This window comes from Battus philenor, unplaced genomic scaffold (genome assembly GCF_028537555.1).
Source record: "Battus philenor isolate CCGP_79_NKW_IND1 unplaced genomic scaffold, ilBatPhil1.0.hap1 SCAF_18, whole genome shotgun sequence".
NCBI classification, from domain to species: Eukaryota; Metazoa; Arthropoda; class Insecta; order Lepidoptera; family Papilionidae; genus Battus; species Battus philenor.
The window spans coordinates 13,220,442-13,353,884 of record NW_027181680.1 but is presented as its reverse complement, the minus strand read 5'-3'; the positions used below and the strand labels follow the sequence as shown (position 1 = coordinate 13,353,884).

At 33.7% G+C, this 133,443-nt stretch overlaps 5 protein-coding genes, 1 long non-coding RNA gene and 2 other non-coding genes across 8 annotated transcripts; 4 read left to right on the top strand and 4 right to left on the bottom strand.

Annotated features, from left to right (window-relative positions):
* Positions 1 to 29,818: 29,818 nt before the first annotated feature.
* Positions 29,819 to 43,129, top strand: HHEX (Hematopoietically expressed homeobox). The gene is made up of 3 exons (XM_068763730.1): positions 29,819 to 30,227; positions 41,620 to 41,795; positions 42,926 to 43,129. The coding sequence occupies exons 1-3, from the start codon at positions 29,819 to 29,821 to the stop codon at positions 43,052 to 43,054; spliced, it is 714 nt and encodes a 237-aa protein (XP_068619831.1). The 3' UTR covers positions 43,055 to 43,129.
* A 4,238-nt stretch (positions 43,130 to 47,367) lies between these two features.
* Positions 47,368 to 55,069, bottom strand: jagn (jagunal). Its single transcript, XM_068763525.1, has 4 exons — positions 54,806 to 55,069; positions 52,377 to 52,518; positions 51,143 to 51,373; positions 47,368 to 48,374 (listed from the first exon to the last, which is right to left on the bottom strand). The coding sequence occupies exons 1-4, from the start codon at positions 54,892 to 54,894 to the stop codon at positions 48,243 to 48,245; spliced, it is 594 nt and encodes a 197-aa protein (XP_068619626.1). The 5' UTR covers positions 54,895 to 55,069; the 3' UTR covers positions 47,368 to 48,242.
* Positions 55,070 to 57,338: 2,269 nt separating this feature from the next.
* On the top strand, positions 57,339 to 59,986 carry LOC137920352 (uncharacterized). The gene is made up of 4 exons (XR_011106761.1): positions 57,339 to 57,353; positions 57,649 to 57,933; positions 58,434 to 58,532; positions 59,801 to 59,986. It is a non-coding gene; the product is annotated as an uncharacterized lncRNA (long non-coding RNA).
* A 1,434-nt stretch (positions 59,987 to 61,420) lies between these two features.
* LOC137920389 (uncharacterized) lies at positions 61,421 to 74,061 on the bottom strand. Its single transcript, XM_068763717.1, has 9 exons — positions 73,976 to 74,061; positions 73,121 to 73,266; positions 72,187 to 72,321; positions 69,338 to 69,457; positions 68,010 to 68,173; positions 66,256 to 66,374; positions 65,238 to 65,352; positions 63,401 to 63,543; positions 61,421 to 61,532 (listed from the first exon to the last, which is right to left on the bottom strand). Exons 2-9 carry the CDS (start codon positions 73,219 to 73,221, stop codon positions 61,455 to 61,457), a joined length of 975 nt encoding a protein of 324 aa, XP_068619818.1. The 5' UTR covers positions 73,222 to 73,266; positions 73,976 to 74,061; the 3' UTR covers positions 61,421 to 61,454.
* Positions 74,062 to 75,258: 1,197 nt separating this feature from the next.
* LOC137920185 (jupiter microtubule associated homolog 1-like) lies at positions 75,259 to 98,214 on the bottom strand. The gene is made up of 3 exons (XM_068763450.1): positions 98,120 to 98,214; positions 77,964 to 78,122; positions 75,259 to 77,576 (listed from the first exon to the last, which is right to left on the bottom strand). The coding sequence occupies exons 2-3, from the start codon at positions 78,112 to 78,114 to the stop codon at positions 77,320 to 77,322; spliced, it is 408 nt and encodes a 135-aa protein (XP_068619551.1). The 5' UTR covers positions 78,115 to 78,122; positions 98,120 to 98,214; the 3' UTR covers positions 75,259 to 77,319.
* Positions 98,215 to 99,401: 1,187 nt separating this feature from the next.
* Positions 99,402 to 115,549, top strand: LOC137920190 (gamma-taxilin). The gene is made up of 7 exons (XM_068763457.1): positions 99,402 to 99,536; positions 102,011 to 102,346; positions 105,297 to 105,494; positions 109,873 to 110,157; positions 112,074 to 112,247; positions 113,545 to 113,703; positions 114,805 to 115,549. Exons 1-7 carry the CDS (start codon positions 99,462 to 99,464, stop codon positions 115,333 to 115,335), a joined length of 1,758 nt encoding a protein of 585 aa, XP_068619558.1. The 5' UTR covers positions 99,402 to 99,461; the 3' UTR covers positions 115,336 to 115,549.
* Positions 115,550 to 121,147: 5,598 nt separating this feature from the next.
* On the bottom strand, positions 121,148 to 121,229 carry TRNAS-AGA (transfer RNA serine (anticodon AGA)). The gene has a single exon. It is a non-coding gene; the product is annotated as a tRNA-Ser (tRNA).
* Positions 121,230 to 127,331: 6,102 nt separating this feature from the next.
* On the top strand, positions 127,332 to 127,413 carry TRNAS-AGA (transfer RNA serine (anticodon AGA)). Its single transcript has one exon. It is a non-coding gene; the product is annotated as a tRNA-Ser (tRNA).
* Positions 127,414 to 133,443: the final 6,030 nt, after the last annotated feature.

Genomic DNA, 133,443 nt, shown 5'->3' with positions numbered 1-133,443 from the left:
CTTTTCCCAGCGCTAAGGCTTTTCGAAGTAGTAGTAATGTTAGCCAGCCAGTAGCAACCGATCGAGTCAAGGTTTAGCCGTCTCGGGTAACCTCGTTGGAGGCCTTTAGTTTAGTCACACCCAATCTGATGAAACTAAAGTATGTAATGGCCCAAGCCAAGGTTTCCCAGGAAGTCATCGAGCTTCGCTAATTTAAGAGGTTTTAGACTAAGCGCCTACCCTGGACGGCAATGCAAGTCAAGTCAAAATAATACAAACAGAATTCAAGCAAAATAAAATCATTTTCTTCCACGTCAAAGGCACACCATGAGTTATTATAACAAAGATATTTTCATTTAAACTGGAATAGTTTATCACAACGATATTAGTTAAAAATTTAAATTTAGCTACAAAAATGTTAAAATATGCTATAATTTATTAGCACTTTTAAATATATAATTTGACCGGAAGTATAATAATATTATAGTCCTATAAACGATTATTCGGAAGTGACGAAATACAAGAGAAAGTGATTTAAAAGTGGACGTGGTACAAAGTCACGTCGCACGAATCGTTTAGCGCCGGCACAGTAGCAATAACTCAGCGCAGGAAATCACGTCATCGCTCTATTACTGCACGCACACGCGCGCGCCCGCACGCACACACGCGCACCGCGCCTGTTGCACGCGGCTACACTGCGCACGGCGCATATCGGTGCATCATGTTTTAAAATTATATTTACTCTCTTTTATGGAGCCTTCAATCGATTTAACTAAACTACTGAAACTTTGTTGTTTAAAACTGTATCAATTTCATCACACTAACCACAGATTATTTTTCAAGTTATATGCTCACTCATAGTAAATACATACATCTGTATTTCATTACTGATTTCTTCATTTATTTAAAAATTTATTAAAAACCCATTTTATATATAACGGCGTACTTAACGCCTTAATATCTTTTATTATTCCTCTTAATAATTGTCATTAAATAATCCCTTTTAAAATCCCAAAAACAGTCGTGTTGTTTTGTACATCTCACTTCCAAATATGGCGACACAGAACAACCCTGAATGTTTATATATATGTCTAAATTATTCTTTAATAAATTTAAGAAGTTCATTAATACGAAAAACTTTTTATGAATTCTTAAAATAAGGTAGAGCAGGCATAGTCCAACTATAGAGAAATTTGGACAACGATTTCCTCTCATATAATTCACACTTTATGCATAAATTATATAGGATATCATTCCTTTCCATACATTGTTTTCATTCCACACATCGCTTATCTTCCTTCACACCTTCCAGAATACTACATTTCACTTTTCAAGCAATGGTAGAGCGCTAGGACTTGCGATCGCAAGTTGTGGATTCGTATCCCAAGTTACATTTTTATACAATTCACGCTCGGTGGTAGCCCAGCTGTATAGTACAGTGATTTGCGATCACAGGTCACAGTTTCGATTCCCAAGTTACAATCTTATATAACTTACAGTTTGTACATTAATTATATAGGATTGCCACAGCTTAAAAACAAGCTTCCAGAGGATGATCAGAAGCGTCCTCTGTGCACCATATTACCACACTGCGGTCGCCTACCCGTCTAATATAAATATACTAGCTGATCCCGCAAACGTTATTTTGCAAAAAAAATTGAAATTTTAATTTACAAATAAAAAATAAGGGTTGATCGTAGAGGGGTGAAAATTTATGGTTGTATGTATTCTTGTATGCTGTATCATAAAAAAATAAAAACAAATAATTTTGTTAAAAAAAATAAAAAAACTTTTTAAGTGTGAACAAGCTTTATCATTTAGGGGTATAGAAAATAGATAGTAGCCGATTCTCAGACCTACTGAATACGCATATTAAATTTGGTAAAAATCAGTCAAGCCGTTTCAGAGGAGTTCAAGTTCGAACACAGTGACACGAGAATTTTATATATTAGATAGGAGGATAGTCTTTTGTCGAATTGGCTCTTCTAGAATAGATAAGGCTAATGGCTTGGTCACTTGGAGCGAATGGGATGGGATCGGAGCGTGAAGGTAGCTTAACTGGAAAAACCGAGGGGTCGAAGACCAGTGGGTAGACCCAGGTATCGCTGGATCGATCGCGTTGAGGCAGACTTGCGCGAATTGAATGTCAGCCAATGGTAGACGATGGCGCAAGATAGAGGAAAGTGGAAGTCTCTCGCTTCGGAGGCCAAGACCCACTTTGGGTCACTGAGCCAGCGGAGTAAGTAAGTAAGAATAGATAAGAATATTCTCATGGCGTCCACAAAAGGTCACCGTAAATGATTACGTGCATATAATAACATGAATAATCCCTTATTCGCACGAAAAGTTGAAGGAAAATATACGTTTTTATTAAATGACGTATGCCCCGAGTGTTTCATGTTAAACATGCACATCAACTTTCCTTGTTAATGTTTACCTTTGTTAACTTACTTAACTTACTTGACGTATTATAATCACGAGTTGCCTCGTTACAGGGCTGTTAGATTGTATAATCACGCTTCGTAGTTTTAATATAAACATAGTCATAAAGATAATCTGTTGACAACCATTTTAAGTCAACAGATACTAAGTAGCCAAGATATAGATTCTTGACGTATATCTAATATATAAAATTCTCGTGTCACGGTGTTCGAACTTGAACTCCTCTGAAACGGCTTGACTGATTTTTACCAAATTTAATATGCGTATTCAGTAGGTCTGAGAATCGGCTACTATCTATTTTCTATACCCCTAAGTGATAAAGGTTGTTCACACTTCAAAATTTTTTATTTTTTTTTACGAATTTTTTTGTTTTTATTTTTTTATGATACAGCATACAAGAATACATACAACCATAAATTTTCACCCCTCTACGATCAACCCTTATTTTTTATTTGTAAATTAAAATATCAATTTTTTTTTGCAAAACAACGTTTGCGGGATCAGCTAGTAACAATATAACACTGTGATCAAAAAGTAAGGTGAATTTATTCATAATATATTAATTCTCTATTTACTTATCCAAATCATTTTATTACTCATTAAAGTAATCACTGTCCGAATAAAGCCACTATTGCCTATGCTTATTCTAGTCATTGAAACAGTAGAAAAAATTTTTTTCTGTATAACCTAAAAGATCTTCGAATCGGTTTTTATATCCTTTTGTGTCAAATTCATTGGTCTTTTGAGATTTCTGAATAGCCTAAAGTCGCATGGGGCCAAATTAGGTGAATATAGATGCGGAACGATACAAATCAAGTTTTTGGCCAAAAAAGTCGCGAAGAACCAATCGAACTTGACGCCTTTGAGACTCAAAATATCCTTCAAAATGGTATGGATCAGGCCAATTGATATTTAAATGTTAATCGACGATTTTCAAGCACTAAATCTTTGATTATTTGGACGTCGCCCGTATCGGTTTTAGATGACAATTTCACACTACTTTTTGAATTCTTATTTCCTATGATTACGCTGTAAATTTAGAACGAATTTATTTATTATAAAAATTGAGCAGTCTTGAAAATTTTATGAAAATATAGAAGATGGCAGAAACGCAGTAAAAGAATATTTTTTATTAATATAAAAAGTTCTGTTCTTTAAGCTCTAGAGCTTTCTGAGGAAACTCAGTATATTTATAACCTTTATATATTTTTAACCTTTTTCGTGCCATTTTAGAAATGCTATGCTAGAGACAATAGGCTTTCTAAAATTCTTACACCCCTCCAATGTGATATATATATATTTATATTAAAGCTAGAAGGTTAAATTCATGTCGAATCTACTTTCGAATTACACCTCTTATAATCAAATTGCCCACCAGTGGGGTGTAAGCTCCTAGTTGAAAAGCATTGGTATACTAGCATTGTTACTATGTTCTTCTTGCAATACAATCCTTTCTAAGTCTTTGCATCTTCCAATATCTTCTATCTCTCTTAATCCTTCTCCTCTCTTTGCCGAGATGTCTTCCATCCTACACTCCTGAGATCTTCCCCACAATTTAGCGATCTCTTCTCTGACTCTTCCTTGAGGTCTCTTATTTGTGTGTCCACTTGGAGATTATTTTAACGGTCCTTGTGACTGTACTTTAGCTGTAGCATCCGGTTATCAGCCTTAGTGTCATAGCCTTTAATTTATTTATTCACCACTAGACGGACTGAACATATAATCATGACTATGGAGGTCTCTAAATACGAACTGCATATCGTAAAGGAGTTTGGTATATATTATCTACAGCAATTATACATAAACACAATTTTAATGCGTGATTACTTTTATAATAAACATATATACTTGTATATAATGTGATAATCTTGTTACTGAAAGATAAATGTAGATACGCTATTATTACCATATGAACAAAGTATAACACTTTAGTATAAACAGTCGTTGAATTAAATCATACTGTTATGTATGGTGGGTTCTGATTCGAAATGAAACACCACTGGTTCACAAGGAGTCTTTAATTCACAGCTCAGATGGTCACCCTACTTTAAAACATAGTATACTTTCGCTTAGTCCAAACTTCGCTTCCAAGTCGCTCAAGAAATCACTCTCCAAATAACTTGCCAAATAGTTGCTTTGTATCACTGATCGTAGATCTTAATTTTATAACTCGAAAAACAACACTGAACTATCGACATGGGGAGTACATCTATTTATACTACGTATAAGGTTCTAATAAGTTCGAGATAGTACTCGATTAGAATTTTCGGGATCCGTACACAAAAATTTAAATATAACTTCAAGGTCACACGTGTTCACAGCACTTCTTGATCCTAGGGTTCCGTGTTTATTGTTTAGAGGGTTCTGTAACACGTGCTTTGTAACATTACGATAAACATATTAATACCTACGATCTAAAGTGTTTGTAATTGTTGTTTTAAATTAAGTTAATTTGTAACCATAATTGAATGAATAATATAGTGACAATTAATGTTTTGAATCGGTGTTCAATTAAAGATAATTGAACATACATGTTGTATCATTGTTACGTATATTAAAATACAAGATATCGTACTGTATTAATCTACACTTATCTTAACTGAAATTTAATCTTTAATTATTTAAGGGACTTTAACTATACAATACTTTTGTTGACTTCGATCGCTAATATGCGTTGTTTTTCTGTTCAATGCGATATCACGATTATAAACCGGCAGGATGAACAAACCTATCGGTGCTCTAATTCTTTTTTTTTTCGCTAAACTTATGGAAAAATTTTTAATTTAAATTTCGAACACACCTTATAAAAAAAACGAGATTTGGTCAAATAACATATTTGTACTGTACGTTATATAGTCATTTATATGCTGTTACTTATCATGACATGATCCTGTTATTTTAATATTGCAAACAGATAATCTAATTTTTAATGTTTGTATATTTATATAGGTAACATAATGAAAACTTGTGATCGAACCAATGAACTAGTTTCGAATTAATAATGTTTTAATTGCTTTAAGAATTTTAAATTAAAAATAAAAAATAAAATAACAGTCAGAATATAGAATAAACAGAAAATAGGTTTTGTAAAGAAGACTTAAGTTCTTCGTTTCAGCCCACAGAATCCTACTGCAAAGCTAAGCCTAATAATATCTATATGAGGATATAACACAATCGCCACACTTGGCAGACAGGTTGACGATCGCAGTATGGTATTATGGTATACATGGGACACTGCTGTCCATTCTCTGGGAACTTGTTTTTAGTAGCAATCCTATTTAATTAATGCATAAAGTGTGAATAATATTAGATTGTACCTTGGAATATATTAACCAACCACCTAAGATCACAAATACCAGTGTTCTACCACTGGGCAAAAGTTATGATTTAAAAATGTTTGTTTTACAATGTTTTTTACATTCGGTGTGGTTCTCTGTCACCACAGATTGTAACATGTACACAATAGTACAATTGTTATATAATAAGGGACTTTTCAAAGAAAATAAAAATGAAATATAATAAAAGAGGCTATAATGAAATACACTTGTATGTACCTGAATGAATTATATAAGGTTGTACGTTGGGAATCGAACCCAAGATCTAAGATCCCTAGTTCCAGTGCTCTACTACTGCTTGAAATGTAATGTATTCAATTGATATATAAACTAAGTCAAAAATAATAAAACTGCAACAAATGTAGTATTCTGTAAATTATATATAAGTAAGAAAAGCGATGTATGGAAAACTAAGTATAGAAAAGAATGATGAAACATAAAAAGAGGTTAAATGTAAAAAAAATATTTTTGAATAAATTATTTTAAAAAAGTCCTTATCTAGAAAAGAACGAGAGGCCTCAAAAATGGCTCCTTAAAAAAACTCCTTTATCTATAATTAGAATACGCTTTGGATTAATGTGAAGCCAGCGTGAAACGAATTGATTTGCATTCCACATATGTATATATGTAAACGTGATATAATACTAAAAAATAATGTTGTTCTTTAAAAGGTTTATAAATTCTTCATGGGTTTAAGTGTATATACATATATATACTTACACTATGACTTACTTTCAAATCTAAAATCAAAAGTATATTACTAAAGAAACCTCATTTTATAGAAATGTGTTGAACTTGGTTTGTTGATTCAGTTACATTGCTGATATTAAAATTACAATTCAAGAAATTTCACATTAATATTTAAATATCATTCAAAATAGCAACTGTTGACAACAACTTCTGGACGACTTCTCTCAGCAGATCATCATTCCGAGCAGGTGGCAACTTACGAATGAACTAACAAAACTGAGCTTTTGGTAATTTAAAAAATAATTGATGTTGCAAAAGTGCGTATAAATGCGAATTTGAATAAAGATAATTTGAATTTTTAATTTCATATTCTATATATTAAATCAAATGCTATACAACAATCATGACATTATCTTAATAGCACTTGAAAACAATTACAACCCTTCGTAGCGAGATGCTACGCGCCATGTGCTACGAGCTACGTCGTTATAAATTACGAACCAAATGTCAAGCTACGCACGCGATCCGATGTAATTGTACATGTAATAAATACCGCTGACGGATATTAAGAAAAGAGATTACATATCTGGGTTCTAATATACGTGTACCAGAAATATTAATTGATCATTTGAAATTATACAGGATGTTATATATTGCTAAATATAAAATGATAGACGGTTTAGAATATTCTCAAAAACAAAAATAAAATTGGATGAGATTGCACGCACTGAAAAATGGACGCAAAGGATAACTACAGGTAGTTATCCTTTTGCAAGGATAAAAAAATAAAAGATTAAGAGGTAGAGCAAACGAAAAATAGATTTATGAAATAAAATGAAAAGCTGGTGAAAACTGGATCACCAAAACAAAATACAGATTTGGAGCATAATGGAGGAGGCCTTTACCCATAGAGTGGCCCATAATGATTTATGTGATGAATTTTGATTTTAATTCCTTTTAATTTATTTATCATTGAAATTATTTATTATGATTGGAATTCAAATTTAAATATTAATAATATTATTTTATTTAGTAATGCATACACATGTAATAATTAATCATATAATATACTTGTTGAATATATTATACATAATGGAAACAAAGAGACTATAATAATAATAATATTGCTAATTAGTAAGCAAAAACTTATAAAGTTTTTAACCTATAGAGCCTGTATAAAATTATCACTTAGAAACTCTACTGAATTTCGACAAGTCAATAACTTCGGACAGTACAAAACCAGCATAGACGGATTGTAAACAATTATTAATTTTAAAATTTAGCAATCCAAATTATGGAAAAGCGTTTATTACGATAATATCATCAATTTTTTTTATTATTAAACGGTTTTATTTAGTTCGACCCGTACGGAATTTGTTTATTTGGGTCAAAATTAGAAATTGAAATTTAACCACCTTCCCGTTGTCAGATTGATCTGAAATTTGGTACACACATTTAATTTAGATGACAATACTATATAATAAAATCAATAACATTATAAATCTAAGATGGCCGCCGATACAAAATGGCGGATTACATATTTTTCCTTAACCCCCTCAATATGGGTATCAAATGAAAGGGCTACACTAGTAAAACACGATGATTATGTCAAAATTTTAAATTCAAGATGGACGCCGTTCCAATATGGCGGACTAGGTACATATTATTCCACAACCACCACAATATGGGTATCAAAAAACCGTTTAACTTAAAGATTTTTTAAATGTATTTATTCTTTCTGAAATCATAATTAAAGTGTGTACCATAGATCCATTGACAGCGGTAAGCTATACATTCACCCCTTACGTTTTAATACCAAAATCAATTTGTTACAGAATATCACTAACACTGTTTAATGATTCTACTTATATTCATTTTCTTCTTTTTTTTCAGCCGGTGGACGTTCACTGTAAAACATAAGCATATAATAAAATAAAATTAGGGGAACCTAAGATCGCAGTCTAATGGCAGCTGGGGTTTCAAGATTCTGGAATGGAGATAGACCGCAATAAGAAACTAACGTCGTTTAGTCACAAGATGTACAGCCTTATTGTCGTCGGAAGCCAGTGGATATAGATAGCTTCCTGTTGGAAATTTATGTGATAGACCCTGGACAACCTAAAGCTGAAATGAAGATGATTTTTGTTCGCTTTCTCTTTTTAGCCGATAGATGCCCACTGCTGAGCATAGGCTTCACTCAAAGATCGCTACGAAGACCGGTCTTAATGCTAACTTAATTATGTTGTCGGTCCCCCTATCTTTGTATTGTTCGCTGAGTATCATTTGGAATGATCTGTTGCGTAAGTTATAAGAATGATGCCAGGAATCATTACCATCAGATTGAACTCACCTACAATAGCATCGTTCAAGGTGATGTGAGAAGATATGAGGAGAGCTCAAAATGAATCCGATATTTTTAATGTAATTTTTACAACATCTTTAACACAGTAGATCAATACATTCCCAAGCTTATATATGTATCACACTTTCATAAGATTTATAAGTGTTAGTTTAGTGTGCTATAACAAAATAATTTAGTGACATCATCTAGGAATTTATAGTCATACTGTATTAAATTGCATTTCGGAATGTGTTTGTCGGAATTACACCAAATAATTTCGTACAACAAGACACACGTATTCATCCGTACACGGTTGAAATTCCTTTCACCTGCACTAAGCATTTTGCTAATACTTTTATAGTGCAAGGAGTGGAACAGCCGGCGTAATTTCCAGACAATTATAACTTAAGAGTCTTCAAGACAACAGAATAGGTATTTTCCAGGCAAGCATGTAACATCGTAGACCTCATCTTCGCTCAACAGGGGAGACAGGTCAAATGCTTCACCTATAAGGAACAAGAAAAAATTGCCCAAAAAAAAATAGTAATTCTATTAAGCTTTATCTCTATTGCTATTAGCAAAAAAATTATTATATTAAAATAGAGAGGTATCTATTTTTTAATTTATTTGTATGCTTATATAGATAGACCGGAATATATTTTTTGAACTAGACTTTCACTGCTTTCCAAATGTTGTTTGCAGATTCTACGAATTAAGAGTGGCAGTGCACAGATGGCGCCTAGCTTACGACCTCTTTTAAGGTAGCTAAGGCTCCCGGAGAAGCCTCAATTCAGGTCGCTACATATAGATAAAATTCTTATATTTTACATTTTAACTTTTAACAAAACTCTTACTGTATGTTTCAATTTATTATTTTTTAAATCTATTATATTTTTGACTTCGCTTTGCTTTGCAACGCGTTATAGTTGTGGAGAAGAAGCAGGAAGTAACTCTAAAACCACACTTTTTACTATGTCACCGAGCTCTTAGATAGCTTCAGCTGACGGACCATAAAGTGGCTATACTCAAGAGTCCCTAGGACGGGACCTCTGCTTAGGCTGTCACTCGTTAAAAACACCCGCTTACCATTCATACATATATCGACATATATCGCTATGACATTATCTTCACTAAATATAGTAGCGGTACATAGTCGTTATATGTTTAGTAGATATATAGGTAATATTTTAATGACTGTGTATATCAAAAAGTAAGGTGAATTTGGTCATAAAATATAAATTATTTATTTATGCTTCCAAATCAATTTCATCCCCTTCAAAGTAATTCCAGTCGGATGAAACGCGCTTTTGACAACGCTTTTTTCAGTCCTCGAAACATTTAGGATTAGTCTTTTAGTACAGCCTTCAATACCATCTTCAATTACGTTTTATTTCTACAATCGTGTCAAAACGGCATCTCTGCATTGGCCTTTTGCTGAATAGCCAGAAGTCGGTCGGAGTCAAATAAAACGAATATGATGTTTGCTGAATGATGCAAGTCGAAATTTTAAAGCTTTTTTACAAAAAATGAGCACAAAAACACGCTTGCAAATGTTATAGACAGTCGTACTAACCTAGGAAAAAATTATCTCCCGTCCTAATGGCAGGGAGTTTAAATGACAATTCCACCTTACTTTTAGATCACAGTAGTACTTCTCTTTATACAATTATCATTAACCTACTTCTGTATTAAACATATGTAGATGTAACTCGATATGAATACATGCACGTATTAATATAATAACCTTAATAATAAAGATATTACGAGTAACAACAAACAAAAGACACTTATCCTTAATTGGGTGCGGAACACAAAACAATCTGTGAGCCGTCATCTCGACCCTGTCAAATAAACCCACAAAAAACATGGCGTACGACTACGACGAACTAATTTAAATTATTTAAGCGCGCCGCTCCATGTGTGCTATGTCTACACACAAATCAACTGAGTGTGTGATTATGTCAACTGACACCGACACACATATTTAGGCAGCGTACCTATATGTTCACTCACACATAAAAACGCACGCACATATGACTTACACTGTCATGAATTCGACAAAAACCCAAATAACCTTCTTAACTATTAAGAGGGAATAATTAAAAAAGGCCATTCAGTTAATAGCTACGGGTAGCACTAAAAAAATGTTAAAAAAAACTTCGTGTATACATCTCCATCGCGTATGCCGTCGCCTTTTTTTTCGGCTGACGGGTATTCTGAAGGCTTTTAAGATATCTATTAAGACGATCGGATTTATTGCTCCAATGCTTAAATACTTACCAGATATTTTAAAACGACGCATTCACTTTTTATTTGACACAAAAAGAGTGGTACAATTGTAAGGCTTGAAATTATTGACAATTTTTTATCTGTGAAATGGTACAACACTAGCACTTATTTATTCAAATATATCAGTAGTACATATAAGTTAGAAGTACATTAAAAGTTACCATATTAATAATAGTTCTGTTATGTATTCCTTTATAACATTAAAAATTTACTTTATACAACATTGTAGAAAGATATGATCACATCAAAATAAAAAAAATTAAAACAACAAAAGAGCGCTTATTTTGAATATGTTTCCTCCGGTGCGCAACCTACTTCAAGGCTGTGTTAAGGATGAATTAAAATAAAAAATCTTTAATAGATTATTTTTTATTAATTCTTATTTGTTTGTAGTATTCTTTTTACTAAGCGCAGACAGTTGGGAGAGGGTTGTTACTATTTGATACGGATCTTCTTTCTCCCAGCTGCGAGTCACTACATAACCTGTGCGATTTGCTACGCCACCAACTAAAATAAATGTAAAGGAAATTTACACAATTATTCATTTAATTTTGAGTCATTCATATATATAATATTCATTAGAATGACATTGGCGCCATCTGTCAAAAATTAGTCATACTAATTTAGAAACCTTCGTGAGCTCATGCTCAACAACTTTGCTAAAAATTATCACACGATCAAATGCATATATTACGATTTTATAAAGTAGTGTATTTAAAATGAATTGTAGAACAAAACTTAAAACTTAATTACAGCAAATATTTGAAATAAACAAAAAAATTGTTTAGCAATAGTATCAACGAATCCGCCCAACAATTTATTAACATTAAAGAGAAAGAAGAGAATTGTTTCAGGTTAATTCCATGTCAGTAGAATTAAGTATGGTTAAGAGTAAGTTATAAAGTAATTTACCTTAATAAAATAAGTATTATAGTTAATTATAATACATTTGTTTAAGTGATGGTTAATATTTGACCATTAATGTTTTAATAATACAGCCTGTTTGTAAATCTGGGACGGGATGTCGCGTAAGTGGTGAGCGCAGGTAGCCGGGCAATAAAAATTAGTTCGACTCTGTACGAACCGGCAGGGTTCAGTAAGCGCGATAAAAAATCCCTCTTCGTTAAACATGTTTTTTTGCGGCCCCCGCTATTGAGGACTTCTTGTAGCACCCCCTATTTCGTCGGGAATCAGGTGTTTTTGGGGCAATAAATTTTTCAGTAATCTTTTTATTTTTGTACAGTTTCATTCTCTTCTCGTTAAACATGTTTGTTTACCAGTCTCTCCAGCAAAAAGAGTGCAGAGGGTACCTAGCATAAGACATCTTGTAAAGTAAAGGAGCCTCGGTTTGGGCTAGTACATACTTCTACATTACCGGATTAAAATAAAAACAAACAAAAAAAAGATTTATTTATGAAAACATAATTTTGGCAAATAGTATATATAAACCTGTTTTATCGTGATCTGGACTCTAAAATACTGGTAGCTATATCGTAGGCTTCAGAATTATAGATTATAAATTTATAGTTGTAAAATAATAATCGGAAATGTATGGTATGGTTTCGGTTGAAGTCGATGCTGTTAGTACGGGGGATTTTACCGCTTCATAGGAACTGAGTTGACGAGGCCGAAGAGTCCGTGAACTTAAAAATAAAACAGAAGCTGGACAGGCGCATTCCAGTTGTACGATGACGTTCTACCCGAGTAGAGCTGTGTAGTGATGAAGTAGTGGCTTGGGACGGCAGCGAAGACCACAAGTGGGACAGCAGCGTGGACTACAGATAACCGAAAGTTTTTCGGAGAGTAATATGGAAAAAAAACTAGAAATTTTTTGAAATAATTTAACTATAGGGGTTGAGGTATCTGTGTATTTCTTAACAGGAGTCTCTTGCTTGTAATAGTTATGGACTCTGATTTCTATCAATCTATTTTGTGTTTATCGCTATTATTATTTAGTTAAGACCTTATAATTACAGAGGCATCTCTGCTTCTAACTGAAAATGGTATAATAGTTGGTAATTTTTACTTTTCAATGCCTATATTGTCACTATCATTATCATATATGTCCGTTACAAGGCAAAGTTCTCCCTCAAACATCGCCACAATTACCAACCTCTATACCATCAATCCATCTAGTGGAGACCTATCCACGCCGCTAGAGAGATATTGTTTTTTATGGCTTTGTATTATTGATATAAATAATTTTCATGGTTTAACCACTTCTTAACTTTAATATAGTGATGTTTTAAGAGAAATACAATCGATTTTATGTTTGGATATCACTGGATACTTTACTGAAAATCAGCGCTACCCACGCTGCGTTTACATATGGTCGCCACCATGGCTTGCAAGAGCAATATGACCACCACTACCACTACCAGTTTAGTCAAGCAATTGTCAGACCTACGTCGGTGATTTTACTTCTTCTCCAGATCTCCTAATTCTTGATTTCATCTCGCAGTGAGACTCCTATAGCCCTCTCTATTGCTCAAGGTAACCTTGAGCCATATAAAACCAATCGTAAACTACATCTCAAATGCTTAAGTCATCACCAGCAACACACGTTGATTAAACACCTTTGTTTTTATTACTGTCTTATATTTCAGAGTAAAATTAAATACTACGGAACCGCGTCGATTTTTCATTGCTTCCCACATTTAATCGCCTTTTATGTCGCCAAATAAAAGTATCAGAAAGGCATTAGTGGTGAAGGTGCCGCGGGTAGGCATTGGTCGGACGAGTTTACGGCTTGATTGATGGCCCCGCTTGTCCCTCCGTACCTCCGTCCCTCCGGCGTTCACTCCGCGCCATTTAGAATGCTGATTGACTAATTACCATAAACAAGATTTCCTCTGAATATGCATGAATACTAGATGTATGTCGATCGGACTTTATTGTTTGACTAGCCATCACACGCGGCGCCGGTTACCTCTTAACTGACTTTTGTGACTGGGCCCCCTCCCCAGTGTTAATGGCTTCTGAAGAGATAGTGATGTTAGTAAACCAATAGTAACCGACCAAGTCGATGTTCCATACTCTCTGGTGTCTTTGTGTAGAAATGCTATACACCAATACCTCACTTTGCGTCGCGGTTACGTTCCAAAAAAACACGACCCAAATCGAAACGCCGCAAAGTGAATTAACATTTTCTATAGCAAACCATGTACAGATCGAAGATAGATTCCAGGGTCACGAAAATACTACTTTTTAAAAAGAAAATTGAACAAAGTAAACATTTAAAAAACAAAAATAATATAACTCTACCAATAAATAAATTGTAAAAATATATATCTTTTTTTTGTAACCAGAAACAACACGTTAATATTTATATACATTTATTATTCTCTTTTAAAAAAATCATCATTGGTTTCATATAACAAACCACAAAATTAAATATGTTTGCCTATTACAGGCATAGACAGCCCTGGCCTTAATCATACTTATATCTAAAAGTTAATAACTTAATAAAACAGATATCAATATTAAAACTTCTCTGTAAATTATAATAAAACAAGTATAATCTATTGTATGTTCAATTAAGTCAAGACTAAATACTTTTTGCTATATATACTTTAGTTACAGTGATATTATACGAAAAACTTAAAAAATAATATCCAAGCAGCAATATTATTCTAATGTTAGTATTGATTTGAGTATTAATATGTTAACTATGTAATTAAAAATTAAAAAAAAATTGATTGAAGTCGCCTTCGTGTTGTCATTTACGTGTCATAATAAATGAACTTTTTGTGCCTGCAGATTTTGTACTAACAAAAGTTATTGACCTATCGCATTCCAATAGGTTGGAAATAAATGTAAAGCCTTAAAAGTTTTTGTTGATAAAGGCTTTACTTTTACAGACTTAAAGCTTTTACATCTATAACCAATCACTCTGTATAATGTATTTTGTTGTTTTTTATGTTATTTTTATCACCTATATTGATGACACCATTTGATAGCCACTAGGGTCAAATAGCTCAGCAGTGGTAGCTAAGCGGTAGAGGTCATCGACTTGCGAACACGGATTTGGTTCCCGGGATACAATCTTAGATAATTCACCCATTGTGCTATAGACAGGTTTGCCACTACTCACAAACAAGTTTCCAGAGTATTTAATGGAATCAGGCGTTACCTTTCGGAAGTCCATCCTAAGTATGAAAAGGACCAATATTTAGACACTTCCGCACATGCAGTGGTAGACGTGCACCGCCCGCCAGCCCGCTGATAAATGCGTATGCGGCAAACAATGCGAATTACGCAACTGCCACCGTTAATTCACTCAACACGTGCTTCACCCCTCCACGGGGCATCTTGAGGAGTTATGTTACACCGATTAGTGCCAAACACAGAATCCTGTCTCTGGTATACCTCCATAGATATCTTTGAGTGAGGCATATGCCTTGCAATGAACGAGTTATAAGCTGAAAGGACGATGATAAGAGTCAATAAGACTAGAAAAATAAAAGCATACTTCAACTTAAGGCTAGTTATCTAATAAAAGCCTATAACAAACTCACTTAGGTAAGTTATTCAGCTCTATTTACAGTCGATCCATCAAGGTCACGCATTTTCAAATCTATCTATTTAATCAAGTGGCAACCTTGCGTGTACTTGTTACTTCGATAGCGAGAAAAATGACAACCAGGTTTGATTGACCTGGTGTTTTTTACATACAGCAACTACTTACAATTGTTTAACATTTACAATTTTAACATAAATACAATGCATTTACTAGCTTACTGATTGCGTCCAAATTAAAATCAAAAATTGAAGAATCTTAACTCGTTAAAAATATTTTGTACGTAACAGCCAGTAACACTGTGAGTTCTCACGTGAATGCTACGTCGATATCAAATCTATAAAGATAAAACAGTTCGCTAATTAAACAACTTTTAAAAGTTTTTTTTAATTTTATCTGTAACATCTTTAATGATCTACGTATGTAAAACACATTAATAAATAAAAGAAGAGCGTCTTCGTTTTACTTGGTCTGTGTCTGGAGGTCCGTCTAAATTAGTCCAATGCCAAGTCTTGACATATATATAAAATGGAGATTGTTTGTCTGTGTATAAACGTAAATAATCAGTTCGAAATTCTTTTTCAGCTGATTGATGATCGCCAAGAAGACTGGTTCTTAACTATGTCATTGGTCCATCTAGAACCTTGCCGCCCAACCGCCATCAGTTGCACGAGCGATGTGTCCCGTCACCTGCCACTTTAGACGAACAACTCTTCAAGCTACATCGATGATCTTGGTTCTTCTCTGTATCTTCTCATTTCTGAATGAAACTCTGAGTAACGCCCTCTCCACTCCTCTCTGAGTGAACTTGAGCCTCATAATGAAGCCTCTTGTAAATTACCACGTCTCGGATCCGTATTGTCATACCGGCAACACCTTCGAAAACCTTCGTCTTCAGACATTGCGGTATTTTGTACGAGAAGACGTTTCGGAACTTTCTGAAAGTTAAATTCAATTTAAAAATTCTAAATATCTTTATTCAAGTAGGCATTTACATGCACTTTAATCGTAGATTATAAGCAGTAAGCTAGTATCGGCACAGAACGCTGATCTGTTGAGAAGAGTCGACCAGTAACTAAACAGTTACTTTTTAAATGAAATTTAACAATTACTGTACTTTTTATATCTAGAATATAAATGAGTCATCAAACCAAGATCCACATATCAATCAACTAAAACTTTAACTTATTTTATATCATCATCATATCAGCTGATAGATGCCCACAAAGCGTTATCCTCTCCCAAGGATTCATCACGATGACCGGTCTGGCGCTGCCCGCTTCCTGCGACTTCCTTGGACTTAAATCTGCCGTCGCTCCACTTAATGGGGATTTCCCCATGCGGTGTCTATCGTCCATTTTAATTTCAAGAGCTCAGAAGTCTCGAAACTGGAAATATGTGCAACAGTGATATTTGTAAAAATAAACATCATACGAAACCGATAAATTTTCATAGCTATGCATATTATATTCTCCTAATTAGTTAAATTCTCGTTGATTGATTGACATTAATTCTCCACGGTCAATTTGCATGTTGATACATCAGTGCGTCGACCGGTTTGGCATCTGTTAGACGAAGCTAAAAAATTTGCATCTTATAAAGCCGACGTGCAGCTATTATCTTCATGGGCGACGATAATTGTATCCATGTCTTCCTAGAGGTCTGTAAAAAGGTACAGTGCGTAAACAAAAATAAGACTCAGGGTTCAAACTAAAGGGTCGGATTGGATCCAAGGTAAATTATGCCCACAAGCAGAAATAAATACATAAATAAGGTTAGTAACATTAGAAATAAAAAGAGTTTTATTGTAAAGAAAATTATTATAAGAAATAAAAAGTTATTTATAAGTCAAATAAACTGTGATAATGTAATAATCTATGATCTAGGAATTAGATCGAGGAAAGCCAATGTGTGGAAGAAAATATAAAATAGAAAGGAAAAAAGATATTGTGAAGCACAGAAGGAATGTATAAGAAATTGAGAAGTATGAAAGAAAAGTAATGAATAAAATGTTTGTCTGATAGTAGTGGTAACATATAAAAAATCAGCTTTTATTATAGCGTTTCTATATTACTTGTGGGATCTTTTTCAGGATCACCAGGAAATTATATTTAATAACAATAACCAGAAAGCTCATGGTCACTCAGAGATATATGCTTTGATCTTCGTTGCGAGATTGAGTCAGAATGCGGAAACCTGCAGTAGAAACGAAATCATTGATGTATCTCCAGGAATTGCTCATCTGGAATAGTAGTTAGCGGTTCTCCTGCAATCGCATTTGATCAGCACTCACACACAGAAAAAATTAAGGTCACGTAGTCATGGAGGGATGCAATTGATGGCTGTTGGGAACGAAAGGTTCTATGAGTGCCGACCACGAGTAGGTTGACGCGACGTGGGTAAGTCTCCCATTAAGTGGACCAAAGACATAATGTCGCAAGAGGTCGCTGGTGCGGACAGCCGAAGACCAGTGGTCGTGGCGGCCTTTGGTGGAAACCCGTGCCTTGTAATAGACGTTCAACGGATGAAAAGAAGTCCGATCTATCTCTTTCTAATTATGTGCAGATATCACCGCACCGAAGGTATTACAACATATATTACCTTGATTTTTTATCACGAACATTTTTTTGTGTTTATGTTCTTCCATTAGCATTTATTGCTTAAAGTAGGCTTTCTAATGAGGCTTATTACTAAGTTACAAAGCTCCGACGCTCACTCGGAAGTCCACTAAGCTCAGGATTGGTTTTAAACTCAGAATAGGTTTACACGGAACTTCCATGCGTGTAGGTGCAGTCTCCCAAGAAAATACCTCTGAGTAGAGCTGTACCTTTAGCAGTGGGAACACGTTAAACTCCCCTATTCATATTCAAGCGACATTTCAACGCAATTTTACCAACATATAGACTGATTTGTTGAGCTTTAAATGGGTGAATGTATAGCTCTTTTTTTGAAAATTAATATATGGTACGTCCTGTTCAATAATCAATGAGATTTGACGTAATACAGTAAGAAAAATCTTTTTCGACTTTTGAATCACTACATATTAAATTAGTTATTGTTTACTATAAATCCCTATAGATCTTGCCGGAAGGTATGGGCCTATCGTGTTCCAAAAGTAAAAAAAAGAATTAATGGTTTTAAGGTTTTATCTGACAAATAAGTCATGTATCGATCCCTTTAAATCTTTTACCCAAATCAATCTGTTTATGTACATGATATACAAATATTGAGATTAACTTAGGTTACAGATAAAGGCAGTTATAGACAAATATACCCATTAATAGTTTAATAAAACCCTTTTACTTATAACACACTGCGTAAAATCTCAAGAGACGAAAGCAAACACTTAAAATATTACACTAAAGGCGGTCGTCTCGACCAGGTGGGTCGGCGGTGAAATAAAAATAAACTTAAAATCAATATCGCAACTTAAATAGTTATAACTAGTGATGTAAATGTTTTATTTTGTTAATAGTTTCATATCGATATTGTTATCGAAATTACAATATTTAATTCTCATTTTTTATGTTTACTTTTAGACGAAAACAAGATGAATGGAAAATTTATAAGCACATAGAGATATATAGGACCTTGAATAAGTTCTCGTTGTTTTTTTTATTCAAAAAAAAATTATTTAAAATACAATGCTTACAATGACATTACTCAAAGTATTGTCCATCATTAGAGACCACTTTCTTCCATCTCTCTGGTAGCAATTGAATCCCCCGTCGGAAAAATGACTCATCTTTCGAGGCAATCCATGAATCAAGCCATTTTTCGGCTTCTTCAAAAAAATAGGTCAAGGAGATCTTATTCAGGTAATTGAAAAATACTGTAAGATAACTATAGGATATAACTCTTCAGATATGAACTGTAATTAAGGCTTTTGTGGATATGAGTTTATGAGGTATGGCAGACAATTTTCAAAAGGTCACGCGGTAAGAAAATAAACAAAAGAAACATGTGTTCGCCACCATGCTCGAGGTGTCACTAGGACACTCGAAGTTTGCGGGCATCTACATCTGCGCACACGGCTCTGCGCTTTGCACCCGATCTCGTTCACGGCAACTCTACTAGATGACGTAGAGTAACACAGTTGCCACAAAGACAATAAGTAATTAAGTATATGTACAATATAATCAAAATAAATGAAACGTAAGAGTAGGAGAGACTAAAACATATGGTATTTAATGGAATCAGGCGTTACCTCGCGGAAGTCCATTCTAAGTAAGAAAAGGACCAATATTTAGCCACCTCCGCACATGCAGTGGCAGTCGTGCAATGAAATGCACCACCCGCCAGCCCGCTGATAAATGCGTATGCGGCTAACAATGCGAATCACACAACCGCCACCGCCAAATTACTCAACACGTGTTTCACCCCTCCACGGGGCATCCTAAGGAGCCATGCCACACCGATTAGTGCCAAACACAGAGACTCTGCACAGAGACTCTGTGTTTGGCACTAATCGGTGCGAGGTGGCTAAATATTGGTCCTTTTCTTACTTAAAACATATGAAATGAAATATAATGAACTAGCTGTACCCTGAGCGAGAATTAATTATAATATAATGAATGAATCTAAAGTGGTAGCGGGCGGTGTCATCGCTAATGCAATCATGGACTTCATTAGAACAGAATCGTTCTCAAGTAAAAATCATGAGCAGGTACCGCCGGTGTGGGTAGAAGCCCCACTAGTGGACCAACAACATAGTTTTTAGGTGTTGGGAAATCGCTAATGCGTGCAGCACAAGGCAAGCTTTGCAGTGGACTTTAAGGCTCTTTACTAACTGTCTCTAACTTTTGTAGAGGTAATTTCATTAAGTCCACTCTAGGCAATTTTCAACACGACTAAAAAAATATTCTGACTAAATCTTATACCTTTTGGAGCAATAGTTTGAAAATATGTTTTTTTAATGATTGTCACATTCAACCTCCTGTTGGAAGAAATTTCGTAATTTCCGTTCTTAGTTCACCTTTACTTGATTAAAGAAATATTCCATATATAGATGCAAATCCGTAATATACTGTCAACAAAAAGTAAGGTGAAATTATTATTTGAAACTGACTTGAAATACGTCTTAAAAATCAAAGATGATAGTGTTGGAATATCATTAGACTTAATTCAAACCATTTTGAAGAATGTTTTGTGTCTCTAACGCGTCAAGTTTCGATTAGTCGATATCATACTGCATTGGTACTTCGCGATTTTTTTGCCAAAAAATCGACTCATGTCGTTCCGCGACCATATTCACCTGATTTGACTCCGTGCAACTTCTGGCTATTCATCAAACTCAAAAGGCCGATATGGGGACGCCGTTTTGAAACGATTGAGGAGTTAAAAACCGAATCGGAGATATATAAGGCTATACCGGAAAATAACTATTCCGACTATTTGGAGGACTGAAAGAAGCGATGAAATTGATTTGGAAAAATAAATTATATTATTAATTTATTATTACATATTAATTTATTTATTAATTTATTAATTTATCATTTATTAATTTATTATATTATTAAAGTATTTACATTTTATAAATAAATTTAACTAACTTTTTGACCATAGTACTACATTAATGGGATGACACACAATTATACGATCTAGTGTAACAATTTCTTCTAAATTATTAACCCTAAAACAAGTTACGAGTAAGTTATAAAATAAAATAATAAGTAATAAACTTGATAAGCTCTACTAAAATTTCACTTAACTCCGCATCCACTTGTACTTAAACAAAGTTATTAATTAAGCGGACCACACGTATTGTGACAATAACAGTTAAATATTTAACCCGTCTCCTCTTAACTAGTGTATTTAAATATGGAGACGTAATTGGGACTCATTTACTTCAAGTTATTAATATACAGGGTGATTGATTATACTTCTAAATGCTTTAAAGTTGTAAAAACTTATTAATCTGCAAAAACCATAAAAGCTTTCACATTTATTTCTAATCACCCTGTATAAAATGATCAGTATACAATATATTATATTTATTTATATATTTTGTATTGGAGTACAGCACAAAATCTGCACAGACAGATAGTAAACAATGATTTATTTTTAATTTACAAAATATCATGACATACAGAATGATTGGTTATAGATATAAAGGCTTTAAATGATGAATATATAGCTTATTTGCTGTCAATTATTATATGACATATAATGATCATACAGTAAGAAAAAGCGCTTTTTAAATTCAAATTAAATCATATTATAATTATTGTTTAATATGTGCAAACTTTCTACTGCCAGAAGTTATTAGCTTATCGCAATCTAATAAAAAATGTAGTTTTATTTTTCATAGCTTTATGGCAGTGTTATTTGAATTAGGTGTGACAAATGCTATTTTTGCTATAATTTTTTTTTAATCAGCCTGTACATATGTAAATAAAAAAATGAATGGTTAATTTTAGTATTCTAAACGAACACGTGTTCGACAATTTTAAAAATAATGTTGTTTTTAAAATAATAATTTTAAAATACGTGTATCGAGATATCAATGTCTCGGCGCGTCCCTAGCCGCTCAGGGCTGTCAACTCTCTCTAAGTAATCGGCCATTATCTGTATCGATTCAGCCAACGACCACTGATTCATGACTCCGGAATCCTATTTCATCCGTGCGATATTGTTTATACTTCACTATACAAAGCCGCTCTAATTGCCGGCAATTTGTAACGGCCTCTCACTTAGTGATTCATGTATGACGAACAGTGTATATCGTCGCATTGTTGGAGGGACGCGGCCGGGCGATTACATGGCGTTACGTAGAGTAATAAATGGACAGATTAATTGATTGTGTACAGATTATATAGAGCGAGCGCTCGTGTTTAGATAATTTATTGAACGCACACAGACGCGCGGCGTTCGGACGCTCCGATGCATCGATGTTGTCATTCACCCATCGATTCATTTCGCATCTATATTCAATTAATTAATATTAAAAGCCTTAACCCTTAAATGCATAATTATGTAAACTTGCAACGTACCTTAAACGTAAAATGAGAGAGAAAATGCATAGTGTTGTAAATATGCAACGTTAGGTTTTTTTAAAGTAAGTTTAAAAAGTAAGTTTAAAAAATATTATATACATTTCATTTTTTTTGCCCTGCATTTTAGTGTACTTATCTGCAAGATAAATATTTTTTTAAGCATAAATAAGAGTCATGCATTTAAGGGTTAAACAATCAGTCTAAACTCAAGAGCAATAGTAACCTATCAAATATACAGCATGATATATAAACGTAAAAACTTTAAGAGGTGAATATAAAACTTGATAGCAAAACGCATTTACACCTTTTTACAATGACCCTGTATACATTTTTATACTCACAAATAATTTGGTACTTACTTAGTTCAACTTGATATTATATAGGTGATTTGTTTTAACTGCAAACGTGAATGTGTAGCTAATTTGACATAAAAAACTTTAAAGATTTTGCACACATTTCCGATCACCATTTATTAAGTGTTCACTTTAAAATAAATTACATTTTCTTTTATATTACAATGTGACAATAATTTTTGACAGGACAGCCTATAGAAACAGATAGCGGACAATAATAATAAATAATTTTAATATTTTATTATCTGAATTTTAAATACAATTTATCATGCTATATTATCATAACTTTATTTATTATTTCTGAAACATTAATTTGTGGGTATGTTGTACCACATTCATTGACAGTAAATAAGCTAAATATTCACGTTTTTAAAAACCTTTGCACCTACAGTCCATCATCCTGTATATTTACTGTTAACATCTGTAACAGACTTCGTACTATCAAAAGCTATAAGCCTAGGGCGGAAGAGAACTGAGACTTCGACCGTAGGTCGCGGGTTCAAATCCCGTGATGTGATCTTATATAATTGACTCTAGTGCATTAATTATATATTCACTAATACCTCGCTTTGCGACGATTCGTTTTGCGTTTTTTCGAAATTGCGTCGCTGCTTAATTAGTACTAATTTTCACTGAGCGTCGTTAGATTTTGGAGGTTGCGTTGTTTTGGGTTCGTGTCTTTAATACTTTTTTTTTTAAATTTTCTGTTTTTTTTTTTCAAAAGATAGCAACACTTTTGTTTCTAATTGCGCCATGCCTTCAAAACTCGAGGATTCCCTTTCTAACTAAAAATCAACGCAATTTTAATACAGTTTTATTTTCACTTTGTTTTGCTAATTTTGGTGTTCAGTTTCAATTACGTATCGTGTTGTAATGTAATGTGTTGTGCTTTTTTTAAAAGAGAATAATAAATTTATATAAATTTTAACGTGTTGTTTCTGGTTACAAGAAAGGTATATATTTTTCCAATTTATTTATTGCTAGAGTTATATTATTTTTATTTTTTAAATGTTCACTTAGTTCAATTTTCTTTTTAAAAAGTAGTATTTTCGTAACCCTGGAATCTATCTTAGATCTTTGCATGGTTTGCTATAGAAAATGTTAATTCACTTTGCGGCGTTTCACTTTGCGTCGTGTTTTTTTGGAACTTAACCACGACGCAAAGTGAGGTATTGGTGTACACAAATTTTTAGAGGATGTACAGCAGTGTCCTTTCCATACCATAATAATACTGTGGTCGCCAACCCGCCTGTCAACCACGGCGATTATTTTATATCTCCAATGATGTCTTGGGGTCTATGGGGTAAAATAACCACGCCAGCTTGTTAATATAAACCAGAGGCATGTATGTAAAACAAAAAGATTTGCGTATTTACGGTATTAAAATTAAACTATTATCTATTATAATGTAATTATACTAAACATATTAATTTTAATAGATTAATGCGTAAACTATGCAATACAATATCTGATATTCTAGAAGCATCTATGGGTTGAAACGACGACGACTTATATTATGAAATGCTTTTCGAAATAATCTAAACATTTCACCTCAATCTTGGTGTATTGCAGAGGTCATATATAGACTTATATGCTGATGATGATAATGTTACAAATCACCTAGATATATTAGATAAATCTGCTTTTGTGTAGATATATACGAGAGAAACTTCAACAAACAGAGACGAGTATACTCGTTGTGAGGAACATCTTGGACGTGAGCGCCTACATTGGGACGGACCAACTCACAAAGTCTGACTGTACTATATATTCCCAATTAATGTTGAATTAATAAATCACAAATCGACTGCCGCTCGACGATTTCGGTTCTCTTTCAAACGCAAATCGTACACCCGACAACACAGCGTTTGTCTCCATTGTGGCCATTGTTCAGGGGATAACGGGCCGTATCGCACAGTGAATAGTGGCCACTTGAGCGTGCGCGGCAGCTACCTCTCTAGCCGGGACAAAGGGAATAAAGGGTTTAAAAATACGCCCGGTCCAATTAATTTGAGACAATTAGCCGCCCTTCCGTAACAAAAGGTAGAAAAACTCCACCCATTAATTACGAGGCAAAGAGGGCTGCGCTCGGGTGACCATGCTTCTTGATGGACCAATAATTATTATTAGAAATGGTCCTAAATTATTTGTTTTATAATCACTTATGGACACACACATTTAATAAGTCAAAATATTTAGCGATACGTCGTTGCCGCGCTCCCGTCGCGTCTACTCTTGTATATCTTATATTCACGTATTAATCAAAAGTAATTTAAACTATTTCCAAAAAACTTTCATTCCATATCCCATAGCCGATTAAACCCCGCAAACATACCGAACTTCTTTACCCTACAATCACATAATGCATAAGTGATTCGATGGTGATTGTGAGTACTTCTAAACTTATTTAATAATTCTATCTAGTTTCTTCTTTACTCAAAATCATAGTCCTCGTGCATAGCTGTTGTCGAAGAATTGAATAGCTTCCGCCATCTTATCTTGAAATCCAAGTTCAAAATATCTTTATTTAAAGGCACTTAATTTTGAATTTTCATTTATTTCAACGTTATAAGTATTTGAGAATCTTCTTAGGGCCGGTAGGTATTAGAGATAGTAAAAACACAATGTCCGAAGTAGAAGTGTGTACGTGTATGATTTAAAACTAAGAAAACAGTGGTTAACTAATAAAAATCGTCAGCCAATTACGCGTCGAGAAGTATTGGAGAACGCGATCTTTCATGCAATGTATTGTTGGGATTCCCCTATTCGATCCACTGACGATGACGTAATATAGCTCCTACAAATAGTAAACTACCACCAGCTCAGAAAGTTCATCTGTTTACATCTATTTCCAATCAACCTGTATAGTTATTGGTTTATAGATTTGTGTAAACAATTAGCTGAATAGCATATAAACAAAAATAATGTGAGGTCTTACATAAAGAGATCATACTAGAAAAAAGTATCATTAATTATATTTAGCATTATTTTATGTACAATTCAAAACCATTTTAATTTCAATACAGTTTTTCATTAGTAAATATTTAAATTAGAAAAAAAATATAATTCGTTATTATTCCCGGATAAATTATGGACACCCTATTCAGGAGAGAAGGTGCGCTCGCGAATTCACCCCTTTGTTTTTCAAGAGGAATCCATTAGAGTAGACACAAGTCTGCGGCACAGAGTAAACAACCAAGATTCATTTACAGCATTTACATCTCCGTGCGCTGTGGCGAAAAGTTCCGATACACTACCATGACTGGCTGATTATAATTCAGTTCATCGGCTATATAGTATAACAAACTCTTTGATCACATATTTATTGCCGAGAGAATACGACTAAGCATCGAAGAACGACAAAATAATATACTAATCATATATAAGTATACGCTCTTTTAACACTAAACATACTATCACATATCTATAACAACTTCCTGTATATTCGAGTAATATAAATAATTACGAAAAAAGGGAGTGGGTAGGCTAGTACCATCTAGTGGAATCAGAAGTAAGGAGATTCGCAGAAGAATTAAGATCACTAACGCAACGCGAACAATTGTCCGTCTCAAGTGGCAGTAGGAGACGCAAATCGTTCGTGCAATCGATGGCCGTTGGAGCCGAAAGTTTCTCGATTGGCAATCAAAAGCCGGTAGACGCGGCGTGAGCGCCCCACTAGGTGAATAATAATAAATACATTTAAAAAACTTTTAAGTTAAAAGGTTTTTTGATACCCATATTGTGGTGGTTGTGGAAAAATATGTACCTAGTCCGCCATATTGGAACGGCGTCCATCTTGAATTTTAAATTTTGACATAATCATCGTGTTTTACTAGTGTAGCCCTTTTATTTGATACCCATATTGAGGGGGTTAAGGAAAAATAGGTATTCCGCCATTTTGTATCGGCGGCCATCTTAGATTTATAATGTTATTGATTTTATTTTATTGTATTGTCATCTAAATTAAATGTGTGTACCAAATTTCAGATCAATCTGACAACGGGAAGGTGCTTAAATTTCAATTTCTATTTTTGATTCAAATAAATTCCGTACGGGTCGAACTAAATAAAACCGTTTAAAAAGCGCAGAATGTCTCTAGATGCGGGCAGCACAGCACCGGTCATCGTAGCGATCTTTGACGGAAACCTCTTCCTTGAAGTGGGCGTCCAACTACTGAAAAGAAGAAGAAAAAAATGATTTCGAAATGACTAGCGACAACCATTATTTTTTAAGAAAAATCACCTTGAAACACCCTGTTTTCGTCTGTATCAAAACTTGTTTCCCGGTTTCGGGACAAAATATAGGCTTCTATAATAAAAACTAATCCATTTCTTCTATAAAGAAGTAAGACTGAACAAAGCTTACTATTATATTAAAGGAAGACACAGAAGATAAACATGTCTAGTAAAAGTATCATTCTAATTTTGAAATAGAAGATTGCAAAATTGGGGTTGTTTCTTCTCTATAGTAACTTCTATATAATAGAGAAATATGATAATACTGTGTATAAATACACACTTATATGTACATTTTCCCAATATCTCAAAAAATAGGTAAAAATCCATAGTGTATTTACAAAGCACCGTGAGAAAATAACTGTCTCGACTGAAAAAGTCTCTATTCGTTTGTAAATAACGGAATAAGATTTTATAATAAAATTTCGCAATAATAAAACAACATTGGAGTACCATTTACAAAGTTTAAAATGCATATTAATAGTTGATTTGACGGAATTGGCTTATTAATCAATAAACGAAAATTCAAATGACAAAAATCCTTGGCAGTGACGTCGCCTAATTATTTGGATTTATCTGATAGGCTATATCTGATAAAGTGTATATATATTAATCTGTATTAAACTTTATTAAAAAATGTGTTGTTGTGGAGTTTCTTTATGCTTCTTCTCCACAACTATAATGCCTTGTAAAGCAGAGTAGATTCAAAATTAAAATAGATTAAAAAAAGTTCCAATGTTGAATATACGATTTTTTATCTGTATTCTATTCGAAAGAATAAAATCGCCGCATTATCCCGAAAAGCCTCTGTCGCTTAATTACTCTGTACCGACGTTTCCAGGTCCACGCAGGCGAATTGCTTTGATGATAATATTACTTCGCAATTGAGTTCGTCAGGCTCAGTTGAACATTCAAACGCAGCCTGCGAAAAGAAACAGCCTCGGTATATGTTATTAGCTTTGTTATATTCTCAATAACAAAACCCCTGGATCCTGCTTTAGTTTAAGATGTCTAAGAATAAAAACAACAACCCTTGGGCTGTATAACAGTGTCCATGATGAGGTAGCAATATCACGTCACACGAACTCGTGCGTGTATTGCACGGACGAGACTCGAAATACGATCGCAAAGTTCATCGATGTGGCCAATACTGCAACCGCCGCACAGATACTGGCGCACAACCTGAGGATGGTAATATGGAGTAGGGTTGTAGAAGTGGTCGCACGAAACGTAATCTCAAAAACTGGACATTGTTAGGGCGTCGTTAAAATAGATTAAGAGACTTTGTAAACACTGTAACACGCAAAATGTGAGCAAGAGAAAAATCTGAAATAATAAGTGTGAATGTAAAACAAAGGCACGGACGCTAATGTCTGTTGAACATCGATTCTAATAATAAAAAAAGAACTAAGGACCTATGTTGACAATCCTTATGGATGGTTCCTGTATTAAAAAAGGGAAAGAGGAAATTAGCTTCCATGTCTGGGGATCCAGACTAAGCATGACCAGAAACCAATTAAAAACATAGATTTAAAATCTGTAACAGATGAAGGACTGGATGCTATCACATATTATCTATCTTCATAGGATTTAGAATGAATACTTTCGTTCCTTTCATTTTTTCTTTATCCTTTCATTCATCACCTCACTTTCGTCGCTTTCCTACCAGAATACTCCTGTAGTATACCTGTATCACAGATGCATGCATTTATCACAGATTTAAGTATATACTTTATTTTTCTTTTGCCTTTTAATTGGCTCTCCTATGACCCTTCTGCAGTATTCTAGAATGGTCCCGCGACTCTTTTCGTTGTCCATAAGTGATGCGAGGTTCTTTTCTTCGACCCCTTGTTGCAAAACGACTCTGGCAATCCGTTCTTAGCGCACCAAATACGAGACAACCTGTGATCAGGTGCGCTACAGTCTGGTCCACCGCAGGGTCACAGGTGCACGAGAGATTCTCCTTCAGTTTAAACCAGTATTCAACGTATCCCCCGTACCCCGTGAACATCTGGATCAGAACAAACACAACACGCTAGACGTACTAATTATGTGAACGCTTTTGTTTCATTCTTCTTCATAGCTGTTTCCTCGTGACCCTACCATTTTTCTCCAAGCTTTCCTATTTTTGAAAAGTTTTATGGATGGCCCGGTAAAGCACGCCGCACGCTTTTGCAACTGCATCTTGGTGATCTTCCTTAAGCTCTTTCAACTTCATCTTATAGTAACACCTTAAATCACATAATCCTTGGCGGGAAATGGGTAATAGGGACGAGGGAAAAGGTGATGTGGATATCATGACTCTTTTCAAAGACACCAGAAAAGCAGAAGACCGAGGCACACGGAGAGGACAAGAACAAGAGAAGACGCAGATGTCCCTAGTTGATCGTAAAATGAAGATAATAGATGATAATGAAGATAAATCGATACTGATTCAGAAAAACAAGCGTGTCATTCCAATGGTGGCGAGCTATCAGTCTGTCGTTGGTGCTAATCCCGCTGTCATGCCTTTAAAAAGCACGCTGCAAAGTGGTTCACTATCTCCGGACGATTAGGCGTGTCCGCTCCGCCTATATCAATTACCGAGCGCGCACTGATAACCCTGATAACGAATTCGGCAGTATCAAACCGGCCGTCGGCATGTGCGCTTGCAGGCACAAGAAGTCGTTCCTCATAGAGGACATCCTCAAGGACGCGAAGAAACCACACAGGAACCTCAGCAACGAACCGAAGGAACCGCTCACGTGTAAATCTAAACCGCAACCAGTCGAGCCGAGGTTAAACGTAACAGAAAGACAAGCGGAAGCGGATATAACAAAAATAAATGGAGATGCGAGGAGCGCGTTTCCGGTTTACCCGATGCCGATCAAAGCGGGAATCCCCTGGACGCCGTATAGAGTAAAGGGGAATTACCCGTTGGAAGCGAAGCATCCGTTTAACTACTACAGTGAGCCGGTGATGAATTCTGATCAGATCCTGCGCAGTCAGCTGGCCGGCAGGCTCGTACCGCATCCTTACAGTGTTCAGCCTACCTACGGATTTGACAGAGGTGAGATTACTCTATATTTAAAATTTCAATTATAATTATGTTATCAAATTAGCTAGTACGAAAGAATTCACATGTACAAAGGTTGCAATTCAATAAATAAAAATAAATAAACAAAATTTTTCAGAGTGATCACATATTATATTTATTTGATCACTTAAATGTAAACAAGTATTATTAAAATAGTCTTTTTTCAATTTCGAACACTGCAAGACTTCAGTAATAATGTTATTACATATTTTTAATTTTTTTCGTCTTCATTCGCTTTTAAATATATAAATATAATAATTATATCAATATTTCCTGTCCTATATTTATATATACTCTGTGATTTGTATGATGTAAGAAAAATGTTATATTTGCTATTTTTCTCGCAAATTCTCACATATATATACCGTCTTAAATGTTTCAATTCTTATTTACGCTCCAAATAAGGTAATCATTTTAGACGGCTAGATAAAATGTATTTTTTTTAAAAACAGATGTGTATCAAGATTGTATGAATTCGATAATAATCCTACTAAAAACACCAACACCTAATAAAGGACGATAGCCGTTTGGGACCTATGCTTTATGGTAACAAAAACTTTATAGCTTGTTTAGAATAGCGTGTTACACAGCGTGGTACATAGCGTGTTATATAGCGTGCTATATAGCGTGTTATATAGCGTGCTATATAACGTGCTATTTAGCGTGTTAACAAATATCCAAGTACATAGGCAATGCGACACAGATTCATGCCAGACGAAAGGCATTGAAAGGAAACTGCGTTGGGTGAATCTCGTAGAGAAATATACGAAAGCTTCGGTCTCTTAGACGAAGACATTCAAGATGGACTGAAAAATATTGATTTTCTTCTCATATGTGTACACTTGTCGTGGTCGTAGCCATGTTCCGATTGGTTTTGGTGACCTGGTGACTCGGTTTCACAGTTGATTAGTGACAGTTTTGATGATATCTTTCAATCTCATTGGAGAAGAATGCTAGAAAAACCTAAATTGCTGAAAAAACTAGCACTGATATATCGCAACTTACAATACTTGGCTACGTGGTTTTCAATTTCGCCACGGTCTGAGAAAAGCCCACAATAAACTAAATCTTTTTTTTATAATAACTTTTCTAAATAAAAAACAAACTGTACTATAACCTAAAAATACATTATAATGTAATATCATTTTAACGAGTATTTATCATAATAAAAGCGGATATACATAAAAAGATAGACGATTTATACAAATTGCAATAATTATGCTGTGTATAATTTATATTTACAAAATTCCAAAATAAAATCAAAATTAGAACATATCCCACAAACCGTGATCTAAAAGAATGAACACCGTAATATTAATGGTCACTTATTTTGATATTAGACAAGTATGTATAAATAATATCCAAAACAAATTCAAAATATATGTAGATAAAAATTTATCGCCATATTGTTGCTAAGCGCTGCCCTGGAGAAAACATATTTTCGTTTCGCCACGGGAAATATATTTATGGATAGATATTGCAATTGGAAAAAAAATAAAAGTTTTGAAGGAAACAGCAAAAAAAAAAGAGAATTTAAATCACCTATTCCTTGCTATCACTGTGACAAGAAATTGTTTATTTTTAAAAATTAAACTTAAAGTTTATCAACAATCATCTATTTAACCATAGAACGTCAATAGCTAAAGATAGCCCCCTCCACCCTCCCCTATAGACTTCCAATACCTCAACGTTTCCAGCGATCATTCCGATATAGGAATTATTTATCTATCTTTTCTATCGTAATGCTATAGGCCAGGGCTTCTTAAACTATGGGTGGCAAAATTCTGGTGTCGAGGGATTTCAATGTCAAATATTTATATATACCATTTTATAACACTATTTCACTAGAATTGGCGAAATGCAGTAGACTTGACATTTGTTGAATGGTTAAAAACAATATAAATACAATTTTATAATTTTTTGTGCAATTTTAGATTTTTGTAAGTTTCAAAACGAATTCTAAAACCATATATTTTCATATGTATATGTATATTGTTAGTAGTGCTAGTAAATAAATCGTCAAAAAATATTTTTATTTATATTTGTATGGGGTCGTAAATGGGGTCGTGAATGACAAAAGTTTAAGAAGCCCTGCTATAGGCCAATAACTTTTTACAGTACGAAAGTACGTAGGTGGTGTATAAATAAATTTTATCAATTAAAATTTAAGAATGAACACTATCCTTATCTTATTTAATTACACGAAGGCCACGTAATTACAGACATTAGGAATAATCATTATTGATCTGTTATTGTGAACGCTATACTTCTTATCACGATCAATAAGAGAATTTTGTATCATCCTATATACCTCACTATATCTATAGGGGGGATATACCATAATCGCCATGTTTGTACGCAGGGGACGCTGCTGTCAATCCTGTGAAAACTTATGCAGGCATAGCAATGCAATCCTATATTTAACACACAAAGTGTTATTTATATAAGTCGTATCGCGGAAATCAAACCAGAGACCTGAGATCGCAAGTCTTAGTTCTCTACCGCTCGGCTATTACTGCTCGGAACTGAATGCAGACCGCTTACAACCAGCCTATTGAAGATCTTTGGCCTCTCGTCTACGTCAAGCGGTGAACATCTTGGTCTGAAATGATAATGATGTTACATATATATGTGGGAACGGAACGTAAGAGAAAAGGAAGTGAGCGATTGATTGATGAATGAATGAAGAGTAGGAATGGATTATGGCATTCTCGGGTAAGATGGCGGTGGGGCGGTTGATGTCAACTATGTAAGACGTGAAAAAATTAAAGAGTTTGAAAAAAGATTTACATCTATTATTCGCCTGCGTGATTCACTCCCACATATATATATATATATATATATATATATATATATATATATATATATATATATGTGGGAGTGAATCATATATAATCATATATATATATATATATATATATATATATACTAGCTGATCCCGAAAACGAAAAAAAAAAGTTTTTTATTAAAAATAAGGGTTGATCATAGACGTGTGAAAATTTAGGGTTGTATATATTTTTGTATGCTATATCATAAAAAAATAAATAAAAAAAATTGTCTAAAAAATTAAAAAAATTAGGGGTGTACCACCCTTAACATTTAGGGGGATGAAAAAAAGATGTTGTCCAATTCTCCAGCCTAGCCGATATGCGCACTAAGATTTACGAAAATCGGTCGAGCCGTTTCGGAGGAGTTCAATCACACACTGTGACACGAGAATTTTATATATTAGTTTTATTAATTTTATATATACTCGTCACGACATTTCTGGAAACATAAGTCATAAAGATTTAAAATTTGGTTGAAATATTTTTTTGTCGAATGAAGTTCAGTTAGGATGTTATAAACTTTTACTCACATGGATGTTTAGTTACACGTTTATTATGTTCGTCAAGCAGGCAGGAAACAGCTATTATTTAATACATACATACACTATATATTTGTTTTACAAAATAACAAAACAAGAAAATCTATATCACTTGATTTTAATTAACACCTGAAAATGTTTAGATATTTTCCTTAAAATTCTATAGAAGCACTTTGTTATGCGTAATAAATTGAGAAAGGTACAAGATTAAAAACATAACTTTACGTCTATGTGAAGATAAACTTAAAACAATCATCGTTATCATTTCAGTCACAGAATGTCCACTGGTGGACATAGAAGTCCCTAGATATTTACAATTAGAATTTGATATACAGGACACTCGCCTACGACGACTTAGTAGCGGCGCTGTCGCGTTCACTAGCTACTGTCGCACTTTTGTCGCGACGCAAACGCGACTAACCTTCGTCTTCTCCCCGTCGCGATACTGCATCGCTACAAAAAATCACCGTACACGAGGCGCTATTTAACCCTTAATAGCCTGATTTACGAAAGTGATTTTTTTTAATATTACTGTGTTTGCTTGAGGGTCTAGATGAAGGGAAAAATAGATTTTTTTTTAAATTTCGTTGGAAAGAATATTATACAACAGTAAAATTCGTACAGCCAACCTATAAAAAAAACTTATAGTAATGTGAACATTCGGTATAAAAGATTGGTATCAAAATTGAAACTCTAGGCTATTAAGGATTAAACCTCTTAAATCCTAGATACATTATTTTTTAAGTCAACAATAAACTACATTAATTCAGGTTACAATCAATTGGAAATCCTGTCACGCAAGAGCACCAAAGATAACACTATCTAACGCGACAAACAAATTATAACACTTGCACATTCTATAATCTATAAAATCGATTACTGTTACGTCCTATAAATGACCAGGTTATAGCCTGTTACATCATTACGTATTAAATTTCAAATTACTATAAAAAACAATTCACAATCGTTCTGCTATACAACTGTCACTTCATCATCACCATATATAGGTGAAGGCCTCCCCAGCGATTTCCCGCGACCTCCACTATGTCAGTTGTTCATCTAGTGATGGTCACCCATGCCGCGTCTAACTCCCCCTCATAAATAACACAGCTTCTTCAAATGTCACTCTGTCTTCGGAACCTTGAACTGGGCAAACGCCCCCTATAGCTCAATTCAAACTACTTTATTCTTCGCCTTGCTTCTCCATTCATTCTTCATAGACACATATATGTTTATTCTTAAGTATAAACTTTGTTAAACGCCTTCCAAAAACTCAATACTTTGACATAATGTGTCACGTGACGACAGTATGATATTAATCGTATGTACGTTCATCTTTTATGTAATCTCATGGTTACCACTCAAGAAGCTTTCGGACCCAATGACTTAATAAACCTAACAATTATACTTAAAAGTCACATAACACATATGAACAATAGATTTAAATTGCATTTGTACGCAGTTGACTTAGAAACGAGAGATATAACAAAGAAAGCTCTCTATAACCAGCTGAAGGACAAGCCTGTCATAAGAGTACATTCGCTTATTTTTAGAACAAGCTTTTAAAGCATCATAGGCAAGATTATTTTTAATTTGATTAGTTAGAAGAATCTAGCCGACAAATGTGATCGGCAATGCATTGCAAGGCGGGTTCACTAAACGTTCTCTATAATGTTGAGAAGTTGGTTCTAATAAAATAATTGAAAAGAAATACAGAGAAGTAGAAACATTGAATCAATTAAAGATAATTCCTTTGCCAGGTGTCTGTATATCAAAAGTTTAAATATCATTTGGCTTAGCCCAAACCATTTTGAAAGATATTTTGTGTTAAAAACTCCGTCGCTCAATTTTATCATCTGTTTTTCGTTATTTATATAGTTCCGTATTCGTCTTATTTGACTCTGTGTGACTTCTGGCTATACAGCAAACCCAAAGAGACAATGCGGCGACGCCGTTTTGATACGATAGAGGAGATAAAAACCGATTCGAAGATCTTGAAAGCTATACCGGAAAAAAAACAAATCTGACTGTTTTGGAGGACTGAAAAAAGCGTTGACAAAAGTGCGTTTTATCAAACGTGGATTACTTTAAGGGGGATTAAATTTATTTTACATTTTATAAACAAATTTACTAATTAATCACAATATTATATCCAATTAAAGAGAATCACATTATAATTAAATGTACGTGTAAGGACTATAATTGGTTTTGTTGAAAAAAAAATCACTTATGATTACATCTGCAGGAAATATATCATATCATTTTTAAAACACCCATTTTTAATATTTATATACTCTTTCCAAATGTAAACCATCTATGAAATTAAGACGCTAGAAATATAAGATGCGATGCTAAAGAAGAACAAAACTGAAACCTTAAAGACCTTGGACTCGAACGGCATCTGACCTGCGTTGTATTGAGAATGAATTGTGCAGAGAGAAGTTTATCTAAAACTAAACTACTAGTAAACAATATTTAAAGTTTAGTTAGGTAGGAAGAGCAATATTTGCGGTAAATGTGATCAGCAAGGCGGCTTCACTAAACCTCATCGGGGCTGACGACCCGCGTATCGTCAGCCCCGAGAACCGTCCAACTAAAAAACATTGGAAGCAACAAGCTTAAAGTAGTCGGATTAACAATATCAAGCGATTACCACAATCCCATCCTTAATATTTCGTACATAATCTAATCCAATATAAATTAAGAATCCTTATCTATACAAGAATTATCATAATCAATTCGCACACAAGCATAGAATGTTACACACATAAACAATGGAATGTACAAATTCAATAAAACCGATAAAAAGATTTGCGCGCACAATCAATAATTAAATTATTAAGATAAATAAAATCAATAATTTGATGTAATCACCGCTATCGGCGTTGAAATCACGCGAATTATATGTGAAGTTGCCATAAATGCATGGTTGCTTTTATCTCATGTCAGTATAATTGATAGGTTCAATCTGACAACCTAAGACTATGCTAGTCACATACTACATACTCAACATGACGACAAACTAAAATAGACTAACGATAATTAGATCAAGTTACTCAGAAACTTTTGAGTAGAAACTTTATCGCGTATGAATAAAAATTCTCGTTTTAAAAATCGAAATATTTTTGTTCAAAATTTAAATTTCCCTCAAACATTTTTTTTATCACCATTACAAAACTATGACGTGTAATAAAAAACAAAACGGCATCGGATTGGATGATTTTTTACGACTTCGAGTCCAATTTAATCATACATACGAAGCAAGCAATTAGCTAAGATTCTGTAGCGTTGTAACAAAAAAAAAACAAATGTGGCACATGTGACAGTTTCCTAAACGAATTGTCATTGAGAGTAAATGGCCTACAATCTGTCTAAGATAATGTCACCAATTAAAAATGGCGCGAATTTACAGCCAACTAATGAAGTATAATTTTTAGATGATGTTTAAAAACGTAACGTCGTAATTGTTATAAAAAAATCTAATTCTGAACACTTTTTCACTATATAAGTACAAATTTTCGATACAAAAATAGGTTAATAATTGGTCCATATATCAAATGAGTTCCGAATTTATATTTCCCACAAAAAATTTTTATCCCTATTACGAAAATATCGCGTGTTATAAAAAACATAACAGTGTCGGAAATAATGTCATGCGACGACTTCCAATCCGATTTGAAACATAAACGTTCAATCAACAAGTACTTTATGAACAAGGCGCTCTTCTAAAACAAACGACATAGCTTAAATGTTAATTTGTGGGATGAAGAAACAAGTGATCGTTCTTCAACTGCTGTTAAGGAAATTAACAAGCTTTAAATGAAAAATATCATCATCATCATTTATTCCTATTTCCCCAAGATGGGGCAGAGGGCATCCACAGTAAATCCATCCCGAGTGGTCTTGAGCTTCGCGCTTTACTTCACTCCACGTCATTCCAACTGCCCTTCATTTCTGCAAAGATCGTCCGCCGCCAGGTTTGCTTTGGGCAGCTACGTCTTCGCTTTCCTTGAGGATTCCATTATAGTGAAGATAAAAATATGATTCGAGTAGATTGACGAATCAGGGAGTAGATTTATCATAATCTGCTCTATTTTTCAACATCCCCTACACCCCTCCAACAATGATAACACGCTTAGATATCCCACGATCAAGACGAGAGATTTTCTTGATACCATATCGGTAAAACTTTTAAAGTCAAACTTACATCACTCATTCGGCATTTTCTTGTTATATCCTTCAAGTAAAAATCTGTAAACTAGATACAGAATTCATCGTTAGAAATTGCACTTACATTGTTCCAGAAGACCTTTGTAAAAAATAGAGTACAAAGAAATGAAGCACAGACGCTTTATTAAAATTGTTTAAAAATATTCCTAAACCTCTTCCCCCTGTCTATTCTAATTGAATAATGTTTAGGAGACTGTCTCTTGGAGTTAAAAGTTCATTATTTTTAAAACAATTGTGCTATTACGAAATAAAATAATCATTACAGCTTGTTAATGTCATATATACGTACGTACTTCGATAACAATTCACAACTGTCAAAGTAGAAACAATTTCCCGACATTTTTTGACCAGTAAATAAATACGCATTTGTGGAATTGCTGAATTAAAAACTCAGACAAAATATGGAGTTTAACTATTAATAATAATTAAATAATAATAAATAGTTAAGTTCAAAGTTTAGTTAATAATTAATCTTTGAAAAAGAATCTAAAGATTATTTTTTAAATCGTTTATTTAATCGATTCATCAAATCAAAAGGAAAATTTAGAATATTGCTAAAAACAATCAGCTGCATTTAAATAGCATTTTGTAAAGTACAGAAATATCAACATGTCAACAACAACAGACATATAAATAATTTTCCATGACTGTTTTTCGTGGTATTTAAAAAAAATTATCGCCGCATTATTTTTTTTTTTTTCAAGAAAACTTAGCTTCGGCAGCAATGACAGATATTGACATAATTGACATCTGTCAAAATTCTTTTTTAGCTTCAGATACATGGCATAGTGTATAAATTCCTCACTTTATTGCCAAAATCATATATACACGATACGATCAATTTGCTGAGAAGATTCCGTAGCGTGTAAAGGAAAGAAATAGCTAGTCTGTGACAGTTTCATAAATAAATTAACATTGAGAATATATGGGCTACAATTTTACTGCCAAAGATAATGTCACGTCGTTGTCGTTTTAGATGGTGATTATAAAGATTATCTCGTAATTTTTTACATAAAAAGGTATTTGAAGGAACTTTTTTTTGACGTCTTTCACCATACACAATTTTTAGTACAATAATAGTGCGTGCACTCATAAATATCTAATTATATATGAGTGCACGCTTTTGGAATACGTTGCGTGTACTGATAAGAAAAGCTAAATCTCTACCAGTTTTAAAATACTAGTGAAACAATTTTCACTAGATATAGATATACATATAAAATACAGACTACTTATAATATATATATAATTATAATAGGTACAATAATACATAAGCAATACAGATAAAATACCAATTCACAATTTATCTATATTGTTATTTATCTATTTTCCTTGGTGAATAGGTCTATCCAAAAGTTGATTGTAAAAAATGGCTATTTGCGATAATATCGCTATTTTTACTTCTTATTATCCTTTTTTTTTTCACTGAGCCTTATCGTACAATAAAGAACGTTTTAATAATAGATTTGACATTGACATTAGGTTGTCAAAAAGAACGATTTTTAATATTGCCATAATTACACATCTCAAATTTACGAAACGAATGCAAAAGTGTTTCTATATCTAAATATTTGTTATGGTATCATTACGTACATAAAAACATGTAAAGCCCATACAGTGAACAGGCGATAGCTTTAATTGATTAATTATAATTTGATAATACTCATTCGTTGCGCTAATCCGTGTACTAAAATAGTTTTGATAAAGATTGCGATGTTTTCTCCAATTTTCATGGATATAAACAATAGTAGAATTTAATTTTTTTTATTCGTTTTATTATAGGCAAAGATAAAACCAATGCCAAATGCAATGAGTATATACAAATTGCACAAAATATAATAATAATAAAAAAATTATGTCTAATAATATTATTTATTTTACACATAAATACAAATCAAATTATAATTTACTCCATATTATTTTCAGTCAATAGATGCCCTCTGAAAGGCATATTCTTTCTTCAAAAATCTGGCCACGATGACAGGTTCTGCGCTGCCGGCATCCAGCGACTTCCCACGACCTTAACTATGTCGTCCACCTAGTGGGAGCCTGCCCACGCCCACGGTCGCCACTGTAGATGATTCTTCCATCTACGTCGGTGATCTTGGTTCTTTTGCGGATCTCCTTCTGACTTGATCTCGTTGCGAAACTTTGAGCATAGCTCTCTCCATTACTCTCCGAGTGTTATTTATTAAGCCTAATAATAAAGATACCTCTAGAGAAGACATCAGACGATAGCGACAACAATGCGAATCACACAACCGCCACCACCATATCACTCAACACGTGTTTCACCCCTCCACGGGGCATCTTCAGCTATATTACACCGATTAGTGCCAAACACAGAGTCAAATTGTCATTGTTTGCCGCATGCGCATTTATCAGCGGGCTGGCGGGCGGTGCATTTCATTGCACGACTATCACTGCATGTGCGGAAGTGGCTAAATATTGGTCCTTTTCTTACTTAGGATGGACTTCCGCGAAGTAATGCCTGGTTCCATTAAATATTTCATGAACTTATAGCTACATTATAATGCAATATTCCATATTTGATAAGTATTTAAAAATAAACAGCTTATTGTATAGAAATATTTTATTAGTTTTATTTCTTTTATAATCTAGACTGAAATGTTTGTATGTCTAAATTAATTGTTATGTCTAACTATTTTCGTAACGTCTCCGTCCTCCATTTTGAAGAATGCTTCTAGGCGCAAATTCATCAAAACCTATATTTTTAATCATGAATAAACAATTTGACAGTGTTGTTAAAAATAAGAAAATAATTTAGGTTAGAATTATTTTTTTTAAACTGTTTCGCCGTAGTCGCCGATAGATACAGCCATCGTCCAAAGTGTTTTTTTATTATCGATATCGGAACACGCAGAGACTGTCCTAATTGTAAATTACACTTAATATGCCTTATCAACTAATCGATTGATAAAAATGTACGATCCAAAATTACTTTTTATTTCTTATCGGCGACAGATATATCTACAATTGCTTGTTACACCCATGGAACTAAACGTGATTCATTTGCAGTGTATCAATAGTTATTTTTTTTACATTTCATATCAGTGTTATTTTACAAATCTTTAGTGTACATATTATTTCAAACAACTGTGCCGACTGTCCGCCTGATATTTATTTAAACTAATCATTGTTACAAGACATTATAATTAAATAAAAATATGTCATTGAACCAAGTACTAAGGACGTCGGAAGACCCTGAGTGGAAGCCACTTCTAACCAGTTCTGTTGCAGATCTATGAGAGAGGTCCAGCAGTGAATATCCTACTGCTGGAACTATCATAATACATTTTTTTATAAACAACATTAACATTACTTCGATAATAACTACAAACTTCTATGATCGAAAGGATAACGATATATTAATGTAAATACAATTTATAATAATTATTACACAGAGAGCTATGTGGTAAAGGACTGAGACTTGCGATCGTAGGATACAATCTTATATAATTCACACTTTGCGCATTAATTATATAGGATTGCCACTGCTCACAAAAGAAGTTTTTAGAAAATAGATAGCAGCGCCCTCTACGTACCACAATATTACACTGCAATTGTCAACCCGCTTGCCAAGTGTGGTGATTATGGTATAGGTACATTGATATCCATGAGAGATGCCCATTCTCTGCAATGGGCGACTGAAATGACAACTACATAAGGTCTGAAACTAAGAATTAGAGAAAAGAATGTTAAGCAAAGGTATTGATATAAAGATAAATAGGTCGCCAATGTTCGCAGTAACGACGACCTGCTGCAGTCCATGGTGGGGCGTGGGGGGGAGACGGAAAGGTGGACAAGTGCGGTTCAGTGCAGCGCAGACCGGAGCACTAGAGCGCAGGTTCGGCGCCAGCAAATACCTCAGTCCCGACGAGAGACGCGCCCTGGCTGCTTCACTGAGGCTCAGCGATCGGCAGGTTAGTTCCACCTACCTCTAGCCCATTCTATTTCGACAATCAAATCTGACAATAATCACAATTAAAAATAAATTCCATTTCTATCTCTTTCTTATAATGTTTACCACCATGCATAAACCTATTATCGACAACCCTAAGCCTAATTATCTAGTTTATACTTAATGATTACGTAACTGTTTTAATAGTACGTCTTCTCGTTGTCGATTCTTCTTTATTAATGTCAATTTTGCCGGACGGTGTCCCTTTTATACGGGGAAACTACTAGCGCCATCTGTTGACGCCAGGCGAAACTACAAAGTTCTGTCAACTATTTACGATGTAACTTAAACTCGGTCTAAGAAAAAAATCCGAATACCTCGTTAACTTTAAGTAAGTTTTGACTTTAAGTATTGACCTTGACATACCCTGCAAGCGACGTAAATGTACACTGAAACTGGAGTAAATCAATGTCATAATGAAAGACTTTTCTTTAATTCTACTGTTAAAATATAATCATACACATCTCTATTTTTTATAATTATTAGTATTCCTATGTATATAGACAAGAATATAATATTTATATGAGTATATATCTTTGGCAACTCTTATAGAGTCTTTAGAAACCATCTTAATAATTCACTGCATCCATGACAGATTTAAAATTTTAAATATTTTGAACACAGCCTTGAAGAAGATTACGCGTCGGAGGAAATATTTTTAAATTAAGATTTCTTTTGGTGTCTAAAGTCGTAATCCAGATGTTTCCTCTTACGTGCGATCATTTTTTTTATTTTCTTTTACGTGATGTGATCTGATCTTTCTACAACGTTGTACATAGTAAATTTTAATGTAGTGTCACCTATAAAGGAACACATAACTAAACCTTTATTCACATTTACTTTTAATAAATTTTAAATACTTTTAATGTACTTTTACCTTTCGTGTACTGCTGGTGAATCTTAAGTAAGAAATATATCATGATTATATTAGGGTCGTCGGAAGACATGAGATGCAGGCTATTTCCGACTAGTCCTATTACAAATCTTTGAGGAGGCTCTTGTCCAGCTGTGGAAGTCCCGAAGGACAGATTTGCAATCATGATGACGTATTGTCCTAACATATTCTCTGTAGCTCTCTTATTATATTGACAGGTGAAGACATGGTTCCAAAATCGACGCGCAAAATGGCGTCGGTCTGCACCTGACGCAGCGGATGTCGACAGTCCGCATTCTGCTGACGAACTTTCCGACGATGACGTCACCGTCGCCGACGAAGACTGACCTCTACCCGACCTCCACAATCCTCTCGCAACGGTGGCCGCGTCTCCAGCGGGAACAGATTAAATAACACAATGAAGCTAGGAATAATTTATAGTAATAAGTTTACTGATATATATCACATTAAATGAGTTATAACAGATAATAAAACATGAGTTTGTATTTAATTAATTATGGTTTTTAACTAAAATGAATGGTCACTTACAACGGGCCGTGTAGGAATTCCTAAGGTCATCCAGTGTCGCTGCGAGATTGAATCAGAAAATAGGAGATCCGCAGAAGAGCCATCACCGAGGTAGCTCGAGGAATAGCTCGTCTGAATGATCTTTGGAGCATGCCCGTGTCTTGCAGTGGGCGTACGTCGACAAAAAAAAAGTAGAAGAACATTTCCGTATTTACAGGCAATATATGTATATATCTTCGATTTTCTTTAAGATACTGGTAACCTTTTTCTAATCATTTTTCTAACCTTCTAATTAAAAGTATATCTTCTTTAAAACAACGATTCCAATCATTTAAAAGAAAAAAACATAAACATAGAGCTGATACAATACTATTCATATTAAAAGTAGTTACGTCATCCTCAGCGGCATATCGAAAAGGGGAATTCCACAGAAATATAATTCTTTATATACATCGCGCGAAAGAGAGCGCGCTACGATATTTCTTTACTTGTGATTGGCTTACGATTTATCTTGAATAATCATTGTTTTCATAGTTTTAAATTGGTATAAATATGGACTAAGCTTGATGAATATAAACATTTCTGCTTTGGACTTCGTTTTGTTATAACCTCCAAGATCTATCAGCCCTAGGAAGAATCCCATACAAGCTTATTAAAAAAAATTATATTAATATATGTTTCGTCTTCAAAAATTTTAAAAATCTATAAGATATTCAAGACCAACAACTTTAAATCTAAAATTAAATAAAGTATATTATTATATAAATCATGGCATTCAAAAGTGTTAAGTTGATCGAAATGTGTGGAACTTGGTTTGTTAACTCATTTACATGGTAGATATTATAATTTACATATAACAAATTGTTAAAATTCATTTAAAAGAACAACTTTTCAGTTTTTGTCCGACTCTTCAACTGATCAGCGTTCCCGGCCGGTGGCAACTTTACTGCTTATAGTGCTAAATTAATCGACAACTCAAAATTGCTTGTTTATGCCTACTTAAAAAAAGATATTTTGACTTTAATAACCTGTGTCGGTAAGAAATGTTAAAATACTACCAGCTTCTGAAGGCTAAGGTAATGTTTCATTTGTCAGAGTAATGAGATGTAGAGTAGTATTAAGAATACTTCGGTTTGATATGTACACAAGGTGTCCCATAAATCAAAGTCAGGTCAAAGCCTTATCAAAGGTTTCAGCCATGCCTATCAAAATTACTTTTAAAAAAATCGTATGCATCATACTTTTATTTTCAACACGATTCTTTAAAGTTGAATGGAGCTGTCATATTGAATATATTACTTGACAAAAACTGCTATCTCCTTTCAAAATCAGACCATTACAGTATAAATTTTTGTCTGACGCTTAAAAGATTACTAATGGTAGTATTAAAGTTAGAAAAAAAGATTTGTGCATAAAATTCATTTATTTATTTTCTGTGGCAATAATTTAAAGAATGACAGATTTATTTAACAGTTATCTGGGGTTAGTTCGAAGTTGACGTTTTGAGGGATTTCCAAAGTGCAAGCATTAAAAATTACTTCAACTAATCTACAAATAATTTAATATTAAGTCTACAAGAAAAATAATTAAAGTATACGTGTGATAACTTATCTGCGCGTATTAATTGCATTGTAAGCTTTGATCGATTACCTCGAAATACGTCAATCGGGCTCCGACGGCCGATATTTGGTATATTGTTTGTAAACTTACCTTATTATCCACACGAATCTGGCCGTTATGTTAATCCTTTGATAAATTCTTAATGTTTAAAATTATCTAATTACATGTATTTATTATGATAATATCGTTATTATTTTATATTTCGAAAAATAATTCGAAATTTAATTCGTAAGACATCGGCCTCCTGCGTCTGTCCACTATGTCAGTGGACGTAGCTTTTTTAAGAAAACAAAAACTTTAGCGGATAATACGTTGTTTTTTTTTTAATTTCTATCATTTTTCATACTTAACCCTTAAATGCATGACTTTTACTCTAACTTTAAAAATATATATATTTGCAGAAAAGTACACTACAATGCAGTGAAAATAAAAAAATATATATACATAAATTTTATATTTATTTGTTAAGAAATCTTATGTTGCAGATATACCATGCAGTTACTTTTAGGTGTAGTACCATTTTTCGTTTAAGTGGTATGTTGCAGTTTTTAATCATAATGCATATAATCTTAATTACTAGTGAACCTTATGAGAGGAACATCAACTTAATAGGAAATTGATTTGGATTAAGCATCTGCATCTAATCCTATGTATTTTTAATATTTTAATCAGTGAAGATGAAAAATTGACATACACACACATTTATGTCAAAATAAACCCTTGATCATAAATCAATAATTATTAATTAATACACACCAACAAATTAAAAATATATTTATTCATTAAAAACAACCACAATGGCCAAAAACTCCGAAAACAAAACCGAATGACACATGGCATTCGATAAGACATTATTTACAACTCACATAAAAACCAAACACTTAGGCCGGTATACATATATATATCTCAATCACTAAGACTTGTTGTCACATGCAATGGACATGCAACACTTGTGTGTTTCACTCTAAAGAGAGTGTCACTTAGAGAGTGCATGGACGGTAATCAAACATAGACTCGAATATAAAGTTAAATGAAATAATTCATTTCATTGTTCCAGTTTATACTTTGATGGCAACAATGTAGATAAAAACAATTTTATTGCAAATTTTTTAATGAACTTAAACAAAATATACCAGTACTAATAATTTCACATATTTTTAATAGTATATAAAATCAAAGCAAATTTATATGAGAGTATAAAAATACATTATTTAATAAAAACTACTATTTAACAATGAAACTAAAATAATATTAAACTCTATCATAATGCTGCACAGAAAATTTTACATAACTGGAACCCATTAAATGACAGAAAATTGACACATGTATTCTAGAAAATGAAATTTTATCAATGTCTTGTTCTACTTTGCTACCATCAGTACAAACATGTGAAAATATATAAATTGTATTTATCTTTGAGAACCATACCCATTAATGAAAATATATTTACTTTTAACTCCTTAATAAAAAAGAATTTAGCGCTTAAAGAATTTAGTGCTTAAGGGTCCTCACTAATTTCTTCCGTCTGTCCTTTCTTGTCTCTAAATAATTAAAATCTCTTCTCATTTTCTTTACATTAATAATCCAATCCAATTTTATGTATTTCTCAATTTTCAAATGTTGAAATATATTTGTATGCATTAATTGCAATTTGCGTCAAGTTGCATAACCTTTTCACACTCAAATATAAGTAACCTTAACTGTATACCGCAGTCCAGATAGGCGCCATTTTAACATCATGCATAATTCGGAAATGACGCCATTACTGACAATTTTTTGAATGCAGTCCATGAAACATGAATTTTTAATGTGTAAAGAAAATACAATTATTCAATACAGAATACATAACAAGTTTTTTAATCAAGGGATACATTTTGAGTATTATATAAAATTTTATTTAATTCATTTACCAATTTGTCTACTAATATAAATAAATGTCTATATCTCTATTCATAACAGACAAAATAATTTCAAATTTAAGTTCTCACTTAAGTAATATTAAACTGTAAGAGATTTGTTTTTGATAAGACAGTCCGAATGCTGTTAATTACTTTTAACTTAATATATTTGTAGATATTGGCATCAGACCAATTGGAGTCTTCGAATCAAAACCCAAAGTTCCAAATGAGTTCCATTTCACATGCAAAATATTTCATCATTCCAAAAATACTCTACACTTTATGTATCTTAAGACTTTATTATCAGTATTTGATACATTATAAGAGATAGAAAAAGAAAGTAAACCTTCAAACGATAATTTAATATGGCAGTAGAAATTAAATAAGTTTCTTGTAAATTATACCCAATTTTAATCATATTTTTTTTCTAATTTGTTTAATTTTATCTTAAAAAATAAATATACTTTACATATAAATATATCCGATATATGTTTATTTATAATAATTAAATATTTCTAATTTTTTTAAGCTTGTCATGGTTTGCCGCCATTTTGTGACATTCGCGCCTTAACATAAAACATTATTCCTAAACACACTATCGAAACCTAAATATATTTAAATTTTTAATCTACATTAGCACTATTTAATGTGATATTTTCAAATTTGATGATTTATTTAAATATAATAGAAATTCTTATTTTGTGCACATATTAACATAATCAGTCATGAGTTATGCTATTATTTGTTAATAAATGTACAAAAAATTACATTTTGTTTTTATGCCACACTTTTCTGAGCAAATTTCGTTTTCTTTTCAAAAATACTGATTTTTTTAGGATTAAGAGCACTCTTTAGCATCTCTGCCAACTTCTCTAATATATTTATATTTTTTAAATACTCTTTGATGAGTTTTTCAAGAATTTACAATGAGTTTCTTTATAAAAGTATGTATTCTTGTTGGACTACAAAAAATGTTTATAAATTAATACATCTGTACCAAGCATGGATATGTTAACAGATCTTAAATGTACACTTGAGTGCCGTCATTTTTACTTTTATCTGTGGTCTTTATATATTAATTATATATAGTTTTTATATTATTAAAATGTTTTTTACTTAAATTAATTTAATATATTGCCTGTTTTTAAAACTATATACATATTACAAGCTGCTGAGGAAGGTCTATAACAAGAGCCACATATTTTTGTTTCTCAAAAAGACTATATGCATGTCAAGATGTTAGTGTTCACACTGGGTACGGGTGGTATAATTTTTTATCTCACTCACACTTATGGCAGTGGTATATAATTTTTTTTTTTGTTTTAATAAACACAACATTCAATTAAAAATAACTCAATTCAATAATATTGATACAACTTTACAATATCAATGCAAAACTCCATTTATTCCTTAACAAATCACAATAACAAAATTGGTTAACAACCTTATAATTTGTTGAACAAAAATAAACCCTATAACAAATAATAATTTAATCGGATTTCCTGAGCGCACCCCTTGCGCGCCATGCTTTTAAGAGATTGAATGAGAAGTAGAGTTGGAAGAAGTGAACTTGAGATGCTAGCAGTATGAATGCATACCACAGGAGACCATATGGGTAGCCCTGAAAATAAAAATTAGGCATTTAAATAACTTCATAGGTAATTATGCATAGCAACAACATTCTAGCAGGTGATGTCTAACCATAACGGTTTGGTGTCACCATGTTTATTTATTAGATTACCAAAAAGGGGGTTTTGGACAACATGGTTTTTTTTTATATAATGGTCCCCGCTGTTGGTGACCTCTCGTTCCCCTATCTCGTGTGGGACAGGGACTTTTTAATTCTAGTAATATATTCATTTTTTTATTATTATCATTCTTCTCTTTCATATATCATCTTATCAGTCATACTGTTTCTTTCATTCTACAATTTTCCCATTTCATTTTATTCCATTAGCCATACATTCATCCTCAACCACTACATTCTAGGTTTCCTTACTATTTTATTTTGCAACATTATTTATTTTTACCTATTGCATTTATTACCACCTTCCTGCAGTAGCTGAGGAAGCATACTCTCTCCCCTTCGTCTTGCATGATGGCCGAGACATTCTTTTCCTCTATCTTTTTGCCCATCCGGCATTCGCAATCTGCGCGCAGTCTTCCGAACGCCGAACAGTGGGCCACAAGGTGGACCACGGTCTGGCCCACGCCCGGTTCACAGAAGCACAAGGGGTCCTCCTTAAGCTTGAACCTGTGAAGGTACTCAGAGGACCCCCGTGACCTGTGAAGAGCTGGGCTAGCCAAGACCGTATCCATCTCGACACTGCGGAGCACGCGGTAGGCTGAAGTGACGTCCGGGAAAAATATCCTCGTCACTGAAGCCGTCGTTCCTTCCTTATACCTCCTGTTCCATTCGTCGAGCGACTCCAGTCTCAGTTGTCGCTTGACGAATGAAACGGGGCATCTCTCATATTCAGGTCTTCTTTTGCACTTTCTTCTTCCTTGGCCAACTGATCCGCCCTCTCATTCCTCTCCATCCCCGCGTGCGCTTTCACCCAGTATAGTCTTATATTCTTCCCGGACAACATGGTTAGGTATACGAAAACAGTAGGAGACACCTGAGAGTTGGTCCTGCCTGAAGTCTACAAGTGGACAGAACTCTCTCTCCTTAAGGCGAACATTTTGAGCAAGAGATGGAATTATAAAATTTAGATGTGGCTACAGAGGAGATTTCCTCAGTCAAATTACCCTCAATTTTCTATCTCTAGTTATAGCTGTTGCTATGTTAATTTAAAAACATTGCGGTTGGTTGAGTAAACTTGACATAATTTTTTCGGCAGATAATAGATGATTATGATTATTTATCTGTTAATTCATTTCCTTTTCTTTCTCCATTTCTTTATTCTTTCTGAGACAAATGTGATCAAAATCAATTTGCTGTTTTTATTAATTATTATATTATGTTTACAATATGTACTATACCGTAATATGTATTATATCTTATTAATTATAAGTACATATGTTATATATATGTGTATGTGCATGTATGTTTGTGTATATGTATGTTTTGTAAACATTAACTACCCAATATTTATACTTCTATTGTTGTCTCTATGAGATTGCCTCTGTGATAAGAATCCCATTGTAGTTTTTTGCTTATTATTATCAAACTATTTAAATGTATCCTAGCATGTACAATAAAGAATATTAAATTAAATAAATAGATTTTTAAAAATACTATAAGGTTAGTACATTCAATACAATACAGTCAATTCATTAAAACTTCATCCAAACAAATTTCCACAGCTGGACATGGACCTCCCCCATGTTTCTAATAAAAGCAGTACATTACGATTCGTATTTAGCCCCGAAACCAATTTTACATTTATATCAACTGCTTGGAACATAACAGCTTTAACCTACCATATGTCATACTACAATATATAATGTGTTCAACATAATCCAGAAGAAGCAATGAAAGAGAGGCGATGTATGTTTGAAAAAGAATGGGAAGGAATGAAAGGTAATGTGAAGTGGAGAAATTAGAACTAATAAAAAAAATTCGTAAGAAGAGAGATAAAAGGTTACTTGAAAAAATTATTATTGTAAAAACAACCCTGTTCACACATGGTATGGGAGAAGTAAAGAGAGTAAGAGTTCCTCTAAAAATGGAGCCTTTAAAGAAAAGCTTTCCAACATAAAGGGACTGCCCACTAATAGGCACTAGTTTTTCAAAATGGTAGAGCAGTATTTTTTAACCTTTCATTTGTCATGCCTCACCATTGTCTTCCTAAAATTCTTATACCCCCCAATGTAACAAATATATTTTTGATTTTAAAACGAAAGAGTTATACTCGCATCGTGTACTAAAGTATCACTCTTTACAACTCCAAGTTGGGAAACACTACAGTAGAGGGTCCAAAGGCAATGTAAAACCAATGTGCACACAAAAAAAAACAATTTAGGATTTTTTTTTATTTAAGGACTTTTCTAAAATAAAACAAGTCTTAGATACTTCTTATTACATCAGCTACTAGCCAGTGTAAGTGCTGGAAAAATCATTCCAGCTATTTCAGAGATTAACCGGAACAATCAGACAGACCAAAATTTTAAAAATCTAATTTTGATACATGTCCTGTATATATACATATACATGTATATATACAGGACATATAAGTATAATGCGGTGATTTTATTTACTCATTTAGATTACCCTTACGTTTTTTATTAATCCTCAAACCATTGATTTATGCATATGGTGTACTTTACATTAATTAACGGCAAATGATTTATACATTTACCACAATAAATGTTTTACATGCATAACTAATCATCCTGTAGATAGTGAGACAACATTTTATGTTAATTAAAATGAATATTACTAACCTGCCATAAATCAATTTCGTTTTCTGAGCTGTCTTCTTCATCATCCCTTGATAAGTACCTCCACACATCACCGCAGTAATAAATCAGACAGTATAAAAGTGGACCAAATCCGAGAATGGTGATACCATACATGTATCTCCGAAGCTGTTTAATGTTGTTCCGTTTTATAGCTGCCAGGCCGAGGAAAGAAAGCAGTAATGAAAGGCACCAGGTGTACTCCCACCACAGGGGCTGAAAATAAAATAAGAAGTCCTTATTAACTTATCTACTTAACTTATTTACTTAACACAAAAGTTATTGAAATAAACCTTATTTTTTCAGATTATTTTTGAATTTATTTTATTTTAAGGTTTTCCACATTACAAGTGCTAGGTGATATCCAATATGGTCAGGGGTAGAACTAAAAACTGAATGTTTTCAAAAATAGAAGTCAATGGAGTTTTGTCTTCAGTAATAATCAGAGGTTCCCAAATTTTTTTTCCCAATTTGTTTTTCATACCTACATAGCTTTTTCTAAATTTTACTGGTTCTGGGGGATCACCTGCAGCTACATTAATTATTATTTTTTGAAAAAAAAAAAGGAATGGGAATTAATTTTCTGCTGCCAAGCACATTGCTGCAGTTGTCAAATATTATCTGTTTACATTGATAGATGAAGACAACCCAACATTTTAGTTCTTCACTATCAAAAGCAGATAAATGTTTGTCGATCTCACACATCTCGTAGAGTAATAGAGATTGTGAAGAATAGAAAATAGTGATTAAAAAACCTGAAAGAAATATTTAAAATATAAATGTCCCTGTCTTCAATATATGGAGTAGGAGTGGCCCCATAAAACAGAGCCACTAAAAAAAAAACAAAAAAAACCATTTACATTTACCACTTTTTTTTGTCAGAAGAATAACTCAAGAACTAAATTCGCTAGAAACTAGGCTCAGATTAACTTCCACATAAACACATCTTTCAATTTAAAGTAACCTTTGTAGGGTTCCAAACACCCTAATCCTTTAAAAACTGCTCACCACTGTTCAAACCCATAGCCGAATCAGATTTTTTTTGGGGCCAGTAGAAGTGGAATACAAATTGTTTACAAATTTAGGATTTATTAAGGTTTTGTTCAAACTTCTCAAATAAATTAAAAGCTTATTTAGAGACATTACTAAAGAGTTACTTATTTCTTACATAAATACTTATAAACAATGAACTTGATGAAGAACATAACATATACATTACCTGCGGTATTTGCAACTCTTCAATTTCCAATATGAATATGTCCAGTTTGTCTAGAATATCAGCGGACAGCTTTGCGAGCATCACCAGGAACAGTATGTGATGGAAGAAGACACAGTATTTCAGACGAGACTTGTTCAGTGCACTGGAAATTACATTTATCGCTTATTTTAAACAGTTTACAAGCATGTGGTGCAACCAAAAAATATGGTGACTTATTTGAAAGCAAACAAAGTATTAGAAATAATTTAATTTCCTTCGAAGTACTCTTCTAGGCTAGTGATGCACTTATCCCAACATCGATTCCATAATTGGAAGCACTTCTGAAATGATTCATTCGGAAAGCTCTTTTGCTGGTCCGAGTTGGTGTTAAATTGGTTTAACAATGGCGACGGACTGAGCTCACTCTATGTTTGGCACTAATCGGTGTAACATAACTCCTGAAGATGCCCCATGGAGAGGTGAAACACGTGTTGAGTGATTTGACGGTGGCAGTTGTGTAATTCGCATTGTTTGCCGCATGCACATTTATCAGTGGGCTGGCAGGTGGTGCACTTTGTTGCACGACTACTACTGCATGTGCGGAAGTGGCTAAATATTGGTCCTTTCTTACTTAAGATGGACTTCCGCAAGGTAATGCTTTATTCCATTAAAAATTGGTTTCATTTCGGCAACATTTTTAATATTTGGTAAGGGCCAGAAATTGCATGGTGTGAAATACGAAGCGAATAAACATTTTTGGCATAGAAGAATATTTTATGCCAAAAACTTGCAAATCTATAGGGAAGTCTAGAAATGAATATTGCTGTGTTCATCTGTGTGGACCACTGCATAGTAATATAACTCCGGATTAGGACTGATATGTATATGACTATTTAAAAGGATTTCCTAACTTACAGAAAATTAATAAAGACACATCAACTATTTTGGAGAGTGTTATATTCGTAAGAGGCTATTGTAGTATGTTTTATGTTGAATGTAACACTAGAGCAAATCAGTTGGCTTGATTTAGATTTTCTCACAAACATATGTGGCAATTAAATGTAAATAAATAAGAATAATCCTATTAGTTTCTCCACAGCTGCAATATAATAAAAAGATAGTCAAGTTAAATTAAATCAAACCAGATAATGAGAAACTTAAAAAACGGTCTGTATTAAAATCCTCAGTCAACAAGGTCTACATAATTTTGAACTCTTAAGAAGTGACCAACATTGGTAATCTTTATAAATATATAATGCAACATATTTTTCAGTATTATATGTATTTGCTGATTCAATCATTTAAATAATCACCACCTTACCAACCGTAAGGCATTGGCCTCCCCCAAAGATATCTCTAAGGGATTATAATATATTTGCCACACTTGGCAAGAAAATAGGCAGAATAAATATTAGTATAATGAATAACAACATTTGTGTCAAAAATAATACTAATGGAATAAAAGAGGTAGCATCAACAAATAGCAAATAAGTTGATTGGTGATAAGTGTAATAGCTTTAACAGGATGAATATATAGTTTCATTGTTGTTGCCAGGCCTCTGCCAATGGTTTCTATGGGGTATATACCAAAATTGCCACGCTTGGCAGGTAGGTTGGCAACTGCATTGTGGCATTATGGCAAACACAAGACACTGCTGCCAATCTTCCAAAAACTTGTTTATAAGCAGTTGTAATCCTATATAATTAATGTGCAAAGTGTGAATTATACAAGATTGTATCCCCGGAATCTAACCCGTGACCTATGATCACATGTTACAGTTCTAATAGCTAAGCTACTACTGTTCACAACATCAGTCACCCATTTGTATTAAAATATGTTGTTAGTAAAATTTATCAAAATCAAAAAAAAATTGTCCATACTAATCAACTAAAAATCTTTTTAAATTTCAAATTCATAATTTCTCCATTCAAGTAGGCATTTACATGAACTTTTAAATTATTGGTTACGTTAACATTATATGAGGTAAGCTACCACTAGCTCTAGATGCTGTTCTGCAGAGAAAGTCGGCCAGAATCTCAATAGTTTGTCTATGTAAATCAATTTTATGAATGTGTAGAATATAATATAGACAATGTAAATGAGTCAACAAACCAAATTTTACACATTTCGATCAACTAAAGCCTCTTAAATGCTAAAATAAGATTTGTTAAATAATATACCTTTAACTTGAGATTAAAAACGAAAACAGAGGCTCATTCATAAAGCTCTTAAATTTAAAGTTAAAGTAACTTGATAAACAATATAGTTTGTAATTGGTAGTTAACAGCTGTTAAGATAATTTCGATTTGTGGCGCGAAATGTCCACCTTTTGCTTAAGTCTAAAAATAATTTGACGGAACTCCAAACGCGATGTCGATGTCACATCGCCGGAGCGCCGTGTATTTCTATACAACAGGTCAGTGTACGTATAAATAAGCCAATCGCTCACCTTAACTGATACTGTATAGCGACTTTTTCCCGATGTTCAAAATCAGCCCCGTTTGTACCAGTCACCATAATACCCCCACGGGATGCCATATCTTCACACTTAACAATTCTTTGTAATTAACAAGAATATTAAAACTGATTTATTTCGCAAACACTCTGAGCTTCATTCATGGGGCTTTGTTTTTAAAAGAATTTTTTCGATCAATCCATCGAGATATTACATCTGCCAAACGAAATCGAACCGAGCTGGCAGAATGCAACAACCAGTGTTAACACATTTATTTTCTGTTGTCACCCAAATATAGAAAGTTAAGGAGTAATAAAATTACACATATTTCTTGCTACTCTTTAAATACTATATTTTGTTTACATTATTTTGAAATAATCTAATTTTCAATAATACGTTAAGAATATTTACATTCAGTTATTAAAAACATTTTTATTTTTTAATACACATGTTCAGGGCCGTTAATTAATTTTCAGTTTAGTTAATTCAGGCATAGGTAACATGGCCCTAGGCTCAGGGCAACAAAATTTCAAGGACTTGACTCTTAACCTAGATTTAGATTAGGATTTCCTTTGAACAAAAAACATTGATTTTTTGGGGATGAGTTTATAAGCAAAGTGGTCTTAAATCGAATAGTGTGCGCGTATAGTAGTAGTGGCGAAATGCATTGAGCCCGTCGTTGGCAAAATTCGTAAATCAAACTAGGCACATATTATTATAAAGTATTTTCCAATAAACGTGGAATTTTTAACATAGTAGCCACACTTGATTACAATGACAGAATGCCAACGTCACGGAATTGACGCGTTAAAAATTTCTTCAGTTTAGAAATTGATCGTTCTTTCAAAGCAAAAAAATTAAACATGTTACTGTTTTACATGAATTTCTCCGTATTATTTAAATATATTTTGCGTATTTTTAAAAGAAATACAATAACGTTTTTTTAAAAAATACGTTATTTTTACATCAACGACTTTAACGATAGCAAGTTTATATAGTAGACTGCTACATATTAGTGATAAAAAACAAGGTTAAATTTTCCAAGAATATTCTTATTTTAAACTTTTATAATATACGATTTATACTCGATGCGAGTTAATTAATAGAGAAGAGAATTAATAGAGACTTATTCAATAATATTATATTGCACTGAAAAAATAATGATGGTGGTGGTCTGCAACAACGCAGTGGTGTACCAAGAACTTTTGCCGCCCGGGGCGATCTCCAGTTTGCCGCCCCTTCTATTATAAGTCAATCAAATAGTGGTTTTTTATAAATTAATACACATAAATAAATTATTAAGTTATTTAATCAATATTAATTAATACACAAAGTAAATTTTTTTAGACATATGTGTATGCACTCGTAAACATATTTATATAATATCTACTCTTCTTTCTAGCTTTCATACTAGAAAAATCGTGTATAATGCTCTCAAAATTAAAATTATTTGTAATTTCTTGTTCTATTGGCAATATTGCAAGAGTTTTTGGTCCTAATTGACTCATTGTAGAACGAAGATAATTTAACTTATTATTTAAGAAAGAAAATAAATATGAAATGAATATGTTGCTTTTTACAACTATAAGTAAATTTAAAAAATGCCGCCCCTAGGTAAGTGCCGCCCGGTGCGGACCGCACCCACCGCCCCCCCCTAGGTACGCCACTGCAACAACGACATACTTTGGAATAAGTACTAAATCTCTGTTTATAATAACAAAACAATTATTGTTAACTTTTGTTAACTACATGTTTGCCTGGACTGCTCGCTTCCACCCTTGCGCATTCACGCTCCTCAATTTTAGTGTCATAGCAATAAAACATAAATCACTTCTATAAAACGCGAAATGCATTGCTTTCCAATTAGCAAATGAATTAGCTACGAAGCAAAATTTAAAATTCATTATATCTTAATTAAGTATTTTCCGCACGAAGTAATTTTATGGTTTTTAATGCATGTTGTTTTCTACGTTGTAATTATATATTTTTTTCTTCAAAATGCGCCGTGGCTATAAATTTTAGGAGTTTTTAATATAATGACGTGTATTATAACTAAAAACTCGTTTCACGTTAAACTTTTAGTTTTAAAAAGTAGATTTTAGTTTCATTCGATGACTATTTTGTTCTTGTTCAATTATTGTATATGTTAAACATGTTAATGTCAATAAAGTACCCGGCGGTAAATATTGCACATCGACGTTTGGAAAGAGACAAATGGCTAATTTCAGCTTCGTAGAGCGCTATCTCTCAAAACAAAACTTCTGTTTAGTTGTCAAAACTGTGGACTGCTTCCCTAGGTTATAAATTTTCATAATAATCCGTAAAAAGGTATTTGCAACATAAGTGTGAAATAAATTGAATCTATAACTGAACTATTAATTCCCTGTAATAAAAATATTATTACTCGTATGTTATTCAAACTTATAATAAGCGTAAAATTTTCTGTTTGTTTCAAATCAATTGTTTAATGGTTGTTCAAATATTGTGCATTCCATAACTGTCACGGAGAAAATAAAATGGCGTTCATAATTAATTCGATAAAGTAACAATAATATATTATTTATTACACTACATTATTTTATTAATAGCTAAGAAAATTTAGATTTATTTAGGTAAAAAACTTACGTAAAACTTTAGGATATTTCAGGGCTTTTATTGTATAATAAATTATATTTACATACATATAACAATATTTAAAATAATCGGAACTTTTGGGAACTAATCTTATTTATATTTAACATTAGTTGGTGGATAAATTGATTTTAATAAACGTAATTTTGTAAACTTCATTTAAAGTTGGTTAATGAATATATTCCTTTTTTTTAACGAAATTGTAGCGTCACGATTTATAATCTGTCCCGCACGGGCAGCGCGGCAAATTGAAACAAGCTTACGGAACGATAACAATTTTAATTGTTTCCGTCTCGACCATGTTTTATAAACAGAAGCCATTATTGATATGGCAAAGGTTTTATTTTCATTCGTCCACGGGCTGTTTCCGGTGCTCGGTTATAAAAGAGTGCGATTCTCTCGCGTCGTCATATTGTTAGTTGGTTTGTGCTCACTGTAAAAACATGAAGTTATTAGTCGCAGTTGCTTTGTTTGCTTTCGTCGCTATCCAGGTAATAAATCTAAATTTTATTTCATAAATTTCACACAATAACAGGGCCCAAGACATTTATAATCTTTTATTATCGTAATATAGATAACATATTATAATTATTTTATATTAAAATAGAAATTATGTATTTATTTAAATTAACCATCTTTATTTGACAATGTATTATTTATATATAAATACTTTCAATCAAAATTTTGCATTTCTATTTTAAATAATAGCAAAAGAAATCATTCTGATTTATATTTGTGCCAAAGAACGAACATCATCTGTGTAAATTAAAAATTAATCTGAACATCTATCGATTTTGGATCCATTGTTTCATTTTATTTTTTTATAATAATTTTAATAAATCAAAACTGGAAAAATTGTATACAAAAACGTTTTAAAACAATATTTAGAGGATGTCAATTTATTAGATTTGAGTATCGAATAGATATTTTTATATGATTAATTATCTATATTTATAGAAGATGCTAAGAAGAAAAAAAAAATAATTTATAGTTAAGCAGTTCTTCACCAGTACCTGATGAAGATAAAAAAGAACATGCACCAGTGTCCGTCGCTGCTGCAGAACCTTCCTCCCCTGCAGCAGTAGCTGAGGTAAACAAAGATTCTAAGATTTTAAAATTTTCCTCCTAATTTTGACAGCTATATCTATTATCTATGGTAAAACACCGTATTATAATATGCCTATTAATGACCACGCAATAAATTTAAAAAGTTTATTGACAAAAACTTATAAAAATTATATTAGAGCTTTAAAATTTTTAGGCGATAATAAAATAGAAGACAATCGTGACCATCATTGCTGTCTTAAGTTGTCCATTGCTTAACACAGGGTTCTCCCAGAAACTTACTAGCACGTAATTAAAATGTATCTTATATCTCGTGAAATTGGAACAAATTGAACCAGTTGGAACAAGGTCGTCCGTTTACCGTGTGGATGGAGAGTCTACGCTGCGGTTACCCAAGGTTTCCACTTCAGAACCTTAAAGCAGACTATTGCAATAACTGCCGATAGTGGTCACGGAAAAACACCGGACTGATTTAGGTTTAGGATCTTCTAAAATTAGGTCCGTTCAAAAACCTCGCAACCATGTATTTTAAGATGAAGGATACAGTTATAAGGCTTTCTATGATAAAGGATCCTCTAACGGATAAGGTCACCTTTAAAACATTCTAATAAATTCTACACTATAAAAAAGTATTTTTAACAAGTCAATTGTTGTTGAATAGTTTTTAATACAAGATATGTAATAATGACTTCGTTCAGCTTAAAAATGCGACGGTTATAAACGATTCCTTATATAAGAAGATCCGTAGAATCCGATATCCCTAATGGTATAAACTATTAGCAGGAAGAGATGAGTTACCCCCCGAGCAGGTTGGCGAGGAAGATGTTAACCAAATGTGAGAAGATATATTCACAAATGTATAGAGTATTTACAGTTTACACGACCTACCGCTACAGCAGCGACCTCATCACTGACAGCTTCCGAATTCAAATCATCGTTCCAATTTCAAATTCCAGGAATGATTTATCATAAACGTATTTTGGCCGTAATGGCTGGTAATTCGAAGCATGAACGCTACAGGGTTATTGTATATTATATTTATAATAATCATATTAATGATTTATAATAACAACCGGTAGATTCAGTGAGGATAGGCCCCAGCTAGTTGGATCGACGACAGTCAAGGTAGTAGTGAAAGACCAGTTATCGTCGCTGTCTTTGGAGATGGCCTTTCTGGCAATGAGCGTCTATCTGCTAACATGAAGAAAAATAAGAGTTTAACATTTTAGATTTTAGCAAGGAAACTTCTACGAGTTATATTTGGAAAAAAGTAAACGAAAAAATAATTTGCAGGGAAAGTCGGTCCCCGCGGAGTCAGTCGCTTCTCCTAGCTCGGAGGCGGCGCCAGTTGAGGAGAAGAAGCCCTAACTCTCCGTCCAAGGTCCGATTTGAACTCCCACCACTCAGCTGATCACATCGCACTCTTCAAACGTCTTACGTATTTAATGTAATGTTTGTATAATAAAATCATTAACTAATTTACTGTGTTTTTTAAACAACCCCAACAAAGTAATTGTATATAGGATTATTCATTGCATGTGTAATTGTAGTATTGTAAAAAAAAGGGCCAATATTTAGCCACTTCCGCACATACTTAAGATGGACTTCCTCAAGGTAACGCCTGATTCCATTAAATATTTAAGATCAGCATGCCAAGCTGAACAGGCGTGTTTATAAATCAAATAAACCAAATTAAATCGGGTGGCAGCTCAAAAAGTTTGGTTTAACCAACAATGCAAGCGGTTAAATGTAGTTCCAAATTATATTAATATCCATTCCAACACGGTCAGCCATGCGGCTGATATAGGCGGAATATCGTCGGTGGTTACTAAATATTGGCCCTTTTCTTACTTAGGATGGACTTCCGCAAGGGAACGCCTGATTCCATTAAATATGTAGTTTTAAATAAATTTTATATATCAAAATCTATATGATAATAACTTCTGACGCAGATAAGGAAATATGAGCTATACATTGATCCCTTTAAAGCTTATTCCCATCTAGGATCGTCCTGTATATTCTCCGTGGCAGTGTTGGTAAATTATTCTCCAGTGCTACATTATCTTCAGCTTCCAATTACTACGCCTAAGTATAACATGACCCATTGTTTCAACTAGTCACACATAGGCAGACTGAAAACTCCTGGTATGATTCGTACAGGTGGAAAAAGAATTATATAACTTTGTTAACAAATATTCCAAAGTGTTCCGTGTGGAACAATAATGCGGTTCACTTCACAAGTCTTTTACTTGATTCAGGATAAATAACCTCTCTCTTGGTCCTGCGATGGCATTCGAACTATATCTCTCGTATTTATGATGGATGGGGAACTGCAGCTGTAGTCCAGAGTTAAGACACTAGGCCACCGCCGTTGAAACTGCTGTAGTAGAGAGCGTTCCCGTGGTTTTATCATAAGGCGTTGAAGACCATTGGGTTTTAGCTGGTAGAAGTCCGGCATAACCTTTCGTTGCCCCCGCAGCGGAGGGGTATGCCATGCAGGATTTACCCACGAAAAAAAAAGAATAAATAACTTCCCTACTCTTTAACTACCAATACTATTACATATAGATGTATCCTTTCATCATAAGGCTCTATTTAAATTCGCAAAAGTTCCTGATACAGGATAGTGTAGTTCAGTTTAGATTGCATGATGCAAATCCTAAAATAACTTATGGACTTCCTATATCCTTTAAGAGTAATGATGTTTAAATCATTGTTTTAGTCATAGCACGTCCAATGTTGGACATAAACCTACACTATATAAAACACATAGGACCGGTGGAAATCCAGCTGTTTGAAGATGAAGAGAAGAAGATGATGCTCAAATATTAAGTATTAAGTTAAAATTGACAGTCTGTCTTATTATACAATAAAGTATAAAAAACTACAAATAAAACACATTTAAAGCTTGTTTTATATTCCATGGGTACAGTTAACGCTAGGCGGGTCAGTTGCTGGTGAAGAATAAAATGTCTCTAACGCTTGCACGGGTTGCCAGTTCCAGTGTCGGTTGTCCGACCGTCACCTGCGAGTCCAAAAAAATTAATTTAAATCCTCAATCGGTAACTTACGAAAGTTATTTATCATATAGATAATAATATGTTCAGGAAAAAATATACTGATGAATTTCTGATAATAGACAGTCGTGTATTTAGGAAAATAGAAAGTGGTGTATTTAGGAAAATAGATAGTGGTGTATTTGGGAAAATAAATAGTAATGTATTTGAGAAAATTGATAGTGGTGTATTAAGGAAAATAGATAGTGGTGTATTTGGGAAAATAGATAGAGGTGTATTTGGAAAAATATGTAGTGGTGTATTTGGGAAAATAGAAACTGGTGTATTCTCGAAAATAGATAGTGATTTATTTACTTAAGACATCACTATCTATTACAGGGAAGGCGTTTATTATATAGTTAGCGGTGTATTCTTGAAAATAGATACTGATGTATTCAGGAAAGTACATAGTAATGAATTTAGGAAAATGAATAGTGATGTATTTCGGGAAATAAATAGTTACGTATTTAGGAAAATGAGTAGTGACCTAATAAGGAAAATAAATAGTGAAGTATTTTCTTAAATACATATCACTATCTATTGCTCCCTTATTATGGTAGCGACATTTAAACAGGCTGTGTAAGTGATCTTTGCTGTGGTACCTTGTATCTAATTGTCGCCTACAAGCGCCAAGTTTCATTTTATCGATAGTTATCTTCTTTTGATCCCTGTTGTCAAATACATAAGAACGCATTTGGAAATTCCGTAGTTGTAAGCGTTCATTTCCATTGGACTATTTACTTTAATCGATAATGCACGCTTGCGTGTAATTTATTTATTATGATTCCGTACAGCGTCACCTCGTGCAAACGCTTGTAAAATAAGCCCCTTTGTCACGCTCGAATTATTTATTTAAACCCTTCTTTAACCACACAATGTACCACGGCGGATTTAATGACAGGCTATTTGGCGGAGACTCCTTAATGCTATATGACGACTGTGTGATCTATCAATAAAAATAAGTCTTTAAAAATTGTAATGACGTTAGAACTAGTCGATCTCTCTCATAGATCTCACTCGGAGACGACGCCATCAGCACAGAAGCGTGTCTTGTGACGGGCCTCCGGAGATTGGTGTCCCTATCTAAAATGTGGTTAGGAATTTCAGGTATTTAGGGTGGTAGCTCTAAAAGGTCCAAAATACTGTAATGTTTGAAGACCGTATTCACCCAGAGAGCAACGGCGAGGGCTATGCTTGCAGTTTCGCTGCGAGATCAAATCAAAAATGTTGAGATCTGCAGAGGAACCAAGTTCACCAACGTAGCTCGAAGAATTGCTCGTCTGAGTTGGTGGGCGGGGCATACTGGTCGTGCAACCTATGACCGTCGGGGTCAAAGGTTCTCTAGTGACGACCACGAGCTGGTCGACGCGTCGTGGGTAGACCCATTAGGTAGACCGACGACATTGTCAAGGACGCAGGAAGTCGCTGGATGCTGGCAGCGCAAGACTGGTCATCGTGAAGAGGCCTATGCCTTGCAGTGGGCGTCCATCGACTGAAAAGAAGAATGGTGGTGGCTCTAAACTCCCACCAGCTTTTGCCACTCTGTGTCGTAAAATAAATCGTCTTGGTCTCGAACCGTCGTGAGAGTACAACGGGTTTATAGGTAGCATGAACAACGCATTCTTCAGAACTGGCTATCCAGAATAGCACAGAGCGAGCGACTACAAGAATAATTAAAAAGTTCCTAATTGAAATAACGGTTTCCCAGCACATAGGGCGACTATCGATAGGGTTTTGTTGAGGATAGGAATTCCACATAACCCTGTCTCTCCCTTCGAAAAGAAAAATATAGGTTAGGCTCCTGAATTATTTAGTTGAAGATAAGTGATTAAATCACCTGCACAGTGGCGCCATGTCTGCTCGACTCGCCCGACAGAGGGACGGATCGGGGCTCCCTCGTTGCGTCCCTCTTTCTCCGCTTGTGCGCCGCCCGTCGCCCGATCTCGTGTCTCTTTCGCGCCGACCCCGCTGTGGTCGACTCTATAGTTGTGGTGTCTACGTGTAACAAGATCCTGACATACTTTTATCATCATAAATTATAAGGACGTTTTTGGATATCTCTTCAGGGTAAGAAAAGGACCAATATTTAGCCATTTCCGCACATGCAGTGGTAGTCGGGCAATAAAATGCACTGCCCGCCAGCCCGCTGATAAATGCGTATGCGGCAAACAATGCGCATCACACAACCGCCACCGCCAAATCACTCAACACGTGTTTCATCCCTCCACGGGGCATCCTCAGGAGTCATGTTACACCGATTAGTGCCAAACACATAGTCGACGTTTATTGCACGACTACCACTGCATGTGCGGAAGTGGCTAAATATTGGTCCTTTTCTTACTTAGGATGGATTTCCGCGAGGTAACGCCTGATTCCATTAAATCTCTTCAGGGATCGTTGGAGAAACTGATAACACAGGACCAAGCTTACAAACTCTCAACGAGTCAAGGAGACGGCCATATCCGAGATTTCTGTATAAAATTAATTCTCTTTTTTCTATTAAAATGCAAGGGCATTAACTTCTGGTTTCTACTAGGACAATTAGTAACAGAAATTATTTTTGAATATTTTATAAACGGAGTTTTGAAATAGCCTTTTCTTACAATATTATCATTACGTAATTTTATGTTTTTGGATCGGAGATTCATTACTGCAAGGCATTCGCAGATTACACAGGTTTAAGGTGGCAGACGACGCCTAACTGAATAACTCTTTTAAAATAGCGAAACCTACAATTATTTCACCGGATTAGGAGGCCCTCGACCTCTTAGATAGGGACTCAAGGGACTTTACAAGGGGACCTCAGTTTGGAAGGTCACTGGTCGATAATACACGATATGTGTACGTTATTATTTTTAAAACGATTAATTTTGAAAAACATGTACCATTAATAAAATTACAGCAAATGAGTTTAAGTTTAAGGCTTTTATGCCAATTAACATCACCTTTTATTATCTATATATAGTTAGAAGATGATTCGGTGTAAAAAATTTAATATGGTAAAAATGTTTTAGTATGATTGCTTTTCAATACATATTAAGAAGATATTTTTAATGTTCCAAAATTTAAACATTCGTTTAATAAATTATGACAGAAATTATATATAAATAGTGTCTGGTGAAAGATTTATATTTTCAAACTTAAATAAAACATTTAATACTTGAGATACAGTTGTACTTAAATATCAAACGATAGAACAGAAACGCGGATATTTTTTTTAAAATCATAACATCCTATTGTCTTTCACCAAGTTGCAGATACTGTTCAAAACGGAGCCTTGTGTTCTTCGCAACACGCTGCAGTAAAATTGTGTCATTTGGGCTGATTTATCGACGAATATTTTCTTTTATTAAAAAGTATATTAACACAAGAGTTTTTAGGATTGTTATTGTAAACTCTCTCTTTGAGTTACTCCCATAAAGAGTCATCATAATTGAGTCGAAAGACCTCTGTAGCCACGGGATGTTATAATGCACACAACAATTTTCTTTTAAATTTCATTTAAAAAGAGCAACTGTTAAGTTACTGGTCTGCTCTTCTCAACAGATCAGCATTCTTTGCTGGAGGTAGCTTACTGCTTATAATGTTAAAATAGTCGATTCAAAAGAGCATGTAAATGCTTGTTTGAATAAAGATATTACGAATTTGAATATGTGTACAAATTGGTAGTTTACCGTCGTCGTCGCGAGGTGGCGCTGGCAAGGGGTGCGGGGCGATGGCGGCGCGCGAGATGCTGCAGCGGCGGTTTGTGATCAGGCGCACCAGGCACTCGAGAGCCGTCTGCTTACTCTATCAACACCAACAACAACAACAATTAGAGATTCATTCAGGTCTTCAAGAGATAACCTGTCTTCTATGGAGTAAGAGTAATAAGAGGCACGGGAACTCTCTTGATATTGCAACAATGACCTAACCAGCACTGTTCTATTTTAAATAAAAAAAAATGTAAATACTTAAAATTGACAGTTGTTTAATATTGTTGATCTGGCCAAAAATAAATCCACATATTTACATATTTATCATGTATTTTATTTCCAAACCCCAACTTTAATTAAAATTACGAGCAGTAATAACCTACCATAATACCTAAATATAAGAATCAAAAAGCTTTCTTCCTTACTGAAATATTTTATGGAATCAGGCGGTATTTTGGGGAAGTCCATCCTAAGTAAGAAAAGGACCAATATTTAGCCACTTCCGCACATACAGTGGTAGACGTGCAACAAAGTGCACTCAACACGTGTTTCACCCCTCCACGGAGCATCTTCAGGAGTTATGTTACACCGATTAGTGCCAAACACAGAGTCTCTGTGATTTGTGTGGTTTAACGATGGTAGTTGTGTAATTCGCATTGTTTGCCGCATGCGCATTTATCAGCGAGCTGGCGGGCGGTGCACTTTGTTGCACGACTAACACTGCTTGTGCGGAAGTGGTTAAATATTGGTCCTTTTCTTCCTCACTGAAAATCAGACCCAACGTACTTAACACTTACTACATTTATTCCAAGAAGCAACTATCTGGGTGCAAAAGAATATGAAAGCCTTCTAATCCGATGATGTGACTAACACAGCGGTCCAAGCTGTGACCCCTGTAGTATCCCATTAATTTAATTCGTGTACAGAAGCTTAAATCTTTCCCTGGGACGTCTCTAAATAAAAAGATGTTCGTAATGAAGAAAGTAAATTGTTTTACCCTGATTTCTTCAAGCAGTGGCTCGAAAGCGCTTGGATCTACCGAGTCTTTCAGCGCCTCCCAATTCTTGTACAGCTTTCGGTCTGACACGCGGACTAGATTTTCCAGTTCACGGATTTCTATTTACAAAAATCGATTTTATACATCTCTTGTAGAAATTCCGAGTATTGTTAAAAAAAAATAAAAGTCTACATATTATCGATGTCAACCAAATACCAGTTTTGCGCAATAAAAAAGTCATGTAATCTTTAGTGTGGCCATAAACAATGTTATAATTAAAAATAAACAAAACATAACCTTTGAATTTGGAATCTGTCATTTTCATAAGATTGTTCATTTGATAATGACAGATACCATTTTCGCGCCAAATATTCGTAAATTAATTTGTAATATAAAATGGAGTGTGGTAAATAAAGAGAACTAAATCGCTATGATTGCATTACATAAAGTAGGTATGGCGCCAAAAACAATTTTGTAAACCCTCCATACGTATTGTTACAAAGCACGAGTTACAGAACCCTCTAAAAATAAACACAGAATCCTAGGATCAAGAAGTGTTGTAAACACGCGTGAACTTGAAGTTATTTATAGATTTTTGGGTACGGTTCTAGGAAATTCTAACCGAGTACTATCTCGAACTTACTCGAGCCTTCTCCGTAGTATAAATAAATGTATTCCCTATGTCGACATTTCAGTGTAGTTTTATGAGTTATAAGATTGAGATCAACCATCAGTGAAATAAAGTGACTATTTGGACAGTGATTTTTTTAAGCGATTTGGAAGCGTAGTATGAACTAAGCGAAAGTATACTTTGTGTTTAAGTAGGATGACCATCTGATATGTGAATAAAAGACTCCTTGTGAACCAGTGGTGTTTCATTTCGAGTCAGAACCCACAATACGTAACAATATTATTCAAATGTTTGTGTACCAGGCTATTGATAGGTACAATGAAACCTCTGTTTGTGACAGATAAAGATCTGTTTATAATCTATGGTCAGTTTTAGAGAATAAGGCTTGCTCTAAACGTCATGGTAATTCGGAGTCCCTAAAACAATCCATATGATTGGTAGTGAAGAATTTTCCCATAGAATGCGTGCAATGGATATCTGGCTTCAACGTTTCACTTCGAATAAGCTTTATGTGTTTAGTGGTGTAATATTTATGTATTAAACTAACACACTGCAATAGTATTAAATGTTACGTACAAAAAGAATGTTTTTTTTTCTTTGTAACAATATTTATGACAAGACTAAGTATATTTGTTTTTAGTAAACAAGTCCACTGCACGATAGAATAACACTTTTGATGTTAAAAATAATTAAGTTTCAAAAGTGCGTGTAAATGTCTACTACTACTACTACTCCGCTGGCTCAGTGACCCAAAGTGGGTCTTGGCCTCCGAAGCGAGAGACTTCCACTTTCCTCTATCTTGCGCCATCGTCTGCCATTGGTTGACATTCAATTCGCGCAAGTCTGCCTCAACGCGATCGATCCAGCAATACCTGGGTCTACCCACTGGTCTTCGACCCTTCGGTTTTTCCAGGTACGCTACCTTCACGCTCCGATCCGATCCCATTCGCTCCAAGTGACCAAGCCAGCGGATTCGTCCTTTATGTCTCACCTATAGTCATCTTTTTTTTTTGGGATTAGATCGTATTTTCTCTCTCTTCGGTTTCGTAACAGTTGTGTTTTTACGTGTAAATGTCTGCTTTAGTAAAAATGATATAAATGTAAGTGCAAGGTCCCTGGTTACCTGTATGCCTAAGCGTGGCTAAGTGTGCCGCCAGCTGCTTCTTGAGGGCGTGCAGGGCCCGGCGCTGGGTCCGCGTGCGGGTCACCACGTCCCTTGCCTGTCGAGCCTCGCTTGCCAGCGAAGCCACCTCCCGCGCCTCCTGTTCCAGCCGCTTCTCCAGCTCACTGTACAGTTCCCATCAGAAAAACCATCAGGATTGTTTTGAAACTACCTTTGTTAAATTTCAACCACCGTTTTCATGACCTTTTCATTTACTGATCAAGAAACATAGTCATATAAAGAGGATAGCGAAGGTCCAGGTGGTCGCTGAATATGAGAAGCGTAGGTCTGGTCATCGCGGAGATGTTAGGGAGGGCTATGCCTTGCGGTGAGCGGCTTTTGGTTAACCTGATGATGATTATAATCACTAAATAACTTAGGATTTGATAGAGATGAAGTTCAGAGCTACGTTAAGAGATCGAATCACAAATGAGAAGATCCGCAGAAGAATTAAAGTCACCGACGTAGCAGTGGAGGAAAAGAACGGAACACATCGCTCGTGTAAATGACGGCTATTGGCGCAGAAAGATTCTTGAAGGGTGACCACGAGTCAGTGGACGCGGTTTGGGTAGCTCTCTACTAGGTAGACCGATGACATAATCAAGGTCACGGGAAATCGCTGGATGCGGCCAGCGGAACACTGGTCTTCTTTTTGACTATTTGATGTATTTGATGTTGTGCTGCTAGCCGGTCTAGGCTTTGTACAGCTTCATCGAAATTGAGCCCGTGGAAACAGCGGTCTACGGACTAAAAATTTTACGCTAAGGATCGTACTTCAGTTACGACGAAGACGTCTACACGCGGACAACTATAACCATGTAGGTGTATAGCGTAGTGCATGAAGCTAGGACTACTCAGCGGTTGGGAGAGACACGGGCCTCTCCGGACCGCCCTCGCTTGAACGCAGGTTAGGCGGACGTGGCCGCCGTGTCATGTGTAGGTGTGTAGTGCATGACATGTGCATCGAGACCGCCGGGGCTCGATGTGAGGCATGTGTCCAGGCGTTGATATGGGGAAGCGGATATTATTTAAATTCCGCTTTAAGGGCGACGAGAAGGGCCGAGTGCTCCGCAATACAGAGAAAGCGCTCCGAGGGACCGAAGGCTTTGCGGAGTTAGACTGGTTATCGCGGCAAATAAATGAAGGTATGAATGAATGAATGACTGAATGATTGAATTAATTAATTAATTAATGAAAGGATCACTACAGCCTCACCAATCCAACGATGTATTATTTTAAATATTTCATATTTACATCATCAATGAAAAAATAATTAAAGGATATTATACCTCGGGTATTCTCCCGTCACCCTGGCGTACGACTGTATGTTCCTGATAACTTCCACTAGATGGTGGAGCTGGTTGCAGAACTCTGGCAGCTGCTCCGGTGTTAAATATTGACCGCCGTATCTAAATTAGAGAAGAATAAATATTCACCACCATAACTCGTATACTTAGAGACAAGGAAATAGTATATACGTTTAGCTGGTATAGGTGAGAGGTTGCATTCCTTATTAATGGTGAGGAAGATGATAGACAATAACTGTGGAGATGGTGAACATTTACATTTATACAAAGACTAGACTTCGACGGAGATACGATCACATCACTGATGGCGTCCGATTTAAAAAAAAGAATGGTTTAACACAAAAATATTGGAGCCGTTGAGGCCTGCAATTCGTAGCATGAACATTACATTTGTTTTACTCGAATAAAACGTAAAAATATTCCAATAAATGCAAATTATCGATGCGAGGTTCATTCCTCTGACACTTGGGATCCGAAACACCTTTCTCTCAAGGACCTTTGTGGCCAGTTACTCCATGGAGCCTTTGTCCAAGCGACTTAAGATGGCCTCTCACTGAACGTCCTGAGCTGAGAAAGTCCCTGCGTGTACAGCCTTCAACTATATCTTATTTATCCATTGTCACAGGCCAAACTCTAGAAATGTTGGGTACATATACATCAACTGTGACATAGTAAGTTAACATTTTTTACGGAAACTTTACGGTATGACAAATCAAACGCCGGGTACTACAAATGAAAACGTACTTTTATTATAATACTTCTTCACTTGAAGGTCAAAGAAAAATCATTGTTTTTTTTTCATCTCCCATATGCCTATCTTACCAGTCAACGAATATTCATAAAAAGGAAGCTTCCATCTACCTGAGGCGACTCTCTTGCCCACTAAATATTCAACGCACCCAAATGCAAAACTAAATGTCTCTGACGTCACTCCTTCAGACGCTACTTGAAGACGCATAATCCGTATGGGAAATATCTAACTGTCCGATTGTATCGTGGATCTATACAACATTATATAGGTCAACATCTTGTATCCTAGTTTCATTACATCAAAAAAGAAGACAATATCACATAGACCCATTTTCACCCTAGTCATCGCTATCATTCATCATTTCAGTCGTAAAACCTTCACATCTGGACTTAGGCATCACTTTTATAACCGGTTGAAAGCGGCCTGTATGCAGAATCCGATATCTTCTGTCCACTTTTTGGGTGGATGTCCTTTTTTGGTTGGGGGGGGGGGGGGAATCTACCAGATGTTAAAGATGCTGTCTCTGGAGGAAGGACAGGATTATGTGGGATTCCAACCCAATAAAACCACTCTGATGATCGCTCTCTGCTCAATAAGGGGAACAACGGTATCTTGCGGTCAGGGATCGCCACGAGGTATTTCCTCGCGCTGTGCTATTTTAGATAGCTCGTCCCGGAGTATGCATGTATGGTTGACGCTACCCCCGAATGTGGGTAAATGTCCTACTCTATTTTCCGCTTCAGAACCTTAGGATAGTGACCAAATGTTCCACGTGATATGTGGCCTGTCCATGCAACTTACCAACTAGCTGGACTAAGCCAGTAACTTCTCTTTGTCTTTGAATTTCCTCATTTCAGATTCGATATTATAGACCAACCCCGAGCATAGCCACTGAGTTTACCAATAAGGCCCAGAGTGAACGACCACGTTCCTGTGCTTTAAATCATCACCGGTAATACACACTGGTAGACTTTTGTCTTTGGGCGACGTTTGAGTTTGGTTGAGATGATGTATCTTAGTTTCACGAACCCAGGAATTTGATTCTACTAGTGACCTCTTTCTTATCGGTGGATTTACTTAGTTTGATGTCTTGCCACAGGACGAGACAATAGTTTCAAGAGTCAAGCTCACAACTATTGGGTCAACGACACATTTGCCTTGGTGAACGACATTTTATCCGAATGTCTACAATTTGTTAACCTGAATCCATTCTTCCACAGACATGTCCAGGCCACTTTAGTTTCATCTTAGATCTTATTTATTACGATCGTTAAGCCTGGAGCATCGGCGAAAAGTTACCATTTTATAGATATTCTACAGACTGTATTTTGGAGAATATGCGTTGGAATTACATCAAATAATTCCTCTGTCTTCTTTCTTGCATCGGACAAGAAGATGCACGGATTCACGGCATCCGAACACGGTTGAAATTCCTTTCACCCGCACTAAGCGTTTCGCTAATACTTTTATACTGCGAACAGTCAAGAAGTGGAACAACCTACCGGCGTCATTGTTTCCAGGCAATTATAACTTAGGAGTCTAAAAGAGAATTGTGAATGGATTTCTTGGTGCAAGCATGTACCATCTCAGACCTCGTCATTGCTTAATATCAAGCGCGACAGAGATCGCATGCTTCGTCTACAAACGATAAAAAATACATTTAAAAACTTTTAAGTTAAACGGTTTTTTGATACCCATATTGTGGTGGTTGTGAAAAAATATGTAACTAGGCCGCCATATTGGAACGGCGTCCATCTTGAATTTTAAATTTTGACATAATCATCGTGTTTTACTAGTGTAGCCCTTTCATTTGATACCCATATTGAGGAGGTTGAGGAAAAATACGTAATCCGCCATTTTGTATCGGCGGCCATCTTAGATTTATAATGTTATTGATTTTATTATATTGTATTGTCATCTAAATTAAACGTGTGTACCAAATTTCAGATCAATCATACAACGGGAAGGTGCTTAAATTTCTATTTCTAATTTTGACCCAAATAAACAAATAAATTCCGTACGGGTCGAACTAAATAAAACCGTTTAAAAACTATCAACTTGTTACAATCTCATGTGTGACCTTAAATCAATGTTGGCAGCAAACTGCTCGTCGCCCGGAGACGAGGTCGATGCCGTCGCGGCTGGGTTCATGGGAGACGGTTCTACTTCCTCTTCGTCATTCGCGCTGGCGAAACCCGCGCTGTCTGTGCTGCATCTGTATTATTATTAATACCACAGATTATACTTAAATGAAACCAAAATTAACATGTTTTTTTAAGATATCTGTAATAAAATTTATGTTTACGCCAAAAAGCACGAAATCATCATGAGTTTATTATTAAATATTTATTTGTTTACTTTGATAACATTATTAATATTATTATAGTAAAGTAAAACATGAAGCTTATGAATGAGCCGTAATCATGCAGTAGGACTTCCGGATTTCATCAGAGCTGTAGACTGGCCATCATACAGTCCTGATCCTACCAATCTGACCTTAATCAATGACTTATGATTTAATAATCAATTTTAGACAGTGAGGCTTGTTCTAAATGATAAACGCCATGATAATTCGGACTCCTTTAAACAATCCATACATGGGTCTTGCGAAATGACATGATATTTGCCTTCCACAACTATTGACGGGGATAGTCGTTATGAATTGTGTTTCTACGTGCGAATTTCTTCTCCGGCGATATAAAAGGTTTTCTTTTTTAAATAGGCTTGTCAAAGGAGATAAAACTTGGATTTTATACATATAAAATATATACTAATATGTATATACGTATGTGTGTGTGTGTGTGTGTGCGTGTGTGCGTGCGTGTGCGTGTGTTTGTGCGTGTGTGCGTGCGTGTGTATGTGTGCGTGCGTGTGCGCGCGCGTGTCTGTGTGCGTATAACGTTCCCAAACGTGAAATCTTCAAATATCGACCTGTTGTGAAAAATGAATAAAAAACGTGCAATATTGCAGAAAGTTCTGATTTGCATTATCTGTCCAACCAACAGGCAACTTACGCTGTAGAAGTGAGTGAGTAGTTTTGGTCCAGGCGATGATGGTCGCCACGAAGCCTGCCGAGTAGACGGCTCAGTAAGCGCGACTGCCTCCCGCCATCCATGCCTCACAAACTGTTCTAGTTCTTCCAAATCTATTCAAGGATAACCTAGAAAACTTTATTTATTGTGCTAAATATTTTATTTCACGACATGTGCTGTCATTTTCTATGAATGAAAAATACAGAATTGTCAAACAACAGGAACTACAGTCCATGTGCGCAATACAATCCAAAGAATCGTAGGTCGCAGGTTTAATTCCACAGATACATTCATATATAATTCACACATTTTGCATTAATTATACAGGATTGCCGCTGCTCTCAAAAATGTTTCCAAAGGATAGACAGAAGCGACCTCTACGTACCATAATACCACACTGCGATCGCCAAATCGCCTATCAAGCGTGGCGATTATGGTATATCTCATCATAAAAAGAGGGTAAGCGTATGCCTTGCAGAAGATAGAAAGGACAATGAAGGACAAATTTAATGTATCAGTTTTTTTTTTCAAAAATAAAATAAACAGTTAATATGTTCTCTCTCGTGTGAAAGAAATTGTAAAAGATCGCAATAAATCATTATGTTAGCCAATAGACTTCCACTGCAAAGAATAGGCCTCTACCAAAGATAGTCACGATGACCAGTCTTTTTCTGCCCGCATTCTGCCACTTACCGCGACTCAAAAACACGTAACTGTCACGCAACAAACACTACTAGTTTTTATCTATACAATGTATATTTGTACTGTTTAAAAAGACATAAACAAAAAATTATAGATCTATTTTAAGACAGTTTAGTAAATAATTTGATTACTTACAAATTTTTAACAATGTGTCTGAATGTATAAATTCTTTGATTTGATGGCATTCAAATGCATTTTATTTATTTTCTTCTGACCGGAACCTTTGTTGTTGTCGGTGACATTTTGACAACTGTCAATGGTTTTTTGACAGTGACATTGACAACTATTTTTTTTATTTTTAGTATTATTAGGCAGTTTACAAAAATTATTAATTATTTTTAGAGTGCGGTGCTATTTATAATAATATAAGGAGTTTTTAAAACGGTCATATCTTATTTTCAGATATATTTCAATATCATCATTTTTAAAATGAAATTACGGTAAAAGTCGCAAAATAAACTTTTTATATGATTACCTGCTCTTTCATACCTCTTAGATTTATTTCAGTTACTATGATTTTAGATAATAGCTTAAACACTTTTTTGGGGCCCTTTGCTCTATGTTATTCTGTGGAGCGTCCGAACTGGTGAAGTAACTGTGTAAAAGCTCGAGACCAATTGCTATATAAGAATTTAATTCATGACCAGCATTCTGCCATCATGTCAGCCGATAAACTCCCACTGCTAAGTAAAGGCCTCCCTCAAAGATCGACAAGGTTTTTTCTACTTGACCCTAAGTATGCCGTCGATCTAGTGAGGGTCCACTAATATCGACCTTTGCTATTATTCATGGAACCTGTAATCAATATGGTTAACTACACCTTCAGGCATTCCGTATTTTTTTTCTGTAGCCTTTATTTTGATGTTTTAAAAAGTCAGTTTCATAGTCGAAGTTGTATTACTTTAATAGAAATAAGGTAGAGTCTATGGCTCTTGTGATAAAATAGGTTCTTTAAATTACACTATACAATCCTCAATTATTCCTAATACACATTAAAAATATATGTTATGTATCTCAAAATTATTTCGAACATTATATTGTACATATGAACAAGTTTAAAGTATTTATTGCTATTCATTATATCAGACTCAATTTATACATATACAAGGTAATTGGTTTTAGTAGACTATAGAGATGAATATATAGACCATTGGACAGCAGAAAGTTTTTACACATAGTTCCAATCAATGTGATCATTCTGAAATATGTGACTATTTTTTTTATTACGCATCAAGCCAGTTTCTTTTGGCAACACATATCATGAGTAGCCCTCCCACTAAGTGGACCGGCGACATAGTTTAGGTTCCGGGAAGTTGCAGCACAGGGGCAGTTCATGGCGATTTTTGAGGTCTATGCCTTGGCCTATAGAGTGAGGAGTACATTATTTCAAGGTAATAAGGTTCAAAATAAAACACGGATAAAATTTATTGTATTGTAATTCATATAAAAATACAATCATTAATAGACATTATTCTGTCAATTGCCGGCGAAGGCATACAAAAAAATTATTGTTTTATAAAAAGATAGAAAGACTGCACAACACTGAGACAATTTAAGTACATCGTTTGAGGCCACACTTCAGTCTCGGACACAAATTAGCTTCGTTAAAAGATATGCCACTCAAAATTAAAAAAGAGCCTTCAAACTGGCTTCCGTCTTATTGTCTGTGGAAATCATTCAAAATTCTCAGGATGAAATAAAACCGGTCTGTCATCGGAAATTTTATTTAAAAAAAATTACTTTTTGAACACCTCTATACCAGGGGTGACCAACTCCTTGACAGTTGGAGCCATTTATTTGACCGCAAATTAACACGTATTTAAAAGGTATGCAAAAGTGTACAATAAATTAACAAATTATTTTTATTGATATCATATAAGTAAAAGTACAGAAAATTTGAAATGAATGCACATTTAAAATTACAATTATTTATTTTACTTTAAAATTTCGTGAACAAATGTCTTCCGTCATTTCTCAGTAATTCTTTCAGACACTTGTTAGTCAATACTGATTGTTCGAAATTTAAATTTAAAAAATGAAAAAGTAACTCTGATATATGTATCGCGAGCTGCAAATAATCCTTCAGAGTCGAATATGGCTCGCGAGTCGAAAGTTGGACACCCCTGCTCTATACTATTAAAGATAGATTTAAGAGCGTCTTACATCATATACAAATTGCCACAGCTTAAATTCCAATGAGATCTAAGAATGATATACACCAAATTGAATACATGTCATCAGCATATATATAACTATCCAACACTATTAAACAATAAATTTACAGCTTTAATAGCATCCTTTTAAGCTCAAATTTTAGGCTTTAGATGAAGCTGTATAAGCTAGATATACCCTGCTACTGCGTTCTGAAACATAGCTATTTGGTTTTTGAACAATTCCGAGTTGCAGAAATACTCAAACACCAGATGATTGTGTATGATTGATATAAAAATTACTTTAGAGACAATTATCTCATGTTAAGATTAAAAAATTAATTTAAGAAATCTAATTATATCACACAGATTTTTTTTGGGAATTCTACAGCGAATTTGTTAATTTTTGGCAATCGTGAAAAAATGTTGTGACAATACAGTCTTAGTCTAGACTTTTGGCTAATCTCTGCCATTCCAATACAAGCTCTGTTCATTAAAAAAAAGTATAAAATTAAATCCTACAGCATTTAAGTGCCATAGAGTACATATATAGAACAAATTGCCAGTGCAAGGAATAAAGTAACTGAGTTTAAAATGGACCAAAGCGAAACCACGCTAAGAAAACTGGCATGGGACCAGAGAGATAATCCAATTAACACAATTTCTACAGCCAAGTTCACAATCTGGAGACAGTAACAATCATCACCACAACAATCAAACTCCTCAACTGTGTCCGTCATATGTGTACAGACATACAAAAAGCCCTTTGAGCCACGATTTGTAATCAATTCACAACAAGCGCGTTTAGAACTCGACTGCCTGCAACAATACATCTAGCGAAGGCACAACATAGAAATTAACCTAACAAATACAGGACCTTTTTTGTAGTAGCATTTTGGGGGACACTTGGAGCCCATAAAAATAATTCAAATGTCATAAGAATAAAAATCAATATTTAAATGAAGAATAACAATGAAGTACGCACTAAAAAAGATTGTCAATCAAGTAATATAGATATCGTTATAGCTTGAGATGGTATTTTTTCTGACAATGGAAAAATTAAGCTAAATAAAACTTTTTTAGAGAAACAATGGTGAATATTTGGTTAAAATTTGACAATGAATGGTTTTTATTTCCAAATATTAGTCAAAATCAATTAAAAAAAGGGTTTTTTAGTAGTGTGGTACAAAATAAAATGATAACGACTTACAAATTTCGAGTATAATCATGCCCCCAAAGAAGTTAACAAAGAAAGGCCCGAACAAATGTAATATATAAACTGGTCCCAGCGAGAATCTTAACACATGCGACAGTTAACATGGACCAGTTTTACCAGAGCCCCGAGGAGAAGCCGCCTGGAGGCACGCGTACGCGCTTGGGGGGTTCAGTCTTGGATGGTTCGGGTTTAGGGGCTTCCGACTTCGGAGGGTCGCTCTTTATCGGTTCCACTGGGGTCACTGGAGTCACGGCTGGGGTTTCCGGCGGCGGTGCTTCCTTAGGCATGGCCTGGCAGTTACCATTTTGACTCGGCTCAGCTGCACCGTTTGTTGGCTTAGCCGGCTCTTCCGCTTTTGGTGCTACTGGAACTGGAATTTTAAATACTATACTGGTAGAAACAATTAATGTATTATACAGGATGATTGGTTAAAAATTATAAAACTTTAAAGGATTATATTTACAGTCCATTTGTCAGAAAAATGCTTTAAGCTTTTATACTTATTTCCAATTACCCTGTGTAAACTGATAAATGAAGAAAAAATATGCAGTAATTCGAATTTTGAAAATGTTTTTCTTACTTCTTTATTAATAATAATTTATTTATTATTTCCAAGACCATTGATTTTTGGATAGGTGTACCACACATTAATTAGGCAGCTCTAATTAATCATGCTGTATATAAATATTGTTTTTCACTAAATAGATAAGTTTTATGCATTAACCTAAAAACTAGAAAGTCAAAAATGTCTATGTACCCGCAGTATTGGGTCCAGGGCGTCTGCCAAGGCGTTGCGGTTCGGGCTCGGAGCCGAAGATATCGGTGTGACCGCCACCAGGGGGGCGAAGCACCCTGCTCGATAGTCGGGGCTCGTCTGAAAGGCCAACGCTAAATGGTGTCGAAGTCATTTTTTTATCTGAAATCAAAATTAAACGTTCGATAAACTAAAAATACGATAAAACTATCAATCAACGCATTAATGTAATATTCATGTTTCTTTATCATAGTGCTTGATTACACGGTATTATCAAATATACTATGAAAACCAAACAGAAAAGCAAATGTAAATTAGACAGACATATATAAGTAAGAAAAGAACCAATATTTAGCCACTTCCGCACATGCAGTGGTAGTCGTGTCCTCCAAGGGGCATCTTCAGGAGTTATGTTACACCGATTAGTGCCAAACAGAGTAACGCCTGTGCGGGCTGGCGGGCGGTGCATTTCATTGCACGACTACCACTGCATGTGCGGAAGTGGCTAAATATTGATCCTTTTCTTACTTGGGATGGACTTCCGCGAGGTAACGCCTGATTCCATTAAACAGATATATATATATATATATATATATATATATATATATATATATATATATATATATATATATATATATATATATATATATAGATGAGCCGCTCAGAAGCCAATGCAGTTAAGTCCATATTTTGATAATAAATATATGTCGATAGATGAATAATAATCTTCTTAGTTCTTAATGGATCTACCCGTTGGTTACTTTTTTCTAGGATAGACAGCCCTTTTAATAGCTCCCGAATATATTGTATAAAAATTACAAAAGCCATTGTGAATTAGTCCATCTTTTATCAATATTTTTTTACATAAATTTCTTATCTTTTTCTGCTGCCAATATATCCTAAAATTTATAAGATGCTGTCATTATTTCACGTTTTTATTTACACACCTGTACATATCTTGTTTATTGGCGCAGTTTAAACCTCGAAAAAAGACTATACATTTTTATAATTAAATTATTAAACCAAGAAATTTAAAAACTAATGTATCAGAAAACATTAATTTACTCAATTTTAGTGTTTCAGACTTGACTGCATTGGCTTGCGGTTCATATATATATATGTGTGTCTGTGTGCCAAATATTTAATATGTGCAATTCACAAACAAGTGAGCGAGATAAAGAACGCATTTATCTAATCGCGTTATCTAACCAGTGGAGCGTAGGGCGGATACCCCGGACCGTCAGCGAGGCGTTGTTTTCGCCAAGTATTCAGGTCGTACATTGATTTATTTGCAACTGTTATTACTTCAATTACAAACGAAACGTTTCATTTACCGCATCTCAATTAGCAACTCTATGAATGTCTTTGAGAAACATGAATAGATAATGACCATTTTAAGTCAAATTGCAAATGTGTGCATCACACTAAATACCTTAATACGTGCTTCTGTATTTTTTTGATGGTCCCCGCTATTGGGGGCCTCTCGTAACCCTGTCTTTGGTGGGACAGGGACTTTATGGGCAATTTTATTTATTCACATAATTATTTTTTATTTTCATTCTCTACTTTCATACTTCACATAATCACAATTCTGCTTTCTTTCCCTTTTGCTCTGTTTACCTTTCTTTCATGTGCTTCTGTATTAGAAACACTGACAGAATTCAAACTAATAAAAAAAAAGTCTAAAATAACTTCGGCTGAACAGTTTGCATCTGGCTGATTTTGATTAACATAAAAAAAGTTACATTTAGAAAAAAGAAAAATTTTCGTTCCATTTTTAAATTGTTTTACTTTCAGTCAAAATGAGAATTAAAGATATTCAAAAAGATATTAATTTTATTTCATATACGTAGAAAAATGCACCGCAAGACGCAGACATTTTATTTAAGCGGTTTTTTTAATCTAGAAATTTTGAAGCCAAAGGTACATTCTTTGGTCGCCCAGTCGCTGATAGAACGAATGCCAATCTTGAAGAAGTGGATTAAGAACGGCATATCAACAGTTACAAAGTACCTAAAGAATTGCAAATGTGTGCATTACTGCATTGAACACTAGCTTTTTTGACAGGTTTCAAACTACTCAGGAAAAAGGTCTAAAATATCTTCGGCTGTACAGTGTGTCCAGCTGATTTTAACTTAAAACAAAGTTACATTTGGAAAAAAGAAATGTTTTCGTTCTATTTTTAAATTGTTTTTCTGTGATAAAACAATTTTATCAAAGATACATTCTCTGGTTGCAAATTTACTGATAGAACGAAAGCCATTCTTGAAGAAATGGATTAAGACCGGTACATCAGTACGATATAATTGAAGAGTTGAAAATTTATCACAAAACAGTTTTGACCGATCTGAAGGTGGATATAATAATACCTCACATCTTGAGTACCACACGAGCTAACTGAAAGAAATTTAAACTGTGTACTCATTTCTTATAGAGACGTAATGAAACCTCTCTCTCTCTCTCATCTTTGAAGACCTCGATAAATGGTGATGAAAAGTGAATGACGTGTGACAAATGTCGTGATCGAAATTCGGTAAGGCTTCATAGATACAAAATAAAAATATTAATCAAATAGGCTGTTAGCACTTTCGAATCGTCAATCAACATAAAATGTCGGCATTGTTGTCCCTAAAGGAAGCTACCGCCGGCTCGGAAGGCATTCCTGTTGAGAGCCGGCGAGAAACTCAGATCAGATCAGAGAGCAGATTGGGGTTTGGTGCCCCCTAGCCCCCCCCCAAGAGTCTACATTCTTTATTTATATATTTTTCACATTTTGGTACTTTTTTATTTTTTCCCCATAAAATAGTGAAAAATCCGAAGCTCAATTTTGTTTTTTTTTTTTAAATATTAAAGAAATCAAAATATTTTTTTTATCTTAAAGGGACATGATCCTCGCCCTTTTTGTATAAAACAAAAATGTGTTTCCAGAATTTTTTGAACCCTTTATGAACCCATCTTTCTGGTTTATACATTCATGTCCTTAAATATTGAACACATATATCTTCTTCTGCATCTCATGAACACAGATATGTGTTTTGTGATTTAAGGCCCTTTTAAAAAACACTTTGTGTTTTGCGAATGAAAGGCTTAAACCCCTTATATATAAAAAAGTACAATACCCTGCGATAAATATTGCTCATCGACATTTAGAAAGAGACAATTGGCTAATTTCGGCTTTGCAGAGCGTCATCTCTGTCGCACTAAATACAAACAGTCCGGTATCTATTAGGAGCTGTTACAACAAGTATCATTTGCTTCTTTTGATAATTCTTTTTATTCACTGTTTTATACAATTTACATACTAATTTTTCTATGATTGTAGTTTAATAGAAGAAATTACACGTGTTTGTGAATCCCTTTATCTATTCCATTTTTCCTTAATTTTATTGACCAGTTATAAGCATTATTTTACTCGGGCTATTGAACTGTATACAACAATCTAATACAAATGCGTACCTAAGCTGTTAGTCCGTAGGAGGCACGTGACTCACCTCGGTCTCACCAGACACTGGGAGCGGTTGGTATCACAACCATATATATCCAAATACACTAAATCGATATAATACGCGAGTTGATATAACTATTTTTACTAATCTTTTACTATCAAATTGGATTTTAAAAGCACAAGCGTATCGTTAATCTTGATACGCCTACATACCCATTAAGGACAAACTTTATCATGTACTTTGTAAAATCGATTACACTAGCTATAGCCTATAATGGTCCATGTAATTACGTGTTGCTTACTACCCACACATGCAATCTAAACACTAAACTATAATAACATAAAAGGTAAAATTAGTTTATTCAACATCGGAACTTTTAACACAATTCTTATTGATCGTCAATTTTTTTATCTATATTTGTCTACTCTGCTTTCAACGTGAAATAGTTAGTTGTAGAGAAGAAGCAAGAAGAAACTCCACAACAATACATTTTTTAATAAGTTTAACACAGATTTATATATATACGCCTTAATGAAATCAAAGTAATTAAGCGACATCACTGATGACGATTCTAATCATTTAAATATTCGTTTATTGAATAACAAGCCTTTTCCGTTAATTTACTTATAATATGATTTTTTAATTTTGTTTGGTAGTCCAATGTTTAACGGATCTTTTATAGAAAATCTGTTCCTTGTTTATTACAAATTAATTAGACCATGGTTGCACAGACTTATTAAGACTAGGGGCCATTCGGGCAAATCATGAACTGATGGCGGGCCGACCGCCAGAAGTATAGGTAATTAATTTTTTTTTGGTTTTATTCTGGAACAGAATTAAATATTTTTCGAATGTACGAGAGAATTATTTTTGCTGTCGGCGGGCCACCAGTATTCGATCGGCGGGCCGCGGTCTGTGCATCCATAAATTAGACTTTTTTCAGTCGAAACTTGGATACAGACAGTTTTTGTGTTGCCTTGTAAACACTATGGACGTCACTTGTTTTACGTATTATTGTTATTGCACACATACAAAATATTATCATAAATATATTAAGGGGACCGAAAAGTAATGTCGCTTTAAGTTAAATTCACACGGCTACATTTTTAACAAGTTTTTATTTCTAATCAACAATATATTCACCTTCGTTATCAACAACCTTTTGCCATCTAGTATACGTTTTCCAATTACATAATGAGCTACCATATGAAAATCAAATATCGATATGCTCAGAAACATTACTTTCCGGTCCATCTAATATTAAAGCCACTGTAAGGATATTGACTCTTTAAATATATTCCCCAAGATTTGCGAAAAAAAAATGACGTCACAAAAATAATTTTACGTAACTACCACCCATTTCTCCCAAATCTCTTTCCCCCTAAGGCCTTAATCGACGATTCAACGTACGCTGCATTGATCGAGATAAAGTAGGTCACTTACTACGAAGTATCGAATAAAACTAAGTAATGAGTCATCTTATAGCGCCTTTGCCAAGTATAGATTGAAGCTAATATGTTAAAACTTAGAAATGGTCCATTGCCAAAAACGTGAAGTTACAAATTTTTAGAATATACTATCAAAATTTAAAATTTAACCCTTTTCTAATGCACGACTTTTATTTATACTTTTAAAAAATATATATCTTGCAGATAGGTACACTACAATGCAGAGGAAAATATTTTATATATGAATAAAATTCTTACTTATTTAATTTTTTTTTCAAATCCTTATGTTGCAGCTTCACAACACTATGCATTTACTGCTACTTATACCGTATAAGTTGTATGTTGCAGATTTGCATCATTATGCATTCAAGAGTTGAACATCAGCTTTATATCTTTTAGTAGAAATATATGTTAGTGGAACAACACCTTTGGTCTGTATAACAGCGTCCATAATGCGGCAGCAATATCACGTCACACGAAGATGCGATCAAGATTCATCATACAACCTGAGGATAGTACGTTGTTCCACTCCTTGTTGTTAGCATCAAAACGCTTAATGCGGGTAGATTGGTTTTCAACCGTGTACGGAATCTAAAATATAATTTACTCACCACTGTGACGATTGTTTCATATATACATTGTATACAGCATGATTCAAAATACGAGTCGTATGACTGATATATAGTTGCTGACTGCGTTTAAGTGAAGCCGTTTCCGTATTGCAAATGCGGGTAGTGACGCATTTCACTTTGCGACGCAGACATCTCACGCTAGACTTGTACGCTCTGAACTTAGACACGAGTTGCATCGCAACAACTAATATATGAACGTATTAACGGGACGAAGACAAATAAACGTGCGTTAATATGCTCTTACGGTTAAAAAGAATATAACGCTACTGTGATCAAAAAGGTGAAATTATCATTTAAAATTCCCTGGAATAAGGCAGGCAAATCTTTTTCCTAAGTTGATAGGACTGTCTATAACATCTGCCAAACGTTTGTTTCTCAAAAGTTGGATTCAAATTTGGCTCAGCCCAAACTATCTCGCAATTTTTCCCAAAAAACGCTACTCATATCGCTCCGCAACTACCGTATTCGATTTAGCTCTAAGCTACTTTTGCCTATTTATCAAACACAAAAGACCAATGAGGGGTCGCCGTTTTGACATAATTGACATACATCTAATCGAAGGTCTTGAAGGCTATACTGGAAAAAGACTATTCTGACTGTTACGACAGAAGCGTTGACTATAGTAAGTTTTACAAGTCGGAGATGAAATTGGCAGAATAAATAAAGAGCAGTGGCAATCCTATATAATTAATGCACAGTGTTGCATTGTATAAGTTCTTAGGAATCGAACTCGCGAATTAGGTTTGTAAGCCTCATTTCTTACTTGGCTACCTCTGCACATATTTATTATTACTATATACTCAAACTATTTTATAAATACATTTAAAAAACTTTTATGTTAAAAGGTTTTTTGATACCCATATTGTGGTGGTTGTGGAAAAATATGTACCTAGTCCGCCATATTGGAACGGCGTCCATCTTGAATTTTAAATTTCGACATAATCATCGTGTTTTACTAGTGTAGCCCTTTCATTTGATACCCACATTGAGGGGGTTCAGGAAAAATACGTAATCCGCCATTTTGTATCGGCAGCCATCTTAGATTAATAATGTTATTGATTTTATTATATTGTATTGTCATCTAAATTAAATGTGTGTACCAAATTTCAAATCAATCTGACAACGGGAAGCTGCTTAAATTTCAATTTCTAATTTTGATCCAAATAAATTCCGTACGGGTCGAACTAAATAAAACCGTTTAAAAATGCATATGTTAGTAAATCTACTAACTTACTACTATCTACTGCCTAGGTATAGTGGTCTATTGGAAGTAGATATATAAACTCTTGCTAACAAATGAACTATATAGCTATACAGTCTCTTTGTATGTCTGCGTGAAACTTCAAAGTGAACTGAAAATATGGCGCGAGCTATACCTGCAACAACAGGATGCAAACTACTCGATCCAAAGCGTGTGCGACAATTCGTACACTTTTCCTGTTCGCCGCTCACTTTGGATTGTTCGCTGCTTATATATTATAATAACAATACTGAATTGTTTCATTGAATTATTGTGGGTAGAGACAAAACCGTACACGTTTAAGTTACGTAAATGGTACTCTAGGTCTTTGATATCTAATATATAAAATTCTCGTGTCACGGTGTTCGAACTTGAACTCCTCCGAAACGGCTTGACCGATTTTTACCAAATTTTACATGCGTATTCAGTATATCTGAGAATCGGCTATTATCTATTTTCCATACCCCTAAGTGATAAGGGTGGTCCACCCCTAAATTTTATTTTTAATTTTTTAGACAATTTTTTATTATGATACAGCATACAAAAAAACATACAAACCTAAATTTTTACCCCTCTACGATCAACCCTCATCTTACATTTGTTAATTAAAAACTTTAATTTTTTTTGCAAAACAACGTTTGCGGGATCAGCTAGTATACTATAACTATAGCTGCGACTTCGCGTGGAATTCAACAAAATAATATTTAGTTAAGCTTTTTGTTGGTTTAAGAATTTTTATAAAATAAAAGTACTCTAATACCTACCAGTGTAAGTCCCGTCAAAATTGTTCCACCCATTTCAGAGATAAGCCGGAATAAATAGACCAAAATTTTAAAAAGTGTAATTTTGGTGTGTGTATCGCATATATAATCTATTTTAATCGTCCCCCTTTTTAGGGGCCTTTCGATACCTTATCTAAAACTATGACAGATGCTTGCGAAATATTTTTTAATATAAAAAAATAATAACGAAATATTTTGTTCTTCATTTTTCTACTTCCATCCGTTAAATATCTTTCACTCTACAACTTTTAATAGTATTATATATATATATATGTATATATATATATATATATATACTCTCACATACACACATGCATAGTAATATAAAACGATTATTTTATTTTATAATACAAAGAGACACTACAATTTGATTTATTTGTATAGATCTATGTAGCGATATACCATAATCGTCACGCTTTGCAGGAGGGTCGGTGATAGCAGTGTGGTATTACGGTAGTACGCAGAGGACGCTGCTGCCCATCCTCTGGAAACTTCTTTCTAAGCAATAGTATATTAATTTGTATCCCGTTAATGGAACCTGCGACCTGCAATCGTAAATCTAAGTCTTCTACCGCTACCACAGCTAACTTTATATTAAAATTAATTATTGTTACTACCTGTCCTTGTATACTTTGTTCTGCCAGAAGTTATATGTATGTCGCATTCCGATAGAAAATTCAACTAATATAACATATATAGTTCACTGTATACAGGTTGTCAGAAAATAGGTATAAGAGCTTTAAAATTATTTTGTGACAAGCTATACATTTACTCAAGCTTCTACACATATAACCAATCATCGTGTATAATTTAATACTACTAAACCTGTGAAATCGTACTTATTTATGTAGCATAGTGGAATGAAAAATCTACTAACAAATGAACAGATGTATTCATTTCTAGGAATATCAGAAACAAGTTTTCTACGCTGCAAATGTCTACAAGTAAATAATACACATTGCAAACAAATCTGCAGTTTCTCGTTTACAGCTGTCCCTTTCTCGCAGCGACTGTCTCGACTCAGTAGTTTCCATAAACTTATTCTCACAGCTTTAATTAAAAATGAGACAGTAAAGTGGAACGTATCGGAGAATGGTTCCGTGACCGGATATAATTGCGCAGCGCCATCTTGTCGACGGATGTGAATCGGAAGGAAAATCCATTAGGTTTACAAATCACTTAGTTCTGGCTTTTTGCCGAGGTAATGTTGAAAACTGGCTTTCTACTTGCGCAGAACATAACAAGTAATATTATTAAACAATACGGACATGGACGACATAGTTAAAAGGTCGCAGGAAGTCAGGTATAAATTATTGGAATATATTTCCTTTTTCCAAAAATGAGATCAGGGAACGAAATAAAAACAGTAGCTGGTTGCAGGCAGCGAAAGATTGGGCATAGTGGCGATCTATTGAGGAGGCCTTGGCCTTGCAGTCTATCAACTGAAAAAAATCGATTACATATACAAAGATTGTTCGGTACAAATTAACTTTAAAACTATCAATATTTTGAAATATAACCAATATTTAGTTTTTCGCTTCTCTTGAAAACTTGTATTTTCAGACTTTAATTTTATTCGGTAGAGGGCGGCAATATCACCTAATTACCCTATATAAATATTCCGGAAACTTGATATAATTAAGATAACAAATGTCATCAATCATCAATTCTATTTTTATTTACGTATCGATTTTGAAAATCGATATGGAGTATCCGACAAAAGTACAGTTTAAATCAGTTGAAGTTTATCACCAAAAAAACCCTAAATTCTCAACCGTTTCTACTTCTAGCTATGAGTACTGCCATCATCATATCACCAAGATGACCAGTCTTACACGCATAAACGAGTGATGAAATCTAAACGTATCGCGTCGCGGTTGGATATCGAACACTAGTACGCCGGTACGTTGAACTGTAACCGGTTCTCAGATATTTACCTACCTACACGTATTAAATACTTCTCTATGCTATACACTATGTAATTATAGAGGGTAAAACGCGACTATGCGTACTGCGGGTAGGCGGAGAAAACCGCAACGAGCCCTTAATTTGCGGGGATTCCCACTGTTAGGGTCGAATTTACTGTTACGTTGGCAACTTGATATCAACAAACGATTTTTTAACACACATCATAGAAAGAACATTGAGAACTTATTAAATATATTTTTTCGCATATTCACCACGTGTAATGTGAAATAATTAGTCAAAAAATTTTGAGTGGAAATCCATAATTTTTAGTTTAGATTGACGTCCAATACAAGGCATAGGTCTCTATTAAAGATCGCCACAACGACCGATCTTGCCTTTTTCGTTCCCTGCGATTTAAAACTACCTTGATTTATAATGAAACATTTTTGTCTCGTGGTCGACACTCGACACCTTTCGGCCTCCACCAAATTAATCATGAACCTAATAATAAAACAGAATACATAGATTATAAAATAAGAATGTAAATATTTCTGGCAAATGATGATTAATAAAAAGTCAATACAAACCATCGCTATCAAAGATAAGGCAATCTATTCTATTTATTCTCTAAATCATTACTCACGAGCGGTGACTTGCGATCTATGACTCAAAGAATAAACAGTTTCCGCTTAAAAACCGCTACAATAATTCAGTCTAGACTAGGGGTGTAAAACTCGCGGGCCGATATAAACTATAAACATTTTTACGAAAAGGTAAATATAAAACAGAAATATCAAATAGAAACGAATCCGGCATATAAAATTATTATATACTTTATTTATCAACTCTATCGATAAATTGTAAGCAAGAAACAAGAACAAAAGAGCTGTATATCAAGGACCTATCACGGGTTTTCTAGTGTTTCTCGTTTCGTCTATTACGTGTGAATCACGACATAACACGTGTTTACCCTGCAGTTTGCGGCGCCTATGAAAAACAGGGGATACAATACATATATGTATATTTTGTATGGTTATTATTTAGAGAGAAATATTTCCACAAAATATTCTTTAAAAGGAGCACTAGAATAATCGGAATAATTTATTTAACTAATGTGCATTATATTTTACATCTAAAAATTTCGAACAAATTAATCTTTAAAGAAAAAAAGTTAATTTAATTATTAAAAAACATATTTTTAATTAACACCTAGAATGTTTATTACTTCACAAATAACAAAGTTATGATAATTTTCGAACGTAAAAGTTTGCCTCAAAATGTGCGATCATAGGCATAAGACTTACAGATTTCCTATGGGTCCTGTGTTCATAACGCAATTTCGACAATTTTGAACGCAGTTTCAATCAATAAAATTTCTCTCGTGACTGTAAAGGCTATATCAGAGATATCAAGTAATAGGAAGTAAACAATAAATTTATATTTATTACAATGTACCATTGAATTTTTTTTCAATGATCATTGTTTTTGCGGCCCACCAGTTTTTGTAGCTTTTGAGTTGGGCACCCCTGGTCTAGACGCTTGGCTCGACTGCGATGTTGATTACTTTATGCTTCAAAACCACTTCCAGTAATAGACAAGCATTTGCAAATTGCATTCTATTAATTGATATTCATGCCTCGTACAGCGGTTTAGTGTTGTTTTTTTTTTTGTAGTTCGTTGACACCGCCCTGGTATTCCTTTAGTCATACGGGTAATTAAAATTTTGTTCTTGTAATTTTCAATTTAAAGATAACTAAAAATGAATCGATTGTTACGTTTTTAATTTTTCTTTTATTTTCAATATCTAAAATGTTTACCACAATGAGCTTGTACAATCATACTTGACTTCTTTTTATTCTCATCGAACTATCGAACTTTAATGAATATCAAGATATTTACCTAGTTAGCCAGGAGTTGGTAGTTATGATCCGAAATATGTCTTTATCTAAAGTCTTAATTACAAAGTGAGAAAAAGACCAATATTTAGCCACTTCCGCAAATGCAGTCGTGCAACAAAGTGCACCGCCCGCCAGCCCGCTGATAAATGCGCATGCGGCAAACAATGCGAATTACACAACTGCCACCGTCAAATCACTCAACACGTGTTTCACCCCTCCACAGGGCATCTTCAGGAGTTGGATGTTACACCGATTAGTGCCAAACACAGAGTAACGCTTGATTCCATTAAATAATTACAAAGACTTCACCTTCCTTCACTCTAGAACATTCCGTGCCTCTCTGGTTTTAATTTTTTACTTTAGTCTAAATGAAAACACCAAACATTATAATTGCCATTGGCAAGTAGTTTTAATTGTTAGTCCGGAAATCTAAATCTAGTATTAGATTTAGGGTATTACATAAGACACAACAAACTTGACTTAGAATCGCTTGGTAGAGGCGCTTAATTTATTATTATCTTTAGCAAATTTGAGGAGGATGATGGATTGACGTGGTCAACCATGATGGTTGCACCACGAGGGTTCCAGGGTAATTTCAACAACGCATACCACAAGACAGGCTATCCAAAATAGAATAACACGAGGGACTGTCGATGTTCCTCAACTTGAAGATACCTGAATCCATCAAATTGCAAAGGGCGGCTAGCGATAATTAGTAAGCATTTCACATAACCCTATCCCCCCCAGAAGTAGTCCACCTTGTATATCAGGAAAATTCCCTCCGAAATAAAAATGTATGACAGAGGAATTAAAAACTGTAAGAGCCAGAATCAACATTGTATTTTACTATACAAATTAAATAGAAAACTTGAAAGCTAAAATAAATTTGATTTGCACAGATAATAAATAAATCAACACTATAGTGTCCAATGCATCCTGACCTCGGGCCTGCATGCCGGATATTGAATAAAGGTACGATGCACATGGACACAATCTAAACGGCTGCAAGCGGAAACTGGCGCTTCGCTTATATGGCCACTGGAATGAGCGCCCGCGCAGTTGGCGCTAGCACTGCCCTTGGTGCCGTACACGGAGAAGCTGGCGCCCATTTTGGCGATCCTGGCACCGTGTTAGATGGTATTACAAGTATATTAACATTTGGTTTGGGATTCGTTGATAATATATCCATTTCGTATATTTTGAAAGCCCAATTTCTTCTAAATTTCCTTTTTCTTGTATAATTCCTCATATTCAATATATAATATACATGAGTAAGAATAAAAAAAAGACATGAGCCTTATTACTTTTATTTAAATTACAATATGAAGATTTATAAATATTGAACAAAGCCTTGAAAAAAATTGGGCGCCAGAGGAAACATTTTCAAATTAACAGCTGTTTTTGTACCTAAAGCCGTAATCCAGATGTGTCCCAGATGTTGTTTTTGATTAACATAGTCTGACCTTTATTTATACAATGTAGTATAAAATCAATTTTTAATATCGTGTCAAGTATAAAGGAACAAATAATAGAACTTTTATTGATACGGTAACTTTTAATGTACTTTTATGTGTACTACTGCAGATGTACCTACATAAATAAAATAAAACTGATTATATTTATGGCATTCGTTTCAGTTAAAAGAGAATAATAAATTTATATTAATTTTTACGTGCCCTTTCTGGTTACAAAAAAAAGTAAACATTCCAATTTATTTATTGGCAGAGTCATATTGTTATTGTTTTTTAAATGTTTACTTTGTTCAATTTTCTTTTTAAAAAGTAATATTTTCGTGACCCTGGAACCTATCTTCGATCTTTAAATGGTTTGCTATAAAAAATCTTAATTCACTCTGCGGCGTTTCAATTTGCGTTGTGTTTTTCTGGAACGTAACCACGACGCAAAATGAGGTATTGATGTATACCCGAAATGTAATATCCTTGCATCATGGAAGGAGGAATGGGGAATCAAAAACGTGGGCCATTAAAAAAGCGTTCAATCTAATAGAACCTCATGTGAACCCATAGGGCTAATTTCTCCGGTCCAGTGACAACGGTGGGTCCCAGTCTGTAACTAAAGCCTTTTCGCGTTTCACAACGCATACTCCGTGTAGGTTTACACGTAATTGATACCTCAGGGAGGGTTCCCTACCTCCTCTTAACTGTATTTGGCAATATCTTGTAAACTAATACCTGTGTAGCTTTCTTATACAGTACGATTTAAATAGGTGAATGTATAGTTTATTCGTTACTTATTATATATTGTAGTAAAAAAAGCGTTTTCGAAATTCTAATTACAAATTTAAACAAATTCCATGCCATATGGGGCGTATACGACCCCGCTGCATTTGAATCTCAGGCCATTTGCAATTCCCATTGAAAAACAAAGGATTCTTAAATTAATTTTAAGGTCGAATATTTCGACCCAATTTGAAGTTAAATCTATCCGTCGAATACATAGTTCATTCAATATAAATACAGATGATTCATATACAAGTGATGAATCAATATTTCCTTATAAAAAATGATGAACAGCTGTTTATAGAAAAGTTATCGTAACATAACAGTTGTATTGTTGATGTAAAGTGGGTCAATGTACTCTTGATTGCGAGAGTAACGGCTAAAATAATCATTCAATTATATATTATTATTATGTGGTTAAGATAATTCTGGAACTTTCCAGTGGAAATTATTTAATATCAAAACTGTAATGTCGATAATTAGTTTTAAAACAAATAAGAAATACCAGAAACAAAAGATTTAAATATATAGTTGAGATAAACGTAAAAGCTGGAGTCACAAAATTAAAAAAAGGTTGTAGAGTAAGAAAAGGACTAATATATAGCTACTTCCGCTATGTAGCAGTAGTCGTGCAACAAAGTGCACCGCCCGCTGATAAATGCGTATGCGGCAAACAATGCGAATCACACAACCGCTACCGCCAAATCACTCAACACGTGTTTCACCCCTCCACGGGGCATCTTCAGGAGTTGTTACACCGACTAGTGCCAAACAGAGTCTTAGTCAGGGACTCTGTGTTTGACATTTATCAGCGGGCTGGCGGGCGGTGCACTTTGTTGCACGACTACCACTGCATGTGCGGGAGTGGCTAAATATTGGTCCTTTTCTTACTTAGGATGGACTTCCTCATGGTAACGCCTAATTCCATTAAAGATTTATTCTACTCCGACTTTATTGAGGAGTGGAAAAAAGCTTTGGAGAAAATGCGTTTATCGCACTTTGATTACTTTGAAAGTAATGATTGACGTAGATGAATAAATAAAGAATTTAAATTTCATAAACAAATTAACCACTCTTTTTGACTATGTTTATCACAATATACTAGTCAAAATAAAAATATTTTGATTCTATGAAAATAATTTATTGTGGCAACCCTAAAGTTGAGCATTGTTTATTTAAATTAACTTTTGAGTTGTAGCAGGGCTGGACAAACTGGCCCGCGAGCCACATGCCACTCTAAAAAAAATTTTTTTCTCCAATTGATTGTCGAATTATTTCAATATTTAAATTTATATAACATAAGTCAGCTCCTGAGAAATCGAAGCGAATTACTGGTGTGAATAATATTTATTATTATTTCACCATAAAATTAGCGAAATCCAAACACCGATCATAATTAACCAACAGCCACCTTAAGTATTATAAGGAGCACTGTCATACACGTGTGCCATTATATCTAACTTCAATACACATATTTTGTACTTTTGTCATATAATTTCTGTAAAAAAAAAATTTTCCATGACGTTTTTTAAATGCGTATTAAATTGTCGTCCGCGAAAAATTTTAAATTTCGAACAGCGGCTCAAACTATCAAAGAACTTGGCCACCCCTGCTATATACACATTAAAATTAATCTAAATGCACATTGCACACAATAGATAATAAGGCATTACCAATAAAGTCTATGATTTAAATATATAACTATAGAATCATTACAATACTGAAGTGGTTGTAATTCAAAATAAATTATCCTATTAATAAACATAAGAGTTGCATTTCATTGAACAACTTAAATAACACAGAGCAATGAAATTGAATATACACTTCAAAACAAAACTCAAGTATCACAACTAATTTAGTATGATGAAATTTTACTATGGTACTTGATAATAGAAACTTAAAATAAATTTTTCATTTACTATTCAAAGTTGGGATACATTCAAAAGTAGTTCAAAAAGATTTCATTAAAAGCATTTTTTTATTCTAACACTATTTGATTCTTCAATTGATTTCATTCTATTGAAATGTGTCAAAAAAAACTATATCACATAATAAAGGGGAGAATGTACACCCCCCTATATAAAAATAAATGCCTCTAGAAATAATAAATAATGTAATGATAATATAGTATGAAAAAAGGTTACCAGAATTCATATAATTACATATTAAAATTAATTGTTGTTTACTATCTATCTTGTCCTATAGACTTTGTAATGACATAAGTTATTGGCATGTCTGATATCAAAAGTTTCATCTGCACTTTGTAGAGAATGATTAGAAACTAGATGTAGAAATATTGCTAAGTTTGCTAATAAATAGGCTACACATGGAACCCACTAAGTCTTTTATATATATACTAGCAGATCCCGCAAACGTTGTTTTGCAAAAAAAAATTAAAGTTTTTAATTAACAAATAAAAAATAAGGGTTAATCGTAGAGGGGTGAAAATTTAGGGTTGTATGTATTTTGGTATGCTGTATCATAATAAAATAAAAACCAAAAAAAATTGTCTAAAAAATTAAAAATAAAATTTAGGGGTGGACCACCCTTATCACTTAGGGGTATAGAAAACAGATAGTAGCTGATTCTCATACCTACTGAATACGCATAAAAAAATTTGGTAAAAATCGGTCGAGCCGTTTCAGAGGAGTTCAAGTTCGAACATGACACGAGAATTTTATATATTACATATATATAACATTTTTCTTTTAAATAAGTAGGCAGATAATTCTTTATATATCAATAATTATAAATCTTCTAGACCAGGTACCAATAAACTATGACGTGTGTTTCTTTGACTGCTTTTTTGTGGCTTTCGGTCAACAAAAATTCGGTTTAGAGCAGGAAAGATTAAGAAGCCTTAAAAATGGAATACAATAGTTTTCTAAACTACCTCCATATGTTCCAAGTGAATACAAGGTTATTTACATTTTAGATTTTTATAATACTATAAAGGGCAGCCTTTTATATATTCTTAAATATACAGGGTGTTTGGTTATTAGTATAAAAGCTTTAAACGGGTGAATGTATTGGCTCATTTGCAGTCAACATAAGGCAACATCCTATACAGAAATAAATACTTTCACAAATAATAAATAACGTAATCTAATATATAAAATTTCCATGTCACAATGTTAGTTACCATACTCCTCCGAAACGGCTTGACCGATTTTTACCAAATTTCATATGCGTATTCAGTAGGTCTAAGAATCGGCTCCTATCTACTTTCCATACCCCTTAGTGATAAAGGTTGTTCACCCTTAAATTTTTTTTTAAATTTTTTGATGAAATTTTTATCTTTTATTTTTTTATGATACAGCATACAAAAATACATACAATCCTGAATTTTCACCCCTCTACGATCAACCCTTATATTTTATTTGTTAATTAAAAACTATTTTATTTTTGCAAAACAACGTTTGTGGGATCAGCTAGTGATAATATAATAACTAAAAACGTTTTTAAAATTGGAATTACACCATATTAAAATAAATTATTGTTTATTCTGCCACAAGTTATTGGTCTATAGCATTCTAATAGTTTCAAATTGATCACTCTATACAGTATGTTTCAAAATAAGTGTAAAAAGCTTGTAAAAAGTTTGCCGAGAAAGGAGCTTCAGAATTATCCCTTTAAAGGGTTGATATCTATATCTAACCACCTTATATCTTATGTATATGAGATATATTTTAACCAACGTACAGTCAAAAAAGCTAGTGTATCAAAATTGACAAGAAAAGGCAGAAAGTTTACTAAATAAAACATTGGCCTTGTAAACTAATTTATCATTGCATCCGGAATAACAATTTTAATTAATAATAAATACATATACAGTAGTACTTTGGTTAATTATCTGTGGTCAGGTTTATGTGCATTTGCCTGTTTATATAAATAGAAATTAATAATAAAATACATTTGAATTGTAACCGGCGCCTACATTATAGTAACAATACAAAATAATTTATCAGCGTAGAACAATCTAGAAACAAATATGGTACAGTGAAGACTGTAATTATGTTAACGACTGGTATACAGTGCGTTTGGAATGAATACAAAATTAACATTTGCAAATTTGGACAACTGTGTGGGCTGACACATTTCGAAACACGCTTTATGGCCTGTAAACATAATCAGATACGAAATTTAATTTACAAGCCTATTTCTATTAATATTAGCAGAACAAATACCACTTTTATACATTAATAATGAACTGAAATGTAAACGTATTTTTGAAAAAAAAAATATTTAAAGGATTTTATATGCATTATTGTTTTAAGTTTTAACATTATATATTGTAAGCTATTATTGACTTGGAATGCAGATCTGTTAAGAGCCACCCAGAAGCTCAACTGTTGCTCAACAGCTCAGTATCTGTTTTTAAATGAAATGTAACATTTTTTCATGTGTACATTATAAAATCAATTATATAAATAGTTTAAAAACCAAGTTCCGCATATTTTGATCAACTAAAAACTATTTTAAATTTAAAAATAAGAAAACAAAGTCTAAGATATCTCGTGGAACTATCTATGTACCCCACTATCTACCTCAGGGTCTGAGAATATAGGGGTACATAAAGGGTTTTTTAACTTTTTGAAGACTAAATTTATGAGTTTATTTTTAGCATTTATCATGTGTCTATTCTTTAAATTATTTTTAATATATAGGATCTTAAATTTGAATAAGTTTTATTTATTATATTTATTACAGTCAACACATACCGAGCTAATTTTACCAGGAAAAGAGGCTATAATGATTAAAATACAAAAATTGAGACATATTCCTGGCAGAACAGTCTTACAGATATAGTTTCACAAAGGAATCTTATATTTTATACCTAGAGATTTAAAACTAAAAAAAAGATTCTTTATTTTAAATATTAAATCAATTTTATCTCTATTGAAATAAATAAAATTGTAGTGTCTGTTTGGAATATAAAAATAACCGCTTATTATTACATACATATGAATATATATACATAATTGAAACTACATTTTTAATTTTTTTTCTGTCAGTTTGGTCTTGCTTATCTCTGAAATGGCTGAACCAATTTCGACAAGACTTATACTGGAAGATAAGTGATGTAATAAGGAGTAGCTTGGGCCACTTAATTTCAAAAACATTTTACACAAAAAAAAACGAACATCCTTTGGTAACTCTAATTAAATAAATTCTTTTACAGTTTAAATAATTAACAGCAATTAAGTTTTTTATAGAATGAAATTTGTGGAATTTGGGTTGTTGACTCATTCGCAGGATTTTTTCTATAGTTTTCATTTAAAAATAGCAACTGTTGTTTCTGGCTGACTATTCTCACCAGATCATCACTCCGAAACATTTGTATCTTACTCATGGACTGACTACATTTGTGAAACTATAAAAATAATTGATGATTCAATAGTGTAAATTTTTAATTGAATGAAGATATTTTAAATTAGAATTTATTAAAATGTTAATTGTTAAAATTCCTTTTAAATAAAATTGGTTGATATGAAAACAGTAGATTTATTTACTATAATTTATAAATTTAATAAAATCATATATTAAAGGTTCATAAAGTAAACCTTCTGAATGACCGGGAAAGAGGTTGCAAGATAAAATATCAGAATTCTATGTCAAACTCTTACTAAATTAGTAATTTGTATATTATTAACATGTATGAATAGTATGTTAGGAATCTCCATAATATAAATGTAATAAAGATCTTTGTCAAGAAATATTTTTAGAGCAGTCGATTAGATGTTAAAAAAAATTATACCAATTCAGACTGGAACATTTATTTGGTCAAAATAGAAGTCTATGAAAAAATGTTAACAAAAAAAAAACAATTCATCCATAAACTATATGACGCGATCTTTACGTGAAATGTAAACATTTAAGATGTTTTAAAAACATCTATTGTTCCTTTATAATTATTATATATCATTCGTTTCGCTGTCTATAATATAAAAGCATAATTTAAACGTATTAATTTGTAAACACTCTCAGTTTTAAAGAGCTTTTTCTAAAATTTAAATAAAAAAAAAACCGATTAAAATTGGTCGTTATTTCGCATGGTTATATTGGTAGCAACAAACAATGCAAGATGCAAGGAAATTGACCGCAAAACTCGATCGGCGGACGTCGAATGTAAAAAAATATAACAAAGAAACACTGTAAAGTGAAAACCAACAATTATTTGCGGTTTTCTATAACTGTACAACGCGATGTATCCGCGCATCGATGGAGTGGCGCGATCATGTGGCGAAGTAACGGCTCCTCTTTGTTAAGTTTCGGAAGGCAAAGAGGAATTTACAATAAAACAGTTTTAACGCAAATCTAAGGGTTGTGTACAACCGCACATTTAACGAGATAAACGAATCCGGAGCGCATTGACCTGTTCATCTTAAAAAATAACGGCCGCACAACTTACGGTACTTACCGGCTAATACAATTCCTTTACATCGCACATATGTAAAGTTAAATATTAAAGTTGTAATATCAGTATAAGTTCATACTGAAAGACAATTTCTCCGTACAATTTAAAATAATTTAGAAAATTTTAAATTATTAAAAGATTACTCACCGCTTTGTCCGTCGCCTTCTTTTTGATAGAATGAATGCGTAAAAGAGACGGGTAGTAGGCAGAATTTCTGTATTACTATATCTAAAATCTAAAAACAACCATTTGTAAAGAAAAAACAACTGCTACATTTTCCACCGATTTTTATCTTTTTTGCTTAGAAAAGTCATTTACAAATGCATGCTTATTTAGCATTTAAAAAAATATATATTTCTGGCATTAACTCTTTACTGTATAAATTATTATATTAAAATATATCTTAAACTTTCCCAAAACCCAAAGTAATTTTATTCTTTTCAAAAGAAAGCATTTTGTTTAAATGTAAAAAGATTAATTTTCAAAAATAAACCGAGCCTATACAAATTTTTTAATCGGAGCAAATCAAAACAAAATCATAATCTTACAGAAGAGCTTAGTATAAACAGAGGCCAAAATATTTCATGTTCATATCACCTAATGATATAATTAGTAATGACTATATTTACGTTTTATCGCTATGTACTTTATTTATGAACTGATTATGATATATTTATGTACTATGTAATTGAATTTTGAATAACTTTGAGTTGTTGTATTTTCTAAATAATTTTCAATGTGGTTTTATGTAAAACATGTTTGTAGGAAAAATTAAATAAAAGATTTATTTAAAGAATATCGGTATTTTTGCAATAATTAACTTGCTTGTAACAAATTGGCTGCTATTTATTCAAATGTTTATTAATATGATCAAAACCTTAAGAACATTTTTAATTTCTTATAAATGGACATAATTAACCAGCAAATTACCAACTTAGTAAAAAGTATTAAAGCATGTAACACTGCATATTTATCTGCTAAAAACTAGTTTTAACTAGATTTCAACAGATATTTACCCTACAATTTAAAAATATATTCATATATGTAAAATAAATATCTTAATCAGCATATTAATAAAAAATGTATTTGACTTATTGAAATATAAATTATAATATTGTTTCAGAAACTAGGTTTTTATAAAATTTAGTTTAGTATGCGATATCGATGTTTCTTTGATTCGATTATTAATGTATAAGATCGATGTGCAAAATAAATTTAGAGATAAAAAATTTAAAACTTAAATGATTTATTATGAATAAACCTCATTATCATTAATTATGTACTTTATTTTAAACGAAACTTTAATAATGTTTTATGTCACAATGCACTGTTTTACGTCGCACAGGATATAATCGATTTTAAAGGCATGGATGTGCAAAGCTCCATTCTATTTATATTTATTGATAGCATATCATTCATTCGTTTTCGTTGTACGTTCTTTGCTAAACGTTTTGTTTCTAAATCCGCAGAAAATTCAAATCTTTATAAAATGGAAATTGCGACTGAAGAAACCCCGAAGGAAAATTCGGTAAACAAAATAACAGAAAACAATGTAATTGACAATGTAAGTTTATTCATCTGAATTTTATAAATAGACATGTATCGTATGTCGTCGAAAGTTTATGAGAGAGTTTCACAATGTTTTTTTAGAATTTTTATGTTCGTAACGGCATTAAATATTTCCTATTTAAATATAATTAAAAGGCACCGTTGTTGGAAACAGTGTATTTACGTAAAAATGTAAAAATCAAGCACAATTGTTAACCTAAAACAATTTTGGCTATCGGCCAATTTTCAAACTGTTTATGATATTTCTGTTCCGCGGCACATTATTACCCGTTTTGTTCTTTTATGGTTAACTGTAAAATGTTTTTCCTTCATCCATTACTTATTTTATTTAATAAACATTTTAATTCAGTTTCTATAGAGACATCAAACAAAACATAAACAAAGTGCTCTTAAATTTTTAAGACGATGCATCAAAAAAATCATAGATATTTTGAGAATTTTATAGAATATTTTATTTAACTCTCTGTTATAAAACTAGTTAATGCACAATTTAATAATGTAATCTATATTTTATGACAATAAATAATACAAAGATATCAAATAACATCACATGGTGTATCCATGTGGAAATGCGAGTCTCAAGTAAATGGTATCCCTAAGGATTATCCTGAGGATATGCCAAGTAGCTACTTGTGGCTGACAAAAATATAATTTAATAGATTTATAATAGCAATGATGCTTCATGTGTAAGAGAAAGAAATATAAATTACAATAATATTATAAACATTTTTATAATATTTTCATTTTCTGAAGAGCAGATTTAGATTATTTATTAATAAACATAGTGTTAGACCTGTCAAGTGGATCACATCAGAATACTACATTAAAATGCTACAAAGATTTTAAAGAGAAATAAGGATAAAAATTTTTTTGTTCATGAAACATGTTAGACACCCCTTATATCTTATATTGCAAGCAGTATTTCTATCTTAATTATGCTATTTTGATCATGGTTATAAAACCTGGTTCATACCAGTTTCTCAACTATATTTTTTTTCTCTTCTCCAAAGATATATAATACTAGCTAACCCCGCAAACGTTGTTTGAAAAATTAAAGTTTTTAATTAACAATTAAAAAATAGGGGTTGATCGCAGAGGGGTGATAATTTAGAGTTGTATTTTTGTATACTGGTATCATAAAAAAAAAAACAAAAATTTTGTCTAAAAAAAAAATTGGGGTGGACCACCCTTAACATTTTGGGGGATGAAAAACAGGCGTTGTCCGATTCTCCACCCTGGCCGATATACACGCTTTGATTCACGAAAAAGCCGTCAAGCCGTTTCAGAGGAGTTCAATCATGCACACCGTGACAGGAGAATTTTATATATTAGATGTTTTTTTGACAGCAACCTGTATTCAGCGTTATAAAGACTTAACAATATTGTCTTTCCATTTAATTGACGGATGTCCTCTGCAATGCTTGTCAGACTATGGTATCTGCTTCAGAACCTTCAGTTCTTAGTGACTATGTGTACAGTGCGCTATGTGATGTGTGCATGGTTACTTCAATTTGCCAATCTGCTGGGATACTTTGGTTACTTTCATATCTTAGAGAAATCTAAAGTGAGTGCTGAAGCTTTGCATAAGGATTATAGTTAGTAGTTCTAAACACATTTTTTTGTTAATATGGCACCTGGGGCCCGGAGCCTATCATTTCCCTATCTCTTATACTCTGACAGGAACTACTTGACTGTGTATTTCTTAGTAACTTTTTCAGTTTTATTGTTTATTTTGCATTCTCCTTCTCCTATACATCTCAATCTAACTCACTCTCTCTTTTGAATCCTTCGTAATTCCACACACTCTTGCATCTTTTATTTATAATTCTTTCATACATCTCCTCCCATTTTTTGCTACATTTCTCGCTATTTTTTTAATTATTCTTTTATCAGTTTTATTATTTCACATTATGGATATCTAAACACATATTGGGAGCATTATTAACTACCTCTATTTTTTTATTAAATTGATAGTAATAATTTAAACCTACTATATCTACCTTTATTTCTGGACTTATTAGGTTCATAGGGATTTTTTTTTAATATTGGCAATCTATGGAAGAAACCCTTGACTATCAGTAGGCATTTTATGGCTCATGCTTTTATTTATTTAATGGAATCAGGCATTACCTTGCGGAAGTCCATCCTAAGTAAGAAAAGGACCAATATTTAGCCACTTCCGCACATGCAGTGGTAGTCGTGCAACAAAGTGCACCGCCCGCCAACCCGCTGATAAATGCGTATGCGGCAAACAATGCAAATCACTCAACCGCCACCGCCAAATTACTCAACACGTGTTTTACCCCTCCACGGGGCATCTTCAGGAGTTATGTTACTCTGATTAGTGCCAAACATAAAGTCATCATGCATCAGCATCATGCTTCTATGCTTAAAGATTCTGTAATAAAAGTAATGGTGCATTATATTCTAGTTAAATATAAAATTATTAATAATTCCACTGGTTTCCAGGAGAAATCACCGCCTCCGCAAATACATGAGCAGCCAAAGAAGTCAAAGAAAGAGGATCGGTTGAAAAAAGATGATAAAAATGCTGAACAGTTTATGAAGTCACTCAATTCAATTGCATCATTAGAAGACAAGTTCTCTCTATTATGTAAGAAATACACGCAAACAGCTGATGATAATAAGAAGATGCAATTCTACATCAAACAGTCGGATAAACGTTATGCGTTGCTGGTGAAGGAGAAGGAACAACTCCAGCATGAGTTCAACAAAACTATACTTGTTAAGTCGAAACTTGAAAACCTGTGCCGCGAACTACAGAAACAGAATAAAGCAATAAAGGTATTCATGTATTTTATTTTTTTTAGCCGTTACAGTTGAAAATTAAGGTTATGATACTGGATTTTGGGTTTGATATATATATGGTAGGATATTGTTTTTTTTTTTTCATTATGTATCCACTGGTCATTAATGGTCAAGTTAAAAATTAAAAAGAATAAGTATACTTTGTGTTGCCATAAATATTGTTACAAAGAAAAACTATTTTTTTTGTGTTAGTTTAATTTATTAATATAAAACCATTAAAAATATATATAGCTTATCCAAAGTGGCCATTGACTGCAATACAGTCATTTAAATGTTAAGGCCAGGCATCAATAGCAGCGCTCACTGCATCTTGTGTGGATTGTTTTAGGGATGCCATGATAGGTGTTTAAAGCAAGCCTTGCTCTCTAAAACTGACCATAAATATTGAACGAGTTGATTAAGATCGAACTAGATGATGGCCAGTCTTCAGTTCTGATGAAGTCCGGTATGTTCATTTCTAACTGAAATTAAGTGGATTTAGCTTTATGACCCAGCGCAGACTCTAGTTGAAAGGACCATTCTTGGTTACTAAACATGGTGTTTTTAAGGAACTTTACCTTCACAAGAATGGTACACATGGTCTTGATACACCTGTGCCATGTATAAAAATATGGCTGTCACTCCTTCATAACTAACTCCCTTTAAAACCATCATTGAAGTCTGATAATGTACACATTGTATTCTGTTGACTAATTGGGAGGTGTCTTCAGTGCTTTCAACATAAATAAGGCCATTATTTTAGTTAAAATTTTGCTCAATTGTAAAAATTTTCTCATCTAGAAACATTATTTTTCTGTGACCTCCCTGTGACTACCGCTTAAGTAGTTGCTTTGATTTTGACACCCAATAATTTATAAATCATCAATTAAGAAATGACCAGTATGTCTCTTACAGGCTGCAAATCTTAACTCATCTTATGTGACATGGTTATAGGTGCTACCTCTATCTCCCTAGATAAGATCTTTTTCTTTCAGACAAGATTTCTTTAAATTTTTTTCCTTACTCCTCTGATAGCTTTTTCATACAAATCGACAGTCAGATATTTTTCTGTTACAAACTGAGGAGATTTCATTGCATCTATTAATAAGCATGTGAAGGATTTTAAAAATTGAATTTGATGAAAATGTATGTAATTAAATAGATATTAATAAATATAAATAAAAAAATAAAAATGAATAAAATTAGAGTATATAACATTTGTAAAGAGTCTTTAGTATCAGTTTTAAATCAAGAACATTTAACAAAAATATTTAAGTCTATGACAGTGTTTCCCAATGTAGGTCCCTCATCCCATAGGGGGGCAATTTAAAAGTGGACTCGACATAGGTCTAACCCTTTTGCTTTAATATATGTATATATGTTCCTTAGAGGAGCATAAGAATTTAAGAAAGACAACAGTGAGGCATGGAACATGATTGTTTAAAAATAGAGGTCTAGGCGGTTACTTGGTTGGTCTGACTTGTTTAAATAATTTATTAATAAACATAAGCTGGTTTAATAAACACAGTTATAATGTACTGCTAAAAGTTTTTTTTTTTAATTAAGTTTAAAGTATGAACTTGTTATACGATATCTATTACATATGAGAAAGCTCCTTGAGGAAACAGTTTTAAAAGGTCAATACTCTTACAGTGGTCTTACAATATATTTATGATAATATTTAGTAAGTTTATAATAATTATTAAAAATCGACGTCCATAGCTTATTTAAAAGGCTCCGTGAAAAACTAACTGTACAAAACTTTCGACTGCAAAAAGTCTCCGAGTCATTTGCAATAAATGGAATTAGATTTTTTAAATAAATTCCATAATCAATAATAAAATTCACAATGCATGTTAAAAGTAAATTGACGGAAAAGGCTTATTATTCACTAAACAAATATTTAAAAGATAAGAATCCTTGGAGTGATTTTGCTTCATTATTTTGATTTCATTTCGGCTATATCCGATATAGTATAAATCTATGTTAAACTTTATTAAAAGGTGTGTTGTTGTGGAGTTTCTTCTTTCTTATTCTCCACAATTATAACATCTTGTAAAGCAGAGTAATAGAATAAAAAGAGTTAGTTCCAATGTGGAATAAATAAATTTTATCTTTACCTTTATGATTTTACAATATATTCCTGTATAATGTCTTTGAATTAATATAATATGTATTTTAAAAAAATACTAAAACTTTGAAATAATTTGATATAAATCGTTTTAACCACTGTCCAGAATAAAATGTATAATAAACAAATATGTCTGATATTCATACGAGTTTTATTTAGGACCAGGACAAGCTTTAATATGAAAAATATCATTTTAGTTGGTAATGATTCTGGTTTCAATTAAATTGAACTGTTCATTTTATTAAATCGGTATAAATGATAATAATACTGTAGAAATATATGGGGATGTTCTAGAATATTCTCTTTTCAGCAGATGTACCACTGCAAGGCATAGGCCTCCCCCCAAAGATCGCCTTGATTACAGGTCTTTTACTGCCTGGATCCAGTGATTTCCGGGGTCTTTAACCATGTGGTCGGTCCACCTAGTGGAAGGCAACTCGAGAACCTTTATCACCTTTTATATCTTAAATCTATAAATAAAACACAGGAAGTATAAATTGCTTATATTTCCCACATCCAACGACTTCCTCCATCCTCAACTAGTCCACCTAGTGGAGCTCCTACCCACGCCTCGTTTACTGGCTGGCCGCCACTAGAGAACCTTCAGCCCCAACTACCATCAGTTGCACAAGTGATGTGCCACTTCGGATGAGCAATTATTTGAGGTATGTCAGTAATCTTGGTCCTTTCTGATTCAATATCGCAGCCAAACTCCGAGCATAGCCCTCTCCATCTCTCTCTGGGTGACCTTGAAAGAACTTATTCAAGATAATGTTATAAAATATAGAATTTTAACTTTAACTTTTTATTTTCTAGGAAGAATCTCTACTTAAAATACGCGAAGAGGAAGAACGGCGGAAGGAAACGCAGGCCAAGTTCCAGAACACACTGTCGGAGATCACAACCCTGCTGCAGCAGAACAATGAAAAGAACGTCAAGCTCAGGGACGACAATATAAATATGACGGAAAAGTTTAAGACGATCATGCAGCAATATCAGCTTAGAGAGCAGCAGGTAATGTTTTGTTACACTAAACATAACTTAGAGTTAAAAGTAGCAGCGAATAAATATATAAAACAACTGTTCAAATCATTAGAACAACTTGACGAAGCTATATAGCTTAAGCTATAAGCTTAGGATATAATCGGAGCTTGGTTTCGGTTCAAGTTGATATTTTAAGCCTGGGGGCTTTTACAGCTTCACCGGAATTGAGTTCACGGAGTGGAAAGGAGTATGAATTAAAATATAAAACAAAAGCTGGACAGAGGTATTCCAGTTGTATGAAGTCATTCACAAGTAGTGAACTACTCTACCCGAGTAGAGATGTGTAGTGTTGATGTTGTCTATGCGGCTTGGAACGACAGTGTGGAGCACAAGCGAGCCTGGGATGGATCTGGATTCAATCTCGGTTCGCCCACGAAGTTCGCGGTTAGGATGTGGGTGGCTGTCCATAGTTGGAGGCTGACTGCAGATAAGCATGGAGAAAAAAAAATTACAACTTCAAACGGGTATTTTATTGTTTTTTAGATTTATACTATATTGCCTTCCAAATGGCATTTGCAATATCAACTAGTTCAAAGTGGGCTGATTTTGCATAGCCTGAACCTATTTTATTGGTAGCAAACCTCAAAAGCTACTTCGGGAACTTTAGCTAGGGTGTCTACATTCTACTAGATTACCCGTTTCATAGGCCACTGAGCTCTTAGATTACTAAAGCTGTCGTTCCATGGAGTTATCCAGTACATTATAAAAAGTATAATAAATTTTTATTAAATGCATATGATTATATAACAGCTTCATGTAAGCAACATATTTATTATATATGCAATACATAACATTGTCTCCGAAGTGCCAAACAAAATTGCGTGGTCGTATGTTATACCCTGTAACAGGAATTGCCAAATGATTTTACAGTTCGAAGCATTTTAAAAAAAAAGGTAGGCAAAAAAAGGAGCATAAAAGATATGTGCAATGAAAAATGTTACATAAAAATAAATAAATAAAACTATAAAACTAGTTTGTCAAATTTAAAATTGCATTTAGTATTTCTTTAAAAGACATTTTTAAACATTTACGGATATGATTTATTTTATGCAAACGAGTCTTCAAGTTCCGGAAACACAATTTTTGTGATAAATTATTTATTTTTTGAGCACGTATTGCACGCATACAGAGTTGGTTTTAAAAAGAACAAAACATCGGTAAATCAGTACTACGTCTGTGAGGCTTATTGACTAGCGCCATCTAGTAGATTTTCAGAAAAAATATGACAAAACACATCTATGTATTTACCACGGGTAATTTAAAATATCATTCAAAGAGTCACATGAGTCTCGCGAGAGTTAGTTTCACCACCTATGCTTTATAAAATTAATTTGAAAAAATAAAAAAACTTGGCTGTATGGTGTCTTATACCTTTGCCTTTTTTATTAGGGTAGAAATAAAAGTTTTACCATTTGACATAACGTAAAAGATAGTTGAAGAAAGAAGTAGAAAGTTAGCATTTATTTAAAAGTTTGAATATTTTAATAAAGTTTAAAATAGAATTTGTGCGTTATAAATATTATAAATAAAAATGGATATTACATTATCAGCTGTGGAGGCCGATTCTACGGAACAGGACGAGGTATGACAAGTTATAAAATGAATACTCAACACAAATGATTCCTGTGGTCTCTGATTCTTTCATACTTAGGGTGTTCACATTCTCTTCTATTCTTCTTTTTGTACAACAATATATATTAGATCGATTACCATAATATTTTAAATTACCCACTATACAAAAATTTTGCTACGTAAATGTAAGCAATATTCAAAATTCGAACTATATTTTTTTTAAAAATACCTTTTCTAAATATTTAGGTATTAGGGTGGTGAGGTGAAATTTGTAACAAATTGTCTATACAAATAAATGATTGGAGTGTCTGTTTGTAATATTAAAATAACGGGTTTTTACTACTTATGATAATATATATGGTACATATACCAAAATTACATTTTTCAAACTTTTTTCCTGTTTGTTCGGATTATCCTCTAAAATGGCTGGATATATTTTGACAGGACTTATACTGGCAAGCAGCTGAAGTAATAAAGAGTAACTCAGGGTACTTTTATTTAAAAAAAATTGTTATAACATAATGTAATGACACTAACAAAAATCAATGTGAGCCACGCAAAGCTGGCAGGAGACAGACATATAATTAGAAACTATAAAAAAGTTTATAATAAAACAACGAAATTTGTAAAACTAAAAATGTACGTGTAAAAAAATCGTTATTAGTAATGGCGTCGGATTAGTCGGCCAAATGTAAAAACAATTGACGATTTTAATTTTTCCTCTGCACCAGTTTGCGAACGTTGGGCCCAAATCCCATAAGGCATGGATGCACAGACCGCGGCCCGCCTGTCGAATACTGGTGGCCCGCCGACAGCAAAAATTAATACTCTCGTACATTCGAAAAATACTTAATTCTTTTCCAGAATAAAACCAAAAAAAATTATTACTTATACTTCTGGCGGCCGAACCGCCAACAGTTCATGATTTGCCCGAGTGGCCCCTAGTCTTAATAAGTCTGTGCAACCATACCGTAAGGGGATAATATGATTGTTAACCTATTGAAGACGAACTGCACACCGTGTGTGCAATGCATTTCCAAGGAGTCAGTCTAAAAAAAACAGCTGTTACAACAGCAATAGCAGCAACAGGATAATTTAACATAAAAACAATTACAGAAAATGAGTAGCGATAGTGAAAGTGATGATTTGATGTCCACGGAAACTAGAAAAAAGAACCGAAATGTTATTATATGATATCCGGAATATGATGAAGACATGAATATTGAGCAGATGATATACTTGATGATATTGTTGAAGAATAGTGTTTGGTAAGATGGAAGTGAAATTGAAGTTAGTGAAGATACTGAGAGATGGGGTGATGACGGTAATTAAAAAAAATCCCGTCCCTTGTAATAAAAAACATTCAGGGGTACTACCTGCACACATGGTGTGCTCTCATCTTATTCGTGTGACAAAGACAAAGCGACTTATTTCTCTTGCCAACATGTTTTTGTATCAAAAATGGTCAATATAAAGCAAAAAAAAAAAAAATTCGGGGGATGGTTTCCAAAAATATGCGCGGTCTCGAACGAGTTAAGGAGGTTTTAATATAAAAATATGTAACAGTGGGCATAAGAATTTTAAAGGTTATGGCACAAAGGTCGTATAATACTAATGTTCTTCTTAATTTTGTGACATCGACCTATCGAGACTTGTGTTTGGGACACAAATAATCGTTCAAAATGATTTGAACTTAGCCAAATGATATTTTGACTTTCGACAAAAAGACTCATCGCAAATGTTATAGACACTCGAAACAACGTAAGAAAAAATATTTACCTGCCTTATGCCCGAGAGTTTTATATGACAATTTTACATTAATTTTTAATCACAATAGTCTATATTTATATTAAAAAACAGTGTCATAGCTTGTGAAATGACCCGTATAATAAAATACATACTATATCATATGTTTTGAGGTGGTAGCATAGTGAGTAACATACATCTCTAGTGGGTATATTACATTATAAACACAATATAAGCGGATGCACATATTTAAAATTACTTTAGTTTGGCCGTTTGGGCCGAAAGGTTCTCAAGTGGCAGCCGTAAGCTGGTAAAAAGGCTCCCACTAGGAGTACCGACGACATAGATGAGGCCACTATAAGTCGCTGGATTCGAGCAGCACCAGACCAATAATTGTGGTGATCTTTTGGGGAGGCATACACCGGTTTGGCTAACTATGAAAAGCATTTTTGTGTCGAAAAAATTCCAGACATATTAATAGGGCGAATTAGATAGGTACCTGATTGTGTACAAGTAGATACTGAAAATACTTTCGACTTAAACTATAAAAGCTTTTATAAAAGTGGCGCGAGTCAGTCGATGCGAACGCAGCACAAACCGTTTAAACGCGGCACAAAATGGCCTCGCCGCTTGCGACGGAGCTGGCCGGCGGACCGCAGTAGGCGCGCGGCCGCGGCACGAGTAACAGTTTGAATATGCTTATGCGCACATCTCAGTCCGCGTCGCTCATTATAAATTGTAAATAGTATATAAATTTTAGTTATAAAAGGTTTTCGTGTCATATATTTTATTATTAGCTAAGAAACTGTCAGTCGAAATAATCGAATAAATGAATTTGTTATTGTATCTCTTTTATAAATGTAGTCATGTGCATACGCATCTTTAAATTTATTTACGTTTGTTGTCGCTGACTACTATTTTAAATTCCCTTATTTGCTTGCAATAGTGCAGACGAGAAATCTCTTGAATTACTATATCTGGTGAATATATAGTACAGTTCATTATATTAAACATTAGATAATTATTTCAGGTAGATAAAATGGCGAAGCAAATGGCGTTGGAGTCGGAACTTTCAGATGCGAAGCTCCAGAAGGCATCACTGGAGCACCAGGCGGAGAAGGAGAGGCTCGTAGCTGAGTTGGAGCAGATGAAATTGACCCTCTCACAGTACAGACAGAAGGTGGGGGAACTGCAGACCAATGAAAAATCGCTGAAGGGACAGCTGAAAATTTACACGGACAAATACGATGAGTTCCAGAACGCGCTGGTGAAGAGTAACCAGGTGTTTGGTGGGTTTAAAGAGCAGATGGAGAAGGTGAGTCTAATAAAATTTTTGTTTTAAATTCCTGAAAGTTGATCTTGAAACTTGACGGAATCGATGAAAAGCTAATTTTACAAGAGAAATAAAAAAAAAAACAAATTTCTGTATCATTATATTCAACCACCTACAAGGGGTTATATACAAAATCTAAATCTATTTTTTTCTGCATCTATGTATTTAATTTCTGCTTATATATTATAGAAATTATCTGAGTTACAACGGCTTGCTCGTGCTTGTGATGTATTTGAAGTTATGCTGCAAGCCGATCTAGGCTTTGTGTAGCTTCATCGAAATTGAGTCCGTGGAAACAGAGATCCGCGGAATAAAAATTTTTACGCTGGCGATCGTACCCCAGTTACAACGAAGACGTCCACACGCGGAGAACTATACCCGTGTAGGTGTATAGTGTAGTGTATGTAGCACGAAGCGAGGACTACTCGGCTGTCGGGAGAGATACGGTCCTCTCCGGACCGCCCTCACTTGAACGCGGGTTAGGCGGACACGGCCGCCGTGTCATGTGTGAGTTGTGAATGACATTTGCATCGAGACCGCCGGGGCTCGATGTGAGGCGTATATCCTGACGTTGAGACGGGAGTTGTTACGGAAAATTTATTTGAATTAAATTTTATTACTTTATTTTATTATACGATATTCATGTGTACATTTCTGCTAGCTCTTTTCACCGCAAGACGCTCAACTGGTGATCGATTCTTTAAAACAGGTTATGGTGATAAGATGTTACTGTAAATATATACATATAAGTACAAATGTTACTGTAAATATATACGTATAAAGTGGCCAGAATTTCTCATCGTTGGAAACTTGTCAAACATTTCTCCCGCGAAAATCGTACTCGCTCTTACGATTATACGTATGATTATTTTGTTTCCTTTGTTTTACGTTAGAAATATCCCAAAAAATTACAAGGTCTAATATAACCTGTAGATGCCGATATTGACAGAAATGGTATGCCTACAATAGCATGATACAGGTTTATACGATGTAGGCGACGATATATCAACTAATAAGCAAAATAGACGCAACAACAAGCAACCAGTTTGACATAAATCCATTTTCTTCTACGGTTATTTTAAATTAACTGTAATTTCTAATTAAAACCTAATATAATGTTATAAAAGAAAATTTGTTATCGGATCCTAGTAAAAATTAACTATTATATTGTATGATTCAGATTATATTTTAGTTAAGCATGTTTTAGATTGTGGTAACTTTTTGTTGAATATGACAACACAGTGTAAAAAAAGTCGAAGGACGGTATAACTTGTGTGTGTGTAAGGATGATTATTTAATATATATTTACAGTACCCGACGATAAATATTGCAAATCGACTTTTGGAAAGAGACAATCGGCTAATTTCGGCTTAGCACTATATCTGTCGTACAAAATACGACTGACAGAACGTCACATAAGTAGTGTCTCTTTCCAAATGTCGATGTGCAATATTTATCGCCGGATGCTCTAAACGAGATTTGCTTCGAAGTTTGTTTTAAAACTACATACCACATTAATATGTATATATAGTGTGTATATATACACTGTGAAATTGTCATTTAAAGCTTCCGGGCCTAAGGAATGCATATAAATATTTTTTCGCTAGGTTAGGACTGTCTATAACATTTACCAATAGTCTGTTTGTCAAAAGTTGGAATATCATTTGGCTCAGGCCAAACTATTTTGAAGTATGTCATACTATTTTGGTTCTTAACGTCGGACGACGCAGACAGGTGGCGCGTGTTGGTAGTCGCAAATAAAGACACTGCTTGTCCAGCAACGATCGAATATAGGCTAGTGTCGGAATCAATTAATTAATAAAAATTAGTGGACAACAATATATATATATATATAATATTTCATTTTCATTTGATATTCCGTCAAACGTTTATTGCAGATGTCCAAAAAGATCCAAAAGTTGGAAAAGGAATCTCTGTCGTGGAAGCAGAGATGGGAGACGTCGCAGAACGCTCTGCTGGACATGTGCAGTGAGAGGCAGGCCAGCGAGGAACGTGCAGCTGCTTCCGGCCGCCAGCTCCACCATATGCAGAGTCTGTGCAGGACCTTGCAGGTAAATGCAGCATACGCCTAAGCGACCTGACAGCTAGGCGGTCTTCCAAGCCTGTCATCATCACCACCATCACTTGATATACTCCACAATGCATTGAATCCAATGACTTCAACCTTGACCATGTCATAGATCCAGTGGGGGACCTACCCCTCGACCTTCGACTTTGAGTGCCACTGCCATTTCACACAAGCAGTTAATATATTTCCCTTATGCTAATATAGTAAATGAAAGTTAATTTTTTCGACACATTTGATTGTTAAGTCTTCTTAATTACATTAACTTATACATTTTTTATTTCTGATGATGCCAATAGCATTTATCAGCGGGCTGGCGGGCGGTGCACTTTATTGCACGACTACTGTTATATAGCGGAAGCAGCTATATATTAGTCTTTTTCTTATTTAGGATGGACTTCCGTAAAGTAACGCCTGAATCGTTATTTCGTTATAAAATTTTCATGCAGTACTGGGAAATATTCCAGCGCCCACTAGTGAATACCACACTCATTGGTAACTTATAATCTGTGACATCCTGATAATAATACATGTTTACTGGCAATTTTACTGAAAATTTATCTCGTGTCACCGGCCTGGTACTGTTTCTGCATAAATTTTATGTAACTCATTCGAGAATGGTATAAGTTGGTCTGTGTAACAACTAAATCAAAAACACCATCATCACAAAATAAAGCCGTCACCCTACTGACAGTGGGAGTGTCAAGTTGAATAGTTGCATCAGGAATATTTAAATAATTCAGTAAGTTTGGTGTAATATGTTGTTTCCACTCTTCATTCATATCGTCGGCACTATCTGATGCTATAATATTTCTTTTTAGATATTTTGTTGGACAGATATCAGAGTCGCTCTCTTCTGATGCAGTATCGTTTTTGATCACCACAATTTGATTCATAATCACTCGGACTCATTGAAATATTCATCATTAGGTTCCATTAAATATTTTTACAACCAAAGTTTTGGCGGCTTTTATAAGCAGGAGAAACAGTTTGTATAGCTGACAAACAATTGCACTGCATCGCCAACAGAGAATCCATCACGAGGTTACTCGTGGCCGATCAGCAACGCTTAGTCTTAAAAACACGATTTAACTCGTCACAGGTCAACAATGTTTAACTACGTAGCTACAAATGGTCTAGTATTCTTAAATCGTTTGACTTTTACCCTTATGTCGAAACCAGGTAATCAAAGACCAGGTATAATGAGTCATGTGAAGTAATTGCGATCACTAGATGGCGCTACATACATTGTTGGGAAACTTATGTGTATATTTTGATTTCAGGCCGAGCGTACGGTGCTTTTAAACACGTTGAAGGAGAATAACATAGAGCGGCCGCCGCTGCCGGCACCGGCACCCCCCACCACTCCACCAGCCTTACCACCACCTCCGCCAATCGCTCCCGCGAACACGCCATCCACCACACCAGCCTCCAACGCCAAGGTATTACATCATCTTCTCTTGTCTCCATGAGCTTACCATAACCAAGCGACATTGCACTCATCGGATTAGCTTCACTCTCTGAGGCAGACGTCATGACATTCAAAATATTACAATGTAGTGGATTGCGGGTGGTCCTTAGGCCGTACCTCGCGTACAGTCGTCGTGGCCTTAACTGTGAAATGTCGCAGTTCATCATAAAGCGCAGAATCCTTCGGTGGGATTCTCTAGTGGGTGGATGATATCCCAAGCGTGTGTGTGTGTATGTGACATACGGGTCCGAGACTTGTCACGACAATCAACCCAGAAATAAGAGTGTCCGCAAAATCACTGACCTAACTTAAAGAATAGTTCGTCTAAAGTGACAGTGGGCGGGGCCGTTGGAACCGAAAGGTTCTCAAGTGGCGACCACGTGCCGATACACGCGGCGTAGGTAGATCATAGTGTCCGTCCATTGACTGAAAATGAGGTGTGTCTTTATTTACTCAGTTATAACAAATATAGTTATAACTTTGAACAAAGACGTATTATTACTATTATTATTGTAATAAAAAGATTATAATTTATTTCTATTCATAAAAGATTTAAACATTACAAAAAAGAATAAACCTTATTCGATCGAGCGTTTCTCGATTTTGGCGCCAATATTCTAATGTTTTTTCGAAAGCACTTTGTATAGATGTCATAAAAATAAGTTTTGTAAGCACATTGACATTGAAATTTTATTTATATCGATTTTAAATTATGTTTGAATTAGATTGTGGAAGTAATTCAGAATCCATAAAGTATTGCAACACTAAAATAAGAAAAAGAATTCAATTCATTTGACTTTGAGTATTTTTTAGATAGTAAAGATGTATTTATTTACACTACTTATAAAATATGTAATATCACAGGTTTTTCAACTGGTGTGGTTGTATAAATACCTCCTACTAGATGCACCGATGACACTGTTAATGTCAAGAGAAAAGTCCGGTGTTTGTGACGATTTTTAAGGACCCTAGGCCTTGCAGTGGACCTCTTTCGGCTGACATGATGATTATGATAATAATGATGATAAATTATTAACTATGGTGATAATATAACTCTTGTTACTACCAACAGGTGGAGGCAATGGCAGCAAACTGCGCACAGCTAAGGCAAAGCCTCGCTCACCTACAGACGCAACTGAACGTCCTTACGATAAAGAACGGCGCCAAGGAAGAATCTCCGAAGCCCGAGAAACAGAAGAAGCCGAAATCAAAGAAGAGCAAAGCAGAGAAACAGGCTCAGAAACAGGCAGCAGAGACGAGCGATGCAAAGGAACCTGAAAGTGACTCCAGTGTAGCAAAGGAAACAAGTGCTTCTGATGGAATAGCTCAAAGTGACGAAGCCAGTATTAAAGTAGTGGATACACTGGCTACAGAAGCTAATACTGAATCAAGTGACGAACAAAAGGAAGTTAAAAAGGAAATTGTAGCTACTGAGGAGTTACCTAAAGAGAAAGAAACCCCTGCTCCAGTGGAGCCTGCCAAAGAAACTAGTATTAAAGAAAAAGAAGAGAAAAGCAGTATTAAAGAAAAGTCAGACGCAGATGAGAGCATACCTGAGACGAGTTCAAAGGAAACGGTAGATCCACCCAGCGGAGATGCCTAAACAATCCGTCTCTGTATATAATTTTTGTAATAAATTTTCTACATTGTTTTATATAGTAAAATAATACAAGGAGATATGCAATGTGTTAAACAATTTATTGGAGATACTGTGTGTTCCTACGGCCTATGGACTGGTGCTGTGACGGACCTCTGTTAGTTTTTGTACTTGCAATCAAATGCGATGGTGTGCTATGGAGAAATATAAACAATTGATACTCTCTGTGTTTTATTCATAGACTTAAGGTATAGGGTGATAAAGATTCCCTCTAGGTGGACCGTGGCTTCAGGTAGCACAAGTCTTGTTATCATGAAGGTCTTTGGGAGATGCATATGCTTTTTGGGGTCTGTCCGCTAAAACAATAATGACGTCATAATTAGGTTTTTATGAAAAATGGCGGACTGAAAATGAATAAAAATTTACAAGATGATTAGTTATAGGTGTTAATGATGTATGAATAAGGGCTAGTAGTCGTTTGATTCCCGGGATCAGTGGCGTACCTAGAACTTTTGCCGCCCGGGGCGATCTCCAGTTTGCCGCCCTTTCTATTATATGTCAATCAAATAGTGGTTTTTGATTTAAAAAAATATTGATATATCACTTCAAAGTAATCATATAAACTTTTCAAAAGAAATGTCATTTATAAACTGACATCAAAAAATTTTAGTAGGAAAAATTGCCGAACAACGTCGTAAAGATCCTTTTACGAATTCAACGAATTTTATGAATACAATAAAATAAAAATATCTTGTTCTTGAATTAGAATCCAAAATTTACACTAAAATGCATTTATATACACCGAGGAATAATATTAATCATTTATTATTCAAGAAAGAAAATAAATTTGAAATGAAAAAGTTGCTTTTTACAACTATAAGTGAATATAAAAAATGCCGCCCCAAGGTAAGTGCCGCCCGGTGCGGACCGCACCCACCGCCCCCCCCCCCCCCCCCTAGGTACGCCACTGCCCGGGATACTATAGGGAGGGCCAAAAATTTTTGCAAATAGCAACACTTGATTTCTCCAAAACCGTGAGAGTACGGGGCCAACGGCGAGACGGAGCACATCTCGCCGATGTAATTTTAATAAATGATAATTACGGTAAATAAATCATAAACAAAATAGCATTTGTACTTTTATTTCTACACATGTTTCAAAAGTGCAAAAATTTATGGCCCACCCTTTATCTTGTAATTCACATTATTAATAAATAGTATTGCTACAGCTCACAAATAAGTTTCCAGAAGATGTGCAGCAGTGTCCTGCGTACCATAACATCACAATTTAATCGCCAACCCATCTGTCAAACGTGGCGATTATGGTACATCCCCTAGAGATATCTTTGGGGGAGGCCTTTGGTGGGTTGTACATCATGTAGACCAAAGATCGAGGACAGTTAAATCAGATTTTTGCTGTGAAATTATAAATAAGTTTCAATGAATTGTTTGATCTCTGTCTTAAGGTTGTCCGGAGAGTCAAGGGCATATGTCGGTCTTAGAAAGGCGCGGCGTCTGTATGTGTAGGCATTGACTGTTATGTAGATGGCAGCACTTATTAAGGGAACCGAAAAGTAATGTCGCTTTCTTAAATTCACACGACTACAGTTTTTATATCTAATCAACAATATATTCACTTTCGTTATCAACAACCTTTTGCCATCTAGTATACAAATCAATGTCTGAGCGGTAAAAATCAATCTGTTTTTTTGTAAAATATGTCCACAGAAACATTCCTTTCAGATCACCCTAATATTTTAACAATTTTTTGTGTTGAGCGACAGAGTCCAAGTAATGGATCTAAGTTCGTTTTAAGAAGTGCGTTGGTTGTTCCAAGTATATGTGTAATGTGGGCCTCGTATCACTTAGACTGAATGACACGCTGGTTTGCATGCGAAATCAAAGCTTGCGTAGGTAAGAACGCGTCTGACTACAGGTTTATATACGGTTACTTTATTTGATAGTTTAACTACGGCTGTTTAGTATCCATATATATAGAAACGTTAGCAAAATGCGCACTAAAGTTTAGTTTCTCATTCTGGACAGGACATCTAGATGACAGCCTTGCTTTGCCTATGTCATTGGTTTGGAACAATTGTTCTTCTAGAAGAATATTCTCGCGCTTATTTTGGAATTAATTATGACTCTATACTTTTAAAATCATAGGTAATGTGGGTATAGCAGGTGTCATCTGCGAATAGGGCTTAACACCTTTAACGCGTGATATGTTGATGGTATAGTGTATATAACCGGCTAGTCGATCATTGGCCTGCCCGGGCAGGGCGTACAGACTTCTTCGACACAATACAGGAAAGAATCGATCGTACAGAAAGTCTCATTGCCAAAGTATACAGTTGCCAATAAGAGTTACTGGTTTTATAAAGCCAGGAACACGTTCTTTGGAACGTTTTTTATAATAAAATACTGATGTGGAAGTTCATAGGCTTAGGATGAGTTTCGCTGCGAGATCGTATCAGAAATAAGAGGATTCACAATAGAACCAAGATCACCGACGTAGCTCGAAGAATTGCTCGTGTGAAATGGCAGTAGGTGAAACACATTGCTCATGCACCCGATGGCCGTTGGGGCCGAAAGGTTCTCGAGTGGCGACCACGAGCAGGTAGACGTGGCGAGAGTGGGTCCCCACTAGATGGACCGACGAAATAGTTAAGGTCCCGGGAAGTCGTTGGACCGGTCATCGCGGAGATCTTTGGGGGGAGGCCTATGCCTTGCAGTGGGTGACCATCGGATAAAAAAGAAAAGATAAATCTACTCTTTCGCTGGATATATGAGTTTTAATACGCTGTCTTAATGATTGACATTAAAAATGGAATTAAAAAATATGACATGATTTAGTTGGTATTGTCATTTAAAAAAAAACAACTATGATACAATTAGTAATTTTTGTTTTATTTGTGAACGAGCAAAATTGCATAAAGACAGTGAGAGAGTGCTGCACAGATAATACTTTGGTATTTTTTTTGTGCGACTTGTTAGCGAGACAGAATGCATTTTCCGGTTGGGCCATGAAATAAGCGGTTATTATTTATAAATAGTTCTACCCAGCTGAAAAAAAAACTTACAATAAACAATGCCCTTCCAAACCCACTACTCACAGCATTACCTTATGGTAATATAACCCTGGTTATGCCTCAGCCTGAATGTTATTCGATCACGATCTTAGTTGGTACTTGTAGTATATCATCCACTTTTCATCACCAGTTATAAATGTATTAATCACGGTTAGATTTAATTAGGTCTCAAATAGCAAATTAATAAACAGTTTATTAGGTTTCTTTCAAATAGATCTTGTCAGGTTTTTAGAATGGTTAAAAACTGTATTGTTATAAATTTTCAATTCTTCAATAACGTCGTAACTAATGATATGCTGATCTTGAACAATTTTTTTAAAAATGGCGTCCATTTTATCCGTAACTGGGCGACTAAAGTGAGATGAATTTTAGAAATCAAAGTTCTCGGATTCCTAAATAAGCTGCTGTGATCAAAAACTAAGGTGAAATTGTCATTTAAAACTTCCGAGCATTGGGAAGACAAGTAATTTTTTTTGTAGGTTGGTAGAACTGTCTATAACGTTTGCCAAGCGTCTGTTTGACAAAAGCTGGAATGTCATTTGTCTCAGCCCTAATCATTTTGAAAGATGTTTTGTGTCTTAAACGCGTCAAGTCTCGATTGGTCGATGTCATACTGCATTCGTTCTTCGCGACTTTTTTTTGCCAAAAACTCTACTCTTATCGTTCTGCAACCACTGTATTTGATTTCGCTCCGTGGGACTTCTGGCTATTCAGCAAACTAAAAAACCCAATGCGGAGACGCCGTTTTGACACTATTGAGATAACCAAATCGAAGGTCTTGAAGACTGTATTGGAAAAACAATTCTGAATATTTCAAGAACTGAAAAAAGCTTTGGCAAATGTGCGTTTTATCAGACGGGGATTACTTTGAAGGGGATGGATTTGACTTGGAAGAATAAATAAAGAATTTAAATTACATAAACAAATTCATCTTACTTTTTGATCACTATTATATTACAAATTTTACATTTAAACATTTATTTATGTATATATAAATAGTTAGTCAAATATTATAAATAAAATTTATGGCTCCAATGTTTAAAATAGGCTTCTCGTTACATAATCCGGCGCAACGACCACTTAGACATCTTTTTTTGTCTAGACTTTGTGAAAATTAGACAGGTCTAGATGCAATTTAATAATAACTTAGAAAAAACGCTTTTACGGCTTGTTAACTGCTTTTGAATGAAAAATTTCTTGGTCTTTTTAAACTAACTATAGCTATAACCAGTATTGTTAACGGAGATTGTATAATCGGTTTATTTTTGGCGCCATCATTTAAATAAGACAAAATAAAGTTTGGAGGTTTAAAATAATTGTTTTAAATCAATACAATAAAATCAATAAACAAGCGGAACTACGTATATTCAATCATTATTATTATTTCAATATATTTTATTTTAACAGCCTTACACAACTCGCAAAATTCTTGCAAATTGTACAACGGATTTTTTATTTATTAACATCTGACATTTCCTAAGGGTTCCACAACATATTTTAATCGACAGTTTATATATTTCAAAACACACGCAAGGAAAGCCTTTTTATCATAGTCGAACTAAACGGTTTGACAGCTCGTTTTTGGCGAGAGTCACCAAGATTTGGAACGACCTGCCTGGGTCTTTTTTCCTGATGAGTTGAACTTTGGAGCCTTTAAGAGTAGAGTGATCAGGTTTCCTTTGGATGAGCGTGTACCACATTCGTCTTCATCTACACTTTCCATCAGGTGAGATGGAAGACAAACTATTTAAAAAAAATGTACGAACGCTGTATCAGCTTTCCACGTTGTATTTGTAGTCTGCTAGATGGTTCTAGTTGAAGATACTTGAAATATTCTTGCTGAGACTAAATATATATAGGGATATTACTGTCAAGATATTATGTTATATTAAAGAGGCTTAAGATGCTCCAGTAAACCAGTATTATTCTATTACTTCGTATCGTCTGCACCTGCAACCGCATAATCTATTGACAATGAGTTGTCTCATATTTAAAGAACGTTTCAGCTGTATGACGTTCATTACTTGCTTCTACTATAGATTTTTTATAAGACCGGTTGAAAGCGGCGTGCATCTAGATTTTTCCGACGATTTTAATCAAGTCTTCTGTCCACCCTGAGGGCTGACATTACGTGGTTTGGTTTCCAGTCCAGAAGCTAAAGACCTCAGAACTTCTGCGCTCTATGTAACCTGCCAACTAGCATTTCAACTTCCCAATACTTTAGATTATTTCGGCTAGTTTAATTCCTTTCCTGATCTACTTTTTCTTGGTAATTTTTAAGATAGCAAAATAATTTGAAGTTTTATTCCTATTAAAAGTATAGTTTGATTATTTGAATATTTTAAAATTCAACGACACCCCAACGTTCTTTGCAGGATGAATTTCATAATATTCGTTCTTAGCTGATTTCTACTAAGCATAATAAATATTAGTATTAAATCACAAGTCTCTAAATCTTATGGTTCCTGAGATATTGTGATGAGTCTGGTGAAAGTATCCCTCTCTCTCTCTCTATATATATATATATATATATATATATATATATATATATATATATATATAAGTAATAAAGGTTAATTAGTTTCTTATCGTCTCCAACAGATAAATATGTAGACGGATATTAAAAGGCGATAGTCGCATTTAATTTGCAAGTGTGCTCATAATTTTTTTTTTCAAATTATCGTTTGGAAATCGAAATAAAATTATATGCAAAATAAAATAATTATTCGCAGTCGGCAGGATTCGAACCTACGCTCCCAGAGGGAATCTGATTTCTAGTCAGACGCCTTAACCGCTCGGCCACGACTGCTGCTTTTATATGGCAATACTCAAAAACTTTATACAGCTGTTCAACTTCCGTTCGTTCTAGATTTAAGCGTGCTGGAGTTTCTTCTTTTACTTCTCCTAGCGCCAATGATTTCCGAAGTGGGTGGAATACCACTAATATTAGTCAGGCGATAGCAATCTACCAAGCTGATGTCCAGCCTTGATGAGGTAACGTAATCTAAAGATCTGTTGTCCAAGCCGAAGTCATCTAGAGTGGAACATTGTGAAGCATCCGTCTAAGTAATCTAAGAGGCCTTTCAATTCCATGAACCTATAGGTTGTAGCGATCTGAACCGGGAGGTTTTGCTGCCTGTAAAGAGGTTTTAGGCTAATCGGCCTCTGCGACCTACTGCTTTGAACCCGCGGAGTCAATTGCTACTTGATCAATTGTGTAAGCAACGTAAAAAAATAGAAAGAAATTGTATCTCGTTTATGTAATTATGTACGCTTTTACTTCTGGTCTTCTTTTCAGTCAATGGGCGCCCACTGCAAGGCATATATATATACCTTGCCTAAAGATCGCCACGATGACAGGTTTCGCGCTGTCCGCAGCTATCGACTTACCCCGATCTTAACTATGTCTTCTTACTTCCGTAATGCCTTTAAATTAACATGAAATAAGTTAAAAAATTTAAATACTTCTTTTATGTTAAAACTTGAGAAATAATTATTGTAAATACTGCGCTATGGATATCTGTGATTAGAAACAAAACTCTCGTCTATGTTTTTATGACATTCTCAGATCTTGACAGGCATGTAATTTAAACTTGTTTTATATTTTATTTTTTGACAGGTTCGAGGACGCTTATCATCTACGAGGATCAAAGGCTGAAGAGCGAGGTGGTCATCGTTCTTCGAACAACAGACACTCTCGTGCTTCATAACAGTGTCCATCATGTAGCAATATCACGTCACATGAACTCCTGCGTGTATTGCACGGACGAGAGAGATTTGTCGATGTGGCGAATACGGCAACCGCCGCACTGATACTGGCGCACAATCTGAGGATGCCAATATGGAGTAGGAATAAGGTAGTGGTCGCATGAAACGTGATTTAAAAACTGGACATTGTTATGGCGCCGTTAAAAACTAACAAGACACCAATAGTTTAAAAAAAATAGTAAATTTCAATTTAGTTTTAAATAGCTTACGATTTAAATTAGTAAACAAGTTAAAGAGACTTGAACACTGTAACATGCAAAAAACACGAGGATAAGAAATTTTTCGAAAATATTAAACGTAATTGTAAAAACAAGAGTACGGACGCTAATATCTGTAAAATGTAGATCGTAATAATAATTTTAAAATATCTTTAATTTTAGTTTTTAGTTTTATCCATGTTTGGACATGCAGACCACATATGACGACTTTTCTGACCAAAAATATTCGCCATTACAACATTCTGAAATCATCAAGGTTCACGTCACCCTGAACTACTATTATATATTAAGCTTTCTAAAAAATAGCAATAACTATATTCAATAACTAAATTCCACAAACGTAAATTCAATAAAATGGATATCAAAGCGTTAAATAATGTTAAAAGATTTTACAATAAATGTTTGAACAGACTGTGACCGCATGCTGCGTGGTAGATTTCTCACCATTTTATCGCAACTTGAAAGTATTATTTATTCAATTCAAAATATGTAATTTACTTTCTAAATAACAGGTACTAATTTTTTTTTAAATATTTGACAGATATATTGAGAATTAGTTGTCAACAAGCGATGACGTATATCTATGTCATAAATGTCAAAATACAGTGAAATTTGGCGCCATTTGTAAAAGATAAGGCAAGTTCACGTAATAACATTACTTTTGCGCCAACTGTTATTATTGCATCTTAATATATTTATTGCACGGTGTTAAAATATTTTAAAGAGTTTTTATCGTATTCAAATTAGTTGTCAATAAGCGATGACGTATATCTATATGTCAAAGTACAGTGAAATTTGGCGCCATTTGTAAAAAATAAGGCACGTTCACATTATAATATTACTTTTGCGCCAACTGTTATTATTGCGTCTTAATATATTTATTTCACGGTGTTAAAATATCTTAAAGAGTTTTTATCGTATTCAAATAATTTAAAGGTAGAAATAAAGAATCTCCCTGTATATAACACATCTCGCTGTATTATATACAGGAAGATTCTTTATTACTATACCATATCTATATCTTATAAGCACGTATAAAGTGATCACTCTGAATTATGTTACATTTATTTACTTTTTCTATTGCAATGTCAATAATTTCAGGCAGAATAAAGTCTGGGGGTACTGATAGTAAACAATAATTAATTTTAGTATATAGTAATCAAAATTTTTAAAACGCTCTTTTTGATATATTATCTTTACGTATAAACATATTAGTTTTTTTATAGGGTGTACCAAACGTTTGAGATCAATCAAACTATACTTTTTTTAGGATTCCACAGACATTTGCATCCGTGCTTTTGCAATTACGTTCAATATTTCCGAAATTATTTTTTGCTCACGGTTTTGCATTTTACAATGTTTAAGTATCTTAAACTATTTAATACTAAGTTGAAGTCAACTAATTATTATAATTATTATTTCATTTGTTATTAAAGACGCCTTAACAATTTTTAAATTACGTTCCGTACGAGCTATACAATAATTTAAAAAAAAAATTCCTGTAAACGATCATCCTGTACAAACAAATTATAAAAGTAAAGCGTACATTAGCTATACCGGTGTCTCCAGTCCAAAAAGCATTCGCTTGAAGCTTCAATTTCTTTATGAAGCCATATTTATACAATATTAATAACATTAAAATTCTTTTTAGATACATTTACATTACAATCTAAGCTATTGGAAAGTACAAATTACCATCATAAAAGAATTGATAAACTTGTCCCACTAACATCGAAAATTTTACGAAAAGCATCCAGTAATTATATTATTTTTTATTTATTTTTATTTAATATTCTTTATTGTACACGATAAGATAAATAATATACAGAAAAGTACAATGGGCAGTCTTATCACACAAGGCAATCTCTTACAGACAAACATAGTAAGGAAAAGATAAAAGTAACAATAACAAAACATAGTAAGGAAAAGATAAAGGGTAGTTCACGTGTACAAAAAAATACATATTCACAAACAAATGAACATAAATATACATAAACATACATAGACATACATACTTAAACATACATACATACGTATATAATATATATACTTATAATAAAAAAGGTTTAAAACATATTATAAATATAATACAATAATAAATAAAAAGATCTAATTGACTTCGATCAGTATTGGTTCGATCGCACTTGTCTCAAGCAACAAGAAAAAGAAATGAACTGAGAGATAGATAATTATAGGTCTCTAATATTATCGCATCTTTTAGTACTGTCCAACGTTGCACAACAGTTCAATTTGTTATTAAAACTTAATTCAATCTACGAGACAGGTTGCGAGTAGCGTAGTGTTTTGTTAGGTAGTATTATTTATTCAAATTCGATATCTTTCAACTTTTTTTTAACCTTTTAAGTAGTAAGCTACCACCGATTTGAAATGCTGATATGAGAAGAGCCGGTTAGAAACTCAACAATCGATTTTTATAAATAAAATTGAACAATGTTTAATATATAAATTATAATATTAATCAAGTAAACGAATAAAAAATCAATTTAGATCAACTAAAAACTCTTCAATGCTAACTACTAAAAATATTGCTATGGAAGGTGTAATATATGTTGTGAAAATTTATTATATACAAATAATTCATGAAGGATTTGTTAACCTTTTAAATAGAGATTTAGGCTTTACGGGATTATTTTTATTTCTTATATTTATCATGTGTCTAGTTATAAAATCAGTAAACGGCTTATTGTTCAATAATGCGCAATCTAAGCAAGAAATAATATATATTTTGTAGACTTCACTTTGCTGAATAAGACTTTTCATGACATTATTTAGACATCTAGCGTCCCTTCCAAGAAAAAACAACGCGAGGGACATCCGATGGTCAAAGCGTTAGTTCTGGATTAGGCTCCAGGGGAATTGCTATTCACCAGAGTACAAAATCACTCACATTGTCCCCAAAATCGACTCAATAATTTAAACAATAGAATAAGAAATATATTCGCGTGTAACTTTTTTTTTTTAAAAGTCACAGATTTATGAAACTTGACTATCTGTCACGGTGTTTTGTATTTAAGTTTTGGCGCGTAAAAATGATGGTTATGGAAGTAAAATTACGTTTTTTTTTATTTATATCTTGAAATATAGCTAGAATATTAAATTAAAATTGTATATTAGTTTAACAAATATATCTCTGAGTTCTAGTGTTAATACGGCTTGTAACTTTAATGCGAATAAAATGATTATCTTTCTTTTTTTTTTTCATTTGTTCTTCGTCGTGGTACTGCCAGTCGTGTAACGGTAAATAATTGCAAAGTGACATTTTTATGGCACGAATTCAAATGCACGATTTTTTGGTCCACTTTGTTCGATCACAAAGATGTTGCCTTTCTTTCCGATAATGCTTCTATGCAGTTGATTTTTCAGCTTTTCACAATCTGTTACGGTCTAAGTGAATAGGAGGCGATGTTATGACATTACCGTCACCGGCCGAGAGATGGTGAAACCGGTTGGCGCGAAAACGCTTCCTGAAAACTTTTTTTTTTTTTCAATTCCACGATCACGTGTTTTTTTGTAACGCTTATCTTTCTTAAATCGAAAGTGACCTTCATTTGCATACTTACAATCTTTGGGAACTATTTATTATTTACTAGCTGGCTGGATTTAATATTTTTAAAATTAATTATCTGTTATCAATCTCGATACAATATCGATCTCTTTATTTCTTTTTTATCTTACTAATTGACAAAGATTATTTACATAGTAACTAATTGATAATTAGGATTGTTGCGTGAAAAATAAGTAATAGATTTGGTAAACAAAAAAAAAAAATAGATTGTTTTTAATTTCGAATGATGTCGAATGTTTGACGGGTGTTTTAATTTACTAATAATCTTTATTATTAAAGAAGTATATAGTGTTAGGTACAGCCTTTACCTTATCCTTAAAGTTTCAAATTTCTCAAAATTCTATTAAGTACCTTACGTCTCTGTTTATAAATAATATGGCTGCGATAGGATCTGTCAAAAAGTGTGAAAGCACTAAAAAGTTACAAAAATGAATAAAATGTTGTTTTGGCGACTAACGTGAGAGATTCAAAAGAAGACTTCTTGGTCTAAAACTATAAAGAATCACCAAGGATTTAGTAGACCAAGGTTTTAGTAGGCAGCAATTTTGAATGGCCCCGTATTTTTTCGAATGGTAATTTGATCATTACCCTGTAATAATTCAGATTTTTCTTCAAAACTAAAACAAGAATATTCCAAAAGAATTACAAAAATGTCTCTGTAATTTTGTTAATAGCATTACAGTAGTAGTAAAATTGGATATGTCGTCTCAGGCGTGAAAAAACGAAAGGAAATACTGTCAACAGCCAAGTTATAGAACAACCTCCGGTAAGTTGTTCTATAACTTACTTTGTTGTTCTATAATGTAGTTGTTTCCAGCTAACTATAACTTGGGAGTCTTTAAGTAAAGAGTGAATAGGTTTTTTCTAGCAAGCATGTAGCATTGCTTAACATCAGGCGAGACACAGGTCAAATCTTAAAAAAAAATTACATAAGACTGCTATAATAATAAATAATAAAAATTAAGTTATTAATAGCAATTTAATATTATATGAGATTTAAAAAGATTTAACGATTTTTAGAAAAATTATGACATAAAAATGTAGAAATATTATTTTATTAGTGTTCAGAACAATAATCAGAATACGAAAATTTTAAAATACGAATATGAAAATTAAACACATGACGGCCATTTTGAAGTTTTAAAATTGTTTACCGTAAATACTCTTTGGTGCATTTTCGAGTCGATCGATATATAAATAAGTTTAAAATGTAATAAGAATATAAACACACTTAACAACTTTGAGGTTTTGTAATTTCTGACATAATTATGTAATTTTAAATGATATACATATGATAAATAGAAGACATATATACCTTAATTTGTAACCCATGGATGTAGCAGTCGTGGCCGAGCGGTTAAGGCGTCTGACTAGAAATCAGATTCCCTCTGGGAGCGTAGGTTCGAATCCTACCGACTGCGAACTTTTTTCTTCGTTTTTTTAATATTTCGACACTTAATTTGAAATTTGATCTTTGAAATTTCTTTCAGGTTTTAATAAATTATATTTTGCGTAATCAATTTAAAAATGGTCTTATTGAAAATTTATGAAACAGCCGTATGTCCCGCGGCTGAAATGAGGATGATGTTGTTTAGAGCATTTTGTGAACTGAAAAATGAAAGAGCATTGGGTTTCAAACTAGGACAACATGAACCAAGAGCAGCTGCTTGTACAAATATATGGAGAATACACTCTAATATTAATTGTTCTGAATATTAGATATGAATACGTAAATGATAGTAAGCAAAAATGTGATTATTATTATGCTACGTGTTTTTTTTCAGTACCGAAATTATATATGTCAAATAAGTAATATGTTTTGACATATTTTTTTTCCGTCACGTTTAAATAGAGTATAGAAATTTTTAAAGAAGTTGGTAAAAATATGGCCTGAGATCAAGTTGAGGAATTAAAATATCTTTCGATAATTATTTTTTTGATGTAAAATGTTTAATAATCAAAATAAATACTATAGTGTAAAACTGTAATTTTCGCAATTTTTACACAATTAATTCAACTACAGACATAATAAATAATAATAATAACATTTCATTATGAATTTAATTATTTACATCAAACTGTAATAGTTTCATTGCAAAGTTCATTTAATTTAGCTAAATACTTTCTCGTCACAAACGGCATGTCCCCATCACGTAAACACCTTGACACGCTCTTAAAAAAATTAAAAAAAAAAACTTCACTGATATTATATAAACTTGACATTAGCACAGAATTGGCGCCTTTTGTAATCGTCAATTTACTTTTTTTTTCAATTCCGAAAAAAAGCGACAGCTATTTCTGGCAGTACAAAATCTGTCGGGATAATTATAATTGTGTTTTCAAGGTGTCTGGTGGTTGATTTATGTTTTTGAACTTAAATAAAAAATGTGATATTTGACGCATAGTTTTAATAAAAGCATTGAACGATATAAAATAAATGCGGATTAAAATTTTTAATGAGTAAAATATACAAATATCTTCCGTCTAATTGCACATGCTTTTTAAAACAGAATCCTACGTTCTACGCCCCACTCTGCGGTAAACTTGATTCAATTGAGTCGACGAATGTTTTCTTTTAAATTGACAAGACTTCGGTGATTATTATTGTAAACTAGCTTTGTGGTTGCTTTATAAAAAAATCCGTTATAGTTAAGTCGAGTGACCTGGGCTGCCACGGGAGATTATGAAGGCTTCACCAAGGAAAATTGTCGAAGCTCTGGCCGATGGTGCAATCGCACCATTCTCTTGACATTATTTGTGTGATGGGTACGATAAATGAGCTCCCACTTTAGGTAAAAAGAAATCAGTAATCATGTGTCGATAATTCTCATTATTGACGTTCGTCGCTGACTTCGAACATTTTCGAAAAAAAAATGGTCCTAATACCCCATAAGTGGATAACGCACTACAAGCAGTGACCTTAGGGTTATACAATGGTTTTTGAGGTTTGATTGGAGACGTCGATAAGCAAAACTCGGTAGTAATGAGATATACAGTTCGGAAATGCTCCAATATCGCTAGACCAAAATTTTTGGCTGAAACACAATCACTTTCTATAAGCTCTGGTATAGTTTAAATCTTAAAAGGAGGAAACTTCAGATTTTTGAAATTTCATAATTTATAACTTCTATTAAAACATCATATTCCAAAAACCCACACGATCAGTGATTTCAAGGACACCAATTTCTTTCCGCGTTGATATTTTATTTTTTAAATAACCAGAATTAAAAACATAAATCTGCCACCAGACAATTAGTACAATAAAGAATTAAAACAACAATCAATTTATATATTTAGAGGCGCGTGTCGCACTATATGCTTACATATACCTTTATAACATAATATATTATAAATGTGATCAAAAAATAAGGTGAATTTGTAAATAAAATGAAAATTCTTTATTTTTTCATCAAAATCAATTTTATCCCCTTCAGAATAATTGCAGTCCGATAAAATACACTTTTGGGCACGATTTTTTCAGTCCTCGTAATAGTAGGAATAGTCTTATTCCGATAGAGCCTCCTTGTTTGATCTAGATCCACATAGCTATTAAATACTGTTATATTATTAAATATTTATCTATTATAATCATTATAACGTACCATGACTAGACGAAAACAGGAAAATATCTAAAAAAAAACAATTCTGACAGTTGAATTAGTTAACAGTTATTTAATCTGTATCAAGTGAATTGACATCTAATATAATGTGGCAATAAAACTACTTTATAATGTTGTAAGTATATTATTAAAAATAAAATTAAAATACTTTCTGAAAATGTTGCCAGAAGTTTTATATCGATTATATAATATTAGGCACCGCAACACTCGACAATCGATTGTTAATCTTAAATGTTATTAAATAAAGATTTCAGAACGTTTTTGGCGCGCTTTGTGTTAAAGTGCCGAATGGAAAATGGTTGACCAACTGTCATTCGGTTTTGTAATAAAATCATATTGCTTACAACTCATTACGTCCGTTCTAAATTTAAATCAAATACGATGATTGATTATTATTAATTCCATATTTTATTTACCAAAAAAGATCTGTACTAGATATTTATAACTTTTTAATTAGAAATCCATCACAGACGTTTTAAAGGTATATATATGGGCTATCGCAAATTATAATATTCATAGGGTTTATTTGTTTCAATTATTTTAGAATAGAATAGCTTTCTTTACTCTTAAAATCAAAATTAATAAGATAATTTGTCCAGTTGATAACATAACTTGCCTGAAGTACATTGCAATTTTTAATCAAAATCTTATTAATTTTGACACCGCTAGATGTCCTAGATTAGAATAATTGAATTTTGTAATGTCATTTGTTGGTACTTTTCTTATCTTATATCTTCATAACTTGCTTAATTTGAGTGTAAATCGTGAGATAAAGATATAACTTCGTTTACAAACTTACCTTGAATCGAAGTAAATGTAACTATCTATTCAATATTGAAACGTAACATAAAAATTACATATATAACATACACACTGTAACAATGTAATTCATAATAGAATTGAAAATAGAATGAACAGACGCAGTACATATTCCACAGATTATAATAGTAATCTTCTCTGTACAGGAAATATTTTAATTTATAAATCATTTTTTTATATGAGATAGGGACTTTGTTTATAAGGATAATTTTTTTTTAATTAACAATTTTATTTTATTTTATTTTCTTTATCATTTTTCTTTCTTCACAATGTCTGTCACTCGTCGAATTCCGTTCAGACTTCCACTTACATCCCTCTTCTGCATTCTCAAGATATCACAGATATGTTTTAAGTATCACATTGCTTTTCTATAACAGATTTGGTTACCGAAATACAACTTGCCTCCATATGTAGTTTTTACTTTGTTCTTTTTATTAAACAATTATATTAATTGTAAATTTTAAATGAATTTTTAATTATGAATCACAGTACTGAGATCTTACTCAACCTTGTATTACGTAACTAGAATACCCGGCGATAAATATTGCATATCGAACTTTGGAAAGAGACAATCGGCTAATTTCGGCTTCGTAGAGCACTATCTCTGTCGCACACTCTCCTACAACGTCATGGCCCCGGGCCCCCCGCGGTGAAGCCATTGAAAATGTTCATCATCTCAGCTGGTAGAGGTCCACTGCATATACTTGCACTGCATCCAATGAGTTCCCGCGAGACTATTTTGTCAGTCAACAGATGTATACTCGTGTTTATAAATAAACGTTCATAGTATGATAGTGGATTTAATCTATTTAACTAATTTAAAAAAAATCGCCAAATGTATTATTAAGCGTAAAATTTGACAGCTGAAATATCTGCGTCGGTACTAACAGTTTTTTATTATTATATATACATATTTTATACGGGGAAGGTAATGAAAAAGAAACAAGAGAATATATTTCGTTTCTTCTTTCATAAGGACTCTAAAAGATTTCAAATAGGACCGGCTGGAAGCTGTCAGCTTCCAGAGTCGTCCGACAAACTTAAGAAAGGTTTCCAATGGAGCGCTTGCTGGTTTGTGATCTCCATTCCAGGACCTTATAACCCCATGCACCTTATCGTCTGCTGTCTTGCATTTGGAAGGCTCTGCTTTGGACTCAAAGTTGAAAAAGCAAGAAGAATAGAAGACGATAGCGTCGCCTTCTTGAAAGATGATAAATGTCGCCGTGTGTTCCCCAGGTTCTCCATGATATTGGTATAGCAGACAATAGATTAGAATAAAACTAAGGATCAAAATAGGGAGTCAGGTAATCCCGACAATAAAAAACCAGAAGTTAAATGTCTTAGAAGAGAAAGTCCACTATCGATGATTATGAATATGTATATAGATGCAAAGTATAAATAATAATAATGTAAACTAAACCTGGAAATAAAGAAAATAAATTAATGTAATCTGTGATATAAAAACCAAATGTAATCAGGAATGTATACGAGGGAAGTAAGGTGATGTGCGAAATAAGATCAGAACGTGAAGAATGAAAGAATTTGTGAGGAAAGAAAGTAACAAGAAGAGAAAAAAATCTGAAATAATATTTACACCTGAAAGGTAACGCCCCTGCTCCAAGTGGCAGAAGTAACGAGAGACTTCTTAAAACGGAGGTCATAAAGAAACAAAACCTTAAAAAACCAACGGCCATTGGTTCTGCGCACTATATAATCATTAAAACTAATCAGATTTAAATAAAATTCCGCAATGAATTATTCAACTGCCATTTATAGAATTCAAAACATATTTAAATGACAAGAATACATATATGTTTTCATTTAGGCTATATCTTAAATTGTATGTTCATAAATCGATATTGTTAAACTTCTGGAGTTTCTTCCTGCTTCTTCTCAACTGTAACACTTTACGAGAGTCATAAAAAAATTGATGATATTGATATTAATGCGTGGAATTAAATGTTGTCGATGCTCAGGAAGTTAATTATAGTCGCGCACTCTTTATAAAACTATATTTGAAAAGAGCAACTGTTGAGTTTCTCGCCGACTGCAGCAGAACTGCCATCCGAGGCGGTAGCTTCCTGTGGGGACAACAATGCCGACATTTTATGTTGATTGCTGATTCAAGAGCTTGTAATTAAATATGCATATTTGAATAAACAACATTACCATTTTTTATTTTTATTAAAAAAAGTTGACGATCAATAATAGTCTTGTTTAAAGTTCCAATGTTAAATAAATGAATTTTATCTTTAATCTGTATATAATCTACCCACTACTATTTCAACATGTCAATCCAACAAATATTACGTTATTATCTATGGTCTTGTATTTTACGAAATAGAAAATTTATTGTTTTAGATTAATCGATGTTTATTATAAAAGCCCTTAAATCGATTAACATATCGATAACTCTGAAAAAAGTTTTTTTTTATAGACTTCCAGATGTCATTGACGTTTGACAGTGCGAAGTTTATAAAGGCAGCTAATATTAAAATAGAAGATAACGTCTGATGTGATATAGACAAAGATTTAAAAAAATTATAAGACGATAATTGGCAAGTTATTTAACTTGAAACTTTATACTAAATAAAGGTTATTTGTAATGAAAAGAAATCACATGAAACGAGTAAACAAGACGATTCGATAAAGGTGTAAAAACTAAAAAGGTTTCTATCTCATTTTTTAGCAAATAGCTTTAAAGCTTTTTTACTCTTATTTCTAATCATCTTATATAAAGTAATCACTTTAAAACATGTTTCATAAATTTAATTTCTACATTGGAATGCGACAGACCGATAACTTCTGGTATTACTGTAATGTGATTATTTATGATTTCTGAAATCATTGATTTTAGGTTAGGATATCGTGGTCGTTTTAACTCCTAGGAATCCACTGAAATACATAGAACTCCTCCAAATATATCTAAAGGGGATTATACCATAATCGCCATTGTTGGTAGACGGGTTGACGATCACAGTGTATTATGGTACGCAAATAACACTGCTGTCT

What these genes read in the sequence shown, in the direction of transcription:
- LOC137920190 (XM_068763457.1), top strand. Translation starts at nt 99,462, where the DNA reads ATGGAAATTGCGACTGAAGAAACCCCGAAGGAAAATTCGGTAAACAAA. An exon ending in AACAGAATAAAGCAATAAAG is followed by an intron (nt 102,347 to 105,296) that starts GTATTCATGTAT and finishes TTTATTTTCTAG; the next exon opens with GAAGAATCTCTACTTAAAAT. An exon ending in TTAAAGAGCAGATGGAGAAG is followed by an intron (nt 110,158 to 112,073) that starts GTGAGTCTAATA and finishes CGTTTATTGCAG; the next exon opens with ATGTCCAAAAAGATCCAAAA.
- HHEX (XM_068763730.1), top strand. Translation starts at nt 29,819, where the DNA reads ATGTGCGCTTGCAGGCACAAGAAGTCGTTCCTCATAGAGGACATCCTC. An exon ending in TACCTACGGATTTGACAGAG is followed by an intron (nt 30,228 to 41,619) that starts GTGAGATTACTC and finishes CAATGTTCGCAG; the next exon opens with TAACGACGACCTGCTGCAGT. An exon ending in TGAGGCTCAGCGATCGGCAG is followed by an intron (nt 41,796 to 42,925) that starts GTTAGTTCCACC and finishes TTATATTGACAG; the next exon opens with GTGAAGACATGGTTCCAAAA.
- jagn (XM_068763525.1), bottom strand. Translation starts at nt 54,894, where the DNA reads ATGGCATCCCGTGGGGGTATTATGGTGACTGGTACAAACGGGGCTGAT. An exon ending in GCTATACAGTATCAGTTAAG is followed by an intron (nt 52,519 to 54,805) that starts GTGAGCGATTGG and finishes TGTAATTTCCAG; the next exon opens with TGCACTGAACAAGTCTCGTC. An exon ending in ACGAAATTGATTTATGGCAG is followed by an intron (nt 48,375 to 51,142) that starts GTTAGTAATATT and finishes TTTTATTTTCAG; the next exon opens with GGCTACCCATATGGTCTCCT.
- LOC137920389 (XM_068763717.1), bottom strand. Translation starts at nt 73,221, where the DNA reads ATGGATGGCGGGAGGCAGTCGCGCTTACTGAGCCGTCTACTCGGCAGG. An exon ending in GCCACCTCGCGACGACGACG is followed by an intron (nt 63,544 to 65,237) that starts GTAAACTACCAA and finishes CCACAACTATAG; the next exon opens with AGTCGACCACAGCGGGGTCG. An exon ending in GACATGGCGCCACTGTGCAG is followed by an intron (nt 61,533 to 63,400) that starts GTGATTTAATCA and finishes TTGGACTCGCAG; the next exon opens with GTGACGGTCGGACAACCGAC.
- LOC137920185 (XM_068763450.1), bottom strand. Translation starts at nt 78,114, where the DNA reads ATGACTTCGACACCATTTAGCGTTGGCCTTTCAGACGAGCCCCGACTA. An exon ending in CCCTGGACCCAATACTGCGG is followed by an intron (nt 77,577 to 77,963) that starts GTACATAGACAT and finishes TTAAAATTCCAG; the next exon opens with TTCCAGTAGCACCAAAAGCG.